The following is a 118,424-nucleotide window of genomic DNA, read 5'->3' on the forward strand; positions in this document are numbered from 1 at the left end:
CATCACGGCAGAGGGAGTGCGAGCAGGCGTTGGGTACTGGACATTAGCTCAGGGAGCTGAGCTGGGTGCTGCCAGGGGATGGGACTTGAGCTGCCCTCGCCAAGGGCGAAAAGGGTGGTTTGGGGGGATTTATGTGAGCACTGCAGGTTTTCCTGTGTTCCTGTGGAGAGGGGGAGGCTGCCCCTGAAAGCCAAGCCTGGTAGCAGACAGGCATTCTCCTTCCTCCAAAATGGATAATCTGCGAGCACGTTCCCACCAGGAGGAGAATTAAGGTGAAGCTCAATTAACATAATCCAAGCAATATGGAGAATTTCAATTAAAAGGAGTGGGATTCCTGCAGGAGGTGTCTGCCAGCCTGCGCCACGAGTGACCTGTGCCAGGGAAAGGGTCCGGCTCCAGCCGATGGCCTGGTGTTAAATTGGGCTCTGATCTCCCCGAAATCCTGCTGCTCTGTGAATTATTCCACTTCCTTGGCTGTGCTGTTGGGCATGGCCCTTTCTCACCTTGACTCTGATATAAAGGAATGAAATGATCTGAGTGATTCCATCTCTGAGGGCAAACCATTCAACAAATAAAGCATTTCCTTATACCAGCTGTGAAGGCTGCGGCCTGCTCACCCATGGTTCTGCGTCGCCATGACACCTTCTGGCCAGCCCTGCCGGGGGGTCAGCCACAGGCAGCAAACACAGCTGGGCTTGTTGACTTCTTTAGATTCGAGAAAATAAAATCAATCATTTAACTTCTTCTTCTTAACCGTGCTGTCAACCCTGATGCTCTCTTGCTGTGTTTTTAAAGCAGTGAATTTGATGTGCTCTCTGGCAGGCCAGGATGCACAGGCACCAGTCTTGTGTGCTCTCACCCGCTTTTAGGAATTTGGGGAATGGGTGTTTCATGGATGTTTGCTTCAGTGTTTCCAACCTGGAGAGGGTTGGAAAGCAAAGTGACTAATTTGTCAAAGTAGCAGGTTCCCCCCTCTGATAACTTTTTCAGCCTTACAGCAGGTGTCCCCTGAGAACTACTGCATGATATTATGATGTTAGTGAAGCAGAAATCGGATCATTACAAACCTCTGTAATTAAGGATAACGGCTGGTCACCCACCAGCAAGATGATAAATGTGCAGAAGTGCTCCAGCAAATGGAGTGGGTCAGGATCAGGTGAGACTTGACCCCAAGGGAGGTGGAACACAGGCCAGCTGCCAAGCTGCAAATCTGAGTAGTTTCTACATCTCCCTGCCCTCAGAGCAGAAGAAAATTGTCACCATTTAATGTCTCTCAGCTGCATGATACGAAACACAGCAGTAGAAGGGCAAGTGCTCCATTGAAGGGCAGCATATACCCATTTTACAGATGGGAAGGGGCGGTGTAGGTGGAAGAGGGCTCTGGATCCCACTCCACAGCTCAAAGCACCATCATCTCCAGAGCCTTCTGAGCCCAGAGCTCTCCAGCAAGGCTTCAATAATTAGCTCCTGCCAATCTTCCGTGGATGGTAACACAACCAGCTGCAGTTCCCCAAACTCAATTTCAAGTCAGAAGTGCCCAATAACTGCTCCTCGCCTCTCCCTTTGCCCCAGGCACTTGGCCATGTGTTAGGAACTAAGCTCCCAGCTCTGTAGGTCTGATCTTATAACAAGTCCAGGTCCATACGGACGGGCAACCCAAACCACCTAAGCCCGGCTTGCTCCTGGACATTTCCTACTCCCCAGGATGCCGGAGGTTTTGCTCCAGAAGAATAAATCCTGTTGGGCGTGGAGCTGCTGAGAGGTGCACGCTGCCGTGCTGCATCCTTCCACCACTGCACCCCATGCTCTGGAGAGCTGCTTCTGTAGTAGTGGCAGTCAGAGCTGGGGAAAGTGCCCTCTGCTGCCTCATTTTAAAATGCCAGCCTTTTCTCAACAACAAACTGCAAACTTGCCATGTCCTACAAACTTTCTCATCACCCCTCTTGTTTTATGACCAGTTATAGAGCAATGAAATCATGTCAAATCCTGTAATAGCATCTTCAAAGTTCAAAGCAGTTCTGTGATTATTTCCTGTTGTTTTGTTTTGTTTTGTTTTTTTTTATTATTATTATTATTATTTTCCTGTAAATGAGCCTAATTCATTTTACCTTTTAACAATCTCAAGATATAAAGGCTGTTAGAAATAAGCTGCACTTCTGCAATGAAAGAAACTCAAATATAGGAAAACCAGGGCTACTACAATGCCAGTGAGCTCTGCTTGCCCTCCTGCGGATCCATTATATCTTTCAGCTGGCTTCCACCACTACCCAATGGAAAGGGGTGGACAGATGATGTTTAATAGTCCCAATCCAAGCCTAGAAATTGTGTGACGGCATGGCTCTGGTTTCCTAAAGACCCGTTCGGAGGTCATCCTGATGGCAGCACCTGAAAAATGCGCCGTGGCAGGGCAGGAGGAGACAATGTCCCCACTGGGCTGGTGCAGGCAAAAGGCAAAGCCAAGCTTCCAGATCCCTGAACTGCCCTCAAGTCCACAGCAGAAGCAGCTGCTTCAAAGGATTTCATAGAATCACTGAATGGTTTGGGGTGGAAGGGACCTCAAAGCCCATCTAATCCCAACCCTGTGCCATGGGCAGGGACCCCTCCCACCAGCCCAGGCTACCCAAAGCCCCCAGCAAAGCCCATCCAACACAAAGCTCGCTGTTTGAGCAGGAAAACATGCACCATAGGGAACAGCAACAGCAGATGCTATTTTTCTGGGAAAATAAGGTCTTGGGAGAGGTCTCCCTCACGGCCAAAACATGCTGTATTGTTGAGTCAGTGCTGCCCCTGTTCCTTGCTGCTGGTGCCATTCCACCTGGTACCCAGAGGTACCAACAATGGCCTCATTTCTCCTTCAGCTCCCCCCCCTCCCCACTCCAAGTGCTTTGCTTCTCAGGAGATTTGAGCAGAAATCGCTTTAGTCCTGCCTGAAACCCCATGGAAAGAACTAAGTCCTCCTGTCCCGAAGCCACTGCTTTGGTGGGCTTTGCAGAGCTTTCAGGAGATCATTTCCTAATACTGCTGCCCCCAGGGAGGACTCTTCCCTGTGCTGTTGTGGTTGCTGTCTTTAGTGAATTGAAATATTGGGCTAGAGGAAGAGAAAATGGGACTATTTTAAACATTGCTGTTATTTTAGGTAAGCTGCATGCAAAATGAAATGGCTGCTGAGGGACAGCGGATACAGTCATACCCGTGTCAGTACTTAGAGGGGGCTGCAGGAGAGCTGGGGAGGGCCTCTTGGTCAGGACAAGGGGGAATGGCTTTAAACTGAAAGAAGGTGGTTTAGATTAGATATTAGGAGGAAATCCTTCACTCAGAGGGAGCTGAGGCCCAGGCCCAGGCTGCCCAGAGGAGCTGTGGCTGCCCCATCCCTGGCAGTGCCCAAGGCCAGGCTGGATGGGGTTGGGGGCAGCCTGGGCTGGTGGGAGGGGTCCCTGCCCATGGCAGGGGGTGGGATTAGGTGGGCTTTGAGGTTCCTCCCAACCCAAACCATTCTGTGATACTAGGACTGAGTGGGCAGACCGTGTTTGCCTCTCCTGCAGGAGAGGGCCAAACAAACAAGCGTACGGCAGGACACCAGGAGGCTGTGCTGCAGGGCGCTGCGCTGCAGGAGAGCAGGGAGATGCAGCGGATGACAAAGCTTGGATCGCTTACACGATGCTTCTGAAGAAAAAATAACCTCAAGTTTAAAAAAACAAGCCATTGCCAAAAAAAAAAATAAATAAATAAAAGTCTCATTCTAGGAATATATTCAGGGGGAAAGTTATGTAAAATCTGGGAAACCATTGCTGCTGTGCTACTCAATGCCAGAGAGATTTGGACAGAAGCTGTGTTCAGTGCCAGTGTGCCTTAAGGCAGAAAATACCGATGAAGTGAACGGGCAGAGCCACAGATTGTGGAGAGCCTAACCCACAAGAAAGCAGCACACTGAGCGGTTCTTCTCAAAGAGAGAATTTGTCAGGATTAATGCTTGGTTTTTAGCAGGATGGCCATCAGATTTCTGTCATCTCTAGAAAACAGCATCATTTTCAACCAAAAAATAATAATTCAGCAACATATTAGGACTCCCATATAGCTACAGCCTAGCAGTACATGGTTTAAGTGGGGACATCACTCATCTGGACCAGAGGAACATTTCACCAGCACGATGCTTCTTCCCCTGGACCACCACATGCAGACACCGTGTGTCTCTGTAGGTACATGTCTGCAGATGTCATTTTGTGGCATGAAGGCATCTGGAGACCAACCTTCAAAAGCAAGGATTATAAAAGCCTTCTGCTCTCAGCGCCCCCACGATGCTGACCTGCTGCTGCTTTGCTTTCCAAAAGTGTTTTAGAGCCGTCTTTGGGACGGGTAATCCAGCTAGGAAGGCTGGTTAGGAGAGGAGAAAGGGGATGTAAGGAAATAGCTTCACGCCTGCGTCATCGGAGATTTGAAACGTTCTGGAATTTGGCTGAGAGCTGGGGTGTGGGTTTTCATTGAATACTCGACAGTTTCTGGGTAGTGCAGAAAATGTTCCTGAGAGATCCTGAATTTGTCACTAGTTCATGCGGCAAGCAACCCTGTACCAGCAGGCTGCTCCTCTCTCTGCATTTTTACGTACAACATGTGGTTCTCTTAGGATGACAGGAAACTTCTTCCTTCTGGATTCATCCACCAAGCCAGGAATGCCCTGGAGGTATCGTTTGTGCTCCTCTCCCCAGATGCCCCCTGGAGCTGGATTTGTGCACAGAAGTAATGTGGTCTGCAGAAGTCCCCCACAGCATGTCTTCCAGCAAAAGGAGCCCATCCAGATCCTCAGTGGCAAGAGAAAACCTCCTAAAAGCAAAGGTCAGTACAGGAGATGAAGGATATCCTCTTCTACCCCTCCTCCTCCCTCTTTGTGAATGCTTCTGATTCCAGGCGAGGCAAAACCCGTGCAGGAATGGGCAGAAACCCCATGTTTGAGTGCACGGTGATGTAGTCATGCACACTGATATTTCCCTGGCATCTCTTTATCGTCTGTCCCCGAGCAGGTTTGGCTAGAAGTGGAATGGCATTGCTCATTTGCACAAGGATTCCCCGAGCATGACCTCTCCCTCGTAGTAGAAATCCCACAAGGAAGTAACGTGGGTTTCTTGCCTGGTGTTTAAACTGGTGACTAGAACTGCCCAGGAAAATGCTCGCAGCTCACAGGTGTCGGTGCTCTGACCCCGTAAGGATGGGCGGTGTCGATGTTCGCCCTGACTAACAGCCAAAGCACTCCGGAGGATTTGGGTGTACCAGCCTCGGGGCGTGTTTTTTTTCCTGAAAATGGGAGGGTTTCGGGGAGCACCACCAGCTCCTCTCATGCAGAGCTTGGTGGCAGCTTCAGGAGGCCATTCTTTGTTGGACCCAAACTTGCAACCAGATTTTTAGGTCCGAACAACACAGCCGTGATGTACGGCACCATGGGTTGTACGGAGGACACAGGAGACCTGGGCTTCACCTCTGGCTTTGACTTTCTGAAGATCTTTAGTGACAAAGAGATTTAACTCTCTAGGCCATGATGTTGCCTAAAATACAGCTGCAGGAGTTCTGTAATCATTGAAGCAATCAGAATAGCACAAACCAAGTTGTTTCCCTCAAATATTTTTCATGCCCTTCATCTCCCATTTTTTGGGGGTAAAGCAGAAAACCTCTGTGGGTTCTGCTGCACCCCACCCCACATGTAATGTCCTACTTGTGCTCCTTGGGCTGATCTGCAAGAGGCAGGTGGAGTTGATGCTGAGAAGTCCCCAGACCACGCAGAGGTGTGCACAGCACACTCGTGCCCAGCAGCACCGGAGCTCCTTCCAGCAGCACGACACGTCCAGCGTCAATTCACTGCGTGTAATGAGGCAAGCGAGCACCCTTTGGGGACCATGAAAGACAGGGAGGGGTGACATTTAACAGGGTGACAATTCCTCAGCCCTGAGGGTGATTCGTTTTTCTTGCTCCTTCCTGGTTGGCATACAGAGGGCTGCATTCCTGCAAACAATAGCTCAGCCAGCCTCGGCTACCTGCCGTACCCACAGTCCTGTGGACACAGTCCTGCTGCTGCCTGCAGGTCCTGGGGATCAGGACCTCTACACCTCCTAGGGTTTGAAACTCATCGGCTGTGACACTGGTTTCATGGGGGTGACTGCCATGTTGGCAGAAGGACAGGGCTTTGGGATTTCTGCCCCCCACCTTCCCCCTTAGCGGAGGGTGCCTGTGCAGTCACACCAGCAGCCAGGTCGCTGAAACGATGGGGATTAAAAATTAAGCTTGCGAGGGAGGGTGGGGTGATTTTGTGGGCACTCAGGTATAGTCAACAATGCGAGAAATCGGGTTTCCCACAGTAGATAAAACCACTGGTCTGCCTGAATGCTAAAAATAAGTAAATAGTGAGAATGAGAGCTCCAGCAGCCTTTGCCACCAGGGCACGTCTCCTGCATGGTGGGGCAAGCTGCTGGGGACCCACACTGACTTTCTGCTTCTTGCACAGGCTTCCCGTGTAATTGTGGCCAAAAAGGCATAAATAACCTCCTTTTCTCCATCCTACTTGTTCATGGTGCAATTCCCTTGCCAGGACAGTCCCCAGGATCTCTGGGGATGTGAGCACCACGAGGTGAGCAAGTTACTTCTTTGCCACCAAAGGCTGCTGTGGTCACACAGCCATTAACTGGTGCTGGCATGGCCGTGCCTTCCCTGTGTGTGCAGTCCTTGCTGTGAAATGTCTGCTTTCTGCTGGATTCAGCTGGCGCTGGAAACTGCAGAGGCTTTGCTCGATGACCCTGACCAAAGCGTGCTGGAATTTGCTGGGTTTCATACGGTTTTCATTAGGGCTGAGAGAGAGCCCCTGAGGTTTTGTGAAATTCCTGAACTATCCGTACGGCAATGTGCAGGGCTGGCCTGTTTGTAGGGATGTTTGGTTTTACTGATCCTCCCTGCTCTCTGTCTTCCTCTCCTCCTTCTCTTCCTCTTCAAGGTAGGCTCTGCTCTACCTAGGGGAACGTCTGCTCTGTGCTACAGCTGAGGACTGAAGACAAAGTGGTGACAGGACACTTAGGAGGAGGTTCGTCTTCGTGACCAAGTCAACAGGCTGGTGCTTAGGTGATTTGGGCTTATTTATGCCTTTATTACTCAGTTCCCACATTAATACTGATCAGGAGACCTTATCCATCTCCCAGCTGACGATCCCTGCTACCAATTGAAGACTGACGTGAGAGAGGTAAACACAGGGCCAGGCTCCCACAATCACTTACCCTGGGATTATCAGTTTAGGTGTCTGTGCTTGCTCTGTAAAGGGCTGAATCAGAATTTGAGATCTCTAAAGGAAGTTGGTAATTTAATAAGGGTTATTAACAGCTGACAGCCCCGAACCTCAGCTCAGCTGGTTGCAGTTTATGTAAAACCAAGGAAAATACTCAGGGAAAGGAATGCAACAGCTCGGTTCTCCTGCACATCGTTCCCCCAGGGTTAGACTCTGTGTAGATCACCGCATTGCCTTGAAGCTCATCCCTTTAAAATCTCCATCTCTTTACTTAAAGGGCCAAGTCCTGCTGAGCCTTCATTGACAATGAGTACTTCCCCAAAGCTTTTTGGCTTTCTGGAGAAACAGAGACATTTTCTGAAGCAGTAGAAAATGGAAGCACAAACCTCATTCATCCTAGCAGGCATCCAACCAATAACCTGAAGAACATCAGATGCCCAAACTCCGGACCAGCATTAGGGGTAGGGTCTGACGGTGACATGGGGTGAGGTGTCTGGGGGACTCGTGTTCTTCTGGAAGCCTCCCCAGATGAAGCGAAGGCCTGAAAATGGCTGGATCTGCGCTGGGGCCCCACTGCCGCATTCCTCCTCTCCGTTCCCTCTGGAAGGCAGCCAGGGCCGCTGTTTGCCCATGCCACGCCGCATGGCCCCACCTGGGCCATCCTGTTTTCTCAGCACACCTGTTAGTTCTTGGCACAAGCGAGCATGTGGAGAAGGGAGCAGAGGAACGCGTGCCCTCCGTGCCCCCAGGTAGGGCCAGCAAAACTGATTGACCTCCCGAAGGTGAGGAGCTGCTCCCTGAGGATTTTCCTCCACGTTCTCCCAAATATAATTTTGGAAAACAAAACCCAGTGCAGCATAGCACCCTGCAAAGCCTTCGGTAGTGGTCAGTGCTCACACAGCAAGGCCAAGGGAGGGCTGACATTGTATGACCACGTCATTCAACTTCGCTGTAGTGAATGCAGATATCATCGCTGAGGTATTTCTCCTTATTAGCAGAGACTTAGAGTTGTGCCTCCCACCTCCAAGGATGGGCTGTAGATATTTTAGGATGCAGAAGAGGGGTTCGAGGCTGAGCAGAAGCCCTGGCAGACCTTGCTGTGGTGCTACAAGGTGACACCATCTCTGGCCCTCTCTCCTTTTCTTTTGCAAGGGGGACTTTCCCTCATAATCCTGAGGAAATATGAGCCTCATATCCACAGGTCTCATCCAATCATAGCTGGCTTAAAATGGGGTTTGCACCAAGGTTGCCAAACAATAAATTGGAGCAACCAGTACAGGTTTTGCTGTGCCAGAGGTACTGCTCCTGTCTCAGCCTGCTGCAAGCTGTGGGTTCCGGGAAGGCGAACTGGCTCTCCAGAGCTCCCACCAAGATATTCCTGCCTGAAATCAGCATTTAACCTTGAGTCCTTGGCTTTCCAAGGCCTGTCCTTCCTTCCATGTTGGGAGGAGAGAGTTTGGCCCGTCCTGCCCCTGCCACTGCAGGAGCCGACGTGTGCAGGGCTCCATTGCCTGAGAGCCGAGGTGGAAAGGCTCGTCCGAGGGATGGAGGCATCTCCGTGAGCCTAGAGCTGCCTGCCGAGGCGAGGAGGACTCACTGCCGCCGAAGACCACTTTGTTCTGGCTGGTGCAAGACAGCCCTGCACAGGAACACTCCTCACCCAGTGCCCGGGCACCTTCCCCAGTTCCGAGACGTTTCCATTTGCTGCAGTTAACCATTAACCAGAACACCACTGCCCAGCACAGGCAGCTCTGTGCTGCCGTGTCAGCTGGTTCTGGCAGAGCTTTACCCTGAGAAATACTTTCCATTCCGAGCCCTGACCTCCACTGGTCCAAACCCACCGGGCCAAAGAGCAAAGCTGCGTTCACCTTCCCCCATGGCCAAGTGCCTCCCTGCAGCCAGCCTCCCCTTGCAGGCAGCAGGGCCAAATCCTGAGGCTGGTGCTCAGTCCCTCCCAGCTGCCCTCCAGCCCTGTCTTGCTCATGGCTTGGATGCTGAGGCTGGCTCTTTACCTTCTTCTGGGTGCCTCTGATGCTTCAGCAAGTTATAAGCCCCCACAAGTGAGTTCCTGCATGTATTGTGGTCAAAATACCTTTATATGCATTGCTTTTGCATCTTTTTCCCATACCCAGGAGCACAACAGACCACAGGAACAGTAAATTACAGCCCAGTCCTCCTCTATCAGACCTGCAGGCAGGTCTGCAAGAGGCATGATGTGTGATTACATTTGGACACAGCGATTTTGCAGGGCAGAGAAGTGCCTGAGTGAGGAACGTGTAGTAAAATGTCACATTTTGGGTCAAGGAAAGCTCTCCTGCAGCATTCTCAGAAATCCGTGCAGTGCCTGGCTGCTACCAGTCATATAACCCCGTATAAGCAGCAATGGGTCCCTGCACTGCTCTCTTGTATGGGTTTTTGTCTCCTTCCCTCACTTCTCCAAAGCACGAGGCCCCTGCCGTGTTATCTCACCCGCAGGGTTTGGCCTTTCCCTCTTCCTCCCGGAGCTCTGTACCCAAAAGCGGGGTGGAAATACCTTTGCAATGTGTCATTTGACAAATACGTCCTTGGCAGAGCCTGTTTCCCCATGCACAATGTTAACCTTGTCCACAGGCAATTGGGGTGGCCAAGGGTGAGGCAGATGGGGGCCACTACATTGCCAAACCTTGACTGTGTGCTTCAACAGAGTCTTCCTCCCAGTACCCTCTGATTTCCCCAAGCACATCCCTATGACAATGTCTTCAGTGTCTTAGGCTTGCACTGGGACACCGAAAACAGCCTCATCTGCCAGTCGTACATATGTAAAATATCCTTTAACCGCAAGGTCTTTGAGCTCTGGGAATATCAGGTCAAGGCTCAGGATGAGAATAGGATTGCATCAGGTCACGCATGTGAAACGTAGCTGGGACGGGAACAGCTCAGATTATGTACGGTTACAAAAGTCAGGCTGTTCTGTTTTCCACCAGTACCAAGCTAAACTGCTTGGAAATAATGTTTTCTGCTCTGTAACCCCATGGCATGACCAAAATTAGCAGGAAGCAACAGTGCCTATAGCTCAGCACTGAATGAGCCCATATTTTACGACGAACATTTCCTTTTCCCTCAGCACCAACTGTTCTAAACTGCTGTACATATATTTCTACAGATTTGGGCTCCTTAGCAGCTCACCAGGATTATTAACTATTTTTTTCACTGCAAAAGTCGAAAGGAGTGGGGACAGGCAGCTCAAACATAATTTGTGCATGAGCCAAATGTGCCTTGCAACCAAAGTGGTAGGTATAGGAATGACCTGCTTCATCCCAGAGCCCCAGTTCGTGCAGCTGCAGCTCTGGAAATGGGTTGGTTTACATCAGCATCTATCAGCACTGAGTAGGACCCAGACGTGCAGACGCTATTAATTAAACCCATGGTGCTGGTGATAATGACTTCATGCAGCTAAAGGGGAACTGGTGATGGAGTTTGGTGCCAATCCTCTGATGTCCCCAGGTGTCCTTCCCCAGATCCTAGCATCTCCCACCAGAGCCAGGTGTGTGACCCTCAAAGCTGGTAAGGGCTTGGGGCTGACTCTAAAGGTAAAGACAGGCCCTGCTGGAGGTCCTCATCTCCTGTGGGCTGGAGGAAGACCCAAAACATCATCCCTCTGCTCCCTGTAACATGAATTACTCAGCATGAACTTTTCAGAAATGAAAAGAATCAAAAAAGCAAGGTGAAGGCTGTTATGGGTTTTGTGAGCTGTAACCTGCTGACATCAAGGGACAAAATGTTCACTGATAGTTTGGCATCTTCAGCCGTGAAACCATGAGCTTTCTGAAAGGTTCCTCTCAAATATGGGCACACACAGGGTGAATGAGCAAATTCAGCCTGCACCCTGATCTGCAGCCGTCGTGATTAGTGGCCCACTGGTCTGTACCCAACGTCACGAATACTTTGGGCACTCTTCCTATTAGAGGTTCCTCAGCTCTGAGGTGGGTCAGTAGACAATATCTGTGGAAACTGTGTCTGTTTAATCCAGCATATCCATTTTAAGTTTATGTGGGTTATTCTAAGAAATTAAGAAAATGGCAAAAGAAGCTTCTTGATTAGTTCCTAGTCCAAAGGGGCTGTGGTGTCTCCATCCTTGGAGATATTTCAAACCCAACTCTACACCATCCTGGGCATGGTCCTCTCTGGTATCTCTCTGCTGCACATTTGATCTTCTTTCTTATACTGAATGCCTGGTGACCTTTTCCCTCTGCTGAAAAAGGTGGAGCAGGGCTGGTATTCTCGTTTCATAGGGGAGCACAGGAGATGGATGGGATTGATGTTCTGAGGCTCATTTCCCATGGGCATCAGTGGAAGCCTGGCCTCTGAATTTCTCTGAAGGTCTAGGTCTGAGCAACCTGCCCAAAAGCATGCAGCAAGTCAGTTGAAAAGCAGAGGTGTACATGCAGGGCAAGTGTCCTCTCGGTGCTGGGTAGTCCTAACTCTGTGGACACCCAAGGTGTCCTGTCCCCCAAAGGCAAAGCCACCTGGTGACAACAAGCTAAGGAGTGTTGCCTCAACCCCTCTCCAGGGTTCCCACCACCAGCCACGAGCAGCACCATGCAGACGCCAGGCAGGAGCGGTTGGGACAGAAAGGAGATGGCCCTTTCAGAAGGGCTAACTTCATATTACAGCCACCCTCTTGCAGTTGCTTTTTTCTTAACGATGATCCACCATATCAAAACATGTGTCCACATGTGTGTTCCGAAGTGCATCACAAGGGTGAAACCCACCCCATTTCTGATATATCACTTCTGTCAGGGAGGTAGGCACACAGCCCATCTATCTGAGTTATCTCACGCCACGTCTGAACCACCAGCTACAGGCATTCCCCTCAAAGGGAAGAGCTTTCTGCTGCAGGAGGTGGACACAGCAAACACCGCCAGCTTTGCAGGGATTTTCTGGTTTATCATTATTTTCTCCTGGGAGGGCAGCCTGGCTGCACGCTCCAGTGCTCCGTCACATGCCCGTTTCAGCCTTTAATCCTGACGGCAAACCTCACCCCCAGGGCTGCACATGCACCATGGGAGATCGTGCAGGTTTTCTGCCCACAGCACCTCTCCCCTCAGACTATTTTGGCAGCTGGCTGCTGAAATCTGGGACAGTCAGAGCCAGGAACAGGAGCTGGGACACCGGGGCCCAAGCGTTGATGTGGCACTGAGCAGCACCGCGCCTGGCTTTGCGCAGCTTAGCCAGAGAAAAGAGGAGGAAAACCAACTCCCGCCCTTTAAATCTGGACAAAACAGGTTTCTAATTAAAGCAGCCCTTAATCATTAGCGCTGGATGAGTGCAGCGCTGGTGGATATTTAATGCAAACAGCGAGTTGGTTGAAACTCTCTCATACTGGCTCTGCCTTTGTCCCTCGGTGCACGGGGGAATGGGTGTGATCCGCCAGTAGGAGTGTCTGCAGCTAAGTAGGGGATTGAATTACCGAGCACTGCCGTTCCCTAGCTGACAAGGTAGCAGAACAGCAAACAAAAAGTGCCTTGAAACTAGCTCACCAAAGAGGAGAGAAAGTGCTGGGTGTGCGGAGAAGGGAGACCTGCGAGGACACCACCGTGCGCATTGCAAGGTAAGCGGCTTTTCTGCATCCCTCCTGCTTTTAGTGGGAAGGCCAGAAGGGTTTCGTGACCACTCTTGTTGGGTGGGAGAGTAAGAAATAAAAAAGTAAAAAGTATTTCATAAAATAAAAAAAGCTCTCCTGGTGGAAGCCTGGGTCTCTATTAAAAGCAATGAGCCCCCCAGATTTGCACCGTGCCTGGTGCTGCTGCTGCGACTGGGTAGGCAGCGAGTATCAGCCGTGGTTTGGAGGACACATGTTTCTCGTTGAGCTCTCTGCACAGAAAGGCTGTGATTTCACCCAAAAAGCAATTAACGGCATTTGGCTTTAACCTGGTTTGTTTCACTTCTTGCTGTCATGGGGATTTGCCTGAAGCCTGTGTGATGTGGTTACAGGTCTGAGCAGCAAAAAAAACTTGCTGGAAGTCCTGACCCATGGGTCTTGCTGTAGTCTAATGGATAAATCTGCTAATGGCTGAACGCCGGGCTGTTTGCTCTGCCAGTACAGATTGTTTTTTCTTCTTGTTCATTTGAGATGCAGATTGCACTGAGATAAAATTGAGTAGTAATGGAGTTGAGCTGCAGGCTTACTTGCCAGTATTTTTCTTAGGCGTGTCTATTAAGAGCATAAATATTTAACAGAAAGGAGAACCGATATGAATTAGCATCTATGGGAGGTTTGCGTTTGTTCAAGGCTGTCCTAGCACAGGTGTAAACAAATATTACAACAGCTGAGGCAAACTGGCCCCACCAGGGTAGCACTTAGTTGGTGAATCATCCAGGTGCTCTTTACATGCCGCGGCTAAATGGGTAGATTAAAGCTTGCAAAGTGGAGATTAGACAATCAGAGGGCATCAGCCTTCTGTGTCGGTGGGGCTTTACCATTCCCTGCCTGTTTCCTCGCATTCCTCCTGGCAGGTAGGCCAGTCCTTCTCCTCCTCCAGCTCCCTTCCCACCGGCGGCAGTGTAGGTCTTATGCCATGATTTCCTAGGGAGGACTTTGTGGCAACAGTTGTCAAGGTCTCCCAGCTGGGAGCAAAGGTTTCCTACCATGGCCACAAGCAGTGTCACCCTGGTCTCCTTCCTTCCCCTGTGTCCTGGGATTCCTGGTTAGGTTGAGACAATGAATCTCTGCTCTTGACTGGCCAAGGATGCTAAAGATGCTCACGGTCTCTCTTGGTCTTTCCCACTGACCTGCACGTGTTTTTCTAGACTTGAAGCTTGGTGTTTGTTACCTTTTCTGCCCTGGAGCCCCCAGGGAGGTATGGGATCCATGGCACGTGAAGGAGATGCACCATGAGCTCTGTGACTTCAGGCTGGGTCCGTGCTGGGCACAGCCTGTTGGACCAGAAAGTTTTGATAAAGCTAAATATAACACAGCCTGCTTTGATGCCAAGCTCTGAAATGCCCTGTGTGATGAAGAGGAGCATGGGTCACGGTGAAGGCCTTTGTGCTACCTGCCCCACCCCTGGAGAAGAAATGTATCACAATTAGCCCTCGTCAAGGGCCCTCGTTACTCTCAAGGAACGGGCTCCTTGCAGCCTCCTGACTCTTGCTCAGTGACCAGCACAAATCCACGGGTTGGGCCTTCTGTGTCTGCCCTAAAAGCTGCTCTGCTATGTGTGATGTGTCCACCTGTGCAAGGAAGGGCTTTCATGTGGACATCCCACACCCAAAATATCTCAGCTCTATCTCTCTTTTATTACCACATATTCTTCAGCTTCTCTTGACCCCTCAGACAAACACACCTTATACATGCTCCTAAGGCCCATTAACACCTCTCTTCTATCCTTTCCCTTTCCACATAAAACAACCCTGGAAATGGTTTCTCCTGGGTGATTATTCATTTCCATTGATGGTTTTGGGTGCAAAAGGAATGCAGAAAAGGGTGAATGTTGTCCCTAAGTCTTTGGCATCCTTCAGTCCGAAGAGTCCTCTTATATGTAATGATTTTTAGTACAGGGTACTGTGCATCTGCTCCAGTTGCCTTGATTTCCAAGGACCTTTGCTTGAAACAGAAATCCTACCATTCATTACCTTTTATCTGAGCCTACTCATGCTTATCTGAGGCAGCGCTGGGCAGACTAAAACTTGTCCTTACTTTACATCCACGTCAAAGGCATGAGGCACGGGGGATGCGAAATTGCACGGTTTTGCTCCATCCTGGGCATTTCCTGTGGAATGGGCTATTCAGAGCAGCCAGCCTCTCCTACCTAAAAATGTCCTTTTGCCATGCCCTGGAATGAAAGAATACGTTTCTGGGTAGCCCTTTATTTAAAACTGCTCTTAGAAAAACAGCCGAACAGAATAGGAAACGGGCGACACTAGAAGTCGTGTTCTCTTTTGGGTGATTGAGGCTGTCAAGATACCCACCTTCTCTTTGTGAGGCTGCCAGAGCCCAAATTACTGTCCTTTGCTGCTGCCTAGGAAGTAGCTCTCTGGGCCTGAGCAAATCCCACCCATCCCATCTTTCAGAGGCCTGATTTCCCTCTCAGCACTCAGACAAACCTCCCATTGGCAGCTCTGGTTGCAAAACCAGGTCCCGGATGAATGACTCTTTCTAAAGCTCTTTGCAGCATTTGCAGGGATGTTTTATTCATTCGGCTTTATGCAGTTGCCGTGCTGCTCTCTCAAAGCTGGCCTTCATTTCTAGCAAGATGGGGCTGCAGAGTCTCCTCGCGCTTGCGTGCTGAGGACCTGTGTGGGCTGGATTTCCCTTGTCATGCCAGACAAGTGCCAGACACACTCTGAACTCCCCTCCAGTTTCAGAGAAGCTTACAGGATAATGCCAGTGTGGGTGCTGCTGGGGTTCCCTTGAGAGAAGAGCCCGTGAAGGTCTGGCTCTGTTTCAAAGTCATTAAAGCTTGTATAAGGGAACTCGCACCTTGGCTCAGCACCCTGTCCTAGTCAGGGAAGGGTGGGTTGGGTTCTCCAGCTCGTCTGAGAGAAGCCAGGCCAGCAGCCCTGCTCCATCACCAGCAAATAAAAGTCCTGATAGCAAGGGCTTATTCAACTGCACTACTTAAATGCTGCTCCAGGGAAACTCACTCTTATCTTGTATGCACATATGTGTGCACACATGTGCATGGGCACTCTCACAATAGATAAAAAAAATTGTTGCATGCAGTAGGCAAAAACTTTAACTCCTGGACTTGGCTTTTGAAGAGGATGGCATAGGTGGGCTTGGTTGGGTTTCACTGGGGTTTGTTTGTGGTGTTAGGCTCAGTTCTTGCTGACATACCTGGGTCAGGGCCTTCAGACCTGGGAAATGAGGCAGGGTCTTTGGGCACAGAGGATGGGGCTGAGCTCCCACGCTCTGCAAGAGGTGAGGGACAGCATGGGACACTGGGCTCTCGACCCGGGGGCTTCCCTTTTAAGTTGAGTCTCTCCTGACCGAGGTTCACCAGACCTGCCCTAGACTCAACGTCAGGAGGAGGGGAACCACCCAGGGAGAGTCCTCAGACTTGAGCACCTAAAACTGAGATATCCAAGTGGGTACAGACAAATCTCATCCTTTCCTGGCCTTTCTCCAGGCTCTTTTAACCCTACACAGTGGCCTTTATTCAGTGTCAGCTGGGAAAATGCCTTCTTTTGGGGGTCTCTTCTCAGCTGTCCTTACAGGCAGCTGCATGCACCTTACAGTTCCTGCATGCGTCTGTGCTCCGGTGCTCCCTGGGGCTCAAGAAGCTCTTGTACACATGACCAAACACACATCCTCCTCCCTGATGTCTCAGCTTGTGTTTTACTTACCTGCGGTCATTAGGTTTAACAACGCTCTGTTAAAATGCTGATGTGGGAGACAATCATACCTTTTTTTTTCCTGGAGGCGGTGAGGAACAAGACATTTCTGACAATGCTGCTAACCGAACCACTTCTCTGGGAACCAGGAAGAGGAATTAAAATGGCCTCAGCTTTGTTTTCCTTCTGCGTGCATCTCTTTGACCTCGCTGTGGCATGGAGCCCTGCCTTTGGACACAGGGCTGGTCCCGAGCCAGCGATCGTTCCCTTTCACCAGGGCAGGAAGAGCTGAAAGAAAGGAGAGATTTGTTCGTAATGAATTGGCAGCCTTCTTGCTTGCCTTTCCCTGGGGATGGCTCTGTACCGTTACCGACTCAATAACCTCATGACAAGGAGCCAGGGGTGGAACGGATACCTCTGGAGCAGGCGTGGGTCCAGCTGCATTTTATTATTTGAAAATAATGCAGCTGGCACCGCACCAGGGGCAGCGCTGCTGCAAGGCACTTGTGTACAGCTTCCAGAAGCTACTTGTGCTTGTGCCACTGCTCCTTCTCACAGCCAGATCCTCGGGGAGAGGTGGGTTTGCACTGAACGAGTTCGGTGCAGGTCGCTGGGACTGATCTCGGCGGGCAGTGGCTGCAGCACAGACTCTGCTGCTGCTTCAGAAAGCTTTGGGTCTAACAGAGCTGCCCTCTCCACGAAGAGCTGCTGGTGAGCCTGCTGCTTCCACAGACAGCCTGGAGAAGGACTTCATGGGACAGCACTCGGTCAAGAGCAGCAGGAGTAGGACACCAAGGCAAGCACGGCCAGCCTCTATGTTTAGCCAATTTGCTCTCCTTTTTTGTGTCAGTCTCTGCTGAGCATCTGTCTCTCCGCTCAGTATGATGAGTGTGGAAACTCCATCTGTGTGACCCGGGGGCTGTGGCTGGTGTAAGGATTTCTACTGAGTTGCCAGTACGTTGCTGTTATGTTGCAGAGAAGTTTGCGGAGACAGCGCATCTCTACCCTTCCCAGGGAAAATAGACATTAACATTTTAGCAGGAGGATTCTGAAATAGCAGCAGTTTGGGAAAATCTGCTCCTACAAATCAGTTTCCTAAGACCATCTGCTTGAAGATCAGGCTGCTGGAAAGCTACCAGCAGTCAGATGAATAGGGAGAACAAAGGAGGTCATAAAGGGAGGTGTGGAGAGATGAGCAAGGCTTTCTGGATGGAGCAATGTGTTAAGCTAGAATTTATGGCAGGTGAAAATGAGGCAGCTGCAGAGACTAGTCAAAGTCAGAGCAGATAAACTGTGGTTTGCTGGCCCTCCTAAGTGAGATGTCCTCCAAGGAATCTGAAGAGGCAGATGAGGTACAGATGGAGGGCTGCAGCAGCTGGGAAGGTGGTTATTTCCCAGTAAAGCATCACTTCTGCTCCTTCCTTTTAAGCAATCATAAGTTTGGAGAATTAGTGCAAAGCCCATCTGCCTGTGACTTATGAGGGCCTGAAAGGTGAAGGTTCACAGCATCAGTGGGTTTCTGGGAAATTCTGGGAAAGACTGTGTAAGCTACAAAGTAAGGCAGAAATGTGAGAAATGGACAGGAGGTGAAAGCATGGGTTACAGAGAGAGATGCTGAGCCAAAGGTCTGCATCTTGGTAATGCCCTGGGACAGTGGTTGGAGATCAGGTAAATTTCCAGGGTTCAAGAGAGACAGTAGCTGGGTCCTGGGGGAGAGTGGTCATCTTTTGTCAGCCAGAGAAAACTGCTTTTTGCTCATTCAGACCCTGAGAAGTGACTTGGTTGGGTGGATCCATGTTTGTGCATCCTTTACAGAGAATAGAAAGGGAATATAAACCTCTCCTGGGGTATAGAGCACTTCCAGTTTGAGGGACTATCACAAGCATAAAATCATCTCAGTTTTCTCCTCTTCATCCCAGGCCCTTAAGTTTTCCCTCACATTAACTCTGAACAGACTTTAGCATCTCAGTCCTCAGCATCCTAGCCCTTGCCCTGTGAGCAAAGAATAGAAGATGGAAGAAGGTGGAAACATGCCCACTGAACTCAGGGAAGGTTCCTTCTTAGCTCTAGAGCCAGTGACCCTGAGAAGGTGATCAAGAAGTTTCTTCTTAATCCTAGCTCATTGTGCCCAACACACCATCTCAAATTCAGATCCATCTTACTTCAGACTGACAAAGCCATCCAACCCCTTTTGTAAGCCAGCCAGATGATTTGCTAGCAAGGACAGGGGATCTTTTTGGACCCAAGGAGGTGGCTGGGTGAAGCCCTGAGGCATGAGGACTGATCCATGCTATCACCTCATTGCCCAGCTGACAGGAGGGGCAGCACCTGTGGGGGCCTTCTGCTCCCAGGCTGTGAGGATCTGAGCCCAGAGAGCACACCCTGGCCATTTAGCTGTCTCATTTCAAAGACATTAAGTAAAGCCAAGCCTGCCAGCTTCCCTAATAAGCTGTTCCAATGTTTAATTGCCCACCATGATCAGAAATAGCATCTTATTTCAGGGCTTCTTTTACGTAATTTTAGCTGCCAGGCAACAGCTCTTTCCAAGAGGGCTGAAGTGCTCTCCGTGGTCAGCGTCTGTGCAGAGCCCTCTCCTTGGCACGCTGGCCACACCGAGCTCCTGAACCTGGACCTCGAGGGGTCTAGAGAAGGAGGGTGCTCTGAGATGTGCTCTTTTCTTCTTTTGCCACCCTCCAAAGCACATATCCCATCCTCTGCCTCATCACCACGTCCCTGCACATCCAGCATGGGTGATGAGATTCAGCCTCTCTGACTGCAGCCCTCCTGTGTCTGTGCGAGAGGATCGGAGCTGTCACCAGCACACCCATATACCTGTGGATATTATACCTTGTGGGCACTCTCACTTACGTGAATTTTGCCTTCCTGCTGAAAAATTGGAGGAGGATATTACACGAGTGCCCATGTGATGGCATCAAAGGGAAGACAAGCCCTATGGCCGAGCCTCCCACTGGTCATTTCCATGTCAGATGGAAAACCACTTTTTCTCCTCCTGCAACAGGAAAATAGGTAGCTCAGCACTGAATTTCACTCCTCGGGGCAAAACAGGAGTAAACTGCTGCTCCCTGTGCAAACAAAAATCAGCACCTCCTTCGGCCCAGACACCCAGCTATAGTGGAAAAAACGTAAGCAATTGGACAGTCCTGCTTTACCTCATCTAATGCCAGTCCAAGTATTCCCAATAATTAGGCCTTTCAGCCTGGAGCCACAGCTGCTTCCTATTTTCCCGAAGCTGTACAGAGCATTAGTCATCTCACTGGGGTTTTTTTATTGCTGTGACTGCAGCCGAGTAAGCGCACCGCCAAAATCCAGAGAAGCCAAATCAGGATTAATTCAGAATGTACTCCGGGAGCTTGAAATCACCTCCTGTCCCCCTTCTGAGCCCCTGTTCTCCCTCCCCACCCAAACAGCTCCAGTCTGCCTGAAGAAATGTCCTCCTCCTAAGTCTGCTTTCTCAACACGTACCAGGTTGCCCAAAACCAAGCAGTGATTGTTGGCACTTCCACCCCAAATGTTATATATTAACCAATCTTGGGAATGACCTTGACACTTAATTAGTCATCTAGTCCTTCTTGAAGGCAAAGCTCTTCCCCACTGGTTATAGAGGGGATGGGGATCAGTTACCAAGCAGGAGCATTGCTCTGATTTTGGCAGGACGTGAAGAAGAGCAAGTGTGAAGGAGACCCATCTACCCTTGCCCGTCAGCTTTGTAACTTAACATGCCACCTCCACTTGGTTTCCAGGTCCCCTACCCTCGCCCAGCAAAAATATTTGCTCTTTCCAGTTTCATTTATAACATCTTAGCCAAGCAGCGATGACCCAGCAGAGCAGCCCTGAGCCAACGTTTGTCTTTGCCGTGCAGTGACCTCTGATCCTTCCTCTCAGCCTGCACCTAAAGTGTGAGCTTGCCTCCGTTTTCTGAGGCTGCAAGAATCTGTGGAAATGGTGAAAATAGGGTAGCTGGCCCTGGAGGTGGAAATTGGATAGCTGCATGCTACTAATCCACATCACACCCGCATCACAGAGCTACAGCTGCTTTATTGCCTCTCTTTCCCCTTCACAGGTAAAGCTGTGTCTGTGCAGGAGGAAGCAAATAGCCTCCATAACAAGCTTTTTTTTAGGTGAATTCCTGCCCCAGAGGCAGTTCGCTTCACATTTCACCTAGTGCTGGGCAGAACCATTTTGACTGAGAGAGGAACTGACCTGGACATCGCTGTTCAAAACCCGCGGTGAGCCCAAGCCTTGTAAAGTTTCTTTTTTCTTTTTTAAATTAGAAAAGTTTCTGCCCTTCCTGCTTTCAGCACAGATGAGAAGTTTTCACTCCATTAATACTGGATTTTGTGTCTGGGCAGGAGCTGAATTATGGGACCGTCTGATTAAAAACCCACATTAAATCTTTATTGAGATGAGCTGTCTGATTATAGAAGTCATATTCCTATTATTTCTAACTTGGCCACCAGCCGGAAGAAGCTGGAAAGTCCAAAGAAACAACTGACCTTGTCTGCTTCACACTTCAACCATTAAATGACTCAGGAGTAGGGGAGGGACAGCATTTCCCAGAAAAATGGGACCAGAGCTAAGGTGCAGGTGCCCGAAAAAGGAGCCCCAGGAGCAGAGGAGATGGAAGATCCCCATTTTGAGTCAAAGACGGACTTCAGTAAAACATTGCTGGCTTCTGGAGGGTTTTGTCCAACGCAGTTGTCTGTGCTCAGAGGATTCTCAGGATCCTTTGGTTTAACTTTTTGGATGGGAGAGGACAGGATGCTGGGAGAAGCAGGGCGCCAGCTGTGTTTCACAGCTGGCCAGCTGCTGTTTTCCTGTTGTTAGGAGGCGAGCAGGACGCCTGCTGCCTTCCACAGGGAGCAACATCAGATTTACTAAAAGATTTCAGCCCCCGAATGCTCCCTGACATAACAAACCTCCGTACTGGCTTTACTTTCAATTGTTTTGGTGCTAGACTGGACGGAAAAACACATAAACAAATGGAAAAGATAGCTAGAGAAAGGCGGCTTCACTGTTTTGTTTCTTCGATAGGGGCTTTTTGAATGCTATCTGAAATGAAAGGATGGTCTTTTGGTTAAAGAGCTGATCTGGGACCTTGCTTCTGGCCTTAGCTTCTGGCCTTAGCTGCTGGCAGCCACAGACTCCACAGTAGGTGAGTCAGGACTGAGTTCCCAAAAGTGTCTAGCTCCAGCTTAGACACTGAAATATCTTCCTGGATCTGGCTTTCACTATACGTGGGTCTCAATTACCTTTCTGGGAATCCAGATGAAAAATGTCTTTTTTCTTCTTGCTGTTTGTCCTCTTGCCTGGAAGCTATTTGGAAGGAGCTGAAAGGGAGCTGAGGGTTGCTGAATGCACTCCTGGTAGATGCATGAGGCCACGTGGACTCAATCTTCTACAATCCTTCAGATACATCCATGTCCAAGGAGTGAGCGTTGCTGACTCCTGCTCGGTTAGCAGAGAGGTGCTGGGGCTGTGCTCACACCTCTCTGGGAGGTAGCTGCTTCCCTCCACTGCCTGGGCACGGAGCCAGGCTCTGGCAGCTCTGGGCTGTGGTAAATCTGGATGGACCAACCTTCAAACGGCAATTTTTGTCCTCTTAATGAAGTGAAAACTCTTCAGGAGGAGGATCATGGCTTCTAATGACTTACTGGTGACAAGTGCAGCATATCTCCCCGTGCTTTTGTAACGCAGGCAATAAACACGCCTTCCGGTATGAGCTCATCCATCTTTGTTCTTTTGTTCCTCGGAAGAAGCTTCTTTCGTGGCTTTGTGTGGTGGCTTCTTTTATTTTTCACCTTATTGTGGCTCAGGTATTGTGCCAGGTTCATACAGAAATGTCACCATTCCTTCTTGTAGGCAGTTTCCTGCAGCAGAACAGAGGAGCCCAGGGGAGGCCGCGGCCTACAGTCAGCGCCGCCATGTCACCCAGAAGTAGAAAAGAAAATGCAGTCAATGAAGTTGTTGTTTTTTTTAACACAGTATAATAGTTCAGTCTGTCAAGAGCAAATGCAAATCAGGGGAGGGCACTTGTAAAGCAAATGAATGCAAGACGCAGAAATCAGTGAGCCGTGCTTTCTCTCGAAGCTGGGCCTTGGTTTGTGAGCAGGACTGACTCACACGGGATCGGCTGATGTGGGTGCTGCCCCTCCACAAGCACAGCCTGTCCTGTGGTCACTGCAGCTGAGATAAATCGATCTGGAGGCACCTGCTGTGCCCCACAGTCCAGCCAGCACTGCTAGGACATAACCCGGTGCTTTCATGTACACTGCTTGTGATCTGCTTCAGGAGGCTGCCCTGTAAACGCTTGGGCTCAGAAGTTGCTTCTTGAGCAAAACATCGGCCATCCAGGCAGAAGGAGCAGGGAACATAGCTAAGGGGAGTCCTTTTTTCTTTTCACAGCTGGCAGAATAGATGATGGATGGGAGACCTTCACCCTTCAGAATGGCATCTGGAGATACCCAAACCATCTCAAATGTCCCCAGATACCTTTGTGTGGGTAGCTGAAACTCACAACTTTGCCCTGCAGGCAACAGAGCCTAGGGAGCTACCTGGCTACACATAATGTAGATGTTTGGGTCATCAGCTGAATCACTCCCTGTGCTCTGCTGGCTGCACTGGCTCCCTTGACCCTAATGGAGATGAAAGCCTGGTGCCCTACCTTGAGATACCTTGCAGGTAGTTTAATTTAGACCTGAATCTCCTCCTGACGTGGCTGCTCCAGGAGGGCATGGGTCTCCTGGAAGTTCACCGTTGTCTCTCACACCCCTTGTGCCAGTGTGAGCACAGCAGTACTGATGTCAGGTTCAACACCTTGTTGAATCCTTTCCATCTATGCAAATAGGGGAAAAGCAATCCCATACCAATCAATGGTATCCTATCCAGGCTTTGATGGGCAGTGTTCTCGTGCCATGAGCATGTATACACTGGGAATGGGACTTCGTTCCCCCTAATTGTTGATAATTATATCTGTGCTGGGCTGTGCTCTCTTCATAGGCAGCAGAGGGTGAGGGACAGAGATACTTCAAGCTGGGATTATCTCCGCTAAACCTCCACTGACTGTAAGAGAAAGCCATCTGACTAACGTACTTACTGTTGTATCCAATACTGTAATTATTTTGTTTTTTCTTCTTCTTTTCCCTTCTAGCTCAGAGTGCAGGATGGCAGACGGTGACACAAATCTTCCAACTATCGAGAGAAGGCTGGGACTGCAGATATGGGGCATAGAGGTACGACAACACAGCAGTGATGTCATGTGTCTTGTGTGTGTGTTTCAAGGAAGATATTCTTGAAGTAATCTGGGTAGGAAAAGAGGGTCTTACAGATAAGATACAGCAGTGGGAAACAGGAAACACAGCTTCTTCCTATGCCACTTCGAATGTGTTGTTGCTTGGTGTTTTGGTGTTCCTCCTCTGTAAAACAAGGATAATACTAAGGAAACATGAATTTGGTGGGACTGATGGTGTTCCTCCAGCACTGGAGTCTTTCTTAGTCCGTTTAGGGAACAATTGTAAGGCTGCTTTAGCACACTAGAAATGAATTACTTCTTTCAGCAAGAAGAAGGATTATGCATGAGTAGCCTTAGTCTTTACCAGCAGCGTGGCAGCTGCCGTGATGAAGGCACATATTTTTGCAGTGAAGGCATCCCATGGAGTCTGTTTCCATCTTATCCTTAGCTTTCCCACTCTGACTGATAGGACACTGCAGGAATATTGCAGCCTGCAAAGTCACCTTCTGCTTGGGGTGGTCTTTGCTTGTAGTTTGGAGCCAGGCTGTGTTCAGTTTTGCTTTGTTCTTGTTCATTTCACTGAGGATGTTCCCCTGCAACAAGAGGGGGCATAAAATGAGGTGCATAGACAGCCTAGGGGAGAAGTGGGAAGGGTCTCCAACACATGTCTCTAAGTGTTGGTGGCCCTCTGCAAATCCCAGCCAAGTTCCCAATACTACAGGGTCTTTGCCTTTCCATTTCTCTCCAAAACACTGTACCAAGCTGTTTGCTAGAGGATCTGTAATTAGAGACGTATCGGTTCTCGAGGGTCAGGTTGGTATGCTGGGAAACAAGTCAGGCCACCAAAAAAATGCATGTCTCTAATTCCAGGGAACCACAGAGTCAGTTCCAGCCCAGGAGCTCGATGTGTACTGGTGGGTGGCACACCCAGCCACCTACGCTGGGCAGGCACGGCTGGTCAATTGTGCACTTGTACCAGATGGAACATGCAATTAAGAGTCTGGAGGGTTGAAAGACACATCAGTGTCCATCTTTTCTCAGCACTGCCAGTTGCTCTGAATCCCAAACAAAGTGGTTATCCTAACAAAGCTCTGAAAATTATCCTTGAGTTTTATGGGTACTGATTAAAAGCCATGCCCCAGAACTAAATGTAGGATGAGATGTGTGCAACCACCTGGGAAGTTCCCCACAAATGCAAGCCCTGGAGGACTTCAGCATGACCTCTAGGTCTTCTTGCCTTAGACCTACAGGATTGCAAAGGGGAAAGGAGAGTTTAAAAAAAAAAAAAAAAAAAAAACTTGTCAGTCTAGGCAAGCAGCATTTTCATTTACACCTTCTTACCCCCTAGTATGTTTGGAATTTCCCCTAGAAGTGATTTTTCCCAGTCCACGGGCACAGCCCTGGTTCTTCCTTTTCCAAACCCTCATTGTCACCTTGGTGTTTCATGCCTCCTGTGCAAGTTCTATCAATGACCCAAATACTCATTTTCTTACAGAATATGAAGATGGTTCCTGTACCTGAAAAAGCTTATGGGACTTTTTTTGAAGGGGACTGTTACATAATTCTGCACGTAAGTAAGGCAAATGTTAGCCTCTTTGGTAGGCAACAGGTTCAACGTTGTTTCTTTGGTTCCAGCTAATGCTGGACAGTAGAGAGGCTCTGCAGCCCTTCTCCCTCTCCCCCTTAGGAGACCTCCCAAATTAGATTCAGACCTGCTTGCAACCAGTTGTACCCAAGCTAGCCAGAAGCACAAGGAACTTCTGAGAATTAACCCTACTGTTGGGTTGTGCAAAGTGTCCTCTGTGGGAGGACAATGTGCTGCACTAAGCTCCCAGACTTCCTTCCAAGTCTCTTCAAATGCAAAGAGCAATCCAGGCCCCATTGCATCAAACAACATCCATATGGTGGGAACTAGAAGCATTTCTCACTTCTGGGTCTGAGTGTTCCTTCTGCAAACAACTCCATCAGTCAAGGGACAGAAAAGCCTCCACTATTCCACATTAAAAAAAAATTCATATTCACTATACATCAGGCTGGGAAAGCAGACTGGATAACAATCCAGAATGACTCGTTTGCACTAATTCACCATGCACATGCTTTTATGGTACCTTTTGAGTGCTTTGGGGAATAGATTTGGTAGCAGCCACCCAAAGACATGCTTAGACCATCCTTGCAAGGGGCTGACTATAATCACTATAGATTTTGATGCTCACAGGCTCAGCTTATGTTGCAATAGCTTCCCCAGGTAGAAAAGCCCTTAGAAAATCCACGACTCTCCTTCCCACCTGCAGATAAGAGGGTAAAAATATTCATCTTTGCGTTCTGCATCTTGACTGGATGCTCTCCAAACAAATTGTCTGCAGGACAACGGGACTTTGATCGTTTTCAATAGCAGTGTATTAAACTGAGTGATTTTGCCACAAATTAATCAGCTGTGCCTAGAGGAACTGAACTGTATTTTATTCAAGTTCTTCTAGTGTTTTACACCACGGTATCACTGCACAAAGCAAATAAACAGAACTTAGTGTCAAATCGAGTTTATAAAATGAGCTTTTATTATCTTTTCCAGGCATGGATGATAGGATTTAACACAGTAGGTGCTGAAAAATAGCTGGCGTAAGTCACATAACAGTAAGCACACCTGTTCTCAGATCGCTTGCCTTTTCTTTCTAGGCTATTGGATTTTTCTGTAATAAGATGAATCACAGCATGCACACACAGGCTCAGTTTCCTTTGGAGTTATGTCTCTTTTGCAAGTCAGCAGGAATTCACAGGCAGTTGGTGCTACTATGTAGCACGATATGAGAAAGAGAAAGGGATAGAAAGGATAGTATCTCCAGGCAAATAAATAGCAGTGCATATTACTTTTTTTTAAGTGATTTATGAGAAGAATGTCCTTAAAGTTTTAATATCAAACTCTACAAAACTAGGACAGGTTGAACACACACATTTTTGGACTTTCACAGGTGCTCAGTTTTCTTTGATAGCAAGAGTCATAAAAGCATATACGACAGAAACATGCTTCAGTGCAATACGAATGTAAGCCGTATTCTCCTGAATCAGGTCGCTGGCTCCAGGCTGAGCTCCTGTGGAACATCATAGGGTTCCATCCCGTCTCCCCTTGCCCAGCAGCATTATTTGCTGCAGATATCTGGACTTTGCCCTCACTCAGCTTTCTCGCCTCTTCCAGAGCAAAAGAACCTCTCGTGGCACGGCTGTGGATTTGCATTACTGGATTGGCAAGGATTCGTCTCAGGATGAGCAAGGTGCCGCAGCCATGTACGTCACCCAGCTGGACACTGCACTCAGGGGAAACCCTGTGCAGCACCGGGAGGTGCAGGGACACGAGTCTGAGACCTTCCAAAGCTATTTTCGCAATGGCATTATGTGAGTAGCATAAAAGGCTTTGCAGCAACATCATGGTCCCTGGGGCTTTCTCTGCTTCCCTCTGTCTCAGAGGCATCAACATTTCAAAAATGGAGCACTGGGGTTGTTCAAAATTCAGAGGAAAAACTTCCCATTTTGAAAAAATTAACTGTAAGCGTTGGGACTGGACCCATGTCATTCTGATCTACTGACTGTTTTCCCAGATGTTTTCTGTAAAAGGTTTTTAACCTCCCTTTTGTTCACTGTAAGGTCTTCCTCTCCTCCACACACTTTAGATTAATATGCCCATCCACAGCACTTTAAACTAATAGACACCTTGAGGAGAAGTGTTGATTTGGCTCACACTGGGAGTAATTTTCCTGCAAAGGAAGCAAAGATTGACTCTCTGAACTAAGCCATCTAAAAGATAGTATTGCGTTAACCCTGTGGTGTTGAGTCCAAACCTGTGGTCATGACTCCCTCTGGGGTCTTTGGAAGGTGACTCCGAAAGACGTCCTCCAGGAGGACCTTCGCTGGCAGTAAGTGGCCAGTGAAGTAGTTCCTTGCTTTTAAACAGCTGAAGAAAACCCAGATGAAAACCCATCCTCAGACTCTACCCAGTCTTGCTCTCAGTATCTCAGTATTGTGCATCTCTACAGCCTCTCATGAGTTTCTTCAGGCCTTTTCTGAGACAGAAGAGTGCTTTTATCCTCATTTTAAAGACGAGTAAAGGGCAATGAAGGACTAAAATTCAGGCCTTCAAAAGCATTTGGGTATAGAAGTCTATTTGGAAACCTATCTGGCTCTGAAATCAGTATGAGTTAGACTTCATCTTGGCCTAAACCACATACATAAGGTCAAGCAGGAAGTCTGAGTCAGAATGAGAAATTAAAACAGGCTCTTTCCACACCTTGGCAGGTAGACTAATCAGCAGAGCATCCTTCTGTGGATTCGTAGAACTGTGCCAAACAAGTCTAAAGCACTGTGAATCACTCACAAGCCTGACCACATTTGCCAGTCTTTTCCAAGCTATAATAAAACATACTTATTTTCCACATAGCAAAACTATAAAACTCTCAACAATCACCTCTTTCCCACAAACGGCAATTAGATAGCTTCAACTGTTACTTTAAGGCCTGAAGCATGAACATTGGGTTAGATTTCTAGAATGGACTAGGATATGTGGAAAGTGGTTAGACTTATCCAAAAAACTGTTAAAATATTCCGGGACTTCTTTGAGGGACTATGTGCTCTCATGATGTGATTGTGTCCTCCTTGCAAAGCTGCAGAGGGATGGAGGGATGGCATCATGCAGTGAGACAATTACAGTGCTAACAGCAGCTATTGCAAAGTGTGTGTTCAAGGATGGAAGGACAACAAAATTGGTAGATGAAATCTGAGAGAAAGACGGTGTCCTGTATCCCTTTACAATAGCATTTTGTTCTGCTTATGGCAACAACTTTCTATCTAAGCTGCTTTAAACAGAACACCTATTTTGAATAAAAACAAATTTTAGCAAAAAATGTATTGTCTGCAAAACATGGCTCATTTTTTATTTGACTGTTTATGGAAAATTTCTGAGATGCCACTGCCATGCTTAATGGGACTTTCAGTTTGGTTGTGTTATGTCTCCATTGCCATCCCTGACCTGCCCGTTCATCTACACGCACCACGGTGCACGACAGCAACACCCACACTGGGTGGATGGACAATGTGAGGAGTTGTCTGACCAGGGACCAGGAACAGTAGAGTGAAGCAACACAGCACCATTTCACATTCCATTTTTAGGACTTTGAGATATTAGCTCTAGATTTTTTACTTGTCAACAAAAGCTTGAGATGTTCTCAGAGGATAGAGGGGACTTTATTTTCTAACCAACCCTAACTCTTTATTCTTTGTTGCACAACAGCTACAAGAAGGGAGGAGTGGCTTCAGGATTTAAGCATGTGGAGACCAATATGTACAACATCAAACGTCTTCTTCATGTCAAGGGGAAGAAGCATGTGACAGCCACGGAAGTAAGCACGGGAGCTCCTCTCCTTATGGATCATTTCTCCTTGCCTCCCCTCCTACACCCATATTCTATCAGGTCTGCCTGCTCAATAGCTCTTTTCTGGTCAAGCATCCTCACTGGGGTTTGGTATAATCCCAAGAAAAGCCATTTGGCTCAGTGCTAGAAAAATGATCCTGTTGTTGCAGACCAGTTGTTACGTCCCCAGGGCAGTTTCTCCATGCCTGTGACTTGTCTCCTGTGGCTCTCATTGTCCACTCCATTCGCCGAGCCTTTTCATTTCCTCACAACAGGTAGCACTTTCCTGGGACAGCTTCAATAAGGGTGATGTGTTCTTGCTGGACCTCGGGAAAGTGCTGATCCAGTGGAATGGACCCAACTGCAACATTGCTGAGAAATCCAGGGTGAGTAAAGGCAAAAGCACCGTGGTTTATTGGAGGTATTTTTTGATCACGGGTTGGGAAAAATAAAAAAGAGAGAGACACATACAGAACTCAGTGTTTGTGAAGATGGAAACAGTATTCAGTGTTTGCACAGTGAGAATCTGATTAAAACCAGGATCACAGAGCTGAACAGAGAAAATCCTGGTAAATCTTCTACTTCCTCATCCACTGATATCCACTGTTCCAGAAAGGCATCCATCTCCCTCTGGGGAGGTCCATCGCCAGCCCTCTGTGCCCTGTAGTTTGTGTGACATAAGAATAAAAAGTCAGTAGCACCAGTAGATTTAACTGCAGAAGATTTAACAGTAGATTTAATTCAGCCAGGGGTAAATGAATTTCAGTTTTTTACATCACAAGGAATTCCAGCTTGGTCAGTATGAGACAAGCAGGAATGCATAAACCAGGTTTTGATAGGTCAGATCCCTAATTATAAAGGCACTTTACAAAGGGATCGTTAATCCTTATTTCTCTGATAGAGGAACTGTGATATAGAGATGTAATAAACCAGATTTATCTACAGGTCATCAGCAAAGCTGATGGTTGTCATTATACACAGTAAAAGGCAAGTGGGACTGCTCTTCACATAATGGCACCTGATGATCTGGGGTTGGGGGAGACCTCACAGGGAAGGCAGTTGTCCAGGGCACGATGGGTTGAGATAAGAGCCAACAGAGGGTGAGACAGAGAAACTCCTGAGAGAGAGGAAAAGGAGCAAGACAGAGGGAAGAATAGAAGAACAGACCATGGGTCATCTCAGGCCTGGCAATCAAACAGGTCATTCCCTAGGTCTAACAGGGATGTCTCCCTTTAAAATCTGTTGTGGTAGGAGTCACGGGGGGAAAAAAATCAATGGAAGATGGAAATAATTTGTTTGGCATTTCACTCTTTTTTCACAGAAAACATCCATGTTTTTCAAATACTTGAAACCTTTACATGTAAAATATCACCACAGGACAACCAGGGTCCTACAGCTCTGCAGCATTCAGCCTCATTGTCCTCAGCATGTGTCTCTCTCCCAGAATATTTTAGGATTATTGGACCTGCTTGTGTACTGTCACAGATAAGCAATACCTGCTCTGGCTACTGCATATCTGCGCCCTGCGAGACCAGCCACCAATAGTTATGTACTAAGCAGTACTTTTCTGAGATTAAGTTAATAAACAGGCATAAAGGACACATCCCCATTTTTAAATAGCAAAATCTGGAGGACACTAGCATCTTTGGAGAGCTGTGGTAATCTGTCTTAGACTATTAGTACTCAGTCAGTGCTCTAGGTCTGACACAATGCTTGCTGAATTTGTTGTATGGATCAAGATTAATCCCCTGATGATCCTTGTGCAGGGCCTCGCGTTGGCTCGTAGCATCAGGGACAGTGAAAGAGGTGGCCGTGCTCAGATCGGCATCATTGACAACGAGAAGGACTCCCCTGACCTCCTAAAGATCATGAAGATGGTGCTGGGGGAGAGGCGTGGGGAGCTCCGAGATGCCATCCCGGACACGAAAGCAGATGAGCTGCAGAAATCAAACGTCCGGCTCTACCAGTAAGTCTGGGGCTGGGCCTCCAAACCCCATCCCTTGCCACAGCAGGTGCTGTGCAGCCTGACTTTGCATGTTAACTCTGTCTTGCAGTGTCTACGAGAAGGACAATGACCTGGTGGTACAGGAGATAGCCACCCGGCCTCTGACACAGGACCTGCTCCAGCACGAGGTGAAAGGCAGCCCTCATAGCAGTAAAAGGATGTTGTGGTTCTCTTTATGTTCAGCTGAGCACCTCTTTCTATAGGATACCTCAATTTTCTGGAAATTATCAGCCCTTCCATCCTTCCAGATTGTGTCCTCCCCAAACAAGACAGCTTAGCCTCTACCTACAGCTCCAGTGGCCGGAGGCGGGCAGCGGGTTGAAGCTGTTCTAGCAAAAGAGATGGCAAACCCACCCTGTCAGCCAAGGACAGTGTTACCTTGGCAATCATTATAAAAGGAGAGTCAAAGCTGGAGGCCAGGAATAAATTCCAGATAGAAACGAGGCTTCTTAATATCTGATGTTCTGCTATAACTCTCCATCTGCAGCATTCAGAGCAAATTAGCACTGTGTTCAAAAAAATCATGAATTTAGATATAATTTCCTGCTGTAGTAAGTGACTAGTCTCAATGACGTTCCCCCAGCCTGAAAACCAAGAATCCTTTGGTCTCACAGTGGGTTGTCAGTTTGGACCACCAGCTCTCTGCAGAGGAGACGGGTTGCCTGGCAGCCATCTCATCCTGCTGGGGTTCAGGATCCTGATGCAACACTTTTAGCTTCATACTGGGGACACATAATAGTTATGAAGGTCTAGGGTTGATGGTACTTGTTAGCCCAATTTTGAACCAGTAAATCCATCCTGTGTTGCCTCTACTAATGGTTAGCCAGCATTAAAACTCTGGAAGGCAAGGAAATGAGCTAATCTACATCTAATCTAAGTCTTCAACGAGAATCCAACCTGGGTAGGCTACAAATGAGGATCTTTGCTTGAAGAGATCTTTTTACATATATTTTTCGGTTTCTCCTCAGGACTGCTACATTTTAGACCAAGGTGGCTTTAAGATTTATGTCTGGAGAGGAAAAGCCTCCAACCAGGAAGAGAAAAAAGCAGCCTTCACTCGAGCTGTGGTGAGTAGTGCGAACAACGTCGTGGGAGGTTAACTAAGCGCTAATCTAGATCTGACCACTAATTACAATTAAGAATAGGTCTTGAGGAGCTGGCCTGGGTAATAACAGAGAAAGAGCTTGAACTTCTATGGGAGGTGCAATGACATAATGTAAAATTTTTATTCAGCAAATCTCACTAGGGTCTGTCACTGAGACTAAGAGGAAATTGGTTAAAGAAAAGCAAATGTAAAAGAGAATGTGTCACTATGTGACATGGTAAGTGGTAGACTTGTGGAATTTGTTGCTTCAAGAGATGGTGGAAGCAGAGAGTATCAGCAGGGCTGAGAAAGGATTAGGCCAATTCATGGTCAATGGGTCCATAAACAGATACTAAAGGGAGTAGGCTCTTATAGCCTCTGTAACATCCATGACCCTATATTGTGAATATTAGGGAGAATGAAGGGATCACATTGAGGATAGTTACAAGGCTCACATGTTTTTGCTGAGCAGCATCTCTTACTGCCACTGTCCAAGGCAACATGGATCACTGCTCTGAACAAGAAAGACATGTCTTGGGTTCCCAACCAAGTATAATACTTCTGAGCAAGTCAGTGGGGAACTCAGTTTCTTGGGCTCTCTGAAAAAACACACCTGATATTAGGTGCTATGGGACTCAATCCCAAGTCCATTACAGGCAACAAGTATTTTTCAGAGTGTTGATGGGGTTGGGCCCATGTGAATTAGAAGCTGTCACAGGGCTCTTCCACTTGGTAAAAAGAGATCTGTTATTAACTGTTAGTAACTCAGATCGGTCAACCTGTGGAAAAACCATGGCTCCTGTTAAGGTAGAACACTCCAGCAGAGCACACAGGTGCCTGTGCTGCTCCTTCAGATGACTGCCATGCAGTCATTTTCTGGCAGAGCATGCCTCACCACTTCCATTCAGACAAAATTAGCCTCATGGGAACCTGAGTGTGTAAGGCATTTGGTAGTTTTGCATGGTAGCTTGCAGATGGAAATGAAGACTACAAGGGAACTTAGCTTTTAATTCCTCTGACTTCCGTGAAGAACATAAATGGCCTCATTTTCAATGAGATCTTACTTGGAGATACTGAACCTCAATGGCCCCACCTTCAGTGAGATCCTACCTGGAGATACCCAACTTCAATACCAAGTGCGCCTATTGTCCCAGAGAAGAAAAGCTTGGATGAACTTTGACTTAAAACTTATCTCACAATCCTCTGTGCTCCTTTCCAAAGCTTAACCCAGATGCTTTTTATAGGCAATCAGCTCTGCAAATTCTGGCCCTGAGCTACAAATGTAGAACAACAGATATCTCTTTCTTTCAGCGTGGCAGGTGGGAGGGATGGGAAGACCATCTGCTCTGCTTTTTCCTGGGGGTAGTATGTGGCTGCGGTATTTACAGCAGAAGATGAATGCTCAGAAAGCCCACACTCAGGCTCCTTCCCTGAACCATGGCTGTCAGCATTGTACCTCCAGGTCATCCTGGAGTCTGCCATGATAAACATGAGAGCAGTGCTCAAAAACCAAGCAATGACTTTGACATTGTGGCAGAACACAGATCATCTTCACCCTTATCACATTGCTTCAACAGAGGTGCTTGATACACTCTTTTAACTCAATAGCTGCTCTATTTCAAAGAAATATGTTTTCAGGGGGAAAAAAAAAAAAGAAAAAAAACAGATTTATGAGAGTTTTATCCCTTCAGGATACATGCCACACTCTGGGGTATGTAACTTCCTCCATCCCTTCACTATCTTGGCATGCATGCTCTCTACCATGCTAAAGGGAGGACAGGATCCCTGTTTTAGAGAGGGTCTTTTTGGCATAAAAATGAATTGAACTAGGCTCTCAGGTCATGGGCACATTCCATCACTGTTCCCTCCCCCTCCACTCCTGGTTCTATGACCAGAAGCTCTCTACAGAGCTGAATGAGATAGGAGGCTGTGCATTAGACCTATTGAGTTAGATTTTCTTCAAGACTTAGATACCATGCATAAATTAAGTTTAGGATGTGATCCAGCTGGCCGTCCTCTAAATTTGGTTCGCAGTAGACATCTGCATAAGTCTGAATGCAAGTGTCTTCATCTTGGGGTGAATCCTGCCCTTGGTTATGCTGCTGTGTTCAGCTGCAGGTGGAAGTTTGCTTTTGGGGCTGGTTTAGGCCACTTCTTCTCATGTCTATGAGAACTTTGATGTGTCCCCACTAATGCCCCTTTTCTACCCCATTAGGGTTTTATCCAGGCCAAAGGCTACTCTCCTTCTACCAACATTGAAGTGATCAACGATGGTGCAGAGTCAGCCATGTTCAAACAGCTCTTCCAGAAGTGGACAGAAAAAGCTGAAACACTAGGGCTTGGCAAGGTCTATACCGTTGGCAAAACTGGTGAGTATGTTTTCAGAGCCATGACTTACCCTGCATTTGACTTCGCTACCTGTGATAAACTACCGCTGAGATAACAACATCATTCACATTAACTGTTCCCTGTCCTCAGCCCTTTGAAAATCCAGTGCACATTCTTCTCATGTCCTGTATTTTCCACCTTTCTCAGTAGAAAAAATGATTCAGCAATTGAACAATGTTCAAAACTGCTGAGGCTTTTTGTATAAACCAAACTGCCACTTATTCCAAATGTGAATGCTGGCAGAAGATCAGCCTCATCTGAAAAATGTGTGCAGAAAATTCACACTTGTAGAACTTCTTAATTTTCTTTAGAGAGGGCTAATGATGAACCTGGTAAGGAAGTGTTGAACAACATTCTGCTTTCATTTACACTGGCATCCAGCCAAGCCCCTCCTGACGTCAATGGAATTATTCTGTATTTACACCAGTGTAAATGGTGCCCCCATTTATCATGCTGCTGAAGTGAATATTGCAAGGCATTAACCCCAAAGAGTAAACACAGAAGAGAGATCTTCCTGACAGAGAGAAAAATGACAGAGATGCTGAACGTCCCCATCAGTAATATCTTCGGAGATACAAATACCCTTCTTTTGCAAGTTCTCTCTCCCTGCTGTCCATATATACTCTCTTTATCATGAGCTGAAGAACCGTAGGCATTCTAGTTCTGAAAGTAGCATTCAAAAAATGAGGGAAATATGTATAGATTTGGAAAACAATTACGAATTTTTGGTCATGAGAACTTCTATTTTTATCTGCCAATCATCACAACTTTCCAGTAAAGTACTATATGGGCAGTTGCCAGCCTGTAACTGATCAACACTGGAGTATGTGAGCTCTTGTATATCCCAAAATCAACATTTGCCTACTGCAGACCAAGTTTTTCTTATATGCATAATGATTGTGTGTGTGCACGAGGGTGGTACATAGGGTTTGTATGTTATTGTGCATTCACTGGGTTCTTGCTTTTATTCTGCTGGTGCATGCAGCCAAGGTGGAGCAGGTGAAGTTTGACACGACTCAGCTCCATGCCAGACCAGAGGTAGCAGCTGAGCAGAGAATGGTGGATGATGCCTCTGGGGACATTGAGGTGAGAGACCTCCTTTGGCTGACAGAGGATGCAACTACCAAAGCGTTTCCAAACTTCTCTTCCTTTTCACACGCAGCAGCTGTATGAGCTGTGCCCACCTATCCTCAAAGAAGCATGGTTGTGGCCAGAGTAATCTGCTTACAAACTCCAACCAAGCAGCTCTTACCTCTAGGGCATTTCTCCTCCAGCCCATGTCCACCAGAGCAAAGTAGCCACCAAGTTGAACCCTCTCCTGCCACGTGCACAGGGCACGAGGCTGAATCAGGCAGCTCCCTTCTCACACTGTCCCCTAGTTCAGTCCGTATTACATGTGTCAGTGCAAAGCAGAGGCCACTCTCATTTTCCTGTGGCCTCCCATGGAAGACAGAACTAGTTGAGAGATGGGACATGGGTCTGAGAAGCTGCACCTCCACCTCCTTGAGGGCCACTGACTGTTCAGCTATGTCACATATATTATGACAGTCACTAGGTAGATGTGACTTTGCCAGCAAGCGCTTTAATCAAGCTGGGGAAAAACAAGCTGGCATCCAGGAGAGAGAGGAAGACCTCTCTCCAGGTCTTTCCAGATGGTCTCAGGTCTTTCCAGATGAAGACCTGAACTTCAGTGGTCTTTTAGCAAAGGGACTGTTCTGTCTTCACGTTGACTACACTGCTGCTTACCAACATATTTCTCACACTAGGTGTGGAGAATTGAAGACCTACAAATGCAGCCGGTGAATCCCAAGACATATGGGCAGTTCTACGGAGGCGATTGCTACCTGGTCCTGTACACCTACCTCAGATCAGGCAAGCCTCACTATGTCCTCTACATGTGGCAGGTAGGTCAAACTGAAACAGAAGGGACTGTGCTGTGTCTGCTAGAAGTCTAAAACTCAAAGAAAGGGTTGCACACAAAAATCCTAAGCAAAACATCCAGAAGAACTTGCGTGCCCTTTGCTCATCAATTGTCCACTTGGAAACATCCCAAGCTCTGCTTTGTAGGCTGCATGGACACTGAGCCCAAGCTAGCATCAGGCTGAGAGCCAGCAATGTCATATAGAAGTGGTGAAGGATTATAGGGCTTACAATGCAGAGGTTAAACTTTATGGTCTTTCAGATTGTCCTTTAAGGCCTCAGCTCCTAGGGTCTAGTGAGTATATGAATACCAATAGCTCTGCTCTTTAAATTATAATTTCCTCTCCTGGAATGCATGCTTTTCTCTAAAGCTTTGAAAATGTGATCCTACAGGCTTCAACAGAATGAAATAAATGAAATGTAAAAATCAAGTCATTTTTTACTCTCATTATATTGTACACAGGGCTTTGGATTGACAAGATGTTACACTTTGCAGAGCTTTACACCCTTCCCCTCATCGTGTTGCATGTTGCATCTTCTTCCCCAGGGTCGCCATGCCTCTGTGGATGAAATCACTGCCTGTGCCCTCAATGCCATTGAGCTGGACAAAAAGCACGGGGACGAGGCTGTGCAGGTGCGCGTGACCATGGGCAAGGAGCCAGCACACTTCCTGGCAATCTTCAAGGGCAAGCTGATCATTTACGAGGTAACGTGGCTTTGTGTGTGTGGTCAGTGGAAGGTGAAAGCACCAGTGATGGATTGGCAGTGACGATGGAAATAGTCCAGAAAAATGGGCTGATATTCAGGAAGAGAGCCTGCCAGGTCCGTATGGGCTGGCATGGGAAAGTGGTAGAATATTTTTAGCTCTTCCTTTGTGGGTGCAAATAGAGCCATCGTTGCTGTAATGTGTCTTCAACCCCCCCACACACACACACCCTACAGATGGGTAACTAAGACATAGAGGGGTTGATTCCCATTTCCACAGCCTTGAAGCAGTCTCTGGTGTGGTAGGAACATTACAGGACCTGAGTTATCCATACTAACGTCCCGAGTTAGTGAGTAGGCTCAACACCACGTGAGAAAATATACAAAGGGGAACAATACTTGACTGGCTTGGACTCAGCTGTCCACCCCTGAGCTCCAGTGTTAGTGTGATGTTCTTTCCAACTCTATCCCAAAATATTTTGCAGCTACAATAGGATGATAGTATTGTAAATTACAGGTATCGCAATCCTTCAGGGCCTGCCTCCAGAGGGGTTCCTCCAAAATACCCAGTAAGCAGTTAACATAGTTTGAATTTTCTCTGCCTGAGTTACATCACATTAACTTCTAACCCACTTTGTTTTGGGTGCCAACATCTCTGGTGAAGACACTGCAAATGGCTGGGAAAGAGGGGGATTGCCCTCAGCTCTCCGTGTTGGCTTAAAGCTTCCACAGCATATGATCAACTAAGGAGAGCACAGCTGGAAATCTGAATCCAGCTGCCTTGCCCAGTTTACATGGCAAGTGCTTTACAGATGCTAAGATCTGCTGAGTGTCTTGACAGGAGCTGGTCAAAATGCAGAATAACCAGGGAGCAGTCTGTGAGTTACAACATGTGGGTTTTGTTGTGGCCTGGAACCAGAAGTATTTGGATTTCCTCAACTGCTCTGTGCAGGCCCATGGTCTGTTGCTGTGTGGAGGACCAAGAGACCAAGTCTTCTTCCTCAAACCAGTTGCACCCTGGATTTGCACCCTCACCTCCCAACACCATCCTTCCCTCTGTTGCCTTGCAGGGTGGCACGAGCCGGGCCCAGAAAAGCATGCCCGAGCAGGCGATCCGCCTCTTCCAGGTGAGGGGCACAAGCGAGATGAACACCAAGGCCACGGAGGTGCCAGCCCGGGCCTCTTCTCTCAACTCCAATGACGTCTTCCTGCTGGCCACCAACCAAGTCTGCTACCTGTGGTGTGGGAAGGTGAGACCACCATGATCCCAGGGGGATGAAATTGCTGATGTGGGTCTTGAGTCTCCTGCCTCCACTGAGCTGTGGAGGTGTAGCCTTGGGCACAGAGCCCATTAATTTCAATGGAAGAAGGTGAACCCAGGAGAAGGCTTTGTCTGTGGAGGATTAGCAGTAAGACAGCTCTCTCTCTTCAGAAGTAACCCACCTTGGGGTTCACCTCACCTCGTTTTACATGTTCATACAGCTTTCATCTGAATAAAGCACCCCAGGCTATCCAATAGTAAGAAACTAGCAAGATTTGGGCATGCTCATTTAACCTCTTGTAGTCATCTGCTTCAGGATGAGAAGAGTTGTGCCCCAGATGCCGTTGACTGCACTGGTTGTCCCTTCAATGACTAGAAATAGATTCTTAGTGACCTGCTCATATGAGACCCTCAAAAGCATTGAAGCAGGTCTAAAACTCTCTGGAGCAGTCTGGGGATCAAGACAGTTTGGCCCCACTGACAAGTTTGTCCAGCCTGCCACTAACTCATCCTCAATCTTCTGTCCTGAACTCAGGGCTGCAGCGGAGATGAGAGGGAAATGGCAAAGATGGTGGCCGACATCGTCTCCAAACGGGACAAGCACACCATTTTGGAGGGACAAGAGCCAGCAGAGTTCTGGGAAGCGCTGGGAGGCAAAGCCCCTTATGCCAGTGAAAAGAGGTAATAGTGACTGGGTTGTTCCTCTGGGCTTGGCCAGGGAACGTTAGGTAAAGGATCAGACCTTTGCAGGAAGGTGGGTAAGCACTTTGATTCCACATCCTCACCAAAGCAAGCACTGGATCAGAAATTTTAGAGATAGAGATTTTATTCCCAAAATCTTGGTTTGACACAATCAGAAATTGCACCAAGATGACTCTTGTCTTGGTTTTGGGTATTGGGTTGGGTGGATTTCCTCACTGTAAATCCATCTAATGTCCTGTTATAAGGGCCACATGACCCACATTCTCAATTTCCAGCCATTACTGGCCTTATGGGCACCCCCAGAAGATTAACGAAACTGAACTGGCATTTGAACAACCTGGAATTATCCAGCCCTCAGAGCCAGAGACATGTTCCTTTTCAACCAAGTGATCTGATGTGGCTTTCACCTGGCAGCAGGCTCTTCCCAACAAGGAGGGAAGGGTTCTTATGCCTTTGCCTTTGGGTGGAAAAAGTTACCTTCAAAAATAGTAAAAATGGGCCAAGTATCTTGTGCGAACTGACATTGCTGAATTTCAGGCCCTCTGACAAGTGCTGCCATATTTCCATCTCATCCTGCATGATCATGACCAGCAGTGGCAGGGCCCAGTGGTAATCCACAGGGGAAACGTTTTCATCTTGCTTTTTCTTTCTCTGCTGTGCATGAGGAAGGTTTCAAGAGCAGATCACACACTACCAGCCTCGCCTCTTTGAGTGTTCCAACCAGACAGGGAGGTTCATCATGACAGAAGTGGTGGGCTTCTGCCAGGAAGACTTGGACGAAGACGATGTCATGCTGCTAGACACTTGGGAAGAGGTCAGCACAGATTCCATTTCCCCTACCTTCCAGACATATTTTCAAACAGGTTATGGCTTAATTCATATGAATCTGTCATTCAACATGAAAATGAGGGCCATATGTCTTCTGCCCTGTCTCTAAACCCTTCCTGATGCCTGGTCAGACAAGCAGACATATGTCTAATTCTTCTCACCCAGTTAAAAACGCTTCAGTGAGGCACTATTGTTAGCCTGTCTGTGGGAAACTGAGGCACAGAAAGCAAAGCACTTTGGCCAAGGTTGCTTAGTGTGCACATTCAGTGTGAGGAATGTAGTTCCTCCTAAACAGGATGGTTTCAGACACAATCTAGAGACAGAAAATAGTTTTTCCTCCTTCCCTCTCCTCTGCTCCCAGACTAGATGTTTTCGAAGGAGACCAAAAGCAATCAGCTCCCATGTTTCTTGAGAGCAAAGGGTGCTCTCCCAAGCTTGGTGCGAATAGTCCTGAACCTGGGGCCCAGGTTTTGGGGCCAAATTCATTCCCTCCTCCAGCCTGGTTTCCTTTTCTCCCCATTTTCTGAAATATTTATGCTTTGTGCCTGTCTCAGAAGCAAAATCCTTCTTGTTTGGGAGTAAATCTGAGATAAAAATCCCAGGTGGCTACTGGGAAACAGCTGCAGTCTTATCTCCATTTCACTTGTCGGGAGAACAAAGAGCTGTGTCTGCACAGGTCCTAACTGCTCACTGGTCTTCAACGCCTTCTCTCATTTCAGATTTTCCTTTGGATTGGCAAAGCCTCCAACACATATGAGAGGAACGAGGCAATTGCTTCAGCCAAGGAGTATCTCAAGACCCATCCAGCAGGGAGAGACTTGGCAACTCCAATAATACTGGTGAAGCAGGGTTGTGAACCCCTCAACTTCACAGGATGGTTCAACGCTTGGGACCCCTACAAATGGAGTGTAAGTTGCTGGGGTGTGAGGTATAAACTTTCCCTATGACCTTTCCCTCAGCAGCTTCTGTTCCCTCATCAGCAAAAAGTACCTATTTGGTGAAATGGGGTTCTGCAAATATAAGTAAATGTGCTTTAACTCACACCTGTTTTGTGTACGGCGTGGTTGTATGGAGGAAGGAGTGATGCACTCATCCATCTAGACCATGCACCAGCTGGTCCAGCCTGCCCAGGGGTGCAGCACAGAATTTATTGAGAATAAAGGGCAACCCTGGAGGAGCTCCGGTGGTTAATAGACCTGGAATATCTCATGTGGAAGCAAGCTTGCCAGGCTGCACCCAAATTCCTGACACACGATGGCATCTATGTGCACGGTTTAGGAAAGGAAAAGCTGCAGGATGATGAGCAGCTGGAAAAGCTGAGCTCCTAAGTGGTGTTTTCCCAGACCCTTCCACAGTGGGCTGCCACTGATTGTCCCTTCTCTCTCCTGTATTTTCTACGAGCATCATTGTTCAGCCCATTCACAAGCAATCTCATCTTCTGATTGCCCAAAGGGCTGTGAATAAATTCCACACTGGAGCCTGAGGGAGGACAGCCAGGGCGGTAGGTGAAAGTACCCAGGGGACTTCACACAGCAGGAAATCTCATACAGAGATTTTTCTCCTGTAGCTGAATTTGCATCATCTTTCTGTGCAGTCAGTAAGGTGTAGAAAGTCTGTCCTAACAGCTGTATTTGGACAGATGAGACAGCTCCTAGAGCACTGATCCTTAAAACAACGTTGATGCTTAGAACAAAGGTCAAAACTTGATTTTTCTGAAGAACTGCTAAAAAACAAGGGCACAACTTGTAAAATATATACATCTAAACGTATCCCCTATAGGCAGTTTTAACAACAACAGACAAGCCATCCAAACTGCTAACATCCCAGAAACATCTGGTGTGTGTGTTCCTTTCTCAGTTTTGGGTCTAAATGTGTTTGTTCTACAGTCCCTGTGTTTATGTTGTTTGTTCTTGTTGGGGATCTTTGGATGGTGCTGCTAAGAACTGACATCTCCTGGCTGTTTAGGAAAACACAGCCATCAGCTTGCCAGTATATCTAGTACATTTCCTTTGTAGGAACTAAAAGGTACCTGGTCATACATGGCACTAAAAGAAGTCTGGGACTAAGGCTTTGAAAAATCTGTGGCTTTAGCTAAGTGAAATGAGGAAGTGGGGGGGGGGAAAAAAAAAAAAAAAAAAAAAAAAAAACAAATAACATCTTATTCCAAATTTTCGTGCATTGCAAGATTGGTTTAAAATTTAGAAGATGTCATTCTAGCAGTAAACATGATTTCTCTTGGTCTGCCTTCTGTTCTCTGAAGTCCTTAAATTTTCTGTTTTCACCTGTTAGTTTATAACTGCAGAGGCTAAAGTTCAGCTGTTTCTTTGTTTTCAAGTGGCAGCTCAGGGTCTGGCTCAGTCTCCTGGTTCCAGGAGCTGGGAGTTAAAGGAGACACCAGCTGCCACCCCAGTGAGCACCACTGGACTTTAAAATTCATATGATCTCCTGACCCTGTTAGAGGATGGGAGCATGTGCTAATTAAAGGTGGCCCATGCTTCTCACAACTCTCTTTACCTTCTCACAACTCTCTTTACCTTTAGGATGGCAAGTCCTATGAAGAGATGAAGAACAGCTTAGGAGACATGTCGGCTATCTCTGAGATTACAGTGGTGAGTGGCTTTGAGATGGTATGGGTGGGAAACACCTGGGTTTAAACACCACCATGTCCCCCAGCCTACCATACAATCACAGAATCCTAGAATCATTAGGTTTAGAAAAGCCCTTCAACATCACCTGGTCCAACCACCCCCTACCACCAATGTCACCACTAAACCATGTCCCCAGGCACCACGTCCAACCTTTCCTTGAACGCCCCCAGGGACGGTGATGCCACCACCTCCCCAGGCAACCTGTCCCAATGCCTGACTGCTCCTTCTGAGAAGAAATGTCTCCTCATTTCCAACCTGAACCTCCCCTGGTGCAACTTGAGGCCATTCCCTCTAGTCCTATCACTGGTTACCAATGAGAAGAGGCCGACCCCCAGTTCACCACTACTATCTGCTTGAAGAAGAAGCCATAATGACCCGAGCAGGTGTGGGGACCTCAAGTTGTCAGGATCAGAGCTGTGCAAGAAGAGCACAGCTCTGTGTAAAAAGCAGAGGGAATCATGATTAATAACCCATAAATACACCCAGATCTCCTGGGCCTTTTCCAGTCCTGTACAGAGGCACCTGTGGGCAGGAGACTGGTCAGCTGCTTTCTAAACTACACGTGGAAATGGAAGTGTGTGCAGCTAAAAGAGTGAAATTAAGAGCTGCATGAACATTTTGCAGTGCTGTGGCCCCAAGACCCCAGAAATGGGGTCCCTAATCAAGAAGGGCACAGCCCAGTGGGAGAGAGCACAGAGAGAGCACAAGATCCCAACAGTCCCGAACACAATTTTCACATGGGATCAGTTCTGCTCTGGACAGGAACAGGAGGAAGGCTGGAAGGACGTGGTAGGGGCTTTGAACAGGGAGAGGTGGCAGCACAGCAAAGGGTACGCAGCTGATTTAGAAGTTTCAGACATGGCAGATATTTAATCTTACCTTCTGTGCTCCCACGGGCATCCTCTCTCTGCCATTATCTTGAGAAAAATGAGACTACTTGAAGTATCTTCAGTTATTTCTAAGGGCTTTCAACAGGGCTGTGCTTTTAACAGTCCTAACATCTCGATGTAGCGTTGATGGAAGTGCTGGACTGATGTTTTAGTGTCAACTTTCTCCTTGATGCTTTGGCTCTCCAAAGCAGCAGAGCAGCAGACAGTCTGTGCCAGGAACAGTTCCTTCAACCCCAACAGACTCAGGGATAACTCCCAAGTTGCCCTGCTTCTCTTGACATCTTTTCCTCCATTTGGCAGGACCTTAACAACATCAGCCTGAGCAAGAAAACCCTCAGCATGACCAACTTGGCTGTTTCAAGTACAGTGAGTGCTTCCCCCGAGTATAAATCCCACTTCAACCACACCGACAGCAGCAGCTACACCAACAGCAGCAGCTACTACAACAGCAGCCCTTCCCCAATGCCCAATGGTGAAGGAATTTACTCCCGGGAGGTGCTGATGAACAAGACTGTGGATGAACTTCCAGAAGGAGTGGATCCCACTAAAAAAGAGGTGACAGCACTGCTGGTTTGATGTCTTTGTAGCTCAGCCTGGAACTTAGTTGCAGGCTAAGAGCACAGGCACCTTGGGCTATTAAATCCTACTTGAGGCTCAAGGAGGTGCCAGCTGGACACGGAGCTCTATTGAAAAAGCAGGAGTTTCATGTGAGAGGAAACTGTGGTAGTTTTACTGTAGTTGAAATATTCCTCTTTTTCTTTATGGAAAAAAAGTGAATTTTAAATAGTTAATTAAAAAAATATGTTCTAAAGGCAGCTCAGAATGAAACCAGGAGCTGGGTTTTGCCTGGGCTGTAGGTCTTCATTTTCATTTGAAACTCCTTCCAGAAGGGATCTTGTTTTTGTTTGCTTGTTTTTGTTTGTCAGAAAGCTTACATTTCAGCAAAACCCACTGAGAAGGGCAGGGAGGAGCACCGTATTTCAGCCCCATGATTTTGCCAACATCTGTAGCTGAGTGCAAGCAAGCCAGTGGGAGGGACACAGGGGGCTGCTTCCCTCTATTCTCTACAACCCGTGTTTGACCAGTTTCTTGCCCCAGCAGACCTTCAGGCAAAGACCGGTGTCATAGCCAGATTTACATCTGACCAGAGAGCTGCTGGGCCAGCAGCTCTGCCCTGCAGCAATGGCCATGTGCTAATGGCTGTATTTCAGCTGGGCTGTACGAGTTCTTTCTTTTACTCAAAGTGCTGGAGAAAACTTCTGTGTCCCACAGGGTCTTCCTGAGACCACTGTCTGAGTTCCTGTCTTCCCAGCAGTGGGAGTGAGCATCTCCAGTGGAATATTCAGGGGCATTTAAGCCAGGGGGAGATGCTTTCACTGTGAATTGCTGCCTGAGAAAGCACTCAACTCAGGCCAGCATAATTTCTCTGAATCAGCATTAATTGTCCTGGCCTCAGTATCATTAGCAGTGACCAAATTCCAACCAGAGCATACTAAGTGTCAAAAACAGGGCATCCCTTTGGGCTGGTGGGCTTTTATTCCCCTTGTGCTTTGGGAAGCAGGATGAGAAACAGTTGCTGGGACGTTCCATTTCCCAAGACAAGGACAGACAGCAGGACAGGAGCTCTTTGCCTGGAGTCAGGGGGTGTCACGGTGAGGAAGGGGCACAGCTGATGGAGGTGTCCCAGCCTTTGCAAAAGCCTGTGCTGACGTCTCCTTGCTCTCTCGTCCTGCTGCAGTACTATCTCTCTGACGCTGATTTCCACGATATCTTCGGGAAGTCCAAACACGAGTTCTACCAGATGCCCAAATGGAAGCAGCAGAATGAGAAGAAGCAGTGTGGACTCTTCTGAGCCTGCAGGGGCCACCCAGCATCCAGTGACTCTGGGACCAACCCTTGCTCTCTTAGGAGCTGCAGGGAGGAAGTACAGACATTTGCTCAACGAACCCAACCCAACATCTTAATCAGGCCAAGCTTCAACGCAGTTATTCCAGCAGCCACTGTTCAGGGGATGGCTCCTTTCTCCCTGCAAATCACCAAAACAAGGAGACAAAACCTTTTGCAGAATGGCTTTGCAGGATGTTTTTGCCTCTTTTGGACACTTTATTGCTGATAGCCATTAAGACAAGTGTGTGTCACAGCTGTGTTGTAGCCTCTTCTTTTCCTCTCCCTTCTGCAGTTTGCCACATCCACAAGGTCACGATCTTCCTTCATTTGGAGAAGTTTAAATTTAGGCAAGACAAGGGCCACTTGTAGCTGTTATGTAAATTCTGCGTGGGAAGATGAAGGGGAAAGCCCTAAGGGTTAGGGAGGAAGCCTTGGGGTCAGGAAAAGGCAGTCAGTAGCCAGAAGTGTGGTGGGGCAGCCCATGGGGTGTGACTGGCCAGTTCAGCCCCTTCTCACCCTGCAGAAAAGCTACTCCTCATAAGCCAGCAAGGATCAATTGTAGACTAACATGCATAGCCTAATATAGGTAAAACAAATAAAAAATGGGTTGGGAAAAAATACATATTTAGAGCATATTTATTAGCTAATCTGTTTCAAGAAGATGACGAGATTAAAGGTTAGATGCAGCTGTTGATTTCGACTGCCCAAGACTGTTTTTTTTTCCATTCAGACAACATCTCCAGTCCCATCCTGAGCATGACTGGGGGCAGGTGAGCCTACGAGTCCACCTGCCCACAGACCAGGGCCTTGACAAAGTCTGAGGCAGACCTGAGGCAGAATGTGTCCCAGTGAAGTTTTTGCCAGGGCTCCATCCCTGTAATGTCCACGGACTGAGGGTGCTGGATCCACATTGTGAGCTCAATCTGATTGGAGGGGGCAGGGGGAAATGTGAATGATCAGTGATGAAGGGATGCAACTATATAGGAAAGAAGGAAATACATATGTTTAAAACCCCCAAAGATGTGGTTTTAAAGCTTTAGTCTATTTCCAGCCTGATTGGTGATTCCAAATAAACAGTCAACAACAGCACTGTAAGTGTCCTTGATCAGTGTGTGGGGTAGGATGGCGGAAGAGAAAAGCTCTGCAGGGCCACAGCTCCTTCAAACACCTGGTCTTTGATGGAATTTGGGATCTTCCTTGGAAAGAAGAGTCCTAAACACCACAGTCAGGTCCATTTGTCTCCCCAGCCCATGTACTCTGCTCCTGAAAGCTCCCGTTCCCCACGTTGTTCAGCAGGTGGCTTGACTGCCCACCCTTGCTGCAGGGAGGTGGGGCTGGAGCTGAGAAGCTGCCGATGTGTTGGCTGAGGAGCAGAGGGATCTCATGCAGCACCCAGGAGGTCTGGAGGCACGGACCTTCCAGTGGTGGGTTCTTCTGGACAGATCTTTGTGTTTCAGAATTGGCAGTTGCTTCACATAAGCCACAACCGCATCATTACCTCCGTGCTCCTGCAGCCACTTTGGCCCATTTCTGCTTGAGGGTCCAGCCCCAAACCCACAGAAACACTCTGCAGAGTAAGGTGAGAGTCGAGCAGAGACACAGATCGGCCAAACTGCCTGCATGAATGCCTCCTGTTGTGTTCACGCTGGATATAATCAGTGCACATTATCCCTCTTCCAACACTACTGCCGTGGCTGGAAGCTGCAATCTACATACAATATTATATTGCCCTGCTGCGGCGTGCTCCTGCCAGCTCCCAAATTAACGAATTGCATGTGCTACTTCATAAAATGCAGTGATTCCACCTATCAGCCCTGACGGGGGGGGGGGGCCTAATGAGCATCATGCAATCAACAGAGGGCAGTGGCAACCCAATCAAGAAAGGGAGATTAAGCTGGTTTGCTACGTGTTGCTTTTGTTCCTGCTGCTATGATGCTCACCAGCAAATGGGACCAGAGCGGTCCTACCTGGACTCAGAAACCAGCATGGTTATTTAGTATTATTTTTATATTATTATTATTATTATTTTATAAATAATAGATCTCTGATATTCAGGCCTGATGAAAACTGCTGCTGCTCTCCTCTTCTCATGGGGAGAGTTGGTTTTACTCTCTGCCTCTGATTTATGAAGGAAAGGGCAGTTTCTCACCCGCATCCTCCCCTCCATGCCACTTCCTGCTTCTGCTGCAGCGTCTGATGGGTCATTGCCCATGTCTGCTGCTCTTCTCACTAAATCTCTTCCCCAGCATGAGGCTGAAGCACTTCTTGGTCTGCTCAGACACGAGGTCCCTCAGTAATGGCATGGACCACGTCCCTTCCTCGGGGGAGAGAGGAGACGTTGCACCATTGTCACCGTGCTCTGGTCCATCCCACCTCCATCACAGCTCCTCTCCCATGGCGCTGCAGGGAACAGACACATTTCCCCTGACCTCTCTACCTATTCCATAAGGGATGTTGTCTTCCCACAGATCTTGCCTACCTTCACAACAGGCAGCGGCAGCCTTGGCTTCTCCATGTAGTCCATCTAAACCCAACCTGACCCTGGATGGACAGTGAGGTCCTGCTTCTGCCTGCATATCTCCCCCAGCTCTCATCTCTCCCAGATCCTTAAAACAAAATGTTCAGAGCATCCTGGGAGCCTGCATGGACCAAACTCAGGGTGTCTCTGAGCTAGAGCTACGGATGTTCCAACCTTGGCCTTCCAATGTGCCTCCTGGTGCAATGTGCCTGTCCTAGTGGTGAGCTGAAAGTTCATGTCACTGTAGGACACCCAGCTCTGCCTCAGTGCCCTCTGCTGCTCTTGAACTCCTTCAACCGCAGGTAATTAAGTCAATTTCAGCCTTTTTGGTGTGGATATAATTCACATTTAATCTGGCAATGGTTTACAACATCACAGATTATTATAGTGAAGAGGAAAAATCAATGTGTCCAGCATTACTGCAGCACAACAAACTCCAGGTTGGACTAAAAGAAGCCCAGTTTTGCAGTGGGCCCAAGGATCACTAAATCCAAGCTATTTTAGACTCAGAAAAAGGTGGAGGATTGAATGGACTGGAATTTGTGTAAATAGAAATTAACCTCTTTGGTAGTAGCCCATCCTCTCCAATGCCAACCGCGAAAAACCAAACCCCCCAAAAGACTGACAGCTTTAAGACATTAAGCAGGTCTGTCTCCAAATTCACCCATGTTGCTTTCAAGTAAGTCAACGAGGCAAATAGTGACGAGGAATTGGACTTTTCCAGATTATTTTTTTGTACTTTTAATAGTCTAACATAGCGTTAGTAACATAGCTGGAACTCGAAAATATATATTATCTCAACACTATTCACTTAACTCTGTAGTTGTGCTTGAAAAAAACACCTTTTGCCATAAATATTGGGTTGTTCAAAACGCTTTTGTCTGCTTGTGCTAGGTTACCTCTACAGTGCAACTGGGACTGAGCTAACATTTAAAACCATTTCTACCGCCACTTCCTGCGTTAAAAAGAGGTTTTGCTATAAAAACACAAACAAAGTTTTACTGCATTAAAAAAAAGAAAAAAGCCCTACTGTCAGTTCAGTGTATTTCCACTGTCATTGGCAAAAGACATTCTCTGAGGTCCCTTTGAGTGGATTTCACTTTGGGTTAGAGGGAAATCTGCCGTTCGGCAGCTTCTTTCTCCTTCACAGGATAAGAGCCAGGCTTTGAATGCAAAGCGACCTGGCTGGGAGCCAGGCATGCAGGCAGAGTAGTGTTCATGTATTTTTTATTATAATACAAAAGGAAAGTCAAGTTATATAACGTGGCCCTTTGTAGTGCAGCTTTCCTTTTAATCTGTAACAGACAAGAGGAGAATTGTGTCCTCATTTAGGACTTCAGATGGTGAAGGATGTCTGACATCTGAAGCTACAAGAAGTCACCTGATATCTAGCCACTGAATTCAGTGGTAGGGTGCATTTTTCTTGCACGGATGTGGAGTGTTTTGTCCAGATGCTTGATGGAACCCACACCAAGAGCTGTAATTTGCTAAAAAGGAATCCCTATCCTCTTGCTAAAAGCAGAATTGAAAATCACACTAAGGAAAGTGAACTAGAAAACACAGCTGGATTGGTTGGACAGGTACAAAAGGATTAATCTCAACAGCAGCATTAGGATGTTTCCAGCACGCAGAAGGGAGAGAGTCGATGGCTATTTCAGATCAGGGCCCTGTGGGGCACCGTGTGCTGCTCCAGAGAAGGCACTGGGGATCAGCTGGGACCCTGGCATTGGCAGCCGACACACGCTGCGTTCCTCCTAGGTTTGTAACGAGGTCCGCTGCACCCTGAAAGAGCCGAGCTGCTAATCGCAGTCCTGGATATTGACGTAGACAAAGAGGGTGGAGGAGGAGTACGGGTCGCCGTTCTTGGTCAGAAGATGAATGTGGCGGTAACCTGGAAGCACAGACACAGATGGAGAGTGGCCTTTAGTCCGGTCGGAAAAACATTTGCTAACGTTTGCCAAGACCCTGCAGTAACATTTCCCCATCTCTAAGAGCAATTTGCTCCCTGTGCCCCACAGAACAGGTAGGTCGGAGAGGCATGGCTTTGAGCATTGTTAACATAACGTGTCCAAGGCTATTGGCGACAAGGGCATCCCCTCCCAGGAGTCAGCGTGCAACAGCTGCTCAGTAAATCATTTATCATCTTGTCCAGACACCAGAGCAAGGACCCGTTCTGACCCAAAGTGTTCTGGGCTCTGGACCTCTCATGTGGGACACTGGAGATACCCAAAGGTATCAGAGGGTGTGAGGAAGAGGGAAAAGGGCCTTACCTTGCTTCAGACTAGTGAAGGGAACGGTATACTGCCCGATGAAGTCGTTCTTGGTTGACATGTCAAAGTCTTCCACCACAAAGCGGACCAGGGCAAGTGCAGGGATCTCTATGTCAAACGTAAACTCTTCATCCCACTTCGGGTTAAAGCCTGAGCAACACAGACAAGGATGGAGATCAGAGCTGCTCGCAAACAAGGAGGAAGGCAGGAGATGCTCACGAGCAAGGACGTTGGTCAGAGATGTTTGCAAATAAGGATGGAGACTTCGCCTGACTGGGAACCTAACCTGACCCAGCTCAGAGGTCTCAGGAGATGCCAAGACTTTTTCCCAGTTCTGACACTGAACTGCTACCTGGTATTAATTAATACTTCCTTCAGCTTAGGCTGCCCACTGCAGGCCTCAGCACCACACCCCCAGGAGGCAGCAGGGGGCAGGATGGGGCTGAACTCAGCTCTGCTCCAAAGGCTCTCGCTGGCTGAGACACGGATGTCTTGGGTTGCCGTTGAACCAGCAGCAAACTTTTACAGCCCCAGACCAGGGGGGAGCAGAGAGAACTGTGCCTTTGTGTTATGACAGCTTTCTGGGGCTTTATGTCTAAGGATCTTGTGATCCAGACTCACAAAGCAAACAAAACAATGACAAGTCCCACCAAATGAGAGACAAAAAGCAAGCGCAGTGCTTTCTCACTAAGTCACTGCGGGTGCTCTCTGCAGTTTCAACAAACCACTCCCCAGAAACAAACAGGAGAAGAGGACATCCTGTTTGAAATCCCACTGCCATTGGCACAGCCTGTGCACAACGGAAGCCCCAGGACAGCAAAACATCAGCTCAAGCCTGCCGGTCCTGGAGGGTCTGTGGATGACTCGGCAGGAGGCAGTGGTCTTTCAGCTGGCCCTGAAGGTGCTAGAAGGGTCTGTGGACAGCACCATTGGAAAAGAATTGGGTTGGATTGTTGCACTTTATTTGGAATTTTGGGGCTACTCTCCCTTCAGCACCCCTTGAGCCCCCTTCCAGCATCTCTCCAGCTGTGCACTGGCATGGAGGTGTGCTAAGCAGCCCTGAGGAATAGGCCTGGCAGGTCAAAAATGTTCCTTACACAGCCTCCACTTGATGAGACATTCTGAAAATCATTGTAGGCAAAGGAAATGACCATGAGCTTTAGGAGCCAGGCCAGATTTACTCAAACAGGAAAGGAGGAAAAGGGAAACAATGTTAGCAGAGAGGAAAATATGCATTGCCTTTCTAGTGCTTGGCTTTTGCTTCACGCAGAAAAGCAGTGTGTGCGTGTGTCTGTGTGTACGTGTTTGGAGGAGGGTAAGGTCTGATTTCTCAGACTCCTACTGCCTTCTCTTCCCACAGAAGAGAGGGATGAACTTGCCCTCTGCTGTCTCTGAAGGCCGCAGTATTCAGACCCTCACCACATGGAGGGAAGCCACAGCCATGTTTGACCAATGAGAAATGGCCCAAAGGGAGGTGAAGTGTCTGTGAGACATCTGAGGTCAGTGCTGGCTATGGAAGGAACCTTACTCTTTGGAGCTGTGGGCTTACAACCTCCTTCCCTCACCTGCCACATTGCTGTGACGTGCATTAATTTAGCACAGGTGACACGTGGGTCAAGAGGATGAGCAAATTCAGTGTCCCTGCCTTGTGAGGAGGTTCTGAGCTTCAAGAGATGTAGCACAGACTTTTGCACAGACTACGTTTGATATAAGAAGAGACTGAGAAAGTTTATGCTATTCATCCTGGAGAAGGCTAAGGGGGGTTATTATTGCCATCTTTCACTTCCTCCTGTTAAAGAAGATGAAGCCTAATTCTTCTTACATGTGCACAGCAAACACATGATGGGTAATGGGCACAAATAACAACAGGCGAATTTCTGGTTAAGTATAGACCTTATTTCAAGTGAAAGACTGGATCACTCGCCCAGACAGCGTGGGCAATTTCCACCCTTTGGGATACTCAAAATCCATCTGGGCAATACAGTGAACAACTTGAGTTAACTTAGGTCCTGCTTCGGACAGGGGTTGGAATGGGCACCTCCAGAGTCCCTTCCAACGTCACTCTTTCATGAGTTTGTGGCTCTTTCAAAATAAAATCAGCCTTGTGAGAGGCCTTCTCTGGGAAGATCTTGGTGGGAACCTTTTTGTCCCAGGTCAGATCCAACTGCATGGAAGTAAAGAGCACTTCCAAAGCTCTGGGTCTGCAGATTTGGCAGCCAACCTCAAAACAATTCATCTGGCTGATGTTTTGCAGGTAATTTCCATCTCCAAACACCTCAGACAGAGAAGAGATGGAAGAACCCCTGAAAGAAATGCCCCATAGGGACAGCCTGTGGGGCTAGCTATATAACCAGGGTCACTGCACTGAAGTACACCAACAGCACCTGATGGATCTGCACAGTGTGAGCAAGCTCGGGTGCAGCTGGGCAGGCCTGGCCACAGGGCAGCAGGTCTTGATGAGGAACACACTGCTACACAAAACCACAGAATTACTGCCCCAGGGGTCACAGCATGAAAGAAAAACCCTTACCATTATTTTCAACGACTCTGGTCTGCTTCTTGTTGTTATCCTGTTGGACGCCATGGATCTCAATCGTTACCTTGGGATCAACGATGGAGTTTTTGCTTTTGTTTACCTTGGGCAGCTGCTGACCAGAGATGATCTGTGGAGGAAACAGAGGAAAAGGTCAGAACATCGGTAGGAGAGGGGGTTCCCTGACAAACATCCCTCTCCTTCTCCAGGAGCACAGGACTTGTTGCTGGTGTTGGTCTTTCAGAGCCAACACTGTGACATTCTTCAGAGGAAGCTGTCATGAGCTAAAGCACCTAATGAACACTGCTGCAGTGCAGCCAGCTGGTCTGGGTCAGGGAAAAGTCAACTTCTCTCTCTCCCCAAAGTGATCAAATGATACTTGGAAATAACAGCGGTGACTGTTGACTGCCTGTCTGTAAAATGCCTGTGTGTTCCTGTAGGGTGAATACTGTCGTTAACCTCTCCTGTTGCCAAACATTAAACGTGTGAGTGAGTCCCTGGAGGATGAGAGCCCATGCAGGACTGGAGCAGTGACGCTGGCAGTGGGAAATGAGTAGGGCTAGGATAACATTGCCCACGTGGGACCAGGAGAAGGCACAACCTATACCCCCCAAAAAAATGGATGCTACTAAGATAAGTTTCCGACTTCTATTCTTACTTTAAGCAGAAGCTTCTTCTTTGTCCCCCATGTTCCTTCTGTGATGGATTTTGGATTGAATTTGGTTTGCTCATCCCGGAGGAATTCCGGCTTTAAGACATACCCAGAAAACCCATTGTCCTGGAACCGACCCTGGTAGACATCCATTTCTGTGCCTGCTGTCTGGAAATTTAGGGTAACTGCAACATAAATAAATAAATTTAGTCACTTTCAGATAAATCAATGAGAGTATACCAATTCTGTTCACGTGAAATTACATTTCATGGACATAAACATTGACTTTTCCATGCTTTAAAGATCTGTGATAAACTCTGACCCCCAAAGCCTGCTTCCCCTGAGGATTTCTTCCATTCAGAGATGTTAGAGGCAGAAGGAACCACTGTAGCTATCTCAGTTTTCTTCCTACCTACCACAGCATCAAAAAATGTCCTGCACTGAATTCATGTCACCTGGTTGAACAACCATATCTTTCACATAAACCCATTCAGAAAGCCACAGATCATTCTCAGATCGTTTCTCTAGCTACTTAACCTCATTATAAAACCTCTTTTCCAGCCCAAATACACCTATTTTCATTTGCCACCCTCAGGGACCTCTACTGGTTACACTACAGAGCTCCTCACTGTCTGAAATCCTTATGCAGTCCGGTACAGAAGCTGTGATCAAATCACCTCTTTATTGTCCTTTGCCCAAAATAGATCAAACCTCACAGTTCTCCTAACACCAGGCAGATTTCCTGTATCCTTTCTAATTTGCCCCTATCTTTTCAAAAGCTTTGATGTCAAATCTGGAAGCAGCCTCTGTGAACAGTTTCACTAATACCACACAGGGAGGGCACATGGACCCCAGAGCTTGCTCGATACTCTCCTGATTTCCCCAGGGTGATGCTAACCTCTTTAGCCACTTCTAAAGAAGCTCTAGGACAGATGACAATTTATCCTGGGCCTTGGCCCTACATACCCTGCACCAGGTTTTCTGAGTGAAAGCTACAAGATAATTCACTTAGCAGGCTGCAAGACCTTTTCATCACATCTCTGAGACATGAATATGCCATCAGAGCTTCAGTGTCCCAGGAGCAGACTAGACGCACTGCTTTGACTACTGGAAAGAGCTCAGGCCACAGCTTTTCCTTTATGGTTACGGCCCTCCTCTAGGGCTTGAGAGATCTGAGTCTGATTTCCAGCTCTGCCACACATTTCAGCATGCTTTTTGGTAAGCAACTCTATCTCCTGGCTCCCCTCTTCTTTGTTACACAGCAGGAACTGTGCTTCCAGCTAATTGCAAGGATGTGCACATTAACATGCAGGAAAGGCTCTCCTAATGGTTACAAGAGCTGATCTCTTCTGGTGACTACTGAGCCTCTCTGCCTGCAAGTGGCTTGAGATCACATGTCTACCTCAGTCAGAGCCCTACCACGGCCAGGTCATGAAGAGGGAATGGCCTCAGGTTGAGCCGGGGGAGGTTTAGGTTAGAAATTAGGAGACATTTCTTCTCAGAAAGAGCAACCAGGCATTGGGACAGGCTGCCCGGGGAGGTGGTGGCATCACTGTCCCTGGGGGTGTTCAAGGAAAGGTTGGATGTGGTGCTTGGGGACATGGTTTAGTGGTGACTCTGGTGGTAGGGGGATGGTTGGACCACGTGATCTCGGAGGGCTTCTACAACCTTAATGATTCTGTGAATCTATGATTCTATGACCAACCCAGCCAGGCTGACACCCTCCAAGCTCCCGGTTGCACCCACCGATCTGGCAGCCGACGTTCCACAAGTCGATGGGGTTGTAGTTGGAAGAATCTGTCCTCCACCCGGCAGGGTAGATCCGGCTCAGGTGCCTGATGTTGTGATGAATAAAACTGTTTCCTTTGGAAAAAAAGAAAAAAAAAAAAAGAAGAAGAAAATGTTCCTTTCAGTGATGGGCCTGCTTTTCCTTGACGCTGCTGTTTATAGTCCTTTTCCGTCTAGTGAGTCTGGCTGAGTGTGAACGGCCTGCATAAAATGCCCTTCTTGGTTGCAACCTGTGACATTAAGTTATTCCCACTGTTTCTCAAAGTGACATGGATTGCCAAGGAGACCATGACCTACGTCTTTGGGGATGCCTCCTCCTCATGCCTAACCACCACTAGCTGTCACTTTTTGGGGGACTGGAACAGAGGATGGCCTGCTGCCAGAATATACATACCAGACTCCTGGGCTAGTTTCAGAGCTTTGCTCTCCGTGAACGATGACATCTCGTAGAAAGCCCGAGGGTGGCTGGGGTCCTCGAAGCCATTGAAATGAACACTCTTGCAGTAGACAACTGTGTCTGACAGCTCCTTGGCCAGCTTCAGGGTGTCACTCTAAAAGAAGGAGCAAGAGGTTTGTGGGGAGCTTCTGCAGTCCTACTCAAAATAATGGTTATGTTTTGTCTAAGACCCCTGGAGCTTTTCTTTTCCACCAACTTCAGACGGAAAGGATGCCCATGATAATTTGGGGCTCCCCTAGGAAGAGTGGTAAAGGGGCAGACTGCCCTTGCTATGTCCTTTGCCCTGCGTGCAGTGCTAATCCCTCCTCTCAGACCTTCAGTAGGTAACACTACTGGCACGTTTCACCAGCCCATACTGGCCTGTCCAGTGATATCACTGACTTCCCAAGTGCTACCACCAAGAATACTTCACTTCATCTGGGTTGTCCCTCCTGCATTCATCCACACGCCATTATGTGAATGACTATTTCACCTTGGCTATTACAGCTCAAAAGTGATTAGGGATATAAACACAGATAGAACCTATTCAGCCTGTATTGGTGAGCTAAGAGAGGATTTCACACAGCAGATGCTTTGCTGTCCCAGCACCCTTTGTTGCATGATGTCCTCCAGATGAAATTTCTCACTTTTTGTTGGTGGGAGGCCCTTTCTGCTGCTTTTTGCATTATCATTTGTAATTCAGCACCAGTGGCTGTCACCAGTCGCTAAGCCTTACAACTGAGCCTTAGCAATGAACTTCCCATACTGTCCTGGTGCCAAGTAGGCAAACCTGGAAACAGAGTGGCTTTTTCCAGGCATGGTACAAAGCACACCTAGAAAGTGGTTTACCAACATAAGGCATGGGATTGGCTAACAAGACCAGACCTCCTGATGCAGGACTTCAAAGCCTTCTGCAATACACAAAGATCTAATTTATAGCTTTTCTGCCTCTCCAGGTCTGCTCCGTTCAGGGATTCAGTTACTTTTTTTTACTTACCTTCCCCTTCTGCTGCACCTCTGTCTTTACAGATTCATCTTCTATTTCAGCTGCTTCATCTTCATCAGAGACATCCTCAGCCTCCAGGTTGTTGTTCCCATTTGTGGGGTCCTCCTGTCTGCTCAGCTTCTTGCCTTTCACAAGGATCTTCCCTTTCAGTTGCTGCACAAAGAGAAGTGGACAAAATAGCTGGCGATCAGCAGACATGGCATCAGAATACTTAAAGGATCTCACAGGTGAAATGTTAGGGCACTGACACCCTAAGTAAGAGTTCCCAAACTGGACCCTTCTTAGATACCTCCTTCTGTGAGGACCTCCTCCTGCCACTGCAACCACAGTCAGCACAAATAACAACCAGCAGCACGTGCCAACATATCACAGCTGGCTGCTGAGCTAATCCAAGGAACATTTTTCTTGTGCCAAAACACAGCCTCTTTCAAAGCCCACATAAAAGCGTCAGGTGAAGGAACACACCAAAAGCAGATGGTTGCTCACAGACCACCATACCACTGACACGACCTAGTTCTCATGCAAGCTCAGACTACAGGAGGAAAGCTGAAGCCTGGCAAGGGCTGACTGAACCAAAATGGTGCTGCAGCAATACTGGCAGCAGGGAGCAGTAGTATTGCCTGGATGCAATCTCCAAGTGAATGGGTTACACCTCAAAAATCAATCGATTCAGCCCAGGAGCAGCCCTAGATCCTGCAGCTTCCAGTAAAGTCAGTGGGAGATTTGCTGCCACGCATGTGGTACTGCTGGCTACGGAGGGTGCTACTTATTCCAGGAAAAAGGCGATCTCAGGTTTAGCCAATGCAGTCCCTTTACTAGTGTAGCATGGCCCCTCTTCTCGCAGCAACATCCTATATTTGCCCCTTCCAAATCTGCAAAAGCAACAAGCCCCACTGTTCTCAAATGACAGGGCTGTGGAAAACCAAGGATCTTTTTAAAAACGACACAGGCATTTTCAAAGAACGCTATTCCCCTTCTGTGGGTGCAAGCAAATTGCATCGTGTCTCCGCGGAGACCAGCCCAGCTCCTCACAGACCAGCTACGCCGTGGAGGAAACTTGGTTTGAGCTGAAATCTGGCATGGGCACCTGAGGCAGCAGCCAAGAGCATTTTTCTTCATCTACCGCAAATGATCTGTTTACACTGGGGCACTTTCCCTGTCATTCAAAAGCTGCACAGAAGCAGCTGGGAGGAATGTACCAGTTTCTGGAAATAAAAGGCCCAAAGGAGCATGCAGAACATAGCATTCTCCTCCTCCCCATCCCCAGACCACCCTCCAGCCACCCCGCTCCTCAACCTTCTTCCAAGGCAGAGCTGTGTCCAGTCAATGCTTTGAGTGCCCCAGCCTGGAGGGGTTGCACTTGGGACAGTTGTAGGGGGACACAGAGAAGTCTCTCTGGTCCTTCACGGGCTGCAGATAGCATCCTGTTATACACTACGATATTACCTGCCTCTGCTTTCTAATGTCCCATAAGAAAACTTACCACCTCATCTCACAGTTCAGCAGTACAGAACTCGGGACAAAATGTGTTTGGGGCAGGCTGCTTGATTACCAACAGAGACAGTAGCCCTTTCTAAGCTTTTACAACTCTAGACAAAATGTGCCTGCAGAAACTGACAGTGATAAACATTGCCCTGCCTCGTTTACTGTGGATATTAGGAAGCAAAATCCTAAATCTGAGTGCTTATCCCTTTACAAAGGTTTTAAATAAGCTGACAAACACAGACACAAACACTCACAAGCACTTGTTCCAACCCTCTCGGTTCCTCTTCATGTGACATTAAGTATTTCTAGCCTGAGGGGAAAGACACTCAGCTCATCAGTTCAGCTCTGCTGAGCAGATCCCTTGTCTTAGGAAGAAGCATTAGCTAAAATGCTCAATAAATACTATCCAAGTAGGCCATAAAGCTATTCCAATTGCCAGTGGCAAGCCTGAAGTTGAATATAACTTAGGAAAATGGGAGAAGCTACAAGGATGCAGGACTCCACTGAGAACGTATAGTGTAGTGGAATAAATGCAACTCTTTCACTTCCTTATGTACCTTGTAAAGCATGTTGCTTTCATTCTCCAGAAGTGGAGTTCCTGCTCTCTCACCTTTTCTCCATCATGCCAAAGCAAGCTCAGCGCTGCACGTGAGATGGTTCTGACACACGGCCTTGCTCCCTTTGGGAATCTGTGATCTAGGACATGGCAACTATCTAATGAAAGCACTGTTCTTTATCAGGAGCAAAGCTGGTAAGAGCAGAGTTTAAAAGATCTGCACTCATGCATTTATTTTACCTGAGGGTTTCGGACCCTACTAGCAGCCCAAAGGTCATGGCAAGATCTGATTTCCAGTCTTTGTCTCAGTGGGAGTGTCACACTCTTAACAGAAACCACCTCTACAAACTTTCTATGGCTTCACACCTCCTTTAGAGTCAACAAATAGAACGAAACACTCCCAAGATGTGATTCACCTGGTCTATTTAGACAACCGCTTAGGAGGAGGAGGACCACACCTCCAATACCCCTGACTGTATTAACTAGTTGTAAAACAGAGCCCAAAGTGGCATGCTCAGGTACGTGGATATACAGGGGCTGAGAACTGCCACCTTAGAAGATAACCATCTCCCCAGATTTCTGAGAAGCTGTGAGGATTAACGTGTTCACATTCATGAAGAGATGTGCAGACTAGGTGCGCTTTTTCCTATCACATCTCCATCTGTGGATGTCTTTCAGGGCAGCTGTAACCTGAGGTGTTGCAGGGTTTTACAATGAGTAGCACCACAAGATAAAAAGAGTCTAAAAAAAAAAAAGGGGGGGGGGGGGAAGAAACACATTATTGAAGGAGATTTTGAGAGACTTCAGATCAGTTGTGCCTTACTGCTGCTGTACTGGAAGCAGCTGCTGAGCTGCATGGCTCAAGGCGATGTTGAATGGGGGCGCTGGGCTCAGTAATGGATGTGATGGGACAGCTGATGGGATGCTGGAGGTGTGGGATGGCAGAGACCCCAGTCACTGCACTGGGGCTCTCACCTGGGGGGGCTCGTGGTCCAAGGGTCACCCACCAAGGCAGGTCTGTTAAGCCCAAAGCCATTCTCATTGTGAAGGGTGTCCAACAACAAAGAGTTGGAGGGCTCTTAGATATGCCTGAAATGCTGATTAGTGGCATGCAATGTTGGCAGCTGCTTTAGTCTCATTCCAAGATGGGAGTTTTGCATCATTTCTAGCTGGTATGCAAGGACAGGGGGAAAGGGCCCTGGCAGACCCCTGTGCAGGTCAGGAATCAGGCAAAGGCCTGATAAATAAACAATCAGCAGCAAAGATTGGAGCGGCTCTTCCCTACAACTCTGGCACTGACCCGAAGCTTTCCTGGAGCTTTTTTTGTAGCTTTTGGCCTTTTGTCCTATAGGGCTTTAATTTATTATTGGGACCTAAAGACAGGGAGGTATTTAGATGCTCTGTGTAGCCCAATACTCTGTTCCTAAATGGGACCTAATAAATCAGATGCCTGCCTTGGGCTGCACTGTGAATTGTTAGTGTGAAAACAAACTGTGTTGATCTTTTAATTACTGACATTGCTCTGAGAACACACTTTGCAGCAATGTTTTGCCTGTTTTTATTTACAGCCTTTCAGACCTCTTCCCAGTGCCGGATCCCACCCTTTTTCTAAGACAAAATACCTCAGGCTTCCTCATGCCAGCACCACAAGGAAGTGGAAAATCCAAGGGGTTTCTGTTGTTGTTTTTTTTTTGTTCTTAATGTTTCAGCTTCAATGTATTTTCCACAAACATACTCTCCTAGTTCACGTGGCAGGAAAGTGGAGGAAAAGTAACAGAGGAAAAAGGATATGTTTTACTACATTGACATTTTTTCTCCCTTTAAACTACATGGATCAGTCCCTCCACTGGAGCGTATCAGCCCAACTCCATTCACTAACGTAGATCTGGGCCCTTTTGTTCCAGCTGGGGCCACGTGTCCATCTGGGCAAGCAAAGCAGGAGGTTAGAATGAGCACAAGAATGGGAAAAACATCTCTGGGAAGCTGGGGTCGTTCCCTTATACACACATATCACACATTTCTTTCCCTGGTGTTTCTCTTTTCTTTCTTCATATCATTCCTCTGGTCACAAGGCAGCGTTTTGAAAAGCCATCAGCAGCTTTCCTGATCCTACGCTGAAGATAAATAGCAAGCCAACATGTAACACTGAATACTGATTTTCCAACCCAGTAACAGCCTGCGGAGACCTGTTTCCATGCTGGGTGTAACCTCATCCTGGGAGAGTCACTTCTTAACGGGAGGCAACTTGTCTGTGCCAGTGCAAAGGTCCTGCTGAAGCAGCACTATTAAATATTATGATTCATCCTAATTTATTGCACTGGTACCTAGGGACCAACCCAGATCAGCTTCCCTCTGCACTAGGCATTGTATCAAGTGAGGCACAGCACTCCCAAACAAAAGGGAGAAGTCAGAAAGGGAAAAATGGAGATGGAGAACAAGTATAGAAGGTATTTTGGGTGGCTCATTTCCCTCCCCTTTCTCCCCTGCTGACTGCCAGCTTTATCCCACCCACAAACTGCTTCCAGCCCTGGCTATGCATTCTCATCCAATTTTGGGAAAATTATTTCTTTTGCAAAGAAAGGCAATTTAAAAGGAACTGCAGCTATTCACACACATAAAAGTCTGGTTCTGAAAAGTGCTTAGGAGAGAAAAAAGAAAGAAACCGCTAACCCAAACTGTAGAAACAGATCAAAAGATTAACATTTTGGCTTTGTTTTTGGAAACACAGTTTTGTTTTGTTTTTTTATGTATATGAAGATTCCATTTCCACATTTTTTTTCTAATTGCCTGGTAATTACAGCAATGCAGTGGTATACTGTTAAGAGCTGTATATCTCCTTCCCCAGAAGGGCTGCCCTAATACACATCAATCACAGTGGTACCTGTCCTCCACATAATCTCCCACCTCCCCTTGTCCTCCTAGGACATCTCCCCAGTAAGCCCATCCCCACTGCCGTGCCACCCCAAGCCATTCCCAGTGGAAGGACATCTCACACTTGATCCAGTTTTAGGCCACTTGTGCTGATTTTCTCCTTGGGTTTCAAGAGGCAAGCAATCACAGTTGTCCTTTCAGCTCTCATGACTTCCTAATCAGCAGTTTAGGTCTCCATGGCAGTGTACCTGAGGCACTAAAGGAGGAGGGAAGTGTATGCTACATCCCTCAACACTGAGCAAAATATCTCACCTACCATGACATCAGGCAGTGCCCAGACTTGCTGGATCAAAAACACAGAGACAATTTGTAGTCACTTCTCATGGAGCTAATCTTCCCTTCATGTGCAGCAACCTGCCTGTGCTTCAGAGGATTAGCCTGAATGAGGCCGTATTCAGGTTTGGGGTGTGGGAGCAGACACAAGACAGATCCTTGGGACTCAGCTCCCTTACATCCTTTCCTCATGGGGTGAAGGACAATGCCTAGCCTCAGTAAATGGACCAGGAATGTCCTCAGTCCCTCAGGAATGTCTCCTCTGAAACCTTACACAGCAAACAAGGAGCAACAGATCATTTTGGAGCTTGATGTGCACAAGTGATTTCTAGCTACTCCTATTTCCTATTCCACCACTGATCACAAACATGCTCTGTTCCCACCACCCCTCAGGCATATAGTCCCCCAGCTGGCAGCCAGCAAGAAGACAGACCTCGCTCTTGTCCCACTTTCAGAGGGCAAAAAGTGCTAGAGTGGCCTTGCTCACCTCTGGGGAGGGGAACTGCGATTTGTTTCCATCAACGGGGGCCACCAAGAGCATGTCCTGCAGGATCGTCGTCATGTGCTGAGCCATGACCTTCTGCTGGTCGAGGCTGCAGTGGTTCTCCAGGGAGATGATGACAGGGTATGGTGAGGTCTAGGACAAGACATAACATCCATCATCAGTGAACTCTGTAATTTCACCTGTCCATAGCAATTGATATAAGACCCCCGTGTTGTTTGCTCTGGAAATGAGTGTGTCAATGGCAGGGATAAAAGATGGACAAGTTCAGATGTGTGGTAGCTGCTCAGATCTACGCTGATGCCTTCCAGAAATGGTAATCCAATGGACAGGGCAGCAGGCTGGATCAGGATGCCTCCCACGGGCTTGCCAGGTTTGGTAAGCCTCCCTCTGTCTCCATTCTCCACTTGCACCATAGGTCGAGCACCTTCTTACCTCACAGAAGGACTGGGAAAGGAGCTTTGCAAGTCCCTGAGTTTGTTCAGACCCTTAAGCAACCTGAATCCTTCCTCCTTTCCTGCACAGGCCTGATGTGGTTCCCTGAGGCCCCCTAGACACTTTGTGTGCTGAAGGCATTGCCTTGCCACTGCCTAATAGCCCCAAGGGAAACTTGGGGCTGGTTCTCAAGTCAAGTGCACTGAAGGAAAATAGCAGAAAGCACAGTCAGTCTGGACAAACCCAAGGATTTTTAAAGGCTGCTAGCCCAGGACTGCCATTCCAGAGTCCAGACCTACTCATTCCTTTTAAACCTGAGCAGAAACTGTCCTACGCATTAGTCTCTCCAAGGCACACACACTTAAGTTCCTCCAAACTAGGGACAGACCCTGAGATGTGAAAACCAAGCAAATCAAAAACTCGTTTGCATTTTCTACCAGGTATATTCAAGATGTTGGACATTATTTTCATTGCAGTGGGGTCCAGTATCCAGCTATGCTGGTACAGATTTAAACTCATCCCCAGGCAGTGCCTTGTCTCACCAGCAACTTCCAGGAATGGATCTCTGCAGAAAGCAGAACAAGGATGCCTAGACAGAAGGATACATCTTCTACCCATGAGAAAAGCCAAAGTGGTCTTCCTTCTTTATGCTCTCTACTGGGAGGGCAGAGATCTGCTATTGGTCTTGGACTGTGAAATATGAGAAATCTTAGAGGGTCCCAGGTCTCTCATCCTTACTTTGAAAGCATAGTTCTTGATGGCCTTAATGACGTCGCTGAAGAGGATCTTGGAGGTGAGAGTGTAGCCATGATAAATGATGGGTTCCGAGTTAGGGCCATCCCAGCAGTCCAGCTCCACACATCGACAGCCTTTGGTGAGGGCTCTGGAAACAAAGAAGGGACCTGGTTGGGTTTTAAACCTTTGGCTCTGTCTCAAAGTGAGACTGGATCGGCCACAGGTATTGCCTGGGAAGGTTGATGGGAAGTTCAGGGAGAAAAGGAGAAAAGAGGAGGTTGGAAAAACTGGAAAGCAGATGGAATAAGGATGGGACCAGGAGAGCTCGGAGTCGACAAAGACAGCTTAAGGTTGAGCAAGGAAAGCACATTGGGATCTGAGAAAGAAAGTCATGAAAGTCCAAAGTAAGGACCATCCAAAGAAGGAGACATAGTAAGAGCCAGATGAGAAAGGACACTCATGTCTGTGCCCAGAGTCTTTTCCCAAAGATGGTAAAGAGAAGGGAAAATCGAGAGTAGTTAGACTGGAAGAAAGACGGCCTTAGAAAACAGTTCATGAAGCCTGGATGCTGTGCCTTCTTCCTCTAGATCTGATAAGACACAAGGGATGGATCCTCAGGGATTTCAGGGAGGGAGACGTGGAAACTCAATCACAGCTGGGGAGACTGCTGAGGGCCAGTTTCCCAAACAGAATCTACAGATTGAATTCCCATTTGAAACTCCTTCTACATATCCAAACTTTTATTTTCATTTCATTTCAAATGGAGGTTCCCCCTGTAAAGACTTACCTGTCTGGGAGGTGATCTTTTTCTTTTACATAGCTCTATACATTTCAGATAACACAACTCCTTTAACTCATTGCAATAAGAATCATGGGATTTATTTACTTTACAGCCAGAATGTAATTCTGTAATGTTAAGATACTGTAACAGGAATTCAAACAGCTACTTTCATTAGTTTGTGCCAGATTTCACTCTCTACTCCTTTAAGCTTGTGACTCAAGATAGACATTATTCCCTGGGAATCAGAAAAATCATATACAAAGACAGAATTACAGTCATTGACTTGCTTATAAGGAAACATTGTCTCACTTGATAAAAGCACAGGTGACAACAGAAGTAAGATAAGGTGTTTGTGCAAGATAATAAAGGCCACTGTAAACATCTGGCCATGAGACGTCAGACAGCAGTCTTTGTTAAAGGCAAAAGCAGGCAACACTTACTGTTCTGTCCAGGGATGACGTGGGAGCAACTAAACTGCTAGAGAGACCGGGCAGAAGATTCCTGATCACTCACGCCACTGTGTTAGCTCACATCCCATATATTTTTTGGATTACTCCAGCTAGCCTTCTCCAAGACAAACCCCAGCATGGCTCTAAGGAATAGTCTATGCTGATTCTCCCAAAAGGCAGTAAGGCTTGCAAACGTCATGACAGTATGCATCATTTTGGTCTCCCTCCAGTCTCCACACAGCTGTCCAGCTTTATCCCAGAAATCTTTGCACCCTCTAAGCCCTTGCACACATGATCCCATGCCATATTGAGGCTGAGGGAGTTGGGGTTGTTCAGCCTGGAGAAGAGAAGGCTCAGGGGAGACTTTACAGCAACCTGCCAGTGACTAAAGGGGGCTACAGAAGAGCTGGGGAGGGAGTCCCCTACCCCCAGATGTGGTAATTATATATCTTACAGTCAGAAGAACACCACATGGGGTTCAGCAGAAACCCGGGACAAAGTGCAATGAAAAGGGGGCCATGACCAACCTGGTTTAGGTTGCCTCACAACCTAAGTGCCTCACAGGCACGTAAACACATACATGCATAAACACACACACACATACATTACCTGATGTAGGCTTCTGTGCTGCTAGGACCTGTAAGCTGGTCTTCCATAAGATAGGTATTGTGTGAGGATGACACAAAGTAGTGACTGAGAGGTTGAGTCATGTCCTGGTAAACTTTACGGTGGGAGGAGTTGAATATATTCCCATCATCAGACAACAAGTACATCAGAAAACCATCTTTGGTCATGGCGTTACGTTTCTTGGCTGCCAGATAAATAGATAGAAACCCCACGTTAAAATCTGACACGACCAGGTAGTGGTGCCATCTTCACCATGATGCCTGCTGATCTCCAGGGGATCTCAAAGGTAAAACATGCTCCCTAGGCATTCAGCTAATGGTAGAGATATCGATGCTGTTCAGGTAATGGTGACAGCTTCCTCTGTCAGAAAATGCTTTTAAAACCCCTTCACAAGCAGGCTATTACAGCACTTACTGTCCTCGATAAGACCTAAAAGTGCCAAAGACAGCACTTACATCACCTGCTTCTGGAGATCTATAGTACAAAAATCTCCATTTGAGCACTTCAAGCCTCTTTCATGCCAACACAGACATTGTCAGATGTCTAAACATGGCCAGATAAATCCTGCCTAGATTATCCAATGACTACAAGATTTGCACAGAGTAAATGAAAAATAATGCAAATTTGGGGGAGAATTAATATCTCTCCATCTTGAAGGACTGAGATAGATTTCTGTCCTATTTTCAATCTGCAAAGCATCATCCCTCTCCTGAAGGTATACCAGGACAGCACAGAGGCAGCCTGTGATCCAGCACTGGTTTCTTGAACATGTCCTCTGAAGTGCTGCAGTCTGGTGTTTTGCTTAATTTCTGAGCAGAAAGACAGTTCTGTGATTGCTGTCCTAAACAACTGTCACCTTGCTTGCCCTCTACTCAAAGATCTCACCAACTTACAGCTTTTCAGGTGCTCACATTCAAAAATATTTGCCTCCCTTCCTGCTTCTGAAGAGCAGAAATATTGCTACATTTTTAACCTTGCAAACCACCTGAGATCTTGACATTTGAACAAGCCATCAGAGCCTTCTCCATGGGAATTTCACTGCCTTGTAACCAACTGCATGTCAACCCCACTCCAGGTGCTTGGTGTGCCTAAGCCAAAAATGAACATAACTATTTCCCAGTTTCTCCTGTCTCCTCCTCTCCTAAAGCTGCTAACGTTCCCTAGAAAACAGTTTCAAGGAGAAAACAACACATGGCTGCAGAAGAAAACAACAGCAAAGCAATTCAGAGTTCATCAAGATAGCAAGATTATGACCCAAGCCAACCAGGGTTTCCAACCTACCTATTTCGCTGGGCTCATATCTCTGAATTAAGGGAGGGGCAGCAACAACAGCATCTTCTTCTTGTTGTGTCTCATAGAGGAACCTCACTAGGTTCTGGCAGGACATGAGCCCTTCCGCATCTGAGTACTTTTGGAAGATCTTGTCTATTTCCTTTCTCTCTGTCAGTATCTTGTAAAATTCCTCTATCTCATCATCCTCCAGAGCCTCTGTTTTGGACTTGTCACAGTGCTGTAAACGTAGAGGGGAGAAGGAGTGAAAACCTTCTTTCCTTCTGGCATATGCCAGCCGTAATCTGCACCAGGGCTACACAACGCAGAACACAAAATAATTGGAAACGGTTACTGGCCAGTGAATGAGAAGTGTGGTCAATGGTTCTCATTGGCAAGGCCAACAGTCACATAATGGTTACAATCACTATTTTTTACTCATATTATCTGCATGCTGAAGAGCACCAGGCTCCACAGAACTATGTGCTGTGCAAAACACGAGTTAAAAGGAAAGCTCTTTACAATTTAAGTGTAAATCAAGGGTCAAAAGAAATGTACCTCTTGAGATTCCTTGGAGGAATATAGGGAAACAATTAACTCAATGCATCTTAAATTGATAGAAACCCTGGCCTAAAATCTCATAAGTGAAAAAGACCTTCCCCTTGATCCTAGTAGGTCTGAACTTAGGCCTCGAGAGACTGTCAAGGCTATTTAGTAGGGCTGGTTGCAAAAAGAGCATCAAAACTGACTTAAATAAATCCTGCTAAATACGTGCTTTATGTATGGAGAAAAAATAAATAAAATAAAACTCTTTCCATGGAAATTATCTGTTCTTCTGCAAAAATCACCAAGTAGCAAAATCTCCACAAAATTTCAAATCAGGTCTCAGCTTTTCAAGGAGCTGTAATTCAAATTCTTCACACTCCCATGCTTCTCTATGGTTTGAAATTTTTTACTAGGTAACAGCTCTGATAGGACAACACAGTCAAGGACTTGGCTGATCGCAGAAGATCAGCAGTTTAAGATATGCAAGTTAGTGTCTCCATGAAGGACAACATCTTTTCCAACAATAAATATTACCAGTTTATTTAAAATATTCCCAGGTTCAATTTTTCATCAGATTTTTTTTTTTTCTGTGGCAAATCCTGATAGGAATTTTGTTTTTTCCTAGCAGAATTCCTCACAGAGAGGTGAACAACTGTTCTCCAGTTATCTCTGGGATGTACACCTCTGCAGTAAATATGACTGAGAAAAACAAGCTGCAATGGAAAGCAGGAGCCTATCTCAGAGGAACCACTTATGGCAGGGAGCGTTATACTTCTTCAGAGTGTTCTTTGCCAGAAATTTCAGCAGTTGACCCACTTTAAGTTAATGTCTTACTATTACAGTGATTCCTGCTCTCTCAAGACAGCAAGCTAGCAGCCCCTCAGCAGTGGTGCCCTCATCTCATACAGCCTACTGACATCCTACATTTCAGGTAAGTCTGAAAAACCTAACTTTTGGCATGGATGCCAAACCTCCAACAGGACATAAAGTGCTTGCAGGACACGGATTGACTTACTTCGTTTTTGGCCTAAAAACTTTTCTTCTTCGGATCTGAACTAGGCATACAGCATGTGCTCCACACCACTCAGAGGAGGTAGGAGTGCATTTCACCTCACCCTTGAGATGGACAACTTGCTGTCAGTTGCTGTGACTTAGCTGACATGGGGCAACTTGTCAAACCAGAGGAATTTAATTGCTTTTGATCTTTGATCTCTTATGACAGATAGAGCTATTGTCCTGGCTTTTATGAGCAAAATGAATGTCTCAGTTTTACCAGTCATCATACTAATTTCAGCCTAACCCTTCTAATGATCTCAGCGATGGCCACAGCAGCTTTGGCAGCCCTCCAAGCAAGATGATAATGACAGGCTGTTTCTCCCCATGCAATGCCTCCTCTGGAGCCCTTCACTTGCAGTTTGTGGCACACTTATAATACCAAACAAAACAATCTTGATGCATTGTATTTCACAAACTGAATCAAGAACAAAAAGTTCAACTTGTTCTGATTTCAGAATCGGCTGGTTAAAAGCCATGGGCTAATCTCAGGGATAGAACAACCCATTAAATGCTCAATACTAGAGACACCTTCAAAATGAGTTTGAGCTGTCCAGGAAACATCCTTGCTGCATCCATTTTCCTTGCTGCCTTCCGTCTCTGTATGATCCTGTCCTGTGGCTTTGGCAGATTTCACAAGCTAAGCTGAGCATGACATTTAGCAGTTGAAAAAGGAGTGTAAAGAGGGAAAGCAACTGGTACAGACTGCGGTAATGCTTTGAATGATAGGCATTCTTTTCTTTAAGACAAAACATGGAAATTAACATGATATGACTCCTAGGAAGCTAGCGTTATAACTAATGTCCCTTGGGAAATTTGTTCATTAGCAGCCATTAAAGGTTGTGATGAACATAGCACAATAGCATTGGTTGGCATCATAGTCAGATTCCAGGATGGATCAGATATGTGGTGTAAAACTGGGCTCTTTCTGCTTGGGCTACAAGAGCTCCATATTAGAGAGGCACTCTCAACACCAAAGGCTGTATTTTAGCTCACTTGTATGGACCATGAACCACGAGTCCTGAATGAACCTTTGCTTGTCAGAAAGAGTCTGAACCTCTCTGATGCACCAGAATGAACATCCAGGTTGAAATGAAGTGAGCAATTACAGGATTTGCACAGTTTCTGGCTGCATTGCATACGTCTTACTTAGATGTGTCTAAAACCTAGACACGGACACAGAGTTATGTGACAAAAAGCAAGAAAAATGTGAGAGCGTGCCCTGTAGCTCTCTCTTAAATCCTTGGTCACCCTTCCTTCCTGTGACTAAATGAAGAAAAACTCACAAAGACAGTAAAGAAGATCACCATTTTAATACTCTGTAATGTCTCTCAATCCATCTATATTTAGGTAATATGTAAAATGAATACGTAATTGCTTTAGGATAACTCAGTGGTCAAACGGAGTGAGACAGACTCTCCCTAGAGGCAATTCACCCCACAAGAGATCTGAATTAACCTCCCGAAGGTTAATTCAGAAGGTTAATTAACCTCCTCTCTTTCCGCTGGCTATACAGGAAGCTTATAACAATTACATGTCTAATGAGGGCACTTCAACTAGCAGCCTGGATTTAGATGGGATAAATCAGAGCTTAGTTACTACTTGGAGTCCTTAAGCAAAAAGAGAATTGAACTTCGGCAAGTTTCCACTCCAACTGCTCCCTTCTAACTAAAAGAGGTTCATTGAATGAAAAGGAGACCGTGCCTCTAAAGATAAAAGGTGTCTTTTCAGATGTTTGGTGTTTGAAGATTTAGGGACTGATTCATCTAATGCATGTGAGGTGCCTCCTTTAGGATGAGGTGAATCACACCTGGTCTCCATTACTGGCTTGATCTATGCAGACTGCAAAGGCAGTGTAGGAATTGGTGATTACTTCCAATGTAGGTGCCTGCACTGGAGACTTCTAACTCAGCCAGAGGAATTCCAGCCTTATTGCTATTCTTCCAGGGTTTTCCTGAACAGGAAACAAAGCATAGGATATGCCAGCCACAGCAAGCAGCCTATCCGGTGGATTTTGCAAGATTAAATTTTTAAAGATCTGCTGCCCACCTTCCCCTCGGTCCTGCAGAGCTACCGAAGAGAGAGACCTCCATAAAGTAAGAATTAGAAAACTCCTCCTCTGGAGGAAGGTCCTAGCAAGACCTTGCCAACCTCCCCTGTTATCTGCTTACAGGAAGGAGCAGAACAATTACTGCCTGTACCTGCAACCACCCACATATTTACCACTGATCAGAAACAGCATTTCTGAAACTACCCACCCATGAATTCAAATACTTCTTCAGACAGGATGGAAGTCTGGAAATCATCCAGATGTTTTATCTTGCCTCAACAGGAAAGCTCATTTAGAGAGACTCTAAAAACAACTTAGAATTTTTCATCCCTTTCTTATCTTCAGATAGGCTCAGCCAGCAGCTCAATCTTGAGACATAGAAGTTTATGTCCCAGGTGGATTGAATGTACCTTGGGCTATTAGAGCAACCAGAATGCTCCAGGTCTAGGTGCAATGTCAGGTATCTATCACCATTTTGTTTTTTATTCCCAATTTGCACTTTCTTTTTGTTTACACAAGTCACAAGTCCTCCTTCCCTGAGAAGGTAAAGGATTCATAATTTTAACCAAACTGATTTCAGGTAGGCTTAGGCATTGATATGTGGTCATGGCACACAGAACTTCTGAAATGCCTGGGACTCAAAGTGCACCTACGCTCTGCTTTTTCCTTTTTCTCTCACTATCCATGTTCATGTCTCATCTTCTCTGAACCCAGGTAAAATTGGTATCAACGGTAAAGAAAGAACACTTTAGCATAACTACACCAAAAGCACTATGCTGCCATAACTCGGTTGTTTGTAGGAATCTGTTGAGCACCAAAGCCCCCAAGTCCTTCCTTAGCACAAGAAAAGATGCTGAGTTCACTTTAGCTTAGTTCTCCAACCAAAGCTGAAAGCAGCAGGAGACCTTGTCCTCAGCCAACAGCAAGTACTTTATCTGCTTGCACTTGTTACCTGGAAAATCTCCTTGGCATGATAGTCATCAACTTCAATGTTCACTTCTTTTAGGAAGTTCTTGAGCTCTTTCAAGCTCATCTTGTTGTCTTTGTTCTTATCAGCTTTCCGCAGGCAGGTATGAATCCAACTGCAGGATGATGTAAGGAAATCTTTCCAGATCAATACATTGTCTAAACACCACCCACCCCTCTGTAGGCCCTGGGGGTAAGGAGGGAAATTTCTTCTAAGGACTCTGAACCACCTCTCCATGCTGCTGTAAATCAGCATGCTCCCACTGAACAGCTTGCATCATCTCACCTTCTGCTCTGAAAGGGCACAACGGTGCTTTGGCAGAAACAAAATGCTCTGTAATACACGCTATCATGACCTGGGGAAAGCTTTTAACCACCTGGCCAAGGCTGGATCAGCTCTATTTAGCATGTAGGAGTTTCTCGTCACAGCCACATCACAAAACAGTTCGATCTCTCTTTTGCAAAAGAAAGTTCATTTCTGCTCCAGAGTGTTAAGAGGGGAGAGAGGAGGGAGTAAAAGAGCTCCCAAGTACAGGAAACTAATCATTAGGGATTTGATTGATATTCAGTGTATCAAGCTGAACACTGAACAGGGATTCTCCAAAAGAAATGTTAGTATTTATCTTCTTACTCACCTTCAGCTTCTGTATTTATTTAGGGATTTCTTCCTAAATAGTCTTAAAGAACTTTGTTGTAAGCAAAAATCAAAATCAATACAAACTTTATGGATCTTGGCTTTCCTCAATAAAATACACGAGGTCCATTCCTGTATCCTACTGTGATAGTAGTTCTTAAAAGCTTCATTTATAATAACTTTAGTATATTTATGGATCTAAAGAAATTACTATAAAAAATGAGCTTCTTAATGTGACACAAGTTAATTTGAACTGGGTCTCCCATGTTCTTTTGGTCCCTTGGGAAAATAATGTTGGACAGTTGACACGCCTTGGAGTTTTTTGGATTTTCTTTTTGTTTGTTTTGTTTTAACATTTTTTGCATCAAACAGCTGTCTCTCTCTAATTTGCTTTAACTGTCAAATGACAAAGGTCACCCAGAAGAATCTCCTATTTTTCAACAGAAAAATGATGGAAGAGATGGTAAGTAACAATTAGATCTCCATGAATCTAACCATCTATGTCTTGCATAGGAAGCATTGCTTCAAACTCATTCAAAAAAAATTAAAAAATGCTCAATCTGGATGTTAAACAGAGTAAACTTCAGAATTAGCAAATACCAGCTGGGGCATATAGTGCGATAACATTTTATCTGGTCCTTTCAAAATCACCTCCAAAAAGAGGTGCTAACTGACAGCTTTTAAGGGCTATAGACATAACCCTGAAAGAGGGTATTCACCAGAGCTACCACTCAAATATTTCCAGACACTCAGAAATATGTGTAAACTGTTTGTTAGTGTTGTTGGTCTCATGGAAAGCTGAACTTTCTGTCTTTAAAAATCTTGGCAGGTGCTAAACCATGACCTCATGCTGCATCCCTCTTAGCCCGGTAATATTAATATTCCTCTTTTGGAAATAGAATGGAAATGAAAATAAAGAGAGGCTACGTTTGCTTTGGCTCCCAAGGATACTCCAGGGCCCTGAACCAGGCTCTGGCTGGGACCAGTTCTCCATAAAACCAAGTTTGAGACATGAAGCTCCTATGGGAGTTCCCTCAGGGATGCTCTGCTGGGAGCACACCATCATCCTCCCCAGGGTGGAGAACACCAACTGTGCTCTAAGAGCATCTATCTGCTCAGTATGTCAGTGCGGTGCCAACAGCAGGGCAACCCATTCCCACCCAACCCCTGCACCACCTTTAGCTCCCCTAAAAGGCCAGGAGTAATGCACACCTCTAGGGAGCCAAGAGGAAAGCCAATTTGTCGTAGCCAGACGTGGGCAGCAGGGGTGGCTACTAATTCCGTGTAGGAACTACGCTGTTTGCTCTAGCCGCTGCAAAAGAAAACCACCCTTTTTTACAAGTCTGTGGTCATTTTCCCTGATCATGAGCACCCAAAGCTCATGCACATATCCAAAGTCCACTCTGAAAAGCAGTATGTGAGCAGTAAAAGGGATCCAAAAAAGAATATGCCTGGGTCTGACTGCAAATGGAGGATGCTTTTCTCTGCTATTGCTCCCAGAAAGGCTGAGCAACGCGGGATGGCAATCAGAGGGCCCATGAAGAGCAGAGGCACACAGCAGGCCCTCTCACCACGAGGGTGAGCAACAAAGAGACAAAACTGAGACTACAGACAACGGGAGCCTCAGCCTGTTATTTCAGCAAGCAGTGTTCAGTTTCAGAAAGACCCAAACTCCTCATGCTTCTGGATCCCCTTGGGTTTGAGAGAGCTTAGAGGAGCTGGGTGAACTAAGCACTTAAACTGAAATTCTTCTTGTCTGATACAAACGCCATTTTGCTGCCCTGGTTGTGGGTCTTCCTTTCACCTTACACAGCCTATTTGGGCCCGGGCAGACTAGGAAGAAGCTGTTCCCATTCCTGTATACCTCCAGAGTGCCTGCTTCCTGCCTCTTGTTTTTAAAGTATCTGCCAGCTTCAGGACTACCAGCTTTCTACGTGAAACCAAAGAGGGATGACTGAAACTATCTGGCAGATATCCCATGAATGTGCTTGGAACAGAAATGCTGCAAAACTTCTGGTAAGTGATTCCCGACCAGAAGAAAAGCTCATATATACATTCCAGAATTGAAGCAGGCATTGCCACACTACTCGAATGAAAAGTCCCCTGTATTTTCTGGTCTAAAGTCATCCTTGCACACATACCTGCAATATTAGCTTAACAACCTATGCCAACTTGTTGAGGGCGAAATCTGAGGCTTAATAAAACACTACTGTATGCACAAGAACATCTGAAATACTCTTCAAGCATGAGGAGGTTTTATCTTGTAAGTACATAGGACTGGAGAGGACACATAAGACACTAATTCCAGTCCCTTGCTACCACAGTTATAACAAATCCCACCTGAAACTAGCATGTTCTTTGCTCTCAATACTTGTTTTCAAAATCTAGCTGATCTCTTATTTGCTTTGCAAGGTTTCAAAGGCTGGAAAAGACCCACAGCAAGGCAGCTCTCCAGTGATGGGGGACAGGCAGGGGACCCAACACTTCTCCTCCACAACTGACTCTTCCCCTTCTGTGCTCACAGATGCAGAGAACACTTCTGAGGTTTAAGCAAGATCTGAGTAAGCCCACGCTGCCAAGCAAACCCAGTGAAGACAGACTAAATTTAAAATCCCAGGCTTTAATTAAACATTATCAAATTTCAAATGAGAAATCATGCTGTTCTGTAATTCCAGGTTACGTTAAATGGCCTGAGACAATCCCAGATTGGAAGCCAGCACTGCACAGTAATTACTCTTCCAGAAATACGGCTTGCCTACCAACCCCATTTAGCTCTGATTCTGCTTTCCAAAGACAGAGAGGCACTTTTCCACGCTGGAAATTTACAGCTTTCTTCCCTTGCAAATGTCATTGTTATTTACCCCGCCCCACCACCACCACCCCCCACCCCCCATTAGTGATCTGGTCTCTTGTTACGGGGAAGATTTTCAGCATTATAGTCAATTTTGACATGCTCCAGGGATAAGTTTCTGTACTCCAGATTTCCCCCACACACCATGGGGTGGAGGCAGCCTTCACATTCAAAAGGAAAACTGCCAGGCTGTACCATTTCCATCAGCACTGGAGCTGCGAGATTTCAACTTGCCTAGGGACTGCTTCCTGCCACCATGGACACACAGCTGCTGGCACAACTGAGGAATGACCTTAGAGACTAGAGCTTGAAAAAGCACCTGAAAAGATACTCATAGCGCAAGAGATAAACACACCATCGTATGCACATCAGAACTAATGGAATCTGATTCCTTTAAAGAAGCTGCACTATGGCTGTGCAAGTGCTTATTAGGCTTCAGAGAACCCACAGAAGAGTAAAGCCTGATGAAAGCTCAGCATTTATGTGCCATTTCCTTCATCATCAGTACATTATTACCCAGCAGGGAACCCGCATGGAGTGAAGCCTTGACTGAGGGCAAGACTCCCTGGGGCCTGCTCAGGCTCAGACTCCAGTTTTGTGATTTTCCCCAGCTGAGGACTTCACATCTCCCTTCCTCTGCACAAATTCTTTGATGCTGAACCAGGCATGAAGCTCACGCAGCCTCCCCTCACTGCAAGCACTATCTGTTTTCCTCTCTGATAGCGGGATGCCTATTTTTATAGAGCTTAAAGGAACTTGATACTTTATGACACCTACTGCTCTGTCAAATCAGGGTGAAATTGGCCAACAGGTTCATATGTTACGGCCATGGCCTCAGGTGCACAGGGATTGTAGAAAATCAAGCAAAAACTACACCCACAGATAGTCTGCTTTTACAAGGATACAAGGTGGTCACAAAGCAACTTACTGAGTGAAACTTGGCCCTGAGAAAAATTCCCTGAGAATTCAGCAATGACAGGATTTCACCCAATAACCATCTCACTCTCCTTCTCACAGCTAATTTACTCTTCTTTCCTGCTTTGCTCCTTTTCCCTTCTGTGTCTGCATTGTCTCTAGAGCAACTGTAAACTTGTTCAGGGCAAAACTTCCTCCCATGCTGAGGCAAATAAGGAGTAGTTTCACTAAAGTCAGAGGAGCTACCCTACAGTAAACTTGGCAGAGAGAAGAGAAGAATCAGTTCCCTTGCCTTGTATTACTGAGAAACATGATAAACAGTACGGGCTTTTCATGCCTTGCCAAGAAGTGCCTGTCCTGGAGTTTACTGCAGTGCAAGTGAAACAGACCCCTGAAAAATACAAGATAATGATTGTTTTATCTGGAGCTCCCTAAAAGGGGCAATTCTTTACTTATGGAACTATGTGAAGCCTGAATCCACTCTTGCTTGTAGGAAAGGAGAAAAAGCACTGGAAACCAGGGATTTGCCTGGGTGCAAAATCAATGTGAGAGAAAACTCGATGCCCAGGGCCAATAGGAAAAAAGGGGGCTAGTCTACTATCTCCACCCACTGAGAAGGACAAGTGCTTCTTTGTGTGTGATTAATCACTTTACAAGGCAAAGGATACTGTTGGAGTTTCTGTTTCTGGTTCATGGAGTTGCTGTGGGCTATGATTTTCCCAAGGCCGCAGACCCAGTGGTTGGCATCATCCTCTGAACTCGCAATGAGGTCCAGGTTTTTCCGTTGGTCTTTGAAGACGATGGAAAAGCAGCGATACTCTGGTACATCCTTGGCGTATTTTTCCATACCTTCTGTTTTATGGCCTGACCTCACATCCCGAATATCTTCAATGGAGACTGTGGAAAGAAAGCAGAGCCTGCTGTCAGCAGGGGTTCAGTCATCCTTATCTCTATTTGATGATGGATATTCAGAAATTACTCTTTTTCCTTTTCCTGCAACCTCTCCCTCCCACAGCTGGAGGATTCCCTTCTCTTTTCTGCCTTCCACAAACTTTGTTGCTACAGAAAGCTCAAACAAAAAGGAGCAGAAATAGCAAGAAAACAAACAAACAAAACCCCCAACACCTCTCCTTTGTTCTGTTCCCACGTCCTTTATTTAACAAAGAATCAGGATATGCATGGATGCCATGCTGTGATACCATGTTTATGACTTATCAGTCACTGTCAAGGCTGGCTCCAGTCCTTGGAGCATCCCTGCCTTGACCTCTGCCCCTGTCTGTGAGTGGGGGGAGCGGAGCTATGCCTCCCCATGAACAGGGGCAAGTAACCCAGTAGGTCTGTCCACTTTCCCCTGTAAATCTGGACCTGGATTTATCTCTGAGACCATCATTTCTAAGTGTCCAACCTGTGACACTGATATTCAGAGACAGGAGCTAATGGTTCCTCAAATCCATGCTCCTTTCCATGCTTTTGAAAAAGGACACCAGAAATCACTGATTGCTTTTGTGGCTTCATCTGTTTGTGCTTTTCTCACCCCTCTATAAACACAGAGCAGACAAAACACTAATCCTCCTCTGGTAAATGCTTGGGTGCTTTTGGCTTTTTAGATGCAACTAAGATTTCTCTTGGGCATAGTATTAGATGCCATGTAATCAATAAGCACTTGAAAGACACAAGGATCATGACCAACAGGACCTCACCCCATCAATCAAATAACCTTTGGCTATTTTAGTCTCAGAACTGGAAACGAAGAATTCTAACAGCCCACAGGGAGATGAGAGGGACTAAAGTGGCCATTCTTCAGTTTGCAAAAAGCGAGAAGGTAAAATTTAAAATCCCATATACTCTTCTCAGTCACGCTAGTAAAAACTGCTTCAGAGCAGTTTGGCGTCACCCATGATCTGTCCACACCCCTGCCAAAGGCAGACTTGATCCTCATTGCTGTAAGCAAGCAATACGCAGCTTTCAAACCCTCCCATTTCCATCTCTGACTCTCAGTTAGTGGAAACGAGCCCTGAAGGCACACCAAGTTTGCCATGTGCACACACAAGGCAGTCCAGAAAGAGTGGTGCATTCAACAAAGTACGTGAAGCAAATGTATGTACCTGAGGCAGCCCTACTCTGCTCTGAGGGCATTGCGGGTGCCCTCCAACTCTGCTGAAAGTGGGCAAGCTCAGAAACTCAGCTCTCCCAGCAGCATACACAGCCTCCTTTTGTCTTTCGGGAGTTGATGGGCAACTTAATACATCTACAAAGGCCTGAGAGGAAAGGGCAGAAACTGCTTAATCAGATTTGATGCTGAGAAACTTAACACCTAAATAGGGATGGAACTTACATACACTAGATGGAAAAACTGTTTACAAATGGTGTTGGAGTCTCTAACTGAGAACATCCGATTGGATTTTCCTTGGGGGTTGACAGACCAGTTAACATTTTGCAAACATCTACCAGTAACATTCATCTCAGGGCACACACACAAAACGTAGCACACCTGAGAGATTGTATTGGGTTTATATGGCAAGGGTTTGGTACTGGGCGGGCTGCAGTGGTGGCCTCTGTGAGAAGAATCCAGCAGCTGCCCCATGTTAGATAAGGGCCAGTTTCAACCGGCTCCAAAGGGACCCACCGCTGGCCAGAGCCAAGCCAATAAATGATGTTGTTTGTGCCTCTGGGAAAGCAGATTTAAGGAAGAGAAAAAAAAACCTACTGCACAACAGCAGCTGGGAGAGCAAGGAGTGAGACCCAGCCCTGCAGCCCCCAAGGCCAGTGCAGCAGGAGGGCAGGAGGTGCTCCAGGCACGCAGCACAAGTTCCCCTGCAGCCTGTGGAGAGGCCCCTGGTGGAGCAGGCTGTCCCCCTGCAGCCCATGGGTCCCACACGGAGCAGATCTCCACGCTGCAGCCCGTGGAGGAGCCCCCGGTGGAGCAGGTGGATGTGGCCTGGAGGAGGCTGCGGCCCATGGAGAGCCCCCGCAGGAGCAGGCCCCGGGCCGGAGCTGCAGCCCGTGGAGAGGAGCCCACGCAGGAGCAGGGGGTCTGGGGGCAGCTGCCGCCCGTGGGGGACCCGTGCTGGAGCAGTTTGCTCCTGGGGGATGGACCCCGTGGTACGGAGCCGTGTGGGAGCAGTTCTTGAAGAGCTGCTGCCTGTGGGCAGCCCCCGCAGGCTCAGTTCGGGAAGGACGGCATCCCGTGGGAGGGACCCCGCGTGGAGCAGGGGCAGAGAGGGCCCGTGAGGGAGCAGCAGGGATGAAGCAACAGGGACTGACCGCAGCCTCCAGTCCCCATTCCCCTGCACCTCTTGGGGGGAAGAGAGAGGAGAGAGTGGATGGAGGGAAGGTGGTTTTAGTTTGGTTTTGTTTGTTTCTCATCACTCTAGCTTATTAGTAATAGTTAATAAATTACATTAATCTCCCTATGCTGAGTCTGTTTTGCCAGTGATGATAATTGCTGAGTGATCTCCCTGTCCCTATCTCAGCCTTTGAGCCCTTTTCATCTATTCTTCCCTCTTTCCCTTAGAGGAAGGGAAGTGAGAGCAGTTGTAGGGGAGCTCAGCAGCCCAGCTGAGTAAAACCACCACAGAGATATCCAGACATCTTCAGTAACACGCATGCCTAAAACCAGATATAATCACTGGAATATGAAGAAAGTTGGTTTTAACTTATTCCTATTTCAAACTGAAAATTATGGGTAAAAATTAATTCCTGTCTCATGGAGGCTTGAGACTGATTTCGTTCGTGCTTGTCTTCAAAGAGCCTTATTAAAACCATATGTGAGTGTAAAATATCCCTACTATTTAGCTGAGTGAGAGAAACTTGAGAAATTTACCCCCCAAAAGAAAAAGATTTTATCTGTTCCTTCATTTAAATTGGTTCAATTTCACTGTTACAGTGCCCAATTAATTCAAATCTAACACTGCAAAATACACAACTCAATATCCACCCTGCACATTTTTAGCATTGCTGCCCTGGGATCACCCAAAATTCATTGGATGCTCAGCGGAGTTTTAAAATCTCCCTTTTTCTCCAGGGCAGTCCAGATATTGCTCAGCTGTGGGGAAAAAACACACACACTCAGCAAAAAAACCTACAATTTCCAAAAATTAGCGACTGTCCAAAACCAACACTTGACATTTGCTTTAAATTCCCACCATGTGTTGGGGTGGTCAAACACTTTGCTGATTTGCTGTCTATACAAGAACATGCTGTGAGACCCTTCCTGGAGTTGGCAAAGCTCCTCTCTGATGATGAGCAATTACCTTTGTGTGGTCTTATTTTCACTTGGTAAAGGCCAACAGTGGAACAGACAGAGGGGAGGGGAGGAGAGGAGAGGCTTGGGTTGGGATGGGATGGGATGGGCTGCTGTGGAATTATATTATCTACCCAACTTATTTTAGAGTGAAAGCTTATGGTTTTGAGTGCTAAAACTATCTTTCGAAGAAAAGGGCTGCAATTCCCTTGAAGCTAGGCTGCTGGTGGAGAGCCTTTCTGCTGAGTTTACTTGTTAACTAGCACATTGGGCAAATGACAGGGATTGTGCCTTAGGTAGCACTGCACAGTTTACACCTTTATTGTAAAGGATGCTGTCATGTTTAGAGGGATTCAGCTCAGTCAAAATACCTAAACCTTGCTCCCTTTATAAGCAATGGGGAAAAGAAAAAAAACAACAACAAAAACAAACTTTTGGAACACAAACTTTCTGTCCTATTTAGAAATAAACTTTAGCATGAGAGAAATCACAGCCTAAATCTATGGCTACAGCGGATCCTTGACCAGAAAGGAAGCCCAGGCTGAGCATCTCAGATGCAGATGTGGGCCATGCAGATGGTCCATAAGCAGGTGATTCTGCTCCACTCCCAGTGTCCTTTGGTTATGGCAGTGCAAGTGGAAGGATCATCCTCTTGTTCCTCATCACCTGCCAACTGCTCACCACTGCTTGGCTCGTATGTTATTATCCCTTCAGACCGGCTAGCTACTCTGCTTGTGCAATCAATCCCTAAACTTTGGGTTGGCAATGGCATAGTGTTTCCAAGACTAGAAAATCTGATGTTAAATATTGGAAATTTAGAATGTATTCTTTGGAAACCGTTATCTGGCAAAGTGAATCCACTGGAAAAAAAAGTGAGTTGTGTGGGAGGAAAAAAAGATTGAAAACCTGTAGCTGGAAGGGCTGCCTTGATCTCCACGGAGTATACTGCTGAGAAGAGGATGATGGAGGGCACAGAGTGTCCCCATGCAGAAAAAGTACAAGGAAGGCTGAGGAACAAGATCAATGTCTACTGTTGTCACACAAGAGACAAGAGAAGCTATCAGTGCAGGAACCGTTAAAAAAGCACGGTAAAGGAGGACATTTTTTAAAGCTTTCCATAGCTTGGTCGTATGTACTGCTTTCATCTATCAATATAAAAGCTGAAGCCAAAGGAGTCAGCCCAAACCATCTGCAAATGTTATCTCTTTTCTGGAAGATCTTAGTCCAACATGAATACATTATCAGCTGCTCCTGGACAAAGACTGTGCTGTATTAGCAGTCCCAAACCAACTGTGTTCTCGGATAAGCTAGTTGCAAGGAGATATCAGAAATAACTGGGGGACAGATAAGTGATTTACAGAAGAGGAGTAGTTACAGAAAACACCGATCAATCACATATCCCTGCAACCTCTCTTGGTCCTTCCCCATCACGCCACAGTGGGGAGGTAACCAAAAACAGAAGGGAGTCTGAAAAGTTTGCATCTGCTTCTCTTGAGTGTTTATGTCTGCTGAAAAGTTGGTTTGTGCAAAGCCCAAAATAATGAAGCATCACACAAGGAAGCTTGTGTCCTTCCTGGCCTCCAGACATTGAGTCAAACAGGTTACATGCTGGTCAGCCTTCCTGGCTGCTGCAGATGCCAATCGGCCAGCGCCGCAGCTGATGGTCATAGCTCCCTGCTCACATGGACATACACCAGCATTCCCTGGAGCCACTGAAATTATTCCTCTCAGTCTCGTGGAGATGCGAGAATTTTCTTTTTATTCTCATGCCCTCGTGTACCTTTCTTCCTAATGCTTGGTTCTGTGCCCTTCTCCCATTTCACCCATGGCATTAGCAGGTGCGAGTTAGGCCCGCAGAATACAGAAGACCAGTTTCAACAGCCCAATATTTTCAAGCAATGTCTCTTTTGGGAGTCTCTTTTGATTTGTATTTCTCTCTTCATGCCTTTCAAGAAGTTTGCTGCTACACTTGCAAGCTCATCCCCTCATGCAGAAGGACAAGGAACACCTCCTCTGAAGGAAGACAAAAGCTGTGACTCACACCGATATGCCTGTAAGCAGACTTAGAGTCTGCAAGAGCTCAGGTCCAACACAGTGACCCACAAAACCTTGCTGAGTGGGTACGGAGCCTCACCTCTGCCTCACCCAGAAGATTCCCCGGGCTCTAGGAGCCACTATCACTTTAGTGATAGGACTAGAGGGAATGGCCTCAAGTTGCACCAGGGGAGGTTCAGGTAGGAAATGAGGAGACATTTCTCCTCAGAAAGAGCAGTCAGGCATTAAGACGGGTTGCCCGGGGAGGTGGTGGCGTCACCGTCCCTGGGGGTGTTCAAGGAAAGACTGGACGTGGTGCTTGGGGACATGGTTTAGTGGTGACATTGGTGGTAGGGGCGTGGTTGGACCCGATGATCCTGAAGGTCTCTTCCAACCTTAATGATTGTAGGATTCTAGGATTCTACGATTTCTCCCCAAGGGTGGCCCCTGAGGGAAAGGCGCCCCACCTGCCTTCCACAAGGACCTGGTCCATCCTCACCACCCTCCATGAAGTGCTCTTATGCCCACCTCAGTGCAAGGACTGAGGCCGTACAGGCCTGTGCAGCAGGGAGGCCCATTTGAGAGGGAAACAATCCTGTGGGAGGCAGCAGGGAGAGGGACGCAAATTTGATCTCCCCTTTACCCTAAAAGCTGCAACCCCAGAGCTGTCAGGCCTCAGGAGTGCATCAGAGTCACATGCACGCAGAGTGAGCCATTTGGCAGCCAAAAATACAAATGCTGAAGAGCCAGAAGTATGAGCCTGACAAGGTGCCTAATGATTAGAGCACTTGTCTGAGAGATGAGCCCTGGCCACTGGCCTCTGCTCCAGGGGCAGTGTCCATCTCTTCTCCAGTCATTGTTCTTAAAGTAAAATATCCAGACAGTGCTGGGTACATGGACAGTAGAACACTTCGGTAATCCTGAAAAAAATACAGAAAAAGGAGGACGGGAGGCAGAAAGCAATCCCTCTACCTTCCTCCTGATTGAGAGGCAGCCCTTTGAGAGGAGATGCTTTGTCAAGACTCTTACAGAAAAGAGAGACAAGGAACTGAACCCACATATTCAAACCACTAAGGATGTGAAGGCCAAGGACAACTAGCTGCTTCTTACTTGTGTCTTTGCTGATAAAGAGGGAGAGGAGAGTCAATGTATGGACATTGGAGGCACTGCCAAACAGCTGGCCTTGAGGGGAGGGGGACATTTTTTTTCACTCTGGGGTAAAAGCTCTTCAGATCCTTCCCTTTCCATATCCTACTTCCCCTTCATTAACAAATGATGTCTGCAATGTGGCATTCAGTCACGCTGAATTACTCCATCCCACTCTAATTGTCTCAGTAAGTCACTTCTGTTTACTGTCAGGAAATGCAGATGAGAAATGCACTGAGCTGTTAATAGCTCGCACCATATTTGCACACAACACTGTATTTCTGCAGAGATCACACCTTCTCCAACCACAGCTCAACCAGGTTGCTTTAGCATCTTGCCAAGAACCGACAAAAGCTGCTACCTGACCCCAGCACTGCCCTGCCAGCCCGGGGGGGCTACAGTGAGACTACACGGATTTTGCAACACACTGAGCACATGGGGCAAACTGGCACTGTGTGCTGCTTCTCTCTTTGGTTTTGTCCCAGGAAAAGCACTTTAGTTGCTTTCAGTTTCACCATAGGCAACTGATGCTAGTGGCAAAACACAGTTGGGATCGGGGCCTTTGTAATCAGCAGGAGTGGGAGCACATCAAATTCGTGGACTGGGAACGACAAAGGTTATCCAGCAACCTCATCACTGATGGATGCTTTTGCATCATGACTCGAGGGTGGGTTTAGCTTGAGCCCCGCTGTACTGTGCCTTCTTAGCTCTGACCACATTGCTTTCTCTTCTCCCTGTGCCTGAATTACTCCAGGTCTCAACTGCTGATTCCTCATCCGCTCTCTTCGCTCCCCCCTCCACCAACTTGCTCAGCACATTGTTTGAACTTGAGATCTGCTGCCCAGCAGCCTGCCCTCATTGCTGGTGTGTGTCACCAGCTGACAACTAGTGATATAATGCACGTGTAATTTTACAGGTTGTTCAGGAATACCTTTTAATAAAAGGTCTTTACCCAATCTTTCTGTATAAGCAACACAGATCGGGGCGCTGATATAAATAATGATCTCTATTTACATTCCTTCCAGACACCACAAGCAAGTCCCTGTAAACTATTTTTGCAACTAGTTCCTACTTCTCCTGCCACTAAATTTGGATCTAAGGCTCTTACCACTTCCACCTTTGCATTTAACTTGCTATAGAGAATAAGGTCGGTATTTGCCAGCAGACTGCCTGTGATGAAAACTGTCCCAGAAACTCACGCAGTGGCCTGATTTAAAATTAAATCGAAAAAACAGGCCGCTCTGCAATTGAAGTGACTTGTTTTATGGGTTGAATGATTTTGATAAAAACTAATGAGACCCACAGACAGACGGTTTTGTTTCCACAGCTGACGGCTGCCTTGCGTAACATATTCACATCAGCAAATATTTTTCCAGGGACAAATACATGTCTGATCGTGAAGGCAACGATTCCTAGAGAAACTGCCTAACCAGCTCCAAAAGGAAGCTGTTGGTGTAGTCAGTTTCCTGCTATGTGCATACAGGTTGCTGAGAATTTCTGTTGACTTTTGGCACTCATCAGATCCACGGGAACAACTTTAAGTTTTTACTTTTTGACTTGAGCAAGCACAGAGCAATACCACGTCCTTTCTGTTCTTCTAAAGGCAAGTTCAGGACATTAATTCAATGGAGGCAATCGTTCATCCATCCACAAAAATGGAATGGTATGATCATCATGTGGCATTTTAAGCATGTTCCTAAATTTAACAGAACTAAAAAAATGAAGAAAAAAGTTTTCTGCTGAACATTGGTAGTATAGAGTATTATAAAGCTTTAAAAAGTACAAAAATATCCTACAATTGAGTTGGAATTGGAGGAACTGAAACAAATTCTGTGCATTTTTAATACTGAAGATAATTAATCATTAGATCAAAATATCAATTTCATGCTTTAAGATAATAATACAATCTTCATTTAAACAGTTGTGCAAGTGAATTTAGATTGCCTCTGTAAATTGCTTCCAAAACTGTTTTTTTAACTAAAGTAGGGAAAAAAAAAAAAAAAAAAAAAAAACAATAGTAGTACTTCAGTAAGCTTTTGGCTAGAAATTGCAATGTTTGAGCCAAAACTCCTAAACTTGTTTCTTGATTGCACAGTTCATGACTCAACGAAGCACCCCCAGTGAGTCATCCCCTGTGCGGTGTGCGAAGCTCACTCATGGCTGTCATGGGAAACGTCATCTCCCTGAGCTTCCAACAGAGAAAGGGTGCAGGAGGCAGTGACGTACCTGCTCCTCTGGGGCCCTGCTGTACTACCCCTGAATCTAAACCACTTATTCAGCCTTTTCCTTCCACCTCTGAATATTCTGTTTTTCCACCAAACGCCCCAAAGGGTGTTTCACTGGAAAGCTTTCAACCATCCTACAGATCCTCAAGTTCAGAGAGTTTTTGGAGGGCTTGAGGCTGGCTTAAGTGAGCTCAGGCTGGGGATTTCAATTGGTTTAGGAAAAAACTTTCAAAAACTGATTTCACTGAAAGCAGCATGTGGCTTTCTATTCTATTGCATGTGTAGATGAGACCCGATATTTGACCACAGCTAGCCAAGACAGTGTTACTGACAGGTTGCTGCTTCTTGAGGGCAATCCCCGCTGCCTCCTTTGGTTCCCCTCTCTCCCACCACAATGATGCTCAAGAGAAAGAATGGGCAGGCTGTCTACCTGCCCCCTTGCACAAACCTCTTCTTTTTGCCCCCAAACTGTTAATCCTGCCACTTGAACCCCAGTGGATCACGGTTTAACATTTGTTGGAAAACTGTCCCCTTAAGGTGCTTCAAGGGCTTTTTGAAAAACTCATTCCTTGGGCCTAAATAGAAATATTGAAAAATAATGGATTATGGATAAAAAGGAAAAAAATGGATTACATTCCTCCTGTGTAGCAACCATATTAGAAGGGCAGCCTATTCCCCAAAAACGCCCTGTAGGTAATAGAGATATCATACAGCATCCAATCTAAATTTCCAGTTGTTAAAATAAAGACAACAGAGGAAGGTAATGGTTGTACGCTTTGTATCTGACCCAGGCAACGTCTGTGCCTGTGACAACCCTGATACGTTGTTTTTTTTTTCAACTCCAATCAGCCGAGATTCTCCTGTCTAACCCTAGAGATCCGCAGTTTTATCTCCTACAGACACCACCACACAATGGTTTACAAGTAGTTTTTCTGCCTCATAATAAGAACAGTAACAGGAATAACAGGAAACTGCCCAAATAAAAACATAACCCTTACCCTATCCAGACTTTGCTCCTCTGAGGTGCCTCCATATGCCTGCTCTGAGTCCAGCTGCAGATAAGATTAGGCCTGCTGCTCAAACCTCCCAGTTTCCATTCAGCTCATTCTTTTTCCTTTATTAAAAAATAAAGCAGCTTATCATCAGTTTTAGAAAGGCGTTGCACTGGAGTGCACTGGAGTCTGTTAACAGGAAGGGTGACCCTCTGGAGAGACTCGCCTTGAAATTCCTGGTTTTGTGTACAAAAGCAATGATCCTGAACTCTTCCTCTGTCTTCTGACTGCCTACACACACCAAACCAAATGAGAAGGTGGCCACAGCAATAAAGCCTGCCAGAGGACACAACATGAACCAGGGGCAATCCTCTCTGGACCTAAACACAAAGCATCCTGGTGAAGTCAAATGCCCGATAAACAAACCCAAACCCAGCAATCACTCTGAAAACTTGGGAATGAAAGGTCTCAGAGGACCAAGAGAGGAGAAAGGCATGGGAAAATGGGTGGCCTTGGGGTTTTGGCTGGGGACTGGGCAGGCATCAGTCCAGTATTCATCTCTCCTGTCGACTTCCAGGTTCAGGCACATCCACTGTGCTTGTTGAAAGCAGCCCCAAGGTGGCCCTCCAACCCTCCCAAAAACTTGTGCCACCACCTCCAGCAGACCTGCACGTCCTCGCAGGAGCGTGTGGGACGTGGCCTGCCCCAGCGTGCTCGGTAGGTCAAGCTGACATCAGGCATGCTCCTACAGCCAGCAGGGCATAAAGGTGCAGAGCCAGCAGCTTTGCTGCTGTCCTTCTCTTTTTCAGAGCAGCAAGGACAGCTGTGCCTCAACTGCCTTGTCTCCCTTCCTGGTCTCTTGATGATAAAAAAATTAAAAAGACTTTCTGTGGGGAAGGGTGTGAATGCGTGGGGGTGTTATGGAGCATATCTGTGGGTGTGAGTCAATAGGCAGTTTTACTCCATCCTTGCACTTCACCAAGGATGCTCCTAGGGCAGAGCTGGTTCTGCACTGCCTTTATCCCCAGCAGCGCCGTAATGTTAGCTGGGCCCGGTTAGCAAAGCCTATCTCGAGTGGTGTTAATCCACACCCACGCAGACACACTCCCAACCTGTGCCCTACGCCCAGCTCAAAGGATTTGATCTTACTGTAGGGCTCTTATTGCAACTTAACACAGAATAAAGTTATGATTGGGCCAGTTCTCCACGCCACTGGCCCAGCGATGGAGAGAATGGGATTGACCAGTGCTTCTCCAAGCAGGCCTCAAGGTCCATGAAGCCATGGCACAAGGACGCCTCCTGTTCAATTCAGAGGATCAGGTGGGGTGGGAATGTTGCTGGAGGTGTCCTCAGCCCCTGTGATTTAGAAACTGCTGGCTCACAGCACAGGAAAGAAAGCTCTGAAAGCCATTCTTCACTCACGCCCTTGTTTGTTTTGTAGGAAGACATAATCTAGGAAAGGATTTAGCTTTTATCTGGGACGGAGCTCAATGTAACAGACATTCCTAGGGAGCAAATGCTCAGGTGTTATTATGGGGTATTGCACTGGTACCTAAACAGCCCAGCTGAGCTCAGGACCCTGCTGAGCTCAGGACCACGCTGAGCATGCAAGCACGCAGCAAGGGACACTCTCTAACCCAAAGCCTTTTACAGCTAGATTGAGGAGGAGAAAGGAAATGCGGGGGGAAGGATGCACAAAGAGACTAAATGAGCTGATAAAAGACATATAAAAAGATTTTGGTTGTAAACTAAACATATTTTGCCCTGCTACCTTACTCCTCCTCACCATTTCTGGGAGAGGGATGAGGTAATTTGGAAGACCTACTCTTCATTTAGTTAGTTGTGACTGTTACAAACAAACTGTAAATAACCCAGGCAGCATGTTCTACATTTCAGTGTGCTATAAAATAAGTTCCACATTATTCATTTACCTCCTGTCTTTACCAGACCACGATTATCAGTGACAGAGAAATATGTCAGAAAAATACCAAAATGAGGAGGAAAAAACAGATACACATCCTGCCTGATCCCATTTTGACAGCACATGGCAGGACCAGGAGCCCCTGTTCCCAGTTATGGCTCCGAGCTGGGTGATGCTGGGGAAGAATGGTGGTCCTTGTGCCCGTGCAATAGTGACTCTCATATCTGGACTTTTTACAAAGGGGCAGATTGAGAGTTTCAAAGATAAGGATGGGAATAAGTTCTCCTTCCCAAAGATATCTGTCCTGGCAGAGCCCAAACCAACAGCCAAAGTGCCCCATACCATGCCATGGATGCTCAAGCCACATCACGCACCATGCATTACAGCTTCAGGTATCCCCATAGAGACACCTGAGTAACCCAAACCCTTTATTTGGAGAGGAAATAAGCCAAGCAGGGCTGCTGAGCCCAGCACAGCTCAATGCCCCAGCGGGACAATCCTTCAACACAGCAGCAGGACACCTGAGTGCCAACTGCTCTTGGCGTGCCATTCCCTCTGCACACCACATCACGCCACGCCACGCCACCCCTGTGGTTCCTGCCATTCTAACCCATGACAATTTTGAGCAGTAGCTCATGAGCTTGGGAAATGCAGCCATTCCCGACTCGGCAGATTCCTCCCCACTGTCTCCAAAGCAGACAGCATAACTCAGTGTATGATACAGGACGAGGGAAGGATCTGCTTGCATTGCTCCAAGCCCTGCCTTCGCACCACAAGCATAATGGTCCTGGTTCACCCCAAGCACCTCTGCAGACCATGCCCCACACCTGTGATGATGCAAACTTTACTTACAGATCTGTGACTCTGGAGACCTCAGCATCTTCTTCGATTCCTGCCATATGGTTTTGCAGTCCTCCTGGAGCTTATAAAACCGCTCCTTTCTCCAAGAGCTGGACTTGACTTTCAGCAGCTGGCTGCCTTTCAGGAGGAACTTCAGATCCTTGTCATCTTTCAGGCCTGGGGAGAAACAGTAGTGATAATAAGAGCTAGCACAAGAAATAATGTACGTAGGGTCTTGCCTTCCACAGGACACAAGTCAGAGACATAAACAGACCACTGCAGAGCATCCAGCTCTGGGCAGAACAGCAGAGTAGAGACCCAGAATCTGCCACGTCACATTTTATGCTCACATAAGTGACTGGAGCCTTGTGGATTTCTTAGATGGAGTCCAAAGATTTCTGTACTATAATTCTCAGGTGGTTTACAAGCATAAAATATCTCCTTTGCAGTAAATATAGTTAGGATGCAAGAACAACAGCATAAAAGTAAAAGCAGAGGAAGGAAAGTTGTGTAACTTTTAATTGGAGTGCTGTCAGGAGCTTTGAAGAGAATTCAGCTCTACTCTGCAGCAAATTTCCTTCATGAAAACAGGGCCCTCTCAGAAAAGCTGTCCCCTTCTGGTCCCAGCAACTGCAGAGATTTCTCATCTCAGACTAGGTTCAGGAAGGCACTTAGACATCCAGAGAAGCAACAGTCATCTACTAAGGCTTTCAAAACATACATTTGACATTCTAGGTGGTTTTGAACATCTCAGAAGTATATGACTTCCACATACCTAAATACCTTGGAGATTTTGTCCCTCAGACCAACCATTAATTAGAGATCTGCAGTGTGTGAACTAGTGCAGGGAGGGTGGGGGGCAGCAGGAGAATGAAACATGAGGAACACACCCTGGGCTTTCTGTAATAGGCACCTTGCAGCTCTGACATTGCATAAAAGGCTGTTTCAAAGCTGGTGAAACAACATTTAGCTCCGTAGCACTGAACAAGCCCAACTCCAACTCAGCGTGACTTCTGCTAACCTTATCTTGACGATGCAGGTGAGACTGTCACTAATAACTACTTGGCCACTTGCAGCCACCTGACACTCCCATCCCAATGCTACATAAACACAACACAGAGCCCCACAAAGCAGGAGTCCAAGTTAATTGATTTGTGCAATAAGATTTATACTGCAGCGTGGCATTCCCCTGTGCTATTGGGTTTGTCCCTCCCTGGAGAGGGCTGCCTTGAATGGCTGCTCTTTGAACAGGACAAGGCAATAAACCACCAAGCATTACTTTAGTCCTGCATGAAAAACAAAACATGGTCATTTTAGGTTGGCAAAGTCTGCGATCTCTGTCAGAGATAAATATTAGGGGCGTCCTGTATCCAGCTCAGGCCACCTCACTCGTTTTCAAATGCCGAGGAGCAGGCCTGGACCTGAGGAGCAGGCCTGGAGCTGAGCCTCACTGAGGCATTCAGGATTGAAAGCACCACAATGGGAGCTGAAGACCATGAAAAGGTTGCTGTGGCCTCTCTCTTTCCTCTACATTCAATTAGCTAGATCAGTAATTAAGTGCCTGCACATGCTACAGCCTCTCAGCTCCAATGTCAGGTTTGGAAGTGCCCAGGAGGAGGAATTGAACACTTCCTCTGGAAACTTCAGAAAGAAATTCATGGTGAGAAAGAAAAATCTGGCTCCCACAAAGCACAGAAGGCTGAAAGATTGATCCCAGCTATGGCATCAGGAACACCCTCTTAGGTTTGCTGAGGTTCAAGCACACCCAGGGGTCTACAAGAGGCCATCCACAGGAAGGACTGACACCACAACAGCGTCACAAGGCCTTGGTCTCCTGAGCTGCAGTGTTGAGGTTTCCTCCCTGATCCTAAGGTCTTTCAAGCACAAAGAATTGCAGACTTAGGCTTCACTAACACTGCTGTGGTACCTCTCAAGGTTTCTGGAGAGGGAACAAACTTCCTCCTCTGTGTTCACCCACAAAATTTCTGTTCTGACTCCCAGCCTCACTCCATCTTTCCTCAGATCCCAACCATGCGAGGCATCGTTATGGGACTAGAAAGAGGACATGCCATCCTGGGGTGACATGAGCAGGAAAGCAGGAAAACCACCAATTCCTTTGGATGCCTATGTGCATAATTGTGCAATGAGAAACCCCTGCTGACTGTGACATGTTTTGTTGCACAGACACTGTATACAGCATGCATAACATGTCATGCTACCTGATCAAAAAGCTGCATCAATGTCATAAGTGCAAATTTGGATGGCCACTAGCAGTAGTCAAGGGCAGGTTTGTCTCCTCCAAGCTAGATCCACACAGGTAGTACACAAGCTGGAGTGAGCCCTTCATCCTTCTCACAGCCCAGGCCTTGCATTAGCATGGGACAAAATTCCCCTTCCTCTTCAGCGGATCCAACTACGGGTTGGGAACAGCCCTGCCAGCCATCCCCACCCATCCCTGGCTGCTGTGCCCGAGGACCAGGCCAGGTTCAATGACCCAGTGAAGGAAACCACTGCCCTTCGCTGGAGTAGGAGGAAAAGATGAAGAGAGACAGTGCATGGTGAAAGGCTAGCAGACATCAAAGATCAAAGATGGCAGGGAGTGTGAATCAGAGGGCAGCTAGAAAAGCCAGGGAGGGGATGGAAACAAGTTTGCCTCCAGAAGATGGTGAATTTGGTCAGGAAAGGACAAGAGGGTTAAAGATGGGTGTCTAAGAGCTCCATCATCCCTCTGACGTGGGAGGTTGGTACTCTCATGGGGCCTTTCAGGCACACAGAAGTCACCCAAAGTTGACCTCTGCCAACAGTGACCCAAAGTATGGATTGAGCCACCATGGTAGGCCCAGAGGAAGGAATAAAGCCCGTGTTTTGGGCCCTGCCTCCTATGCCTGGTCCAAGCACTGCCACAGACTCTTTAAATGACCTTGGGCAAGGCAGATAGCAGCGTTTTGTTAGGTCAGAGATGAAGCACAGCATGCTCTGATTTGATGATATAGGACCTCAAATGCACCCCCAATGTGTCAGTGGGACATGACTCTCAGTTGGCCATTCGAATTGCTTTCCTGAAAAAACAAACAAACAAACTAACAAAAAACACCTTTTCACAGCAGAACCTTCATTTTGGGTTTTATATCCAAAACAGCCCCTGGGGATTTCTGCCAGACATCCCCACAGAGCTGATGAGGTTGGCCATGCAGAGCTCTGTCTCACAGCAATGGAAACTTCTGTATGAAAAAAAACAGAGTTGTCATATACAAATGTCATCTAACGATCCAAAAACACTGTGCAGTGGGACAGGGATATTTGCAATTATATAACAGTGCTGGACACGAGAAACACAATCGCCACACAGAAATAGATGTCCAAATCCTGCCTGAAACGTGTGGCAGGGCCGTATCTTGCTTAGCATCCTCTGCAAAATACCAAATACACATCTGTCACACAAAATTGCACTATGTGTTTCAAGGGTCAGGCCCCCCCTCCTTAAAAATATCAGTCAAACACTTGCTAAACAGAACACACTTAGTGTACAGTACAGTTCAGAGGGAAAATCGCATTTGGCAGAGGTAAGAGAGCCTCAAAGCACACACAGCACCACCATGAGCATGAAGTTAATATCCTGCACTATGAAGCTTTAGACACCAAGAGCCCCAAAACGTTAACCTTTATATTATCCATCTCAGGTTTACAGCAAGCAGGGAACACAATAAAACAACAGCTGTCAAGGCAGCAGCCTAGCTCTGAGTTCACTGAGGAGATGATATTTACAGGCGACAGCGACAGTCTGTATTTCTGCATTGCTCATTTTGCAAATCTTCTGGTCTGATAAAAACATTAATTACAACTGCGATAAAACAAGCCTCCTCCTGCCTGCTCCTCTCTCTCACCTGGCTGAAGACCAGGCACAGCTCAGGATTGCCACTTTAAAAGGGCAGAAAGCCTTTCAGATTAAACACAGACAACTCGGGGGGGGGGGCGAATGGTGATTTTCCAATTCCACCTGCTGTCTGTAGCCACGTAAATCAACAGATCCGCATTCACTTGGGCTGTCTCTCCAGACAGCAGACACCAGCCGTAAAATCGTAGTCAGAGAAGTTACGAAACTCGCTGGGGTTTCCTGTCTTTTTTCATCTGGTGAACACAGCCCTCTGAGTGGTTCCTCGGGCTGTAATCAGCTGGCACCGCACCACTGACAAGTCCTAAAATCGGGCAGAAAAGGGGCACCGCCGTCCCCAAACACCCTCACGGCACCAACAGCTCAAAAGCCCAGCAAGAGATCTGCGAACCCACCCTCTGCCAGAGAGGTCCCGCTTTCTTTGATGCCTCGACCGAAGCGGTTCGTACATCTGGCGGGTGGTTACAGGCAAAGGAAAGGAAAAGAAACCTCGGGAGTTTAAAAATAACCTCGGAGCTGCCTGTAGGGTGGAGCGCTGCCTCTGAGCAGGGAAAAGAGGCAGAAGCGAAGCGGCTGCCAGCGTGTGGAAGCGCCGACGGTCTGGCCAACTTGTCCCTTACCCAGCCTGATGCCGTTCAGTGTGGCCACTTGACAGCTCTGCTCCCGCAGGATGTTCTCCTGGGACACGGTGCGCTTGGGCGGCCTTCGGAAGCACTGCATGGTCCAGCGTAGGGCTCGGAAAGAGGCACCGTGAGCCGGGAAGGATGGGGGGCCCCGTCAGCCCCACGGGGATCCCTGCTCATCCAGGAGCCCCGGGTGTGCGCCGTGTCAAACTGGGCTCCAAGGAGGGAGAGGAGGCAGCGGGGAGAGGACAGGCAGAGGAAGGCAGAGGAGGGCAGAGTCCGGCTAGGGGTGGGACTGTGGGAAGTCTCTCCTCCTGCTTGCTCATCGGCCGCACACGCTGGGTGCGAAACTACAGCCGGCTGTCTGCCGGCAGCGGCCCAGGTAGAAGGAGCGAGTTTTCCTACAGTCAGCCAGTGGGGTTTTGTGCCTCGTTTCCAGGGCCTGGAGGGGCCCCAGATATTGCCTGTGGCTCCAGGGGGCTCGTCAGCTCAGCCTGCCCACAAATGCCTGGCTAAGAGACCTCGGCTCCACCCTTTCCTTCTGTGCCGAGCTCTGTGCTGTTCCCACTGACATGCAGTGATTGACATACAGGAAGCGTAAAAACACCGGGGCAGACGTAGCCCGAAAGCTGCTCGGAAATTGTTTTAATGCTCTTTTTCCACTTAGAGGAGAGTATTTTCCTGAGACTCTGGAGAATGTCTTCCCTGCCACCGATTTCCTACGTGACTTGGGTGAGTCACTTACCCTGCATTTCTGCATAGCTACGGGTTTATTCTTGTAGTTCAAGTTTACAGGTACAGGGATAAGCCCCCACCGGCGGCTTAACAAGTCACTGATTATAGAGAATCACAGCTGGAATGGACCTCTGGTGGTCTCCTGGTCAACCACCCACTCAGGGGGGAGTCACTTCAAATGCAGATCAGGTGCTCACAGCCTCATCCAGGTGAGTTTAGGATATCTCTAAGGATGGAAACTTCATAGCCAATCTAGACCACTGTTCAAGAGCTTAGATGCTCTCATAGTGAAGAATTTGTTTATACAAGTTTAAGTTGTTTATGTAAGTTTCCCTTGCTGACCCTCATGTTCATTGCTTATTCTCTTGGCAATGTCTGGGACTAAAATCCATCTCTTCCCTAGCCATGACTCCTCCTGCTGTGAAATGCAGAGTTCTACTTATTAAGCTGTCCCATCCTAGGTGAATTTACAGACCTTGTCAGGTTTTTGTCATTGCCTTTGCAGAGCTGCTACCCTAAAAAGCGAGCCACAAGTGAAAATACTGCAGGGAGATGGATCCAAACTGGGGTGAATGCCCTTTACTGCAAAACCAGCATCTGCCCGAGAAGCTCGACAGCAAACCACGTGTCACCATCTCTGCTGGAGATCCAAGTCTCTCCACCATCAGCCCCCATCATACCCAATGCATTTTGTAACACAAAGGTTTTAGGAACAGATTCTCTATTTCAGGTGTCTGACACCCCAGTCATCCTCCTCTTTCTCTGTATTTTGAAGGAAGCCCTACTGATGCTCACAGATGACTGGGTGATCTGACCAGCACAAGGACACGGTCAAAGTCATTAATCCCCAGCACGGTGAGTAAGAAACTCACTGGGGACAAGGCAGAGCCACTGCCTGGCCTTGAACAGCAGCACATCTAGTAACGCCTTATTTACACATAACAGCTACAAGTCACAGAAGGCAAAGGAGAATAAAGGCATTTTATGGCTGGGACATTGTCAGACACATCAGTCAGGCAGTGTGCTTGAGGAAATACCCCCAGCCTCTTCTGATCCCTCTAGGCGTGCAGGGGCCAGATGTCTTTGTAGCCCTCCCCCGGCAGCTGGGGACTTGCCCTTGCCCTGGTGGGAGGGTGAGCACCGTGATGTGATGGCTAGCTGATGTTTATTAGCTAGCAGTCTCTGAGCACTTCCCGTATTTCACATTGTACTGGAGAGGGCTGATTTAATTAAGGAGCGGGGAAGAGAGTCATCTCTTGTACTCGCCTTGGCAAAACAGTTTGCTTCTGTGCACCAGCTCTCCCAGCAGCCAGTGTCCCAAAGGGATCGGTTTGGGAGCACGCAGATCCCCTCTGCCTCATTTTCTCATTAATTCCTAATAAAAAGTGTCAGCAACAGCACTGCTCAGAGCCTCCCAGGCTCTCAGAGAACTGTACTTATCCCTGAAGTTTGCACATACGCAAAGCACAGGATCGGCGCTCACCAAGTTTAGATACTTCTCCAGAACAGCAATGAGCAAGTTCTGATGTTGTGAGGACTTCAGAGATGGAAGACAGATAAAATCAGTTTGTTTTTAAAACAAAGATGACAACACTGGGCCAGAAATACCCTGCTTAGGGAAACAACAGATCTGGATCTATTGCGGTCTTGAGGTCATTTAGAGACTGTGTCACATCTCGTAGACAAGCTGTGATGGGTAAGCGTGGCACTGTAAGATACGGGGCATTGCTTATTGATGTTACCTGATGCTGCATCACACACCGGTGCTGGAGGAAATGATTCCTTCGATGGCTCAGGGATAAATTCTCCGACCCTTATTCACTGCAGGTAACACCTGACTGGGGCTGAAGCCTGTGAACACTCAACCGTGCAATTTTACCCCTGTGACCAACCCCACTGAAATCGATGGCACTAGTCACATGAGTGAAGTTGTTCATGTCCTTGTGCCCAGGATCGGGGCTTTGCTAATCATCCTATCGATTCCAGCTGGATTACTCACGGAGCAAATGGAAATTGATGTGAATGAGGTTTTCAGAACATGGTCCTGAAGTTAGCAAAGTGCTTCAATATGCAGGAAACAGGCACTTGAGATAGAAAGGCTGGAGAGCCTGTTAGGAAATGGGCTATGTGAGAAAACTACTAATGCTGAGGCTGCTCTTCAGGCAGTTTTCCAGAATGAATTAATCTTCATCACATCCATATACAAAGGACCGAAGGAAGCTCTTGTTACCACTTCACAGAGGAAGAAGCAGGTTGGTTTGGGGTTGGAACTTGTCACCTAGCATGGCCACGGTTGGGCAACACCAAAAGTGGTGCAGCCCTTTTACTGAGGGCAATCTCTTTACACCACGTTGACCCCAATGACATGACAGCAGTCAGCTGCTGATTTGCCCCGACTTGTGATAATTTGGGACTGGAATGAAAATATCCATGCTGGTGATGCCCTCACCACTTCCCCATTGCATCATGCACACGATGTAAATTGCTCTATTAGGACTAGTAATGCCTCTGGCAGCTACACAACACCTACACATCTCAATTTGGGGGGAAATTCCCACTAATGAGGTCAAAGGTTGTTCATTGCTCTGTATTCCTTATCAAGAAGGAATAAGGTCTATTTCACATGATGCTTATCTTTGAAGTTACTGTAATTTCAGCTTCCCTCCCAGGCTCACCTGCAGTGAAATTCAGTAAAATTATTTTTAAAAGAGTAACAGCATGCACTGAGTATCACTGTTCACTAATGAACCACTGTGTCCGTCCCTATTTATTCCTAGCCCTCACCAGGAGCAAGAACTTTCAATCCAGGTGAACTGAGAATCAATGAAAGCTTGGAAAAGTTGTGGTCCAGCTGATCTGATCGTGTCGTAGACACGACAACCTGCCATTGCTTGTTAGGGTGAGGGAGCCCTCAGAACATGAAGTTTCTGGTGGTCAATGAAGTCCGAGGATTATTTTGCGTACCTAGTATGAGGAGTGCTGTCAGTGCACTAGCTGCGTGGAAATGAGCACAGCCAGCTGCAGCAATGGGCAGTGGCTGCTGTTCAGAAATGCAGAAAACCTGCCAAGTGACAAATAGGTTAGTTGGCTTTCCAAGTGCTTTTGCAAATCACTGATGTTACCTGTGAGGTGCCTCTGAGAGACGCCTTTTGTTAAGTGCCATCAACCCATGGTTATATATACCTGGCTTTTACATCAGCTCTTGAACAGCCCTTTGCTTGGGATTTTCCTCCTTCCATTTCCAATTGCTTCCATTTCCTCCTTCCTTGCTACCTGCAGGACCCCACCACTGTCTCAGCTTTATTTTCCCCAGTTACACCACAGGACTGGGCTTTGCTGTTTAGAGCAGCCAGTTTCTCACCACCACCAAAAAATGCCAGTGGCTCCTCTACACCAGCTCTCCCCTTTTTGCTCCTTCTGGGGGAGTGGGGAGCAGGGAGGGGGGACTGGGACCATAAACACTGGTGCATCTCTGGCCAAAGCTGCTTCTGCTTGGTGAGCGTGGATGCATTTCGGTGCATGTGGTATGGACCAAGTTCCACCTTGTGGTGACACTGAGAATGGGCTTCTCCACAAAGTCGGTGGCAGCATCAGCAAACCTCTTTTTTCTTCCTTACTCTGGCTTTTCTTGCCCACTCTACTTCTCGTCCAATGTGCCTGAGAGGTCCTGCCGAGCAGAAGCAGGGTGATCTTAAAGCTTCATATAGGAGGAGTTGTCCCCAGGCATCGCATCGTGGCTGTCCTTCAAATCACCGCCTAAAATCTCCTTATGCTGGCAAGAAGATGTATGATGGGCAGGTTTCTGGTGCACTGAGACCAGCGCTGCCACCCTGTATCTCCCTTTGGCTGTCCCACCTTGTCTGCAAGGTCTCTGGGAGGAGAACGGCCTTTTCTCCAGCTCTGCTCTGATCGGTCTGCGCAGCTGAGCCACCTTTCCCCAAAACAGGCTGGCCATATCCAGACTGCACACCGGGAAGGATCTCTGACCCATGCCATCACCCAGACCATGTCCAAGTATCATCTGGGAGAGTGCTAGCTGCTAGTGATGCGACCCATCAAAAGCTTCTGCTTCCTCCCTGCACTCTCTGTGAAATCCAGGTAAAACTCCTACCTCAAGTTCTTTGCAGCCAGGAACTCAAAAGCAGGCTGAAGGTTTGGTTTGGTCCATCCACCATGGTGCACAAGCAGATTGGGCTGCAGAGTGAGAGGCACCAGAGCAAGCACTGTCTTGAAGTAAATTGCAGCTTTTCCAGCAGTTGGTGTGAAGGGAGTAGGAGGAGAGTAATTAAAAAGAAGGATGTCAACTTGATCAATAGGACCAGCAGCAGCAGCTTACTTGCATAACTCCTAAGTCATGTTTCTCAGCACATATTGATGAAGACGTTCATGCCATAAAACCATAGTCAGCTGTAGGTGGGTCCCAGCTTCATTTTTTTTTTCAGGCCACTTAACAGCTTTCCTCAACATCTTTTTCAGGAGCTGAGATTTCCTCCACGGCCAAAAAGCAGGCCACTCAGAGCATTCCACAGCAGGGCAAAATTTGTGCAATAATTAAATTGCACCACTGAGTTATGCAAAACTAGGGAAAAAAATCTTTTTCTTTTTTTTTTTTTCCCCTGTGTGATTTATCTGGAATTTCATCACTCTGTAACTAGAGCCAGAAATAGCCAAGACTTGTTGTGTGTATCTCAACACAGGGCTTTAAAAGGCACCCGTGTGAGGGGCAGCCCAAGGTGTGAGGCTTTCTCCCCACTCACTGTCTCAAGTGGTTTATTTAAGGTGTGGAAGTATCTTGGTTTAGAAGAAACAGTGGCAAAATCTTCTCTACCTGCATAAAGAAAAAGAGAAACCTTCAGGTTTGACCCAAGGTCTGCAGCCATCCATTCTGGTGGGCTTGACTGAGTGAGGACTGAGATGCTCCACCCATGGGAAGGACTTTGGGGATGCAAGGACTGGGGGTCAGTCTCACAGTATTTAGATATTTAGATTTTAGGTTGGCCTAGGTGATCTTGGAGGTCTCTTCCAACCTAAACGATTCTGTGATTCTGTGATATCTGCAGTACACGGAGCAAGGGGCCAGGAGACGGGTGTAACTCATCCGTCCACATCCCTGCAAGTCTGCAATTTCCTGCAGATGCCTGCATTTAGCTAGCGGATTCCCACCCTGGATGATCAAATCACCAAGAGCATGATGAAGTTTTCCCTATTAATACCTGTTTATATGTATCTGATCTGCCTGTAAAGGAAACTATACTTTGCTCCCAAATCAACACCTGTGGTTCCCAGAGCTGCCTATCCAGTTGGCTGAGTTTCCTGACCTTGCACAAACCACCTCTTCCCCACACCTCTTCCTCTTGCTTTTCCCTGTATTTGGCAGTGTCCCTTCATCCCTGCTACCTGCAGCAGTTTTCCAGGTGACTGCATTTCCTTCTTCCTCCTCTTTCATTTTGTCTTTAAAATCTATTTATCCACAAGCGTCTTTTGCCTCTACTCATCTGCTTCTGAGCCTGATGTTGGGGCTTCGCGCATTGGCAGCAGTCTTAAAACCAATTAAAGGCCTTAGCTTTATTTAAAAAGCGTTGCTCAGATTGGACATTTAGCAGTTTTTGATTGAAAATAAAAAAAATTCCAAGATGACTTTGACTTGTCCTGTGCAAAAAGGGAAAGTTGCATGTTTAATGCACCGAGCAGTGCCAGTATGGCAAATTCTCCTGCACTACCGGCAGAGTTATGGCTTTAAAAAACCCCACGTCATGCATCTGGCACAACCTCCAACAATCCAGGTGTGCCAGGCGTATCTTGTTTGCAGGAAAGGAGATCAAAGCCACCGGCTGCTTCGGAGCAGATCTCAGCTGATGCCAAGCAGCATCACCTCCACCCACGGGGGGTGAAGCCCAGAAGGAGCCTGCTCAGCACTCCCAGCTTAGAAGGGCAGGTAGAGGTGATTCATTTGGAAATTTAAATCCAGGAGAAGTTAGTCCTTGGGACCGGCTGACAGAAAAACAAGGAAACAGCCTGTTCTGTAGGATTTTACCAGCCCCTCCCTGCTGACTCTCACCCTGGGCTGTGGCAGAAGGCATTCCCGTAACGGGGCTCTGGCATTCCCTGCACAATGTGCACAGTGTCTCGGATGAAGAGGTCAGTGTATAAGAATAAGGCATAGCACAAATTAGCTATTCTACAATCTGTGTGAGCACAAGGACTCCCAGTTCACATACATGCCAGGCTGATGAGGCAAAAGAAAGCTTATTAATAGCCCACAGAGTCCGGCAGATCCGTTGCATAATAAATGCAGATGAGCCTTTATAAAATAAGCAATGAGAAGCCCGTACAGCTGAATCAAACGCGTTCAGAATAAAAGGCGCAGACCACTAAATCACAGCAGCTACATGGGTCTACGGACAAGGGAGCACGTTCAGTTTCCATCCCAGGATTCAGATCTCCATCCAAACACAGAACAAACAAAACTCTACGAACTTTTCAGAAACTCTCATCAAGAGTACTACCCACTGTTGCTATTGGAAGATATCCCAGGGGTCTCTTACTGAGTGCCAGATACTGTGCTGAGGTGGAACCGTGTGTCCGCGGTTAATTCTGATACAGCAAACACAGTTGTGTCCATGTGGGACAGGAAGAAATTGAGTTTCAACACACAGCCATAGATGAAACATACCTATAAGCCACAGTATCTGAGAAATTTCTGACAAACGGAGCAGCACAAGTCTGATCCTGCTAACTAACCAGCATGTGAGCAACTTTTCCTGTCTAAGAAGTCTGGCATTCGGAATGACTTTGGCACTTGTGCACGTATGTGCCAAGGAATTTCAGCAAATAGTTTTCTGAAAGCACACAGCTCATTCAGTACTTGTGTATTTTTCTGCCTGAGAGAAGAAAATAGAATAACGAACGGACGCTGAATTTTTCTTGGTCCCTAACACCACAAAAAAAAAAAAAAGTAATATTCACTGAAAAATGACCTACAAGCCAGATTAGGAAAGATTTTAATAGTTCCAGATGTATTTCCTAGCTTTCTTTCCCCAGTGGCTCTATAATGAATGAGATACCTACAAAAAGTTTAACATTAACCTCAGTTTCACCTTCCTGTCTATTTCTAGGTTCTGGGAAAAGCAGAGGGAAGATTTCTTGAGCCTGGGGATGATTTTTTTGCATTTTGCTTGGCAATGTTAACTGATTCTGTTTACGGTCAATCACAGATTGATCTATTAATTTGTTTGTTTGTTTGTTTATAGCTCATCTACAGGAAGAAAGTGCCTATATCAAGAACTAGAAATAAGCACTCTAGACTTTTCCCATTTCAAGTCCTGAGCTGTTCCTGCTCATCAGAGTGAATAAAACACAATGAATAGGTAACAGATCGATATATTCAAGTCAGACCAGGGAATAAGGGCTATTTCCCTGTCTATCAGACAAGCCTCCTCGTCTTGGTACTGATTGAGACTTCTTAAATCTCACTTGCTGTCAGAGCAGAGAGGTTTTCTTCTTTTTTAGAAGCATTACTTATTTTTTACAGAGCATTTACAGAGTCTTGGGGGCAGGCGCTGAGCCGAAGAGATTTATCCTGGCTCTGCTGCCTTCACCAGAGCCTGATTTACTCCGCTGAGCATCTGTCCCACTCTCAGTTTCACCATAAAGGGGAGGAGATTTGGATCAGCCTTGCTGGACTCGCACACACTGATCAGCCAAGACACCCTTCCGACCAACACATCTAACCCTAATAAAAGAGAAAAATCTGTCATCTCTCTCCTGTAACACTGATTTAAGCGCTGCGAGAGAACTGCGGCGGCAAAGGGGGAGGGAGGAGAGAGGAGGAAAAAGCCAGCTCTCGCACGAGATAAAAGGGCTGAAACACAAGGACATTTGTACAGACTTACTGTTGCAAGCGAGGAAGGTGCCGTTCGATTCCATGGCTGCAAAACGAGCCGAGGTGCGGCCGCAGGAAGGGCGCCGGCAAACAGCTGTGCCCAGATGTTAGCGCCGGCCGGGGCTGGCAGCCAGACCCGCGAGGCTCCCCCTGCTCCCTCCTCCAGTAACCCCCAAACGTCAGCTCCCTTCGGCGAGGCCTGCTCCTTCCCCTTGGCTGGAGAGCCGTCTTCGCTATGACTCCTCATTTATTTCTCTCCCGCATCCGCACGCCGCCGCCTGCCCAACGCGTCGAGTGAGGCCAAGCGCCCAAGCCCCAGCGCCGGCCCTGGCTCCTCCCTGTGCAAGCTGGCCCTCTTCTCCGCGGGGCCAGCCTCCTGTTCCTGCTCCTGCTGGGGCTCCAAGCCGTGCCTCTGTTCCTGCTGCTGGCACAAACGCTTAAACATGCTCCGCTCCTTTCCGGCAAGGCTTCCAGAAGACGCCGAGCGCTCGAATCTGTCCCCGACCCAAGGGAAGGGCCGTACGACACGAGGCAGCACCTGGGGTTTAAAGGGCTTATTGGCACTGGTGGGGGCATATCTCACGACACAACGCAACAAAACAATGAGAAAAAACAACAAAACAGCTCAGAAGCTGCCAGCGGAGAAGCTGTAACCACAACCGCTCACAGCTTAAAGCAGACGAAAAGCTGCAAGCTTCACATTCGAGACAGCGAGGCAGAAAGCAGAAAAAACTCCTCGCTGCCCTGAGGCTTGTACCGAGCCGAGCTGTTTTCCTCTGCCCTGCCCCCTGCTCTTAAAATAGATTACATTTTTTTCCTTTTTAAAGGAGAAAAAGATGATGCTGTCGAGCAGGGAGGGGGAAAGAAAGGGAATCCACACTAGGAAAATAAAGTGTCCATCTAGTTGAGTGGCTGGGGGAGGTTTTTAATTATTTTGCTGTTGTTGTTTATTTTTATTTCTGGTTATTTAGGTGATCTTGATGCAATCAATGCAGCTGTCAGAGGATTCAAAGCCCTTGCTTCTCAGCAGCTGTGCGCACAGCAGCTCCAGTGACAGAAGGCAAAAGTCCCTCTCTGACAATGACAGCTCTGGGATGTACCTGGTGACAAATACTTTGGGACTAGGACTGTTTGCCCATCCCTGCCAGGAATCAAGCTGCTCCTTCAAGAGCTCAGACTTCACCTCCAGCTAATTTTATGCCCTCCAAATTGCCCTAATACAGCAAAACTCATCTGTGCTAGCACAAAGTATAAGAGCAAACAAGTGAGAAACTTTCTGAAGGACCCAGGAAGGAGCATCCCTTTTGCAAACCCGCAGAAAAAAAGGAGATGTTGGCTTGGACAGGGTCAAATTTTTTGGCAGTGAGGAAAGCAGGACAGCAGCCAGGGTGTCTCAAGAATCCTTGTAAAGCCTTAAAAGCCCCAAGGGAGGGGGGTTTCCAGAGGACACCACCAAAACCCATCACCCTATCAGCTGAAGGGGAAGCGACTGCTGGAAAGGCTGGTAGATGAGTCAGCCAGACTGGAAACTCCGGTAAAGCGGTGGTGATGGAGGTGTTATGGTTTTCAGAAGGGAGGAGAAGCAGAGAAGGGCAAACAATTTGAAAGCAGTGACAGGAAATAACATTATAGTCACTCCTCTACCCTTCTCTATATCACACCCTGTTGCATCTTCATGCTACCTAGCACAAGGCCTCACTTAAAGACATACCTGCCAGTCTCCCTGTGTCCCCTGTAGTAAAGTAAAGAGGTGTAAGCGAGCTGTTAGCCCCCAAAATGATGAGGACCACGATCTGGATAGTGCAGGGCACAGTGGCACCAAGATAGGACCATCAGCCCCCTGCAACACTGTGAACACCACCACGACTGCGTTGGCTTCCTCGGGCTGGACAGGGCACCCTCGAGTGGGACTGAGCTTCTCTGCCATCACACCTTGAGATTTGAAGGTGTGAGATTTGAAGGTGTGAGATTTGAGATTTGTTGATCCTCTGTGCCTACCGCTTTGGCAGCCCAACGCATCTGCCTGCGCTTCCTCCTTGCCATGCTGCCTTCTCCTTGATGAGAGCAAGTGGGAGCAGAAATAGTGCCTGTCAGGAGGATTCACAAAACTTTGTCCAACCTTGCACTTTTCTCTATTACGCTAACTCTTCCTGCTTCCATACCTGTCCAGAAGTATCACTGTTTTAGCTGCTTTGAGCACTGTGGCACCTTCCTGCCACCCTAAGCTTAAGCATCACCACTCCTAAATCCTTGACAGGCTTGATGTGTGCTCAGAGCACGCCTAGCACTTGCAGGCAGCCTTGCATTCCTGGCATTCATCAGAAAGTACAGCAGCTGCCATCAGAGCCAGTGAAACCCTGCAGCAAACACACCGAAGCTGAGATCATACAGCACGGGTCTCATCAGACCCTTTTTTCTCAAGGCAATAGTCTTTTTAGCTATATTTCTGCATGCATGCCATACGCACTTGATTTCCCATTCTTTTCCATTACTGAAACCAATATATGTGCAGAATAACAATTAAACCAAAATGACATGAGGAGTAATTGGGCTCCTGTAAGCTGCAGAAATCCTGAAACAGTATTCTAAGAATAAAAGAAAAATATAAGAATCCTATTTGAATCAAGTCCCTGGTCCCCAGTTTTTATCACAGCCCTCACTGTTTGCCTTCCTGGTTTGGGTTTTCGCTGATCCAAGAGACCCAAGGTGTTTAGGGGGATTGCCCTTTTCCTAGTTAAACCTGTATCACAGCTGAGTGGCAAGTTTAAAATTGGTGATTAAAAAAAAAAATCATCTGGAAGCCCTGACTGTTCCTGTATCTTCACTTATTTTTTAAAAGCTGTCTGAATTTCTGATTGCTTCTTCCCTGTTCTGAATATACCTCCTAAGCTCTATCCATCAGCATACCCATGAACGGTTCTGGGGCTCTTGATCTTCGAGATCAAACTGGGATTTAAAGGAGACAGTTCAGTATGATTAAAATTAAACATCACTCCTCTGTGCGTGTTGTCTCCACTCACAGCAACAATCCTGCTGCTAAGGGCCAAAGTTAAATAAATACAATATATTCTGAGTAGATCAGTCATGGCATCTGTAAAGTTGCATTTCAATGCCTTTTATAGTCACCGAAGGTTTGTCACTTTAAAAATTAACCTTTACAGTGAAATAACAACAGCACCATAAAATCTTTTTTTTTAATTTATTTTTTATTTTATTTTTTATTGCAGGGCAACTGAACAAAGTGATTGCATACTTTCTGCCCATGACGACTTAGCCCTATTTATCACTTAATAAAATTTCTTCCTCCGGGATTTTACAGCAGGTGAGTTAACGTGCTCAGATCATTTTGCTGGAGGAACACACCTTTTCCTGCAACGAGGCCAAAACCTAACAGAAAAACCTGTTTTCCTGAATTCCACAAGTACATGATAGATTACATCGAGGGCTGGATTTATTCTCTCTGGACCCCTGTGGGCACCACCTACAAGCAGTGACTTTACCACCAAGCCCAGCTTGGTGTCTCCCAGCTTTCTGCACGCTGCAGGTTATTATATTTAATGGCTCTCCGAGACTTGGGAAGCTGCTTTATTTCCCTGCCTTTGTTGTCATGGATTTTAATCCCCAAACCACCCTGCCAGGCTGGAGATGAATGTGAGGAATTTCCGTCGTAGGCATCTCCTGTCCTCCTCCTTTCTGCCCTTCTTTGGAGTCAGGATCCTGGTTGACAGCGGCTGTACCTGGACTTAAGTTCCTTCTTGCTCCCTTCCCAAAAGGCAAAGTTGGGATTAAAAAAAAAGTTGAATGCCACTAAAAATTAAAGTGATAGGATAAGGGCATGTAAATCGAGGAGAGGAGCAGGTGGTTGCTGTCGGTCTCCTTGGCCTCAATGCACAGGGTACGTCCTCCTTGTTTGAACAGGTAGGAGATATATGATGGGACAGAATAATGCATTAAAGGGAATATCTAGAAATGCCCAGGTGAGGGAGGGGATAGGAAAGGACCCAAATTCTGCATCACAAAATTTTCTCCAGGGCAGAAAGAAACCTAGCCACAGCAATGACTCAAGAAATGAGCAACCTGTTATTTTTTTGTTCCCTTCTGCTCAGTCCTTCCCCGCCAAGCCAAACAGTCCTTTGACACTGGCACAGCTCCTCCATCCTTCTCCAGCCCTTCCCTTGGCCACAGACAAAGGCTTTCAGGGCTGGAGGAGGAAAAAGGACTCCCAGTTTTCAATCCCATCTGAAAGGGGTGGGGGCAGGATGCATTTCTGGAGCAGGAATCCTTGAACGGGAAGAGGCCAGGGATGCTGTGAGATCCTCCTTGGGGCTTCTCTGCTCTTAGGGTAGGGAAATGAGGTTCCCGGGAGAAGAGGAGAGGGCAAAATCTCAATACATGCCTCATGCATCTGGACTACCACAAAAGGTTTTTTCCAAACCCCAAGTTTCAGGCTTGCACTGATGACAATTCTGGTATCCTCTGGCTCCTGGTTACAGGCTTCACAAAGCCCATTTTCCTTCGCAGCCCCTTAAATTTGGCTCATCCACAGCCCAGACTCAGGCTGAAGGACCTCCTAGCACAGACAGCAGGCACAGAGCCACACTCAGGCCCTGGCTGCGGCTGGTGAAGACAGGCCTTTCTTTGCACCAGTGCATCTTCCAGCCACAGGGACTCAAAGCAAACAGCAATTATGTTTCAGACGAGTAGAAGAACCTTCTATGACCACCCTGCTCTTTTCTTGTCCATGCCATCATTTTCTGAGCTCACCAAGAAGCAGTGAGGACATTTCAAGGCCTGGGGACACGCCACAGAGTTGGCACAGCCTTCCCAAAACAAAGCTGCCACTGTTTAAAGAGTCCAAAGTCTGGGACATGATATTTTAATGAGGGGCAAGTCCTGAACCCAGGACACACCTTGATTAACCCCCTTGTTCTCTCTCACTGTGTGAACAAGCGCAGAAGGAGTTCAATGGCAGCAAGGCCGGGTGAGGACCCGGCCGCCACCTCCAGCCCAGCCTCTGACCCGTCCACACGCAGCAGTGCTGCGATGACAGCTGAACAGGAGCTCCCTTTCCTCACACGCACACTCCTACACCCCTTTTCAGTCTCCTTTATTTGTGCACACACAGCCCAGCCCAGGCAGCGGTGAGCATTTGCAGAGTTCAAAGCCAAAAATGTTCACAGGGTTCAATCCAACGGGGAACCCAAAGCAAAGCAGTTCACCTGCGTGCGCTTTGAAAGCATGACTCAAGTGTTTGTTTAATTGCACACGGTGGAAGGAGTAGTTTTTAATCTCAGAGGAATGCTACACAGCCCGGTCACCAAGTATTTCCTATGGAGAAGATACCTCCTGGCTCCCTCAGCCTTTCAGACTCGCACACACACCCTCCTCATCACAGAAATGTTCCCAACAGCCTCTCCCAAAGATAACAGCAAGGTGCTTTGTTTGCTTTGCAGCAAGGACTCGGGATTTCTGCTGCTGTGACAAGACAGGACTGTAAGAAGCATTTGGGGTCATACGCCCGGCAGGGAGCTGTGGTAGCTACGTGTTATTTTTTTGTCAGCAGAATTACTGGAACCAGCACAAAGGAAAATGTTATATTAGAGGTCATGTCAGCGCCAAAGTGGGACCTGAATTTTTCAGACACTTCTGTTATGGTCTGTACTGTTCTTTTTCCTGTCTCTTCCCGGTCTGTTTACTGGTTTAGGCCATCATATTTGATTTTTAGATGGGGTGCCTTACCATCCTCAGATCAGGTGGTCACTCTACATCCAACTGTCATGTAAATAAGCCAATAATGGACAGTAAAATGCAATATTTTCACATGCCTTCTTACATTTTGGGAACTGCTTGGGGTTGTTATTAAATAGGCTATGTATTAGTTTGGGAGGTCAACTCCAGTCACCCCGATGACTCACATTTTGCTATGGTGTCATCACTCTTTTGTTATCAGCGCTGTCTTTCTTTAGGAGTTCCTTCCGATAATGTGTTGCATTCCCTGCCTGTGCAAGATCTGGTGTTCAAAGGACTGGTCCTGCAGCTCAGTCTGCTCCACCCCATGTTTACCCATTGGCAGGTTTTCCCAACACTGCCAGGTCTCTGGCAGCTGCTGGTCCTGCACCCTAGGGGAAACACACTGCAGTGTTGGGGCAGAGCAGCCTCACGGCTCAGAAGGAGCTGTCAGAGCTCTGCCCCTTTGGAAATCAAGTTCCCTTTGGAGATAATTTGGAAAAAGCTCAGAAATGGGATTTATAGCACTGTAACAACAGTGAGATTATTGGGTTTGTGGGGGACTCATTGGACACAGTAATTCACTGTAGTTTATAAGCTAGACTGAACTGTAATGAGCACAGTGCAATGCCTTAAAGTTCACAGAATGGGTAGGGCAGCCAGATTCCTCGCTTATCACCATGAACAGCTTTGCCAAAACATCTTCAGACAGAACGATGTTGATGCATTTAAGCCAGTTATTGCAACAGTTACTCCCATTCACGAGAGCAGTATGTGGCCACAGGAAAACGAAGCTACAGATGCTGGGATGTGTTATGCTAAATCTGTTGCTGGCATAATCCCATACGAGTCCCATTAAAATTAATGAGGTGCTTCTGCTTGAGCAGAAAATAAATTTGACTTTCTAAACTAGAAATATGCCTACCAGACTCTGTATAACTTAAGGTTTTGGAGGAGTTTCCCCCCCATTTTGTACAAGTAAGCAGAACCAGCTCTAACCACCAAATAAAGCAATAAAATATTCAAAGGATTTGTCTATTACTCTGTTGGTCACAATTAAAGACTTAAAAGAGTTACTAGCTCAGCATAACTCACATTGATTTCAGACTAGAAAATGGTGTGAATATGGAGGAAGAATGGAGTTTATACATGAAATTTGGGGATAATAAACCTGGATTTCTCTTAGTGTTTCCAAGCCACTCATTATAACTCCAGGAATTTAAGGAGACACTTAAATAGTCCTACCTCTGCACAATAGCACTAGGTATGATTTAGACGTGTCACTAATTTTGCCTTAGGGCTAATCTTGTGTTGAATTTTTTATTTTGTATTTCTTTAACTAATTTGTTTCACTACAAGACAGATTTTTAAGTGTCTGAGGGTCACTTCTGTGCATTTCTATGTTTTAACAAATCTATGTTTAAGTGAGCCCTCTAATGTTGAATTCCCAGACTTTAAATATTTTGATTCTGGGATAATGACAACATCTTTACTAGAGAGCTGTACAGAAAAGTATGTTTAGTCTTAAACACCTATAAGCAAGATTTTTTTTTGGAGAGGAGACCCCACAGAATTTCAAAACCTCATCTATCCTCATCTAAACCTCATCTATCGAAACCTCATCTATTAACAGTGAATGGAAAGCTCAAAGAAAATGTCATGTATACATTTCATCATCTTCTCAGTTCAGTGCATCAGTAAACAGTAAAAGTCAGCCACACAATACTAGAGAACTATGTATGTTTTCTAACTCTCTGAGTCAGTTAGTGAATCTGACCATTGATATGAAGTTAATGTTGCGTGAATGAGAAACAATAACCTAACTGGGGAACCTGGTAATGTACTATACATACTGGTATGAAAAGGTTTCTTGTCATGATTATTGCTGTTAGGAAAAAAAGAACAGCAGGAGTCTGGCCCCAGGGTCCTGCCACTTTCATCCATTATGGACTCCTTCAAACACATCACAGGTTACAATTTACAACGGAGCTGGGACAGTGAGCTTCACAACCACTAATGTCCAGGTTACAAAGCACATTTCTAGCCTTAAAAGACCACAGTCATGAGGCCAAGTCATCTGCTGCCAGGAATGCTTGACGCACAGCTCTTCTTTCTTACACCATTGCCTCTTTACAACCAATAGCACTGGGGTATACAAGTTAGGTATGGAGGAAGGTTGATGATTAATGTTATAATTGTCCCTTTTAATATACTTCAGCTATCAGCTTAATACTCTGTAACTGGGATAATCACAATAATAAAATGCAATTGTTCATATCATTGCCTAATTACAGCTTTTTTTCAGTGTAGCAAGTTTACATGAATTTTAAATGCATGGAAAATATGGAAAGTCTGAGTTACACCTACATTTTAGAAAATCCTGCTATGTAGAAGTTTAAACCTCACATGAGGATCTTGTGATTCCACAGTGTGCAACACTGGTAATCGGTGATGTTACAAGTAAGGCATTTCTACTTCTGGTCCCAAAGAGTTAAAACTAGAATTCCCACAAGTTCAGTGACATCAGACTTCCCTCCATCTCCATCTGAAAAATTCATGCAGAGTATGAAAATGTTCTTGAATATGAATTGCTAGTATCTCCTGAGCAGATGTTTACACAGAAGGTGTAAGAGGAATTCCTGTGTCTCCCAGAGTCCTAATGAACGGCCAACATGTTTGGTGTTAATTCATAGCTAGCTTTGTTTCTTGAAAAGCCAGCAATAAATAGACAAGAAAGACACATACTGAAATCTTTTTTGGGGGGGGGAAAAAATCAGCCTAGGTTACAATTTATTACTAGATTAATTTTTAGATTAGCTTATTTCCCAAATGAATAAAAGGATGAACTTGTAAAATCCTATTGAGTTAATTCAAAAAGAGCATTCACACCTTCTAATTTAGCTTCTTTTTGTACCTAGTTTCAATTCATAACATGAAAGTTAGGAGCACGATTCAACAAACTGTCAGTGAAGAGAGAGAGGAGCCTTTGAAAAGGATGAAGAGGACCAAATTAAGATGCTGAAGGACCTCAAAACAGGCAGGGCAAACACCCTCCAGAGATGTAGCGTTGTAAGCCTGAGATCACATGCTGTATCTTTATTATAAAGGGAATAATGAGCCTTTGCTTTATGTGCCAAGTAAAATTCAAGTTTAAATATATACAGGTGGAACTGTTACATTCAAAAACATGTACTTATACTCCTCACAGAATCAAATGCAGCCGTCCTCTGGCTGGTGGTATTATTTGGATTCTTGGAAAAAAAAAAAAAAAAAAAACCACCAGGAGGATAACAGGATGCATAAAGACCTACAAAAGCTGCCCATTGAGGAAGTTTTTTTTTTTTTTTTTTGATTTTTGGTGCCTCCTCCTTAGTTCTGCAAGCCTGGTGTAGTCAAAGCAAAGAGGCTGAATGACTCATTTCCTTCCTGCTCCTGCTGCAGGGCACCCAAATCAGAAAAGCATTTAAACGGCCTCGCATCCCCTCCAATTGTAGGAGGCCTAGTTTGTGCAACTGCATGCAGACGTGCCTGTGGGAACAATACAAGGAAGCTAAAACACGGAGCTATCAGATTGCTATTAATATATACCAGTGAGATCCCAGCTCAGAGCTTGTGGTCTGTGTAAGAGCTGGAGAAGAAATCCTGAAGCTTGGTCTGGGTCTTGCCTTTGGGTTCGTAGCACCTGAGGCACCTCTCTAAGCTTAGCTTCGGGGCTTCCCTTATCCACCTAGTTCAAATAAAGCTACGCCTATGCCCACCGGGTGATCCTTTAATCCTGAAAACTTCACCCTCTCAAGTCTCTCTGGCAACTCGACTGGTGGAGCAGAAGGTGGGAATTCCCACAGAGGTTGATTTTTCTGCAGTAACTGTACTCATAGCTGACACATTCCTGCTTGTATCTGTGGTGGATCTCCTTTCTGTTTAGATCAAAGGTAAAACGGGTTGCTCAGCCAAAGCAGGAGACAACCCAACAAACCAGCTTTGGCTGCTTATTGAACTGTTTCACTTAAAAGTGTTGCAATGGTGGTGTCTCAGCACAAGAACATGCCAGTTGGACATGACAAGGCACGTTCTCATTGTTTCACATCATATAGCCTTCAACCCCAATGAGGGTTGAAGCAGACCTGCTGCTTTTAATTGCTTTTAATTGCAAGGTGCCAGCTGCAGCCCAGGTTAAAATGAGCTTTTGAAGGGTTTTGCTCACTTTCTAATGCATCAGGGATAATTCTGGCCTGAACTTTGGACATACAAGGCTGTATATTTTTAAAGCAATGCGCAATTAAAGAAAAATCACCTTTTCTGCTGAATATCAAAAACACCAAAAATACAAGCATTTCTTCTTGACTAGGAAACTGGTTGCTTTCAGGTCAAAATTAGCACTTTAAGTCCATGCTAAAATGTAGCACTGAGGGTCAGGCCATATTTTGGTTGTTAACATGTCACTGATGCTCTCAGGGTGCTCCTGTGCTCCTTGAAATTTATGATTTTAAAAGCAGTATTTGGGTGCCTAAAATCTGAAGTCTTAGTGTCATTTCGGGTGCAGTGGGATGTCCCATCTGCTCCAGAAGGCTGTCAATCCCCAACAGATGTTGTGTCAATGTCTGCCACTCCCTGGCAAGCGTATTATTTATCCTTGGGCGTCTTACATGACAGGCACCTAAATGTAGACAATTGTAGGTAGCACTGTCCTAGAAGTAAAAGCTTCCCTTGGACCTTTCCTTGCCTAGAACAGTAAGGAAGATCCCATGTTAGAAATAAGCCTTGAAATGTTAAGAGCTCATATAACTAGCTCCTAGAATATCCAAGAAAATCCAGAAATCCAAGCCTCTTCCTTTGCATTTCCACCACTAGGGCCAGATTGCAACAGCCGTGAGCCGTCAGGCTGTTCCTATGGAAGACAGCAGTCACTGACCTCTCTCCAACAGCATAGCCTATGTCTTCTACTTTCACTCCAGTTCTTTGCAGCAGGAGACATTGTGTTGCCTATGACCAATTTACTTACCTCCCATCCAACCCTCGTAAGGGTTCTGGAGATGGCTCTGGTGGTCCCATGTTGTGAATGGTTGTCCCAAAGTGAACGGCTGCCTTGAGATGATCTCTTCAGACTAAGACATGATGTTCTTGTTCAGACCTAACCCAGCAGGCCTTCTGGGTCATTTGTGTGTGCCTGAGTCCCTGAGGATAATGGCATATGAATGCATTTAAGCCTACATCGTTCACCACCCCAAAGCACCACAAGCCAGGAAAGATACAGTTTGAGGTTTGGCCTAAATTAGTAGGTTTCAGGGAGGTGAAAATAATGCAAAGGTAAAATTTAAAAAGCACTTCTCCTGAGTTTCACTTTAGAAATTTCCTTCTCACCTGGCCTGACATCCCTATAAGCTTCATTGCTGGTGCTCTCGAGTGCCTGCTTCTAGCCCCTAATGTGTCTACCAAGAAGGAACACTGGATTCAACAGTTTATGCTAAATGTGAGCTGTTTGAATCTGAGCCTGTCAGGATTTACATCTACTTCAAAAACATTTTGCTTATACTCTTATTAAAGCAGAACCAAGAGCTAAGGACAAATTCAGATGAAAAATCCTAACTGTAGGGGTGTTTGGGTTTCTTTTAATTCTGAATTAGGCAGCAGATCCTCATTATACCTTGCTGTATTGGAGGTGTATGGTGGGTCTTTTCCATCTTCTGCTCCAAACATGCAGACCTCATCCCACTGTTTACCAGGGCAGGGTCTTGCTCAGCACATTTTCAAATTACAGATGTCTAGAGTACAGACAGGCATGGAGGAATAATTTGTATTTTTCTCTTTAATTAATCCACCAATGCACAAACCAAAGAAGCAGAGGAACATCTGCAAATGCATCGTGTCTGAAAGCTTGCTAGCAGGAGGCTAAGAAAAATCTTACCAGGTAAAGGTAAGACAAATGTTTTCAGATTACTTGTGCAAAAAATTTCAAGACAAGGAGGGAAAGCTTGGTAAAAGATCAAGACACTGGGACAGCAAGAGACACACCCAAGCCATGGTTTTCTACGAGCCATGGCTTGACTGAATGAGCCTGGCCAGATGAGTCACAAAGGGGTAAAAAGTTGTGCTGTGATCTCACGTGGGTGCTCCGAAGGGTAGGGAGAAGAATAGAAGGAACAGACATAAATGTTCTCCTCTTCCAAGGTTTCTTTGCATCTATAGAAATCCTGGCTGATGGAAAGGATTTTCAGGAAGGAAAAGGAGAATCTTCAAAGGGAACTCAAGCCCAGAAGGGAATCAAAGGAAGAAAGAAACACATTTCATACTAATAAATGTCAACTAGTGGGTTATTCTCAGGAGTGTAAATTAGCTGTTGTGGAGTTCTGCCATGCTGTACTAGATCAGTTCCAGGACAGAAGAGGCTCACACAAAGCTAGCCCATGTATGTCTGTGCAATTCCAGAATCTGCAGTGTAGTTATGGGGTGCAGACATATCCCTAGTGATGTTCCTGAAGCGTGGAAGAACTCTACTAAGCATCAGTTGAATCTTGTTGTACCTGAAAAGTCTTTGAGATCTGACAGATCAACTCTGGTCCATCTCCATGTAGATGATGTGCCAAGAAATTGATTAATTTATCAGTCCTAGCAATGAGAAGATCCTTTTAATGACCACACAAAAGAACCTTCCTTTGGGGAACAAAGGCACATTTGGAACCAGAAGCCAGAATTTGGGTGGTAAATTTATCTATTAGCTTTCATAGACTCTTTGCAAATAATCAATGGACCCCCAGCTATTCATGGGGCACAGAATGAAGCCCACTAATTTTAACAAAACACATTACTGGGTAAACTGTTTGGACTTAAATGTAATAATTTGTGACAAAAAAGGTCACACTGTAGTCAAGTGATTCTCTCTGAGCCCAGGGACCTGTGAATGTGGAATATGAGCCCCTTGTTCTGCTCTGCTTGAGAGTCCAGTGTCACCCCAGCACTGCACACTCCAGCTGGATCCCTGCATAGAGGCGTAGCCCATTTCCAGCTTAATTAGAGAGTGATGTATCTGCCCAGACACTGTCAGAAAGGAATGACTGACTCCTTTGTGTATGCATTTTCCACATGCTTCTCCTACATGTTGGGTGTGTCTGGTTTGTAAAACCCCGTGTGGCTTGAGTGAAATTACAGCGTAAGTATTCCGGCATAAGGATAGCAATAGCCACAGACGTGTTAGTAAAGGACAGACTTGTAGATACATGGGAGAGGTGTGGGAAACAGAGAAAAGCTCAAAGTCGAGAAAGGTGTAAACAGGAAGCAAGTGAAAGGGCTGACTCACGTCGGGAGACAGCCACAAAATAACATCACACAAGATGTTACGGGAGAAAATTATGGAAAGAATATCCAGGTGGAACTGCCAGTTGCAGGTTATTTCAAACTGCCTGAAAGAGAATTGCAGATGATCTAAGTATGGCCAGCAAGGCAAGACCTGTAAGAAATGGATGGTCTTTAAACTAACTAGGACATCAGAAGAAGAACAAACAAACAAACAAAAACCCAGCTTCGACAGGACAAGGAAGCAGTGCAATGAAAGAAGCCAGCTTTCAGAAGCTGAGCGGTTTGGCATTTTTCACCTGAAACTGAAAGGTTATTTTTACATCCTCCACGTCTGCAAGATTTACTTGGTTTTTAAAGTCAGACTGTTGGTGCTGGTTTTAGTTCACCTTCAAGATACTCATGGTAACATGCAAAGGAGACCTGCATTCCAGTGATACCTGTTTGGAGGCATTTGGCTCTGCAATAATTATGGGATAATATATAGCTGTCATATATAGTTTTGCCAGTGTAGAGAATAAACACAGAATTACCCAATACGAATATGCCAGATTGAGACAGAAGTATTTTTACCTGCTCAGTACAGAACAGAGATTAAGTACAGTATTTTTAAAGGCTTTCTTGGATACATAGAAACCTTAACAAGACCACTGGAGGGCAGCAATGTCAAAGTGAATCATTCATCAGAGTACTTCAGGAACTGTTTCGTAAAGGCCCCAAACCCAAGGAGACCTTAATAAACGAAAAGAAATAATTGGAAATCATTTTTTTTTTTTTGTTACCCAGATGACAGTATGCAAAATGGGGCAATTCTTCCCGTGCAAAAGATAGTACTGCAATATCATTTCTCGTACTTTCCCATATCTAAAAAATTCCACCTGCAGCCTGTATGACTTGTCTTGTTTTCAGAAAATCCTGAAAACATCCAAACAGTTGAACTTTTAAGGGTCCTGGTGGAATAACAAGAATATGTGGGGACCACCTGGGGACTTTGAACAAAATAAATATAAAAAAGCAATATGATCCTGACAAGACACCAAGACTACTTTTAAGGGTGGAATAATCCAGTACTTATGGTTCCTCGAAGATCTATGACTTAGGCTCTGTCTACCTTAGAAAGAAGTATGGTGCAAAAGAGGCAGAACCACAGTGCAAAAAAGTTGGTGCTCAGGAGATGATATCCACTCTATATCAGTTTGCGGATGTTTTACTTAAGATTAACTTTAGCCTGGCCCTGTAGATTAAGCACTCATTAGCTGATAAGCACATGAGGTGAACACCTGGAGAATTTAGTTTCAGATTAGTTTCCTATTAGAGAAATGCCATTGTGCTCCACACTGCATACAGAAGCATATAAACCAGAAGTTTTCTGGTGGACAAAAGTCTCAACATGAGCCAGCAGCGTGCACTTGCAGCCCAGAAGGCCAACTGCATCCTGGGCTGCATCAAAAGATGTGTGACCAGTAGGTTGAGGGAGGTGATTGTCCTCCTCTACTCTGCCCTCATGAGGTCCCGCCTGGAGTACAGTGTCCAAGTTTGGGGCCCCCAGCACAAGAAGGATGTGGAGCTGTTAGAGTGAGTCCAGAGGAGGGCTACAAAGATGATCAGAGGGCTGGAGCACCTCTGCTATATAGAAAGGCTGACAGAGCTGGGGATATTCAGTCTGGAGAAGAGAAGGCTCCAAGGAGACCTCATTGCAACCTTTCAGTACTTAAAGGGGTCTTATAAAAAAGATGGAGAAGGACTATTTAGTCAGGGAGATAATACTAGGACAAAGAGGAATGGTCTTAAACTAAAAGAGATTTAGACTAGACATTAGGAGGAAATTCTTCACTGTAAGGGTAGCAAGGCACTGGAACAGGTTGCCCAGAGAAGCTGTGGATGCCCCATCCCTGGAGGTGTTCAAGGCCAGGATGGATGTGGCCTTGGCCAATCTGATCTAGTGGGTGGCATCCCTGCCTATGGCAGGGGGGTTGGAGTTAGATGATCTTTAAATTCCCAACCCAAGCTATTCTAGGATTCTATGATATGAAATGAGTCCCTCGGGAGTGTCTTCTAAAACATTAACATTACATCCAAACTTACATGATACAGAGGGAAAACACTAAATAAACATGTCTGGTAGAAGTCATGCATGGCAGTCAGAGAAACTGTTTATATTTGAACAAGTCACATCTATAAATGTAGCCTAAAGTTTCTGTTTAATTGTGCTTTTAACATTTCCTACAAGCACAGGTCTCTCTTCAACCTTTGGAAGTTAAGTATATTATAATGGTGATAAAGAGAATGATATAAATGCGAATTTTTATTAATTTTTAAAGTTTTCATATGGAAATGTAAATACATATGTGAATTAAGCAACTTTACAACAGGAACAGTGGCATTTATTTCTTAATGTTATATGAATAAATGATGACAGCTTAAAAACAAAGATCTAATAAAAAATGCACCAGTATCATATAGGAAACTACTATGTATAGCTCTGGACCAGACTGTAGGAACTCCCTTCTGATCTTGCATTTGACTACTGGGCAGACAGATCTCACCTTCACTTCCAGATTCCACGGTGTATTTCTGGACTGCAGCTGGAAAAAAGCATCCAGTTTCGAAAGTGAGATGATCTGCTTGGTGATTTTACTGAAAGACAGTAAAGATGAAAGTACAGAAAGCTTTTTCCACAGTCAGTTTTCATGCACATGTATATACTATTTTAAACAAAAACATCTGCTTTACTGCCACTGCTCTAAGGCTTTCTGCAAGGCTAGGAATGAATTCTTTAAAAAATGCTGGATTTTATTAACATTCCAGCTAGCAAACAGATGTTACAATTAATTGTAATAGCACATGACAAGAAAACTTGGAATTCTGTTATGGAAACATGTCAAAATGTGGATCCTCCAACCTACTTTTAAAGGCAAGCACACACCTACGTGCCTTCACAGCCACCAGAAACAAAGATGTGAACCTTTTCTATGTGAAAACACACGTACCTGGTCTTACCATTGTCAGATGACAACATTTTTTCTGACTTTCCCTAACCTTTGGAACAGGATATCGCAGACTTGCTGAGCTTTCCCTTGG

The 118,424-nt window shown here is 46.6% G+C and overlaps 2 protein-coding genes across 4 annotated transcripts; one reads left to right on the forward strand and one right to left on the reverse strand.

The window, feature by feature from the left end:
• The first annotated feature begins 4,463 nt into the window (after positions 1–4,463).
• On the forward strand, positions 4,464–46,619 carry VILL (villin like). 2 transcript variants are annotated; one of them, XM_035554372.1, is made up of 20 exons: positions 4,464–4,830; positions 23,739–23,820; positions 25,315–25,389; positions 27,010–27,206; positions 29,095–29,203; positions 29,490–29,600; positions 30,981–31,180; positions 31,269–31,347; positions 32,188–32,286; positions 34,519–34,672; positions 35,677–35,777; positions 36,458–36,595; positions 37,159–37,317; positions 38,387–38,566; positions 39,113–39,258; positions 39,949–40,093; positions 40,827–41,015; positions 42,648–42,716; positions 43,946–44,200; positions 45,384–46,619. In XM_035554372.1, the coding sequence occupies exons 2-20, from the start codon at positions 23,752–23,754 to the stop codon at positions 45,495–45,497; spliced, it is 2,589 nt and encodes an 862-aa protein (XP_035410265.1). In that variant the 5' UTR covers positions 4,464–4,830; positions 23,739–23,751; the 3' UTR covers positions 45,498–46,619. The 2 variants fall into 2 exon arrangements, with proteins under 2 accessions (XP_035410265.1, XP_035410264.1); XM_035554371.1 differs by lacking the exon at positions 4,464–4,830 and adding an exon at positions 12,729–12,845 and having other exon boundaries at positions 45,384–46,433.
• Positions 46,620–48,373: 1,754 nt separating this feature from the next.
• On the reverse strand, positions 48,374–102,922 carry PLCD1 (phospholipase C delta 1). 2 transcript variants are annotated; one of them, XM_035554289.2, is made up of 15 exons: positions 102,337–102,922; positions 89,207–89,371; positions 76,462–76,690; positions 71,380–71,509; positions 66,791–67,019; positions 65,492–65,693; positions 63,656–63,800; positions 62,468–62,617; positions 56,727–56,888; positions 55,688–55,844; positions 55,252–55,368; positions 53,512–53,690; positions 52,851–52,983; positions 50,321–50,470; positions 48,374–49,941 (listed from the first exon to the last, which is right to left on the reverse strand). In XM_035554289.2, the coding sequence occupies exons 1-15, from the start codon at positions 102,368–102,370 to the stop codon at positions 49,850–49,852; spliced, it is 2,274 nt and encodes a 757-aa protein (XP_035410182.1). In that variant the 5' UTR covers positions 102,371–102,922; the 3' UTR covers positions 48,374–49,849. The 2 variants fall into 2 exon arrangements, with proteins under 2 accessions (XP_035410182.1, XP_035410181.1); XM_035554288.2 differs by lacking the exon at positions 102,337–102,922 and adding an exon at positions 93,707–94,249.
• Positions 102,923–118,424: the final 15,502 nt, after the last annotated feature.

This window comes from Cygnus atratus, chromosome 2 (assembly GCF_013377495.2).
Source record: "Cygnus atratus isolate AKBS03 ecotype Queensland, Australia chromosome 2, CAtr_DNAZoo_HiC_assembly, whole genome shotgun sequence".
Lineage (NCBI taxonomy): Eukaryota > Metazoa > Chordata > Aves > Anseriformes > Anatidae > Cygnus > Cygnus atratus.

What these genes read in the sequence shown, in the direction of transcription:
- VILL (XM_035554372.1), top strand. Translation starts at nt 23,752, where the DNA reads ATGGCAGACGGTGACACAAATCTTCCAACTATCGAGAGAAGGCTGGGA. An exon ending in TCAAACGTCCGGCTCTACCA is followed by an intron (nt 31,181 to 31,268) that starts GTAAGTCTGGGG and finishes TCTGTCTTGCAG; the next exon opens with TGTCTACGAGAAGGACAATG. An exon ending in CTATACCGTTGGCAAAACTG is followed by an intron (nt 34,673 to 35,676) that starts GTGAGTATGTTT and finishes TGGTGCATGCAG; the next exon opens with CCAAGGTGGAGCAGGTGAAG.
- PLCD1 (XM_035554288.2), bottom strand. Translation starts at nt 93,806, where the DNA reads ATGCAGTGCTTCCGAAGGCCGCCCAAGCGCACCGTGTCCCAGGAGAAC. An exon ending in GAAACTAGCCCAGGAGTCTG is followed by an intron (nt 55,369 to 55,687) that starts GTATGTATATTC and finishes TTTTTTCCAAAG; the next exon opens with GAAACAGTTTTATTCATCAC. An exon ending in AGAAGAAGCTTCTGCTTAAA is followed by an intron (nt 52,984 to 53,511) that starts GTAAGAATAGAA and finishes TTTCCTCCACAG; the next exon opens with ATCATCTCTGGTCAGCAGCT.